The 116,128-nt window shown below is 37.5% G+C and overlaps 15 protein-coding genes and 4 long non-coding RNA genes across 26 annotated transcripts in view; 13 read left to right on the plus strand and 6 right to left on the minus strand.

Moving 5' to 3' along the window:
* The first annotated feature begins 14,460 nt into the window (after positions 1–14,460).
* Positions 14,461–15,532, plus strand: LOC149647271 (uncharacterized). Its single transcript, XM_089849723.1, has 3 exons — positions 14,461–14,519; positions 14,810–15,078; positions 15,137–15,532. The coding sequence occupies exons 1-3, from the start codon at positions 14,517–14,519 to the stop codon at positions 15,453–15,455; spliced, it is 591 nt and encodes a 196-aa protein (XP_089705849.1). The 5' UTR covers positions 14,461–14,516; the 3' UTR covers positions 15,456–15,532.
* Positions 15,533–19,584: 4,052 nt separating this feature from the next.
* Positions 19,585–22,626, plus strand: LOC149647272 (cytochrome P450 4V2-like). Its single transcript, XM_089849615.1, has 7 exons — positions 19,585–19,615; positions 19,680–19,749; positions 19,820–19,946; positions 21,033–21,221; positions 21,381–21,554; positions 21,679–21,745; positions 22,277–22,626. Exons 1-7 carry the CDS (start codon positions 19,585–19,587, stop codon positions 22,624–22,626), a joined length of 1,008 nt encoding a protein of 335 aa, XP_089705741.1.
* A 1,038-nt stretch (positions 22,627–23,664) lies between these two features.
* On the plus strand, positions 23,665–25,834 carry LOC149647273 (cytochrome P450 4C1-like). The gene is made up of 7 exons (XM_089849616.1): positions 23,665–23,681; positions 23,741–24,024; positions 24,530–24,642; positions 24,723–24,811; positions 25,307–25,494; positions 25,559–25,628; positions 25,699–25,834. The coding sequence occupies exons 1-7, from the start codon at positions 23,665–23,667 to the stop codon at positions 25,832–25,834; spliced, it is 897 nt and encodes a 298-aa protein (XP_089705742.1).
* Positions 25,835–25,841: 7 nt separating this feature from the next.
* Positions 25,842–27,747, plus strand: LOC149647274 (cytochrome P450 4c3-like). The gene is made up of 5 exons (XM_089849617.1): positions 25,842–25,913; positions 26,137–26,325; positions 26,493–26,666; positions 26,791–26,857; positions 27,398–27,747. Exons 1-5 carry the CDS (start codon positions 25,842–25,844, stop codon positions 27,745–27,747), a joined length of 852 nt encoding a protein of 283 aa, XP_089705743.1.
* Positions 27,748–31,904: 4,157 nt separating this feature from the next.
* Positions 31,905–32,671, plus strand: LOC149647275 (cytochrome P450 4c3-like). Its single transcript, XM_089849618.1, has 3 exons — positions 31,905–31,991; positions 32,109–32,297; positions 32,465–32,671. Exons 1-3 carry the CDS (start codon positions 31,905–31,907, stop codon positions 32,669–32,671), a joined length of 483 nt encoding a protein of 160 aa, XP_089705744.1.
* A 1,327-nt stretch (positions 32,672–33,998) lies between these two features.
* Positions 33,999–34,415, plus strand: LOC149647276 (cytochrome P450 3A31-like). The gene is made up of 2 exons (XM_089849619.1): positions 33,999–34,017; positions 34,066–34,415. Exons 1-2 carry the CDS (start codon positions 33,999–34,001, stop codon positions 34,413–34,415), a joined length of 369 nt encoding a protein of 122 aa, XP_089705745.1.
* A 3,895-nt stretch (positions 34,416–38,310) lies between these two features.
* LOC149647277 (cytochrome P450 4C1-like) lies at positions 38,311–39,118 on the plus strand. The gene is made up of 5 exons (XM_089849620.1): positions 38,311–38,341; positions 38,406–38,475; positions 38,546–38,672; positions 38,868–39,056; positions 39,104–39,118. Exons 1-5 carry the CDS (start codon positions 38,311–38,313, stop codon positions 39,116–39,118), a joined length of 432 nt encoding a protein of 143 aa, XP_089705746.1.
* A 120-nt stretch (positions 39,119–39,238) lies between these two features.
* On the plus strand, positions 39,239–39,731 carry LOC149647278 (putative cytochrome P450 4d20). Its single transcript, XM_089849724.1, has 3 exons — positions 39,239–39,407; positions 39,476–39,542; positions 39,625–39,731. Exons 1-3 carry the CDS (start codon positions 39,258–39,260, stop codon positions 39,630–39,632), a joined length of 225 nt encoding a protein of 74 aa, XP_089705850.1. The 5' UTR covers positions 39,239–39,257; the 3' UTR covers positions 39,633–39,731.
* Positions 39,732–39,890: 159 nt separating this feature from the next.
* LOC149647279 (cytochrome P450 4c3-like) lies at positions 39,891–43,143 on the plus strand. The gene is made up of 3 exons (XM_089849621.1): positions 39,891–39,915; positions 39,976–40,311; positions 43,013–43,143. The coding sequence occupies exons 1-3, from the start codon at positions 39,891–39,893 to the stop codon at positions 43,141–43,143; spliced, it is 492 nt and encodes a 163-aa protein (XP_089705747.1).
* Positions 43,144–46,180: 3,037 nt separating this feature from the next.
* Positions 46,181–49,523, plus strand: LOC149647280 (putative glutamate receptor). Its single transcript, XM_089849622.1, has 7 exons — positions 46,181–46,272; positions 46,333–46,420; positions 46,491–46,655; positions 47,043–47,212; positions 47,282–47,543; positions 47,975–48,240; positions 49,068–49,523. Exons 1-7 carry the CDS (start codon positions 46,181–46,183, stop codon positions 49,321–49,323), a joined length of 1,299 nt encoding a protein of 432 aa, XP_089705748.1. The 3' UTR covers positions 49,324–49,523.
* A 900-nt stretch (positions 49,524–50,423) lies between these two features.
* LOC149647281 (uncharacterized) lies at positions 50,424–55,887 on the minus strand. Of its 2 annotated transcripts, none has more exons than XM_089849725.1 (7): positions 55,210–55,887; positions 53,842–53,929; positions 53,300–53,452; positions 53,053–53,176; positions 52,777–52,994; positions 51,691–51,989; positions 50,424–51,323 (listed from the first exon to the last, which is right to left on the minus strand). In XM_089849725.1, the coding sequence occupies exons 1-7, from the start codon at positions 55,251–55,253 to the stop codon at positions 51,116–51,118; spliced, it is 1,134 nt and encodes a 377-aa protein (XP_089705851.1). In that variant the 5' UTR covers positions 55,254–55,887; the 3' UTR covers positions 50,424–51,115. The 2 variants fall into 2 exon arrangements, with proteins under 2 accessions (XP_089705851.1, XP_089705852.1); XM_089849726.1 differs by lacking the exon at positions 55,210–55,887 and adding an exon at positions 54,412–54,683 and having other exon boundaries at positions 53,842–54,178.
* Positions 55,888–57,461: 1,574 nt separating this feature from the next.
* Positions 57,462–60,994, plus strand: LOC149647282 (glycolipid beta-1,4-mannosyltransferase egh-like). Its single transcript, XM_089849623.1, has 3 exons — positions 57,462–57,776; positions 58,122–58,602; positions 60,132–60,994. The coding sequence occupies exons 2-3, from the start codon at positions 58,122–58,124 to the stop codon at positions 60,992–60,994; spliced, it is 1,344 nt and encodes a 447-aa protein (XP_089705749.1). The 5' UTR covers positions 57,462–57,776.
* Positions 60,995–62,394: 1,400 nt separating this feature from the next.
* Positions 62,395–71,913, plus strand: LOC149647283 (uncharacterized). The gene is made up of 8 exons (XM_089850165.1): positions 62,395–62,598; positions 62,716–62,822; positions 63,745–63,851; positions 64,999–65,226; positions 66,443–66,744; positions 69,401–69,861; positions 70,630–70,897; positions 71,538–71,913. Exons 1-8 carry the CDS (start codon positions 62,503–62,505, stop codon positions 71,817–71,819), a joined length of 1,851 nt encoding a protein of 616 aa, XP_089706291.1. The 5' UTR covers positions 62,395–62,502; the 3' UTR covers positions 71,820–71,913.
* Positions 71,914–72,654: 741 nt separating this feature from the next.
* Positions 72,655–95,742, minus strand: LOC149647284 (uncharacterized). 7 transcript variants are annotated; one of them, XR_016371915.1, is made up of 4 exons: positions 95,547–95,742; positions 95,186–95,202; positions 95,062–95,122; positions 72,655–73,390 (listed from the first exon to the last, which is right to left on the minus strand). It is a non-coding gene; the product is annotated as an uncharacterized LOC149647284 (long non-coding RNA). The 7 variants fall into 7 exon arrangements; XR_016371911.1 differs by lacking the exon at positions 72,655–73,390 and adding an exon at positions 84,520–85,065; XR_016371912.1 differs by lacking the exon at positions 72,655–73,390 and adding an exon at positions 94,508–94,997.
* LOC149647285 (bile acid-sensitive ion channel-like) lies at positions 73,573–81,436 on the minus strand. The gene is made up of 9 exons (XM_089850289.1): positions 81,219–81,436; positions 80,873–81,011; positions 75,365–75,546; positions 75,208–75,299; positions 74,958–75,130; positions 74,370–74,438; positions 74,191–74,305; positions 74,057–74,129; positions 73,573–73,997 (listed from the first exon to the last, which is right to left on the minus strand). The coding sequence occupies exons 1-9, from the start codon at positions 81,434–81,436 to the stop codon at positions 73,904–73,906; spliced, it is 1,155 nt and encodes a 384-aa protein (XP_089706415.1). The 3' UTR covers positions 73,573–73,903.
* Positions 86,158–87,212, minus strand: LOC149647286 (uncharacterized). Its single transcript, XR_016371817.1, has 3 exons — positions 87,110–87,212; positions 86,348–86,416; positions 86,158–86,283 (listed from the first exon to the last, which is right to left on the minus strand). It is a non-coding gene; the product is annotated as an uncharacterized LOC149647286 (long non-coding RNA).
* LOC149647287 (uncharacterized) lies at positions 89,677–90,714 on the minus strand. The gene is made up of 2 exons (XR_016371819.1): positions 90,608–90,714; positions 89,677–89,911 (listed from the first exon to the last, which is right to left on the minus strand). It is a non-coding gene; the product is annotated as an uncharacterized LOC149647287 (long non-coding RNA).
* On the minus strand, positions 95,434–100,251 carry LOC149647288 (epithelial sodium channel subunit alpha-like). Its single transcript, XM_089849624.1, has 8 exons — positions 100,034–100,251; positions 99,676–99,838; positions 97,246–97,427; positions 97,084–97,175; positions 96,396–96,568; positions 95,967–96,035; positions 95,787–95,901; positions 95,434–95,733 (listed from the first exon to the last, which is right to left on the minus strand). The coding sequence occupies exons 1-8, from the start codon at positions 100,249–100,251 to the stop codon at positions 95,657–95,659; spliced, it is 1,089 nt and encodes a 362-aa protein (XP_089705750.1). The 3' UTR covers positions 95,434–95,656.
* A 14,875-nt stretch (positions 100,252–115,126) lies between these two features.
* LOC149647289 (uncharacterized) overlaps positions 115,127–116,128 on the plus strand; it is a 2,141-nt gene continuing 1,139 nt past the window's right edge. The window contains exons 1-3 of the long non-coding RNA XR_016371918.1: positions 115,127–115,327; positions 115,396–115,496; positions 115,588–116,128. The exon at positions 115,588–116,128 is cut by the window's right edge and continues 1,139 nt beyond it. This is a non-coding gene — a long non-coding RNA (uncharacterized LOC149647289). The remainder of the gene's footprint in view (positions 115,328–115,395; positions 115,497–115,587) is intronic.

Consider the following 116,128-nt stretch of genomic DNA (forward strand, 5'->3'; position numbering starts at 1 on the left):
TAGACATAATATCTTGGAAATAATTAACTGCAATTCACTCGAAAAATAAGCCTTCAATATATTTACTTCGAGTGTGAAAACTATACCCTATTTCCTACTGTTAATAACCCAGCTTCAATTGACCCAATAGTTTTCTTGATAATTTGAGTTTAATTACTTTTATCAGAACTCGTATCTACATTTGCTACAACATAATGTAGACCCAAGTTTTGAAAAAGTCATTACAAACTTCTTATCCTAAGTTTTGAAAAGGTCATTACAAACTTCTTATCCTAAGTTTTGAAAAGGTCATTACAAACTTCTTATCCTAAGTTTTGAAAAGGTCATTACAAACTTCTTATCCTAAGTTTTGAAAAGGTCATTACAAACTTCTTATCCTAAGTTTTGAAAAGGTCATTACAAACTTGTTGTCCTAAGTTTTATAAAGCCCGTTGCCAACTTTGGAGAAAATAACATTTTGAAAATAAAAGTTTTGTTAAGAACCATAAAATACTCATTTTCGCCAAAGGCACTCGCATATTTAATGCGATTAGTTGCTTTGAAAGTGTGGACAAACTAATTCTCGCGAATACTCTAGCTCAAATTACTCGCTTTAATGACAGTTTACACGACAATTCAGAAATGAACCCAAACTTAATTACCTAAATTTCACATTAGCGCAGAAAATATATATAAAATATTTTCTCCGATGAAATACGCTAATTATGTTTGGTTTAATGATTAAGGAAAACTGTATGTTACCTAGAAAGCAATGGAAATGAAAGTCAGTCATCGGGGAGGACAAAGTAAGGTTTCTTTGGTTGAGAGGGAACGTGAATCACAAGTCGAGAGATTGGTTCTCGCCTCACATTTTGTACTTTCTATTTGCTTTGGTAATCCGTTTAGTGGAAATTTGTCGAATAAAAATCTATTAAACCTTTCGTACATAATCCTTTGAAGTGTATTTAATGCATGGATTACAACAACACTGAATAATCAAAATTTTAAAACAATTGTGAACATTTTCTACTGACTGATTCATTGGTTTGAAGATACTGATTTGAAGATAACATTTAAAATAATGGAAATAAGCATTGATCATTGGGTGAATGTGAGTATATAAATTTCAATGTGTGTTGTAGGCCTGTTTATGAAGAGAACAAGCTACCCGTGTAAATGCAAAGGTAGAAATGTTATTATTAGTTTTTACTCCGTGTGGAGTGGTTATGTAATAAGCAAGAAAGTTATTTAGTGTAATCAGAAGGGGATAATAGGAGAAGGATGACACTCTGTATCCTCTTAATGCTTTAGTTATGTAACGTCATTCTTCAGAGGCTCACCCTTTTAGTTTGCTTTCCCGCTCATCAAACAACAAATAGGCATCGCACCGAAAGGTGAATTCTATAGTTGTTTGGCACTAAATCCCCAGCAATCATCCCACAAACCTCGTCTTGACGTGGGACAAAAATGCACAAGCGCGTCTTGCCAAATATTTAAACGCTGATAGAGTAATGATGAGGGAACTATTTATCGTGTATGTGATACGGTTTAGTATACCTTGCTCTAAATGATCCGATGTTGGGAAGAGTGACGTTACACTTACCCCGCTTTGTGGTAGACTTCTCTCGAAGAGAAGTATTATATACTTCTGGTGTAATGCACAGGAATTGGCATTACACGAGGATGGTATTGAAATTGAGTATGAAGCTCGGGTTCTAAAAGTAATTGTGAAACGTATATCTTATAAGAGTTTGTAGAAATGTATCTTATTTTTAAACTCGTATTGAAAATGAAGAATTCCGCACTGTTTGATTGTCCCGTATGAGTATATATTGTCCCTGATCCACCAGTTTTACGTCATCAGAACCAGTTTACTGGGAGTCGATTAGTCGAGCTGAGGTTGCTTTCGAAATACAATAGACATTGCTCGGGAAATCCTTCAATAGAACACTAAGTTGGTGGATTTAGTTTTTTTGGGAAAAGAAATTGTGAAATTGGTCAATAAAAGGATTAATTTCTGATTGTGTTTATTTTCTACGATTTACGGAAAGAGAAACTAAAATGACACCACCAGCGAGTATTGAATTGTTCAGACACATTTTGAGAGTTCATATTGGTCTTTCCAATAAATTTTACCTCATTTTTTGTACAGGCAAATGATGTACTATACATAATCGTTTGAAATATGCATTATGTGCGAAAATGCGATAGCCACAACACTTGGTAACAAATTTTCAAAACGATGGAATACTTTCGTTTCCAAACAAAATATTAATCGGTTTACTGTTCAACCATACTGATTAGTAGATAACATTTGAAATGGTAATAAGCGTTGCAGAAAGACCGTCCGTAAGTATATAAAATAACATTAATATATATAGTAAGTTTTCAATGTATTATAATCGGCGGACAATGGAATGGTTTTGTGTAAATCCTGACCCTGTGGTCATACAATTGTTGGAATGGAATTGTTGTGGGCTTTAAAAGTATCGATATATGTTGGGGTCATCAGTATATACTTTTAAGTTTCAAAATCAATTCAAATTGTTTCCATTACATTTTATCTTATCAGTACAGGCCTCTCTTCTATTGGCAATTTGGCGCTAATCAAGGTACATACTTCAAAAATTCAAAAGGCCCCATAATAGACTTGACTATGACCATGGCAAGGAGATTGAAGTATGATAATTAATTGCTATTTAAGCTATTTTAGTTATTACTGAGGCGCAATCAATTGTGAGACCGGGGTGGTCTACTGGTCTTCAGTCAGAAGCATTATATTCCAAAAAGGGTGGTAGGATAGCACAGAGGGGTTCTATGGCGGAATTTTGACTCGAAAATGTTCTTGTTATAGTTTGCCATAAGGTAATTACGGTTAGTGTTTTAGTGATGTGTTCAGTTTTTTACTTAAATTTATGTGGTCGTCCTTAAGACATTCCAATCCCCTTAGGGTTCGAAAATTACGGTAATTTTGGAAAATGGTAGATTACGCCGTAATTTACGAATATTCAAAAATAAAATATATTAATCGTTTTGAAGCTAAATAATGAAAAATACCACCTGAACATAGCTATACTTTTTACAGCATAGTATCGTACACTACTTAAAAACCGAGTTTTGATGTTTGCAGCTCAAAATACTTTTGAACAGCAACATCCACTTTCCTCTTCTTACCCATTTTGCGAATTATTGATATTTCACGTTTTTAGAACAAAATTCTAACAACTACAGCGTTTCCAGCTGAAGCAAAGGAACTCGACAACAAGAATAGACGAGAAAATAGAATTTAATTTCCTTTTTCAAATTTTTCCCACGTTTGCCGTTCGACCTTGTATGACTTACTCGTGAGAAGAAATATGTGTGCATGTCCGGGTAGAGAAAAACATGTAGCTTTAAGACCATTTTCCAAGAGAAAGAAAACCAGGGTAATTACCGTTTTCGTAATTTACCCAGGAAAACAGTAAATTACTGTTGCCCTGGTAAATTTACCGATTTAGAACCCTAGGCAAAATATCCTAGAACATTTTCGACTCAAAATCGTCCATAGAACCAACTGTTCTTCGGTCCTACCAGCCATTTTGGAAATCACTGTACAAGTGAATAATTTGTATGACACTACTATGTTACATAGCTGGACACTTGGTGATAAAGACAGGAAGGCAAGTGCATTATTTTTAGCCACATAACTATTTTCCTCAAAAGTGAAATAAGAGAAAGCGCAAAATTAAAACGTATTCGCAATGAGAGTTAGTTAGTAGCATGGCGGGGTAAGAATGAATACTTCCAGCGAGAACACCGCTGACTAAACCTACAAATTTCACATATAGGAAAAGTTCACGCTACATAATATTATACCTTAAAAGAACGGTCATTTTCTAAATATATGGAAAATTATTAAAAAAAAAATAATAGATCTCTTATTACAAAATAATTGGCATTTAATTAGTCTTAAAAACGTGTAACTACCGCGCAGTCATGGGTTTAGTGTCGTAATAATATTGTACCTTAAAAGAACGGCCATTTTCTAAATATGTAAGGAAAAATATTAAAAAAAAATAAATCATCTCGTATTACGAATTAATACAAATTAATTAGCATTTAATTAGTCTTAAAAACGAGGAAAAACTGCGCCGTCATTGGTTTAGTCTCGCCTGCTAAATCCAATCATTTACCCTTATATGATTGTTCGAGGTAAGAGGTTCGAGTTAGCAGACGCCACTAAACCCATGGCGGATGGCGCAATAGTCTTCGTTTGTAAGACTAATTAAATGCTAATGAGTTTGTATAAACAAGTAATTTTTCTTTTATATTTAGGAAATGGCCGTTCTATTAAGATATAATGTTATGATAACTGAACTTTTCCTTGAAAGGAGTCTGAGCATATAAGCAAAAGTAATATAAGCAATTGTCTTTTGCTTAAAATTCATGTATTTTATTTTATACTTAGGGGCCATACGATTTATATCTGTACCCCTACGGTGTTACGAAGAAAAGGCACGAGGATTGGAGATTCGGTATGTTATCGATTGGGCGTGTTATCAAAACAGCATTGTCCAAAACGGCTTTTTCATAAACGCGTTTTCCATTATAGCCATTTCTCGTTTTAGCGCATTTTGATTACAGCGTTTATATCTTGAGCGTACGAAAGTACGCCTTTTCCAAAATATTGTTGTTTATCTTCATTAACGTCCCAAAATAATATGCCTTTTCCAAAAAAATATATTTTATATTTACCTCCGATATAACATTACTCCTTTTTGCATAATATTGTTCTTTGTCCTATATACTTAATATAATAGATATTTCCCTCCCTATCAATCACAGTTTGGGAAATAGCGCTGTATTGAGAAACGCGGAAACAGCAATCGCGGTTTTGCTTCCACGCGGTTTTGCAAACCGCGGTTTTAGGAACCGCTTTATTCCAAAACGCTCTTTTGAAAACCGCTCAACTACCCGTGAACCGGAGATTCACCGCTGAACTTTATTATTCAAGAATTGTTTTGTTTTCCAAGCGTCGGGATTATCAAACTAATTCGCCTTTGACAAGTATTTCCAACATACCAACTTGGGTAATAGATTTGTTTAGCTTTTTTTGGAAAAAAGCATATTAATGAAGTCAAATATGAATTGGAATCCGAAGATTGAATTTCTGTAGTTTATATGGAAAAATGTGATATTATTAAATTCAGTTGCCACTGTGTATTTTTGGGTCGTACTTGATGTTGTCACTGCTTAGTGTTTGGATGGAACGGATTCGTCCTAAGAAAGAGAGCCGCCACGGTTTTGAATACTTTTGGAGTTATCTAGAAACACTTTTTGCAAAATGTAAGATATCGCGCATTGAAACAAAACCTAACTTAGAAAATTGTCCAGTAAGACAAGCGTGAGTGGCGAAAAGATTAAGGGAACTTAGTGTGTAGCGGCATAGCTACTCCGAGCGAGACTCCGAGGGACACTAATGAAGAATTACTTTGCTTAAAACTGATTTAATATTGCAGCTTGTTCATTCACGAACAACGAAACATCGATAAATGCATTACTCATGGTTTGGTGGCTTTCCATGATTGTGTTTCACAACCTTTTGAATTCCATCATTCTCGCGAACCTAGTCAGTGGAACCTGCAAGTTTATTGACCAAATAAGTGATATTCTCGAGTACGACAACTTTAAAATATCCAACATTGGTTTTTCTGCGGGTCTAAACTCAGTCTTAAATGCAAGTAACATATTCCATAACTATAGGATGAAAGAAACCATTCATAAATTCACTTATCTTCCCAGGGCCGGATTAAAGGGGGGGCACTGACCCCTGGGGCGCAAGGCTTGTTGAGGGCGCATTGAGTTAGCAACATTTCCTGTTCCTTTTTCCCGACTTAAGAAGGCGCACATAATCTCGGTCCCCGGGTGCAAAAATGCTTAACTCGACCCTGTACCTTCCGTTTTTACCTAAAATTAATTACGTGATCGAAATCATACAGCAGACTAATGTTAAAGGAAAATCGTAACTAACATTATGCCTTAAAAGAAAGGCTGTTTTCTAAATACAAAAGGAAAAAAATTATAATTAAAATAAATGATCTCTTATTACAAAATAAAATAATTGTCATTTAATTAGTCGTAAAAACGAGAACTACCGCGCCACCCGCCCTTGGTTAGGTGGCATCTGCTAGCCCGAACCTCTTACCCCTACCAGGAGTTCATAATAACCCCCCTTCGCAGGGGGGAAGTATGAAACTGCCCATAGAGCTAATGGTAAAAATCGCGAACAACAAGATTCTGTCGTTGCGCATAGGAAGGATTAGCCTGTTTATGGACATACAACCTTACAGTATATCGTAGTGGTATCTATGCTCCTTGGTTTTCGTTCCAAAACTTCCGTTGGCTGGGACCTCCGTCGAAAAGAAAAATGGTGATATGGTGGACGTAGAATCACGTTGCAATTCTTATATTAAAGATACTGCGAATAAATTTGTCCAAACCGTTTTAATTTAACCACGGAATTCTCACTCACTTATATCACAACGAAACATTATTGACGATCGTTTACATGTTTTGTAGAAAACTAGAAACCCCGACTAAAAGCCAACTTTTTTTTTGTTTTTTTTTTAGAGGTTTCAATGTAAATTGGGTCCCTTAAGGGTCCGCGACAAGGATGCGATTATTCAGGTTTCTGTATGTGAATAATCAGGGAAGGAAATGAGGTTTACTTGGGAGGTGACGGAAGGGATGTGGGGGTCAAGTCACCTCCGGCGGACACGGGGCAGTCGGCACCTATAGGGTAGGATCGCCGACATGTGTCGTATTCCCTCAAACTTTGCCGCCCAGAAGCTTGGCTTACAGGAGTGCGCCACACTCCCGGCTAAAAGCCAACTTCTTAGCCAAGGCTTAAGTTACACCGCTCTGACAGAAGCAGACGTGAGCCATTTTCGCTCCCAAAATCACAAGATAACAAGTTGGGAAAACCAAAATATTACCTCTCCGTGTCGAGAAGATTATATAAACTAAAGTATCCAATGAAAACGTCGACCTTTTTGCCCTCATCCTTTCCCGCGCTTTGCGCTTCCGCATTTCATCCTTACTCTCAACATTATCTTCCTCCATTTTACATACAAAAATCAAATACTCACAAAAAGAAGCGGCAAAAACCTGCTGGCTCTTTACAACCACTTAATTTGACTAAATATCCAATTTCCAACAACAATAATATACCGGTAGTTTAATTGACAACCTACTAGCATCGAAATTCTCATTAAGAATGGCTCCCGCGGATAAAAAAGGGCAATTTTCAACTAGGTGGGCGTTATCTCATTAGATTTGAAAAATATCATTTGTCTTTTTTACCAATGCCTAACCGTTTGGATATTTTTAAAGCAATCTTAGCACCAAAAAATATTTTTTGATACAAAATAAATGTTTTATATTCTTATTAAGAATAAAACAAGAGGATAAAAAAGGTCTGTCCTCTCGTAATTTTTTAAGCTTTTATCATGATTACTCTATACAACAGTAACAAGGAGTATAAACCCATTAGTGGAAGCAGTATTTTTTTTCCGAAACAATCTCGCTTATGTTTATCCTCTCTAGACTTCGCTAAAAACGTATTACTACTACGTAAAATATTAATAGACAGGCAAGGATTCATACCATTAAAGAAGGAGCGCAATATTATCCATATTTTCATTTCATATACAGAAAAAAGAAATTATTATGTTTCTGAGAGGAGCTTCCCATTTTTGAAAAATATATCGTAATGCACGGGTCTTGATAGATATAGGAGGCAATGAATGAAATATATCACAATGCACGCGCCTTGATAGATATAGGAGGCAATGAATGAAATATATCACAATGCACGGGCCTTGATAGATATAGGAGGCAGTGAAGGAAATATATCGCATGCACGGGCCTTGGTAGATATAGGAGGCGATGATAATCTCTCTCTTAGCACGAGAGGGTTATCTTTAATATTTAAATAAATATAATTATTTTTAATTATTTTAATGTTCAATAATTAACATTAATAATTGTTAGATCGTTTAAAATAAAGTTATACCTATTATCATCTCAAACTTTGCTAATATTGACGTTTAAAGTGAAGGGTACCCCTCTTGCCCACTTTCTTCAAATTTTGGGGTATATATACGATTCGTTTCCATTATAATAGTAAGGAAAAAGCGCAATTGCGAAAACCTTTGGTGGCGATCCCACCTTAGTGAGGCTAGACGTTTCTCGTAACCCTAGCTGATCGCCGCGTATATCCTAAAACCAAACGATGATAATGGAGTAGAAGCCAATGATACAGATTGGTGTGTATGTGGAATAGACGGAAGACCAGTGGATGGTGGTGTTAGAAGCCAGTGTAAGTGTAGACTGGTGTCAATGTGGGATTGACAAAGAACAGAAGATGGTGGTGATTGGAAACCAGTATGTACAGACTGGTGTCCGAGTCGAATGGACGAAGACCAGAAGATGGTGGTGATTAGAAGCCAGTAAGAACAGACTGGTGTCCGTGTGGGATGGAGAAAGACCAGAAGAAGGTGGTGTGAGAACTCAAGTAGAGGAGCCATATCCGTGACTGAGAAAGCAGTTCGGAAATAGCGAACACGTGGGTGTGACAACGGACAGACACACAGACAGACAGACACACACACAGATACGGCCGTTACAGAACCTCTCCTGGACTACGTCACACGGAGAGGTAAAAATAGTGCTAAGCCGGAAGCATGGATAAAGAATGCGCGTGAGGAAATTTGTTTTCACTCTACAGGATAGGCAACTCCCTATCTCGGGCGACAGCTTATTCTGTATTTACTCTGTTACAACATCGGTTGTCAGCACACGTAAAGCTATTTCTCTATGTATCGTAGCTTTGTACGTGCTGTCAAGAGACAAAAAACTTCAGGATTTAAAACATTTGAAACTAAGGCCTAGAGGTCCGTGCACTCGAGCTAAAAAACTCGCGGATATTTTAAATCCTGAAGGTCCTGAAGTTTTTACCTCTCCGAGTGACGATGACGTCACGGAGAGGTATTACACTGGACGTGTCTGTCTGTCTGTCAGACCCCACGTGACCGCGTTCGCAGTTTACAAATCGGAGCAAACAAATACCCGATTTCCGGAACGCGTTCGCGGTTCACGGTTCACGGAAATTTGGCCATTCATCTGCCAACACCAGTCTTTACTAACTGGCTTAGTAGCCAGTTAGTAAAGACTGGTGTTGGCAATCTGCTAGTCTTTGTCCATCCCACATGGACACTAGCCTGTACTTGCTGGCTCGTAAGCACCACCATCTTCTGTTCTTCGTCAATCCCACATTGACACCAGCTTCTATGCGCCACCATCTTCAGGTCTTCGTCCATTCCGGCTTCTTCTTATCGTTTGGTTTTAAGATATACGCGGCGATCGGCTAGGGTTACGAGAAACGTCTAGCCTCCCAATGGCAGGGCTTCCACCATCGGTTCACGCGAATGCGTTTTTTATCTCTCCGAGTGACCTATGTCACGGAGAGGTTCTAATTTGGACGTGTCTGTCTGTGTGTGTGTCTGTGTGTCTGTGTGTGTGTCTGTGTGTGTGTCTGTGTGTCTGTGTGTCTGTCTGTTGTTATTGACCGCGTTCGCAGTTTTCAAATCGGAGCAAACGTTTTCCCAAATTCCGGACCGCATTTACAGTTCCCGGAAATTTGGAAAATTGTATTCCACTTACCATAGCTATTATCCATTACCTGTCTAACACCTCCATCCTCTGGCCATTTGTCCATCTCATATGGACACCAGTCTTTGCTCACTGGCTTTTATAGTCCACCATCATTGGGGCTCTTTTCCATGCCACATGGACACCAGTCTGTACACACTGGCTTCTAATCCCCACCATCTTCTGGTCTTTGTCCATCCCACATGAACACCAGTCTGTACACACTGGTTTCTACACACCACCATCTTCTGGTCATTGTTTTTGTCCATCCCACATGAACACCAGTCTGCACACCTGGCTTCTACTCCATCATCATCCTAAGGTTAAGACATACGCGGCGATCGGCCAGGGTTACGAGAAACGTCTGGCCTCCCTAAGGCGGGGCTTCCACCAAAGGTTCACGCAATTGCGCTGTTCTTATCCATAGCTGCGATTCGAAACCCTTATATACTACCTATTTAAGTAAGGCGAAGCAACCGGCGTATGCTTCATTTCAAACGCCAATATTAGTCAAGTCTCTCAAGAATGTTTAATTGTTCTTCTTTAAAACGATGTAACGTTCAATAAGGCGAATAACTAACGAAGAAAATATTAAATATTAATTATATTTATTTTAATATTTAAGATAATCTTGTTTCTCAATTCAAAATTAATACGGAAAGAGTTAAAAAGCAGTCTATGTTTATGTCTGTGTGTGTCCGTCCGTTGTTACACAAGTGCGCTGCGTTAGAAGCTCGTTTTGTTTTGATGTGTAAAGAAATCCTACAGAACCATAATATTCCCTTTATCCTTAATATAAAGTGAATATGTGGAAATATTTTTCGTAATTATGATGCATTTAGTACTTTTGTAGCTTTAAAGCTCTGTTTCATTTTGATATTCCAAAGATTTTTTTTAATATTATTATTTGAAATGGCTGTATATATATTACTTAAGCTGTACTACATCTGTATATAGAATAATCCTTGGTTTAGTGATTTCATGAAGAAAGCTAAGATCTAAAATCCGGCGGGTATATCTAGTATTACTCGCAATAGGCTTAGTGAAATAAAGAGTATATAATTGAGGCCTGAGGCCTGAGGTGAAGTAAACTTTGGGTTTTGGTTTTCGTGTCTGAAATGAAGAGACATCAACGGTTCAGAGTGAGCCGAAAGTTAAATACACTCTTAAATAATCAGGTTAAGATTTTATAATAGAAGAAAAGATAATGGTGGCAATTAGATTAGTAGGGCTAAGCTACAGAGTTTTTATTCTAGAGGGCCGGTAGGCCCTTCTAGATAAGAACCCACACCCTCCCGTAATGTTAAAGAAATAATTCACAGATTTTAGGCTTAGAGTCCCATAGAAAAAGCATGGGATTTTTGGTGGTCCACTCCATCGAATAACTCAGAAACTACTGCGAAGTTAAGGTTCGGAACACTTTTGAATTATCAAGCAACTATTGAATGTTGAACTTCTGAAGTTTGATTAAGAACAATTAAGTCTAAGTATTTTATTTAATTTAATTTATGAATCATGGTAAAACCGTTACATATATTACACTGTTTGCATAGCATTTTATTCAGCCTTTATCGGGTTTGTGGCGCATAGGATAACGCGTGTGCCTATGGAGCAGAAGATTGCAGGTTCGAGTCCTGGCAAGATCGGTGTTTATTTTTACAGATCTTTTATTCAACATAAATGAAACAGTCCTATAAATTCAATGCTTGGATAATTTTTTTGTGACGAAGTACGGGCTTGTGGCGTAATGGTTAACGCGTTTGTATTCGAATCAAAACATTGCAGGTTCGAGTCTTGGAATGCTCGTTGTCAAATTTTGATGAAGAATCTTAGTATATATAAGGGAAAATTCTTAAAAAACAAACTTTCAATGAAATGTGCGCGTGCTGGCGCGTGGTTTAGAAATAACCTTTTTTTTTAAATCTATACAAAAAGGTCAACTAAACTTAATTGCGTCACCAACCGCCTTTTTATATGAAATAAGTTACCACCCGCCTATCTATGGTGAATTAATTTACCACCCGCCTACCAATTGTGAATTAATTTACCACTCCCATGCCAAATGATTTAAAATTTTTATCTTTCCCATAAAATAATGAGAGTCACTTGGAGTGAGCCAATATGCTCACGAACATCTTACTGGAACAACGAATTAATGACGTTTGACAAGCATATTATTATTTTTATAATAGATTAATACAAATTAAGGCTGAAGGAACAGATATTATATAAAAAAGACTTGGTTTGCCCAAGCCTAAAAAACAAAACGATAAGAGTTTTTCCAGTTGACTGAAGCGCGGATATTTTATTTTTCTATATAATTTTAAAGACAATCCGTATTTTACTACTCTTTAGAATTTAATTCAATCACCTGATTTTACTGCTAATGGATTAGTTTCCTATAAATTAATTGAAATAAAAAATTACTTATCTCAGATTTTTCAACAACAATTCCATTTTCCTGAAACATTTTATCATGCATTTATTATTTTGAGGGATATCGTGTAAATTTAATCTAGTTGACTCTTTCTTTTTTAATTTCCGAGAATTTTCCTTTCAAAAGGTTTTAAACACATCAAGTTTTCATAATGTTGTCAACTAAATAGCAACTCAACCAACACTTCTAAAATCTTCCTCACAAGTACTGATATAGACAGTTCAATAATTGTGACTGTGCTAAAAGAGGAAACGAACCCCTTTATCAAATATAAGAAAGGTGATAACAGTCCCTTTTTTATTCGAAAAGACCGCTTATAATACATTATTAATTATTAATGAGAGTATGATTTGAAAATTAAACTACGTTCTTCATTGAAAAGAAAAAATTTCATGATAAAATATTTCAGGAAAATGGAATTGTTGTTGAAAAATCTGAGATAAGTAATTTTTTATTTCAATTAATTTATAGGAAACTAATCCATTAGCAGTAAAATCAGGTGATTGAATTAAATTCTAAAGAGTAGTAAAATACGGATTGTCTTTAAAATTATATAGAAAAATAAAATATCCGCGCTTCAGTCAACTGGAAAAACTCTTATCGTTTTGTTTTTTAGGCTTGGGCAAACCAAGTCTTTTTTATATAATTCTCTTTATGGTGCGCATTGACTATCAGTGCGTCTAGCTACAATTTAGCTTTGGTATTATTTAACGTTAACGCTCATGTTGGCAAACTAAGAATATTGTTGAGGTGAGACGAGACGATAGTGTTTACACTGCTAACCAGTTGTGAATGTAGCTATCAGAATATAGGGTAAACAGCTGAAGCGTAGACTTCATTTCCTGTTCTTTTTGCCATTGACTGATTTCCATGTGTCCAAGATTTATCCTTATTGGATGTAAAATGTCGTCTGCTTTACTGTATATTTGCTATGCTTGGAATACTGCTTCAATTTTTCGTAATTTTTTACTTCAAAAAAGAGAAATAATTCCATATCTAGGTAAATAACTTTGTAGTAGTAGACCTCTTGACTCGGAGAGGTAATATTTTGGTTTTCCCAACTTGTTATCTATTATTATAATGGAAACGAATCGTATATATACCCCAAAATTTGAAAAAAGCGGGCAAGAGGGGTACCCTTCACTTTAAACGTCAATATTAGCAAAGTTTCGAAAGATAATAGGAACAACTTTATTTTAAACGATTTAACTATTTTTAAAGTTATTTACTGGCGATTAAAATAATTAATATCATTTATATTTATTTAATTATTTAAGATAAACTTATTTCTTTGAAGTGACACAAGTGAGAGTTTATATAGAACGAGTAATGAAGATTGCATCCGAATCGAAACACTACACGCATATCAAAGTTAATATAAAGCGAGTAGGATGATAAGATCTCTTACAAAACAATAACATTTCCTTTTTGTAGAATATTAAATGGAAATATTTTAAATATTTTTCGGCATTACGATTCTTTTAGTAGTTGTGTAGCTATAAAGCTCTGTTTCATCTCAATATTCCAAGAACATCTTTTATATTAACATTTCAAATTTGGTGTTTACTTTTTAATTCAGCTTTACTACATTTATATATAGTGTAAACGCAACTTTACCTTCACTACATAATATGGAGTTTTAATACTTCGTCTCTTTATAAGTGTTGAAGCGATTGGGTCTATGAAATAAGATACCCTAGATTTAAATCAGAATTGACCTTGTTTCGTGTCCTCTTACAAGAGGTGTTAACGGTTCAGAGTGAGCCGAAAGTTAAATAAACACTTAAGTGATAGATATTAGGTCCTCCTTAGAATTATGAGGATACATAGGGAAATGTTATACGATTAAACCTTTACAAATGCCCTTCGCAATATCCCGCCAATTGGAACTACGTATTTCCGGTTTTTCTCACTGGCTGGTGGACCGTCTCGGCTCGGAGAGGTTAATTTTGGTTTTCCCAACTTGACAGCACGTACAAAGCTACGTTACATAGAGAAACAGCTTTGCGCGTGCTGACAACCGATATGGTAACAGAGTATATACAGAATAAGCTGTCGTTCGAGATAGGGAGTTGCCGATCCTATAGCGTGAAAAAAAATTTCCGCACGCGCATTCTTTATCCATGCCGGAAGTGTGTAAGTTAATGCGCGTGGGCGCTAAAAAATGGGGTAACTATTTATTTGGGAGCTAAGCGGTGTATGAATCCGCTGAGCTTTACGGCGAAACTTTCTTGTTACGGGCTTTTTAACCAGTTTCGTACTTCGGGTTATTATGAACTCCTGCCCCTACGGGATTGGTTGAATGTTCACAGGCTGAGCGAGGTAAGTTGTAAAAGTTTCTATTTAGCAGACGCCACTAAACCAATGGCGGATGGCGCAGTAGTCCTTGATTATTTTTAAGACTAATTAAATGGTAATTATTTTATTGTAATAAGAGATGACTTATTTTTTAAAATTTTAACCTTTATATTTTGAAAAAGGCCGTTCTTTTAATTAAGGTATACCCCTAATGTTATGTTAGCTCACCTTTTCTTTTAATTTCCAACTTTATTTTCGGTAAAGACTGATAAATAGATCCAGATTATTTCTGTAGCTTGATTGCTCACCAAACGCAACTTGTTGATTATCTAAAATTTCAAATGAATTCCTTTTCAATGTCTTAAACAGTCAATTATATCGTGAAAACAAACTTTTTTTTTCTAGAACCTTCCGGATGAAATAAGAGATGAAATTCAGAACCGAATTTACCAAACTGACGACCTGCATTCTTTACTTCAAAATGTCGAGCATGGAAACCTTGTTTTGATAAATTTTCATGACTCTTTGGAAGTAATACAAAAATATTGCAACGACAATAGAAAAGATTTGCCAATTTTCTACCGAACTCCGAAAGAAGTTTATTTGCAAAGTAACGCTATGACTATAATGGGTGATAATATAGACCAACCCATGTTAGAAAAAATGAATACAATGTGCGTATACATGTTAAACCAAATCTTTTTATGAATTCATTGAACTATTTTTGATTAGGATTCGGTATTTTTACGCTTCGGGCATTGTCGACAAGGCTATTGAAAGGGAATATTGGATGTTGGAGGACCGTTGCATTACGGAGAAGAAAACAGATTTTCACGAAGGAGAGAGATATTCGAAGAATCTGGCCATGCCATACATTTTAATTTATTCAATGGGGATGTGTGTGGCTATCGTCGTTTTCTTTATTGAAGTTCTGCTAAGAGGAGTGATCAACTTGAAGAATAGGAAGAAAAAGCCTCCTCTTTATAAGCGTTCGAAAATCTTCAAAATACTCGGCACTAACATTAACCAAATGATTCTGGACGCTCTATAAATTTTAAACGCTAATTGTCTGTATATTAAGGGGCCTCTAAACAAGGAGGATGTATAAGAGGGGAGACTCGTTCTGGAAAGGGGAGAGGTAATGAAAACGAGGCAGATACCGCATACAGTGGCGCGCAACTTCGAAGCGCAAGCCTTTGGTAAAGGCGCGCGTTGTTGGAAACGAGGGATATTAAAAAATTTAAATAAGCTCATGACGCTAGAGCAAGGAGGGTGAAACGCATGTGCGAGAATATACGCTCTCTTGCCGTGAGAGGGTAGCGGTAACTATGGTAACCGGGGAAAGGCACAGTACCGTTTTAGGAACGGACGACTGCTCTTTGCATTTTGTCTGACTCCGAGTCTCCCCTCCTATGCATTCTCCTTGCTGTAAAGTAGTCGGCGGATAGTTGTAATTTTTTTTTGACAAAGTCGTTATTGACGTCACAAACCCCGCCCCCGGGTGAAGCAAAACCAAATTCTTAGAGTTGAGCAAGGTTAAGGCATTTTTCTATGTTTTCGTTATTCAGCTTTGTCTGACAGGTGGTACAATTGGGCCAATCACAACGCCTTTGATATTCCAGAAAAGGCAGTGGAGGTCTCTGACGAATAAAGCCTATGACCAAAAGTTCATAAGATATGTATAAGATATATATAAGTTGATAACTGAGAGCTTGTCATGAAGTGACGTAGGTGAAAGGTCAAAGATCCTCGTAGAGCGACGAATGGTGAGGCGCTGTCAAATGCTTTGTTCAGACTAAATAGGAAGATGGACTGCAGAACAGCGTGTAGGTAATGGTTATGAAAGATATATTATTAACTTAAGCTACCACTTATATAACCTTGAAAATATCTAAGTTCATTGCTTTAAAGAATGCTAAACTTGATGAAATATCACTGTCCGTTTCATAATTTCAAAGTAAGTTTACCGCCATATTATCTCTTATTTTCTTTTTCAGATGACAACATAGTGATACCTAAAGGAAACAACGTCGTGATTGCTATCATAGCTGTCCATAAGGACCCGGATATGTTTCCTGATCCGGAGAAGTTCCTTCCTGAGCGTTTCCTACCAAACGCCGAGAACCCTATTGATCCGTACGCCTTCCTGACTTTCTCGGCTGGACCACGAGGTTGTCCCGGTTTTAAATTTGCCACGTTGGAGATGATGATCGTACTCAGCACCGTTTTGAGGCGATTCAGCGTCCATTCTCTCTTCCATCGAGACAAAATAATCATGTCCTTTGGAATGATTCAGAAACCCATAGGGGGTCTGCCTCTTGTGTTTACCTTACGTAATCAATCCTAATTGTTCAATTAATAATTTAATAAATTTGAATCAAAGAGAAAGTGCTTTGTTTGCTTGATCTTAATTGTGAAAAATCGATGTTCGAATAATCGACTTATGTCCCAAATTAGGGAATATGGACCGTTTATAAGACTGCTTTGGACTCTAAGTTGATTAAGAAACCTGCCCCATAGTAGTAGTGCCCTATGAAGTGACGTAGGTGAAACTTCATAGATTCTCGTAAAGCTACGCTTGGTGAGGCTCTATCAAAGTCCCAGTACAGAATGTATAGGAAGATGGACTGTAAAACTAACCGAGTGAAGTCAATTCTCGCTTCCGTCGTTCTCGAGCTCGAGCTGTCCCTACCATTACCAAGTTTAGGTAGTATCATACTTATGGAATATATCTTACAAACTTTTAAAAGGCAGAATAAAGTTGAACCCTTATGTTTAATAAAATTTGTTTCTTGACTGCTAAGGGTTAAAGCTCTCGAAAGATTAAAGACAACTTTGAATTGAAATCATTTTCCATCGTTATAAGCATCATAATTTATTCAAATTACTGATAAACATGCACACGACTGTGATAAATAACTGTACTTAAAAAAGTACATTGCTTCGAAAATAAGATAAACGCGCATTATAAAATTATCTATGAATATTTAATGAGTTTCATATCTTGAAATACGTTTTTATAAATTAAAGGAATAACATTACACCTTAAAAGAACGTTCTATTTCAAAATATAAAAGGAAAAATATTAAATGATCTCTTATTAAAAAATAATTAGCATTTAATTAGTCTTAAAAACGAGTACTACTGCGCCACCCGCCATTGCTTTAGTGGCGTCTGCTAAATTGAACCTCTACCTTGCCCTTACCTCTCTCAGCCTTTTGAGAATTCAACCAATCCTGTAGGTATAAGTGGTTCAATTTAGCAGACGTCACCAAACCAATGGCGGATGGCGCAGTAGTCCTCGCTTTTAAGACTAATTAAATGCTAGTTATTTTGTAATAAAAGATCATTATTTTATAATATTTCATTCGTTTTGTATTTAGAAAATGGCCGTTCTTTTGAGGTATAATGGTACGATAACTGAACTTTCTCTTTAAATTAAATTTTTTCCCTCCTAACTTACTGAATTGGAATGTCCTTTCATAATCATTAGGCTGATTCAAAGCAACGGTACCCCTAATGTTCGAGACTAGTTCACAATGATGGAGTTGACATTTCTAACTTGTATTTTCTGCTTAATTGCGGGAATTATTGCTTTTCTTTCGATTCACCGATTAAAAAATTTGCAAAAATCGAACACCGTTTTCGACATTGTGCCCAGATTAGGGTCGCGTTACGCCTCAACTTATGAAATTGTGGCCCCGATGGTTCTAACTAAACGCAACATACCTGTGGATGCTAGTAAGTACTGTTATATTTTTGATTGTAATTTACCGTTTCATGTGACGAATCTTAGTTGTTATTATCCGTGTATACCCAACCATCGACCATTCCTGCATAAGTTCATAAGATATGTTCCATAAGATTGTCACTGGTCATTGAGAGCTTGTCATGAAGTGACGTAGGTCAAAGATTCATTCAATGGCTGATATCATAAGCTCATAAAATATGTTCCATAAGTTTGTCACTGGTTACTGAGAGATTATCATGAAGTGACGTAGGTGAAACGTCAAAGATTCTCGTAAAGGGACACCTGGTGAGGCGCTGTCAAAGGCTTAGTAATGCAGACTAAAAAAGGAAGGTGGGACTGAAAACCCTCGAGTGTAGTCTATTTCTCGCTTGTCGTTTTCGAAATTGCTCTCTAGCATAGGAAGTGTCATACCTTTAATGTTCATTTGTAAATCTAATTCAATTAAAATGTGGTTGCATGCCATTTCATTCGCCCTTTTACCTGATTTCTGTACAGGAATGTATGAAAGAATGTTGGCTTTTTTTCCAATGACGAATGGAGCACCGATAGTGTATGCCAATTTTGCTTTGGAAAAATACTTTATGGTCTTTAAAGCCTCCACCGCAAAGGTACTTGCTGTTTCGCTCTTTACACAACCACCAAAATGCAGGAAAAGACATTCTCATCAAATGTTTCTTGATATCTATAGCAAATTTTAAAATGCAAGGAAAATGTACAAAAACCTCCGGTTGTGTATCACTTCGTCAAAGGATGGTTACGCAATGGCTTACTAACAAGGTGAGAAACCAGAACCATACGACCTGGTATTACCCTAAGTTCATACGACCCTACCTAACCGCTGAGAATTCTGGGAGGACTACTGTGCCTTAGGTGGGGGTAAAAAGACAACGTTATAGGTTTGGGGGTTCCACTCCATCCCTCTCTCCTTCAAGGAGAAATTGCACTTAGACCCCCGTCCCTAAAATGGTACTGTGCCTTTCCCCGGTTACCAAGATTACCGCTGCCCCCTTACGGCAACGTTCTCGCTCTTGCGTTCAAGCCTCCTTGGTCTAGCCTCATGAGTTTGTTTATAATTTTGAATATCCCTCGTTTCCAACAACGATTACGTGACGCGCGCCTTTACCAACGGTTTGCGAGTCGAAGTTGCGCGCCACTGCATACGGTATCTGCCTCGTTTTCTTTACCCACGCCCCGTCCCAGAACGAATTGAAGTAAATAACATAGAATTCAATTGGTGTAATGATGTGTTTATTTATGGTTTTCCATTGTCAGTGATGAAAAGATATGGAGAGAAAGGCGTAAGGTGCTAGCACCAACTCTGCATCTAAAGGTGGTCGAATCCTACTTTGACGTATTCTACGAGAATTCACTGATTTTGGCATCGAATTTGAACTCAAATGTGAATAAGGCCACTGATATAATTCCTCTCATGGGATTCTGTACTCTCGACATTGTTCTTGGTAAAATATTTCTTTTAAACAATTATTGTAAAACATTTATTTGAAATCATTAAACATTTGTTAGAAACCTCAACCGGAGTTAAAATGGGAATTCAGATAAATAAAGACTCAAAATACTTGCAATGCATAGACACGTATGTGTTATTACACCTCTGTCCCTGGTAAGACGGTTGCACCTCAGTAATACAAATTTTGCAATTGCAGATTGGTGAACAGTGTTGTACTGCGTATAGTTAAACCCTGGTATTGGTTTGACTGCACCTTCAAATATTTTCACGAAGGAAAGCGGTATTTTGAAGCCCTCAATTACACACGAAAGTTCACGATGAAAGTAAGATAATAACGCAATGGATCCAAGACTAAATCTTTTATAACTTTTTATAGTGCGCTTAATTTTTAAGAGAAATAACAGTACTCTTGTACATGAATATAAATACTTTAGTTATGAAACATGATTCTTCCCAGGCTCACTCTTTTTGTTTGTCATTCTGCTTTGTCATCAAACTTCAGATGGACATCGCAACGTGGGGTGAATTCTATAACTTTTTATTATTAAATCCTCAGAAATCAACGCACACACCTCGTCTTGGCAAATAGTTAAGCGCTATGACGGAACTATTTATCGCGAATGTGATTCGGTTTAGTAACCTTGCTCCAAATGTTCTGATGTTGAGAAGAATCATGTTACAATTATCCCCCTTTTAGCGAGTAGGGTGAAAAGATCTCTTACAAAACTATAACATTTTGTTTTGCAGAATACTAGAAAGAAATATTTTAAATATTTTTCGGCATTACGATTCTTTTAGCAGTTGTGTTGCTATTAAGCTCTGTTTCATCTCAATATTTTCCAAGAACATCTTTTGATATTAACATTTCAAATTTGGTGTTTACTTTTTAATTCAGCCTTACTACATTTATATATAGTGTAAACGTAACTTTTATTTTCTTTAGATAATATGGATGTTAATACTTCATCTCTCCATAAGCGTTGAAACGATTGGGTCTATGAAATAAAATACCCTAGATTTAAACCAGAATTGACCTTTTTTCGTGTCCTCTTATAGGAGGTCTTAACGGTTCAGAGTGAGCTGAAAGTTAAACACACATTTGAGTGATAGATATTAGGTCCCCATTAGAATTATTGAGGATCCACAGGGAATTATTAAACACTTTAACCTTTACAAATGACCTTGGCCAATTTGAACTATGTGTTTCCGGTTTTTCTCATTGGCTGGTGGAACTGTGTCTAGAAAGTAAATTCGTCTTGGCTCGGAGAGGTTTATTTTGGTTTCCCAACTTGTATTACACTTGTCTCGATGTTTACTTCTAAACATGTTTAACATTATTAACGTTTTATTTGAACTACGTAGTATAATTACTTTCATAAGTTATCTAAAATTGACATATTTTGATCTAGGTAATTGAAAATCGGAAAAAGGTGTTGGTTGAAGCTGGGCGAAACAATCATTCTGAAGATGGCAAAAATGTTCTGGGATCGAAATTGAGCAGAAAATCATTTCTAGATATGGTCCTGGAAATGCATTTGCGGGACAAGAGCCTTACACTGGACGATGTGCAGGATGAAATCGAAACATTGTTGTTAGGGGTATGAGGGATTCAATTTGTATAATGACCACTAAGGGGAATTGCTATTTGAGAAGATATTAAAAAGTATAACTCAGTGACTATCGTTGAGGAGATTCGACAGATAATTTTTGGTACTGGGTAAATAAAATTCACTTTGTGACATTTCTGTAAACTTTAGGGTCATGACACATCGTCATTGAACATGAGTTTTGCTCTGTACCTTCTGGGTTTGGACAAAGATTGCCTTGACAAGGTTCACGCCGAATTGGATACAGTGTTTGGTACCGATCCTGATACACCCATCGACATGGACCAGATCAAGAACCTAACGTATCTCGAATGCGTCATAAAGGCAAGAGAATTTAAGACAATTATTTACAAATAATATACGTATGAGTATTATAGTTATGTTATTACAGTTTAAAAAAAATTATTAAAAATCATTGCAAATTCTTGATTGTACTTTAAATTTACAGGAAGCTGCCCGACTCTATCCACCAGGCTCTGTGATTTTCAGAACTCTGCTGAGCGATTTGCGTATTGGTTAGTATATATTCTTAAGACAATAAATATCATCATAGCTTCATAAGGTATGTTCCATAAATTTGTCGCTGGTTACTGAGTGCTTGTCGTGAAGTGACGTAAATGATACGTCATACATTTTTGAGCAACCATATTATCAAAGACTACGACTTATATAAACTTGAAAATATTTAATTTTCTAAGCTCATTGCTTTAGAGAATACTAAGATTTTAAAACAAGTTGGGAAACCAAAATAAACCTCTCCGAGTCGACACGAGATTAAGAGGTTTATCTTAATTTATTAAATAAATATAATTAATATTAATTATTTTAATCGTCAGTAATTTACCTTCATTCTAGTTAAATCGTTTTAAGAAATGTTATTCCTAAATTTCATTTTTGTTAACGTTTGAATTCTAGCGTATGCCTCTTTAATAATTTTTGGAAAATTAGGGAACATAAGTTAGCCGATGTAATACCTCTCCATGACGTCATCGTCACTCGGAGAGTAAAACGTTTACCGCCATTTTATCTCTTAATTTCTTTTTCAGATGACAACATAGTGATACCTAAAGGAAACAACGTCGCGATTGCTATCATAGCTGTCCATAAGGACCCGGATATGTTTCCTGATCCGGAGAAGTTCCTTCCTGAGCGTTTCCTACCAAACGCTGAAAACCCCATTGATCCGTACGCCTTCCTGACTTTCTCGGCTGGACCACGAGGTTGTCCCGGTTTTAAATTTGCCATGTTGGAGATGAAGATCGTACTCAGCACCGTTTTGAGGCGATTCAGCGTCCAGTCTCTCTTCCATCGAGACAAAATAATCATGTCCTTTGGAATGATTCAGAAACCCATAGGGGGTCTGCCTCTTGTATTCACCTTACGTAATCAATCCTAATTGTTCAATTAATAATTTAATAAATTTGAATCAAAGAGAAAGTGATTTGTTTGCTTGAATCTTAATTGTGAAATACGATGTTCGAATAATCGACTTATGTCCCAAATTAGGGAATATGGACCGTTTATAAGACTGCTTTGGACTCTAAGTCGATTAAGAAACCTGCCCTATAGTAGTAGTGCCCTATGAAGTGACGTAGGTGAAACTTCATAGATTCTCGTAAAGCTACGCTTGGTGAGGCTCTATCAAAGTCCCAGTACAGAATGTATAGGAAGATGGACTGTAAAACTAACCGAGTGAAGTCAATTCTCGCTTCCGTCGTTCTCGAGCTCGAGCTGTCCCTACCATTACCAAGTTTAGGTAGTATCATACTTATGGAATATATCTTACAAACTTTTAAAAGGCAGAATAAAGTTGAACCCTTATGTTTAATAAAATTTGTTTCTTGACTGCTAAGGGTTAAAGCTCTCGAAAGATTAAAGACAACTTTGAATTGAAATCATTTTCCATCGTTATAAGCATCATAATTTATTCAAATTACTGATAAACATGCACACGACTGTGATAAATAACTGTACTTAAAAAAGTACATTGCTTCGAAAATAAGATAAACGCGCATTATAAAATTATCTATGAATATTTAATGAGTTTCATATCTTGAAATACGTTTTTATAAATTAAAGGAATAACATTACACCTTAAAAGAACGTTCTATTTCAAAATATAAAAGGAAAAATATTAAACGATCTCTTATTAAAAAATAATTAGCATTTAATTAGTCTTAAAAACGAGTACTACTGCGCCACCCGCCATTGCTTTAGTGGCGTCTGCTAAATCGAACCTCTACCTTGCCCTTACCTCTCTCAGCCTTTTGAGAATTCAACCAATCCCGTAGGTATAAGTGGTTCAATTTATCAGACGTCACCAAACCAATTGCGGATGGTGCAGTTGTGCTCGTTATTAAGACTAATTAAATGCTAGTTATTTGTAATAAGAGATCATTATTTTATAATATTTGATTCCTTTTATATTTAGAAAATGTGCGTTCTTTTGAGGTATAATGGTATGTTAACTGAACTTTCTCTTTAAATCAAATTTTTTCCTCCTCACTTAGGCCTACTGAATTGGAGTGTCTTTTCATAATCATTAGGCTGATTCAAAACAACGGTACCCCTAATGTTCGAGACTTGTTCACAATGATGGAGTTGACATTTCCAACTTGTATTCTCTGCTTAATTGCGGGAATTATTGCTTTTCTTTCGATTCACCGATTAAAAAATTTGCAAAAATCGAACACCGTTTTCGACATTGTGCCCAGATTAGGGTCGCGTTACGCCTCAACTTATGAAATTGTGGCCCCGATGGTTCTAACTAAACGCAACATACCTGTGGATGCTAGTAAGTACTGTTATATTTTTGATTGTAATTTACCGTTTCATGTGACGAATCTTAGTTGTTATTATCCGTGTATACCCAACCATCGACCATTCCTGCATAAGTTCATAAGATATGTTCCATAAGATTGTCACTGGTCATTGAGAGCTTGTCATGAAGTGACGTAGGTCATAGATTCATTCAATGGCTGATATCATAAGCTCATAAAATATGTTCCATAAGTTTGTCACTGGTTACTGAGAGATTATCATGAAATGACGTAGGTGAAACGTCAAAGATTCTCGTAAAGGGACACCTGGTGAGGCGCTGTCAAAGGCTTAGTAATGCAGACTAAAAAAGGAAGGTGGGACTGAAAACCCTCGAGTGTAGTCTATTTCTCGCTTGTCGTTTTCGAAATTGCTCTCTAGCATAGGAAGTGTCACACCTTTAATGTTCATTTGTAAATCTAAGTCAATTAAAATGTGGTTGCATGCCATTTCATTCGCCCTTTTACCTGATTTCTGTACAGGAATGTATGAAAGAATGTTGGCTTTTTTTCCAATGACGAATGGAGCACCGATAGTTTATGCCAATTTTGCTTTGGAAAAATACTTTATGGTCTTGAAAGCCTCCACCGCAAAGGTACTTGCTGTTTCGCTCTTTACACAACCACCAAAATGCAGGAAAAGACATTCTCATCAAATGTTTCTTGATATATATAGCAAATTTTAAAATGCAAGGAAAATGTTCAAAAACCTCCGGTTGTGTATCACTTCGTCAAAGGATGGTTACGAAATGGCTTACTAACAAGGTAAGAAACCAGAACCATACGTCCTGATATTACCGTAAGTTAATACGACCCTACCTAATCGCTGAGGATTCTGGGAGGACTACTGTGCCTTAGGTGGGGGTAAAAAGACAACGTTATAGGTTTGGGGGTTCCACTCCATCCCTCTCTCCTTCAAGGAGAAATTGCACTTAGACCCCCGTCCCTAAAATGGTACTGTGCCTTTCCCCGGTTACCGAGATTACCGCTGCCCCCTTACGGCAACGTTCTCGCTCTTGCGTTCAAGCCTCCTTGGTCTAGCCTCATGAGTTTGTTTATAATTTTGAATATCCCTCGTTTCCAACAACGATTACGTGACGCGCGCCTTTACCAACGGTTTGGGATTCGAAGTTGCGCGCCACTGCATACGGTATCTGCCTCCGTTTCTTTACCCAAGCCCCTTCCCAGAGCGAATTGAAGTAAATAACATAGAATTCAATTGGTGTAATGATGTGTTTATTTATGGTTTTCCATTGTCAGTGATGAAAAGATATGGAGAGAAAGGCGTAAGGTGCTAGCACCAACTCTGCATCTAAAGGTGGTCGAATCCTACTTTGACGTATTCTACGAGAATTCACTGATTTTGGCATCGAATTTGAACTCAAATGTGAATAAGGCCACTGATATAATTCCTCTCATGGGATTCTGTACTCTCGACATTATCCTGGGTAAAATATTTCTTTTAAACAATTATTGTAAAACATTTATTTGATATCATTAAACATTTGTTAGAAACCTCAACCGGTGTTAAAATGAGAATTCAGGAAAGTCAAGACTCAAAATACTTGCATTGCATAGACACGTATGTGTTATTACACCTCTGTCCCTGGTAAGACGGTTGCACCTCAGTAATACAAATTTTGCAATTGCAGATTGGTGAACAGTGTTGTACTGCGTATAGTTAAACCCTGGTATTGGTTTGACTGCACCTTCAAATATTTTCACGAAGGAAAGCGGTATTTTGAAGCCCTCAATTACACAAGAAAGTTCACGATGAAAGTAAGATAATAACGCAATGCATCCAAGACTAAATCTTTTAAAATTTTTTATAGTGCGCTTAGTTTTTAAGAGAAATAACAGTACTCTTGTACATGAATATAAATACTTAAGTTATCGCGAATGTGATTCGGTTTAGTAACCTTGCTCCAAATGTTCTGATGTTGGGACGAATCATGTTACAATTATCCCCATTTTTATTTCACTTGTCTCGATGTTTACTTCTAAACATGTTTAACATTATTAACATTTTATTTGAACTACGGTGTATAACTACTTTCATAAGTTATCTAAAATTAACATATTTGTTCTAGGTAATAGAAAATAGGAAAAAGGTATTGGTTGAAGCTGGGCGAAACAATCATTCTGAAGATGGCAACAATGTTTTGGGATCGAAATTGAGCAGAAAATCATTTCTAGATATGGTCCTGGAAATGCATTTGCGAGACAAGAGCCTTACACTGGAAGATGTGCAGGATGAAATCGAAACATTGTTGTTAGGGGTATGAGGGATTCAATTTGTATATTGACCACCAAGTGGAATTGGTATTTGAAAAGATATTAAAAAGTATAACTCAGTGACTATCGTTGAGGAGATTCGACAGATAATTCTCTGTCCTTGGAAAATGAGTAAATAAAATTCACTTAGTGATATTTCTGTAAACTTTAGGGTCATGACACGTCGTCATTGAACATGAGTTTCGCTCTGTACCTTCTGGGTTTGAACAAAGATTGCCTTGACAAGGTTCACGCCGAATTGGATACAGTGTTTGGTACCGACCCTGATACTCCCATCAACATGGACCAGATCAAGAACCTTACGTATCTCGAATGCGTCATAAAGGCAAGGGAATTTAAGACAATTATTTACAAATAATAAACGTATGAGTATTATAGTTATGTTATTACAGTTTAAAAAAAATTATTAAAAATCATTGCAAATTCTTGATTGTACTTTAAATTTACAGGAAGCTGCCCGACTCTATCCACCAGTCTCTGTGATATTCAGAATTCTGCTGAGCGATTTGCGTATTGGTTAGTATATATTCTTAAGACAATAAATATCATCATAGCTTCATAAGGTATGTTCCATAAATTTGTCGCTGGTTACTGAGAGCTTGTCATGAAGTGACGTAAATGATACGTCATACATTTTTGAGCAACCGTATTATCAAAGACTACGACTTATATAAACTTGAAAGTATTTAATTTTCTAAGTTCATTGCTTTAGAGTTAGAGAATACTAAGATTTTAAAACAAGTAGGGAAACCAAAAAAAAACCTCTCCGAGTCGACACGCGATTAAGAGGTTTATCTTAAATAATTAAATAAATATAATTAATATTAATTATTTTAATCGTCAGTAATTTACCTTCATTCTAGTTAAATCGTTTTAAGAAATGTTATTCCTAAATTTCATTTTTTGTTAACGTTTGAATTCTAGCGTATGCCTCTTTAATAATTTTTGGAAAATTAGGGAACATAAGTTAGCCGATGTAATACCTCTCCATGACGTCATCGTCACTCGGAGAGGTAGAAAGTTTACCGCCATTATATCTCTTAATTTCTTTTTTAGACGACAACATAGTGATACCTAAAGGAAACAACGTCGCAATTGGAATCCTTACTGTCCATAAGGACCCGGTTATGTTTCCTGATCCGGAGAAGTTCATTCCTGAGCGTTTCCTACCAAACGCCGAGAACCCCATTGATCCGTACGCCTTCCTGACTTTCTCGGCTGGACCACGAGGTTGTCCCGGTTTTAAATTTGCCATGTTGGAGATGAAGATCGTACTCAGCACCGTTTTGAGGCGATTCACCGTCCATTCTCTCTTCCATCGAGACAAATTAATCATGTCCTTTGGAATGATTCAGAAACCCATAGGGGGTCTGCCTCTCGTATTCACTTTACGTAATCAATCCTAATTGTTCAATTACTTATTTTGTTAAATTTAATAAATTTGAATCAACATCTTAATATATTTAAGAAAGCGGTTTGTTGATTCATATTCGAATCATCCACTTATGCCCCAAATTAAGCAATATGAACAGTTTTTACCTCTCCGAGTGACGATGATGTCACGGAGAGGTATTACACTGGACGTGTCTGTGTGTCTGTCTGTCACCGCGATCGCAGTTGGCAAATCGGAGCAAACGTGTTCCCAATTTCCGGACCGAGTTCGCAGTATACAGAAATTCGGAAAATTTTACTTCGTTGCTTTATCCATCTTATTTAACGCTAATAATTAACTATCCGTTACACCTTCATCTGCTGTCTAACCGCCAATTGTTTCACCCAATGCCAACCGGTATTTATTGGCTTCGTGAACACCACTAGTCTTTCGTGTACACCACATACACACAATCTGTTCTTATTGGCTTCAAACACCACCATCTACCGGCCTTTCGTCTATACCACATAGACACTTTCCAATTCTAGTCCGCGATTCTCTTCATTTCAACGTTGCACAGAGGGTAAATTTGATTCGTATAAGGCTAATCTAAATTATCACATTGAACTAAAATGCTTTTCCATCGTTATAACATTCGAAAATTTATTCAAATTACTGATAAAATGCACAAGACTGTGATAAATAACCGTACTTTAAAAAGTACATTGCTTCGAAAATAAGATAAGCTCATTAAAATATTATCTATGTAAATTTATTGAATTTCATATCTTGAGATAGTTTTTATAAATTAAAGGAAGAGTTTTGGAAATGTAACATTACACCTTAAAAGAACGTTCTATTTCTAAATATAAAAGGCAAAAAATAAATGATCTCTTATTACAAAATAGTTAGCATTTAATTAGTCTTAAAAACGAGTACTACTGCGCAACCCGCCATTGCTTTAGTGGCGTCTGCTAAATTGAACCCCTACCTCTCTCAGCCTTTTGAGAATTCAACCAATCCCGTAGGTATAAGTGGTTCAATTTAGCAGACGTCACTAAAACAATGGCGGATGGCGAAGTAGTCCTTGTTTATTTTACGACTAATTAAATGCTACTGATTTTGAAATAAGAGATAATTTATTTAAATTTTAATATTTTCCCGGTTATAGTTAGAAAAAGGTAATTCTTTTGAGGTATAATCAGAAGTTTATGACTTCTTATACTGGGAAGTATTGGACACTAAGGCTTTATATAGTATCCATCCCTGCTAGTCAAAATTGCCTAGCGCAATCGTAAAAGAGGGTCGAAAGTTTCCTCCCCACTAGGAAAACGATCTAATGTACTGAAAAAAATCCCACGCCGAGAGGCTGTGGCACTCAAACTGTGGGGCGTGTTCAAAACTTCTTCAGCGCCAATCGTTGAACTCTATGAAAATCCATTACAATCCGTGGGCCTAGGACCCCACACTAGTTTGACCGGAATTTCTAGCAAACTCTATTAACAGCTGATCTTGTCACCGTTTCTGATTCGTTATCTCAAACCACAGGACACACCTTAAAGTTTCGTTACTAGCCCGCTGCTGGCGCGCAAATCAGCCTCCCAGCTCAAAATGAGGGAAGCGCCGTAGGTGGCGCGGTGATCGGACCTAATAAGAAGTCGGCTAACAGAGACGGTTCCGGATATGGTTAGAGTCCAATACTTCCCAGGATAAGAAGTAATAAACTTCTGGTATAATGTTATGTTACCTGAACTTTCTCTTTAAATTAAATTTTTTCCCTCCTCACTTACTGAATTGGAGTGTCATTTCATAATCATTAGGCTGATTCAAAACAACGGTACCCCTAATGTTCGAGACTTGTTCACAATGATGGAGTTGACATTTCTAACTTGTATTTTCTACATATTTGCGGGAATTATTGCTTTCTTTACGATTCGCAGATTCAAAAATTTGCAAAAATCGAACACCGTTTTCGACATTGTGCCCAGATTAGGGTCGCGTTACGCCTCAACTTATGAAATTGTGGCCCCGATGGTTCTAACTAAACGCAACATACCTGTGGATGCTAGTAAGTACTGTTATATTTTTGATTGTAATTTACCGCCTCATGTGACGAATCTTAGTTGTTATCATCCGTGTTTACCCAACCATTACATTCCTCCATAAGTTCATAAGATATGTTCCATTAGATTGTCACTGGTCATTGAGAGCTTGTCATGAAGTGACGTAGGTCATAGATTCATTCAATGGCTGATATCATAAACTCATAAAATATGTTCCATAAGTTTGTCACTGGTTACTGAGAGGTTATCATGAAGTGACGTAGGTCATAGATTCATGCAAAGCGACACCTGGTGAGGCGCTGTCAAAGGCTTAGTAATGCAGACTAAAACAGGAAGATGGGACTGAAAACGCTCGAGTGTAGTCTATTTCTCGCTTGTCGTTTTCGAAATTGCTCTCTAGCATTTTGAAGTATAGGAAGTGTCATACCTTTAATGTTCATTTGTAAATCTAATTCAATTAAAATGTGGTTGTATGCCATTTCATTCGCCCTTTTACCTGATTTCTGTACAGGAATATTCGAAAGACTGTTCGCTATTTCTCCAATGACGAATGGAGCACCGATAGTTTATACCAATTTTGCTTTCGAAAAATACTTTGTCGTCTTGAAAGCCTCCACCGCAAAGGTACTTGCTGTTTCGCTCTTTACACAACCACCAAAATGTAACAAAAGATATTCTGATCAAATATTTCTTGATATCTACAGCAAATTTTAAAATGCAAGGAAAATGTACAAAAACCTCCGGTTGTGTATCACTTCGTCAAAGGATGGTTACGCAATGGCTTACTAACAAGGTAAGAAACCAGAACCATACGTCCTGATATTACCGTAAGTTAGTACGACCCTACCTAATCGCTGAGGATTCTGCGAGGACTACTGTGCCTTAGGTGGGGGTAAAAAGACAACGTTATAGGTTAGGGGGTTCCACTCCATCCCTCTCTCCTTCAAGGAGAAAATGCACTTAGACCCGGTCCATAAAATGGTACTGTGCCTTTCCCCGGTTACCAAGATTACCGCTGCCCCCTCACTGCAAGAGAGAGTATGTTCTCGCGCATGTGTTTAAGCCTGCTTGGTCTAGCCTCATGAGTTTGTTTATAATTTTGAATATCCCTCGTTTCCAACAATGATCGCAAGACGCGCGCCTTTACCAACGGTTTGCGCGCTACTGCATGCCGTATCTGCCTCGTTTTCTTTACCCACGCCCCTTCCCAGAACGAATTGAAGTAAATAACATAGAATTCAATTGGCTGTAATGATGTGCTTTTCTATGGTTTTCCATTGTCAGTGACGAAAAAATATGGAGAGATAGGCGCAAGGCGCTAGCTCCAACTCTGCATCAAAAGGTGGTCGAATCGTACTTTGACATATTCTACGAGAATTCTCTGAGGTTGGCATCGAATTTGAACTCGAATGTTAATAGGGCAACTGACATAATTCCTCTCATGGGATTTTGTACTCTCGACATTGTTCTGGGTAAAATATTTGTTTAAAATTAATATAGTGAACAAATAATTTTAAATCATTAAACCTTTGTTAGAAACCTCGACCGGTGTTAAAATGGGAATTCAGGAAAGTCAAGACTCAAAATACTTGCATTGCATAGACACGTATGTATTTTTACACATCTGTCCCTGGTAAAACGGTTGCACCTCAATAATATAAATTTTGCAACTGCAGATTGGTGAACAGCGTTATACTGCGTATATTTAAACCCTGGTATTGGTTTGACTTCACCTTCAAATATTTTCACGAAGGGAAGCGGTATTTTGAAGCCCTCAATTACACAAGAAAATTCACGATGAAAGTAAGATAATAACGCAATGGATAACTGATAAGTATCCAAGACTATATATTTTATAACTTCTTATAGTGCGCTTAATTTTAAAGAGAAATAACAGTACTCTTGTTCATGAATATAAATAATAGTATAAACATAATAGTTATGTAACAGAATCCTTCCCAGGTTGTTTGTCATTCTGCTTTGTCATCAAACTTCAGATGGATATCGCAACGTGGGGTGAATTCTATAACTGTTTATTACTAAATCCTCAGAAATCAACGCACAAACCTCGTCTTGACGTGGGACAAAAATCCACAAGCGCCTGCGCCTTGGCAAATAGTTAAGCGTTATGACGGAACTATTTATCGCGAATGTGATTCGGTTTAGTAACCTTGCGTCAAATGTTGGGAAGATCATGTTACAATTATCCCCCTTTGTATTACACTTGTCTCGATATTTACTTATAAACATGTTTAACATTATTAACGTTTTATCTGAACTACGGTGTATAATTACTTTCATAAGTTATCTAAAATTAACATATTTGTTCTAGGTAATTGAAAATAGGAAAAAGGTATTGGTTGAAGCTAGCCGAAACAATCATTCTGAAGATGGCAACAATGTTCTGGGATCGAAATTGAGCAGAAAATCGTTTCTAGATATGGTCCTGGAAATGCATTTGCGAGACAAGAGCCTTACACTGCAAGATGTGCAAGATGAAATCGAAACATTGTTGTTAGGGGTATGAAGGATTCATTTTGTATATTGACCACCAAGGGGAATTGGTATTTGAGAAGATATTAAAAAGTATAACTCAGTGACTATCGTTGAGGAGATTCGACAGATAATTCTCTGTCCTTGGAAAATGAGTAAATAAAATTCACTTTGTGATATTTCTGTAAACTTTAGGGTCATGACACATCGTCATTGAACATGAGTTTTGCTCTGTACCTTCTGGGTTTGGACAAAGATTGCCTTGACAAGGTTCACGCCGAATTGGATACAGTGTTTGGTACCGATCCTGATACACCCATCGACATGGACCAGATCAAGAACCTAACTTACCTCGAGTGCGTCATAAAGGCAAGAGAATTTAAGATAATTATTTACATATAATAAACATTAACCTCTGTAAGTATCGTAATCATAGCACTATAGTTATGTTAATACAGTTGAGAAAACAGATTACAAATCACTGCAAACTCTTGATTTTACTTTAAATTTACAGGAAGCTGCCCGACTCTATCCACCGGTCTCTGCGATATTCAGAACTCTGCTGAGTGATTTGCGTATTGGTTAGTATATTCTTAAGACAATAAGTATCATCATAGCTTCATAAGATATGTTCCATAAATTTGTCGCTGGTTACTGAGAGCTTGTCATGAAGTGACGTAGATGAAACGTCATAGATTTATGAGCAAACTTATTATCAAAGACTACCACCAGGAATGTATGGAGGGCTTGGAATGGCTAAGGTCAAATCCCAATCGGCGTGAAATGATCTCGGAAACAACTGGCGTGGCTTAATTTACGCTAGTGACGTCATAGCCTGACGTAAAAATCGTATTTACCACTTAAGTTATTTTCATTCATTCATTGGCTGCCAAAAAAACTTGTTTGTTATAATTCTCCACCCTCTACCCTAGGTCCTCTGCCTAGGCTGAGAGATTCGAATATGAACGCGAACGGCGGCGAATCAGCGCATTTAAATTTAAAAAGTCTAAAAGGTCACTTCTGCCATGCCTTTTTTAACGAGTCATGACATTTTTCACCTTCGGTAGACAGCTAAACAGACGTAGGGGGAGGAGCTACACATCTCAAAATAAAAAAGGACTCCCCTTATGTTTCCACCATCAAGGGTACAACGAGAGCCCCCTTAGCCATTCCAGCCCCTCCATACATTCCTGCTACCACTTATATAAACTTGAAAATTTTAAAATTTCTAAGTTCATTGCTTTAGAGAATGCTAAGAAGTCTTGAAATATCACTTTCCGTTTCGTAATTTTGAAACAAGTTGGGGAACCAAAAAAACCTCTCCGAATCGAGACGCGATTAAGAGGTTTATCTTAAATAATTATATAAATATAATAGATATTAATTATTTTAACCGTCATTAATTTACCTTAATTCTAGTTAAATCGTTTTAAGAAATGTTATTCCTAAATTTAATTTTTGTTAACGTTTGAATTCTAGCGTATGTCTCTTTAATAATTTTTGGAAAATTAGGGTATGTAAGTTAGCCGATTCCTGTTAAGTGATAAGAAGTAGCGCAATTGCGTTAATTTGTGGTGAGAACCCTGGCAATGGGAAGATAGAAGTTTCTCGCAACCCTATACAATATTGCTAACTGTGAACTGTAAACGCAGCCCGGATGTAGCGAACACGTTTGCTCCAATTTGAGACTGACAGACACACTCCTATACGTCCAGTGTAATACCTCTCCATGACGTCTAAGTCACTCGGTGAGGTAAAAAGGTTACCGCCATTTTATCTCTTAATTTCTTTTTCAGATGACAACATAGTGATACCTAAAGGAAATAACGTCGGGATTGCTATCATGGGTGTCCATAAGGACCCGGATGTGTATCCTGATCCGGAGAAGTTCATTCCAGAGCGTTTTCTACCAAACGCCGAGAACCCCATTGATCCGTACGCCTTCCTGACTTTCTCGGCTGGACCACGAGGTTGTCCCGGTTTTAAATTTGCCATGTTAGAGATGAAGATCGTACTCGGCACCGTTTTGAGGCGATTCAGCGTCCAGTCTCTCTTCCATCGAGACAAAATAGTCATGTCCTTTGGAATGATACAGAAACCCATAGGGGGTCTGCCTCTTGTATTCACCTTACGTAATCAATCCTAATTGTTCAATTAATAATTTAATTAATTTGAATCAAAGAGAAAGTATTTGTTAAATTTTGAAACTTTGAATCGACATCTTAAATATATATATGTATTTGAGAAAGAAGTTGGTTTATTGATATTGGAACAATGTACATTTTTCCCAAATTAAGCCATATGAACCGTTTTTACCTCTCCGAGTGATGATGACGTCACGGATAGGTATTATACTGGACGTATATCACCGCGGTCGCAGTTGGCAAATCGGGTAAAATGTGTTTACAATATCCGGACCGCGTTTGCAGGTCACAGAAATCAATATTTGCTTCTACTCCATTTTATCTACGTTATTAAAGACATTCTGGCTTTTAAGATTATGTATGTTTGTGTTTTGTGTGTGGAGAATGGATAGATGAAAAGACCTTTATAACTTGGTGTGATAAGACCTTAATGTAATCCCAACCATTGGGTCATCTCGAATATTACCTTAGAGAGTTAGAAAACATGAATACTGTACTACATTAGCACAAACGAAACTAACTCACCCTCCCCACCCTCAACCGCACCTAGCTAACAGGTAAATTATTTTACGTGACTTGTTTTCTTTTCTCGCCACTCGCGCCCGGCGTATTCGACGCGAAATATTGTTCAGTGTGGACAGGCTCTTTTGTCGGCGGATATTAACTAACAGGCGGAAAAGGTTGAGCTCTTATTTTTAATAACATGTCATTTTTAGTGCTGAGGGTTTAACCTCTTCCCGCTCCATCGGGTGGTCACCCTGGTGGAGCAGAGCAAAAGGCCTTGTCGTGGCGTAGGAGGCCCGAGTTCGGTTTGCCGGTTAGGATGGTTCCTTGGGTTCGCCCTTGGTTCGGATCGTTCCTTGCCCCGTTCCGGCAACGTTTTGCTCGGCCGCCTCGCCCCCGTCCGGGTGTTGCTTTGGCTCTTCCCCAGCTCTTGGCAACCCTCTGGGTGTCGTGGATACATTGTCTGGACCGTATGGCACTGCTGTGCTCGGAGGGAAATCCTTCGTCCCCTCGAGCCTTCTGCTGCCTTAGTCCGTCCCTGTCGCCGACCACCTCCTTTCTGGGCTCGCCGCTGACGGGGTCCCGCTTCAGTCACCTGCTCAAGGGGCGTTGTCGGGCCCGCTAGCCGACCCTGTGTGCCTTGACGGCGGTTCCGCAGGTACATTAGGGAACATGATGGACGACAATTGGGGGGGGGGCACTGATAACGCCCCCAGTTAGGTGCAGCGCCTAATCAAATGTTCTGACATGCTAAGCTCTATAAACGATAAGTCGAAAGATTATGGAGTACTTTGAATAAAAATGTTTTTCCATCGTTATAAGTTTCATAATTTATTCAAATTACTGATAAAAATTTGCAAGAGTGCGGTAAATTACCGTACTTGATAATGGTACTTTGCTTCGAAAATTTGACGAGCGCAGCGAATAATTTATCTATGAAATATTAAAGCAAAGCGCGGGTTCGAAAGGGAAGTTCCTTGCGAACTCAAGATTTGGCTTGATGAAGGCAGGAGACATTTGTGGCCGGGGTTTTTAAGTCCTGTTATAAATCCCGCCCACTAGCTTTCGCCAAGCTAAACCCGGACTTTAGGAAGAAACTCACCCGAGCTTTGCTTTAAAATTTCATATCTTGAAAGATACGTTTTTATGAATTCAACCCTTACTGAATTCCAATGCACTTTCATAATCATTAGACTGATTTCAAATAACGGTACCTTATATTCGAGACTTGGTGAATTGTTCACTTTTTATGCAACGATGGAGTTGACTTTTGGAACCTGTATTTTCTACTTATTTGCGGGAATTATTGCTTTCCTTGCGATTTACGGATTCAAAAATTTACAAAAATCGAACACCGTATTCGACATTGTGCCCAGATTAGGGTCGCGTTACGCCTCAACTTATGAAATTATAGCCCCGATGGTTCTAACTAAACGCAACATACCTGTGGATGCTAGTAAGTGCTGAACATTACATTTTTGGTTGTAATTTACCGTTTCATGTGACGAATCTAAGTTTTTATTATTCGTGTATACCCAACCAGGGATCCATGTAATTTTAGAAGCAGGAATGGAGAACGGTTAGCCTTTACTTCAGTCCGACTCATAGCCCGGTATATAGTTGGGAAACCAAAACAGACCTCTCCGAGTCGAAACGCAATTAAGAAGTTTTTCTTAAATAATTAAATAAAAATAATTAATGTTAATTATTTTAATCGCCATTAATGTACCCTAATTCTTGTTAAATCGTTTTAAGAAACTTTATTCCTAAAATCATTTAAACATAGCTATTGTTGACGTTTGAATTCAAGCGTATGCCTCTTTAACAATTTTTGGATATTTAGGGTATATAAATTGGGCGATTGATTCACAATAAATGATAAGAAAACCCGCAATTGCGTGAACCTTTGGTGGAAGCCCTGCCATTGGGAGTCTAAACGTTTCACGTAACCCTAGCCGATCGTCGCGTACTGTTTAATGGGAGTAGAAGCCAAAAATTTGTTTCTGCGAACACGTTTGTACAAATTTCCCATCTGCGAACGCGGTGTCAGACACTCACACAGACACGTCCAGTATAATACCTCTCCATGACCTCATCGTCACTCGGAGAGGTAAAACTTTAAATTATCTTATTGGCTCACTTATACTACGTTTTGATGACGTTGCTGACGGGGACGACGAAAAATACGTAATTCCTTTTTCCCCCTGTCGCTATGACCCGCCTCTTCTTTCATACCCCTCCGTCCCGTGGAAGGGGGCCCGGGACTTTGACGCGCGCCCACATTACTCTGTTCTCCATTCCTACTTCTAAAATTGCATGGTTCCCCGATCCAACCATAGACCATTAAATTTAAAACTTGTGTGCCATTTCATTCTCCAATTTTCCTGATCTCTACACAGGAATATATGAAAGACTGTATGCGATTTTTCAAACGGCGAATGGAGCATCGATGGTTTATATCAATTTTACTTTCGAAAAATATTTTATTGTCTTTAAAAACTCCATCGCAAAGGTACTTGGTGTTTCGCTCTTTCTTGGGAAAAAGACATTCTGATCAAATTTTTCTTGATATCGATAGCATATTTTAAAATGCAAGGAAAATGTACAAAAAAATCGGGTAATGTATTACTTCATCAAAGGATGGTTACGCAATGGCTTACTAACTAGGTATGAAACCAGAAGTATACCTGCTTTTATGATAAGTTTATAAGATATGTTCCAAGAGTATGACACTACCTGTACTTCGTAATGCTAGGGACTTACAGCTCGAGCTAGTTCAAGAATGGCAAGCGAGAATTGCAGACTACATTATTTTTTGCAGCCATCTGTACTAAGCCTTTGTCGGCGCCTCACCAGGCGTCGCTTTATGAGAATATGTGGCGTTTAACCCACGTCACTTAATGGCAAGCTCTCAGCAACCAGTGACAAACTTATTGAACATATTTTATGAAATTATGGTAAAATGTACAGTACATTACATCGCATTAGATGGGTTAGCCTTCAGATCTAAAACTTGTTTAAACTCAATCAGAAATCAACCACTCTATCTTTAGCGTATTGGGTTTGTTGGAGAGCCAATCGAGGTTCTTCAAGGTAACTCGGAACATTAAAAAATGTCACGTTTTATTATTAGTAAATTAAATTTTAAATTAAAGTGCCATTAGTGAATTCAATTTGCTCTTAGGATCTGTGTTAATTAGGGCTGAATATACCATTTTCTGGTTTTCCATTGCCAGTGACGAAAAGATATGGAGAGAAAGGCGCAAGGCACTTGCTCCAACTCTGCATCAAAAGGTGGTCGAATCCTACTTTGACATATTCTACGAGAATTCTCTGAGGTTGGTATCGAATTTGAACTCCAATGTTAATAAGGCAACTGACATCATTCCTCTCATGGGATTTTGTACTCTCGACATTGTTCTGGGTAAAATATTTGTTTTAAATACATATTGTAAAACATTTATTTGATATCATTAAACATTTGTTAGAAACCTCAACCGGTGTTAAAATGAGAATTCAGGAAAGTCAAGACTCAAAATACTTGCATTGCATTGACACGTATGTATTATTACACCTCTGTCCCTGGTAAGACGGTTGCACCTCTGAAATATAAATTGGTCAATTGCAGATTGGTGAACAGCGTTATACTACGCATAGTTACACCTTGGTATTGGTTTGACTGCACCTTCAAATATTTTCACGAAGGAAAGCGGTATTTTGAAGCCCTCAATTACACAAGACAGTTCACGATGAAAGTAAGATAATTACATTAATTAAATGGAAAACTGATAAGTATCCATTTTAAAATGCCTTTGAAAGCATTCTTTCAATAACCCTAAATTATTACACCAAAAACATTTTAGCAATAAATAAATAAATCATTAATTTTAACGTTTTTATCTGAACTATACGTAGTCTAATTCTATTGATAAATTACATATTTGTTCTAGGTAATTGAAAATCGGAAAAAGGTATTGGTTGAAGCTGGGCGAAATAATCATTCCGAAGATGACAACAATGTTCTGGGATCGAAATTGAGCAGAAAATCATTTCTAGATATGGTCCTGGAAATGCATTTGCGGGACAAGAGCCTTACACTGGACGATGTGCAGGATGAAATCGAAACATTGTTGTTAGGGGTATGAGAGATTCAATTTGCATAATGACCATCACCATGTACTCAAAGGAAGTTGGTATTTGAGAATCTTTAAAAAGTATAACTCCATGACATTCGTCTTGGAAACTCGACAGATAATTTTTGGTCCTTGAAAAATGAGTAAATAAAGTTCGCTTAATGATATTTCTGTAAACTTTAGGGACACGACACGTCGTCATTGAACATGAGTTTCGCTCTGTACCTTCTGGGTTTGAACAAAGATTGCCTTGATAAGGTTCACGCGGAATTGGATACAGTGCTTGGTACCGACCCTGATACACCCATCGAAATGGACCAGATCAAGAACCTTACGTATCTCGATTGCGTCATAAAGGTGTTAATACAGTTGAGAAAACCCATTTTAAATCACTGCAAATTCTTGATTGTACTTTAAATTTACAGGAAGCTGCCCGACTTTATCCACCGGTCTCTGCGATAGTCAGAACTCTGCTGAGTGATTTACGTATTGGTTAGTATGATCTTAAGACATCATAAGTTCACAAAATACGTACCATAAGTTTGTCACTGCTTACTGTGAGCTTGTCATGAAGTGACGTAGGTGAAACGTCATAGATTCTCGTAAAGCGACGAATGGTGAGGAGCTGTCAAATGCTTTGTTCAGACAAAATAGGAAGATGGACTGCAAAACAGCGTGTAGGCAATTCTCGCTCGTCGTTCTCGAACTAGCTCGAGCTGTAAGTCCCTAGCATTACGAAGTTTAGGTAGTGTCTTGGTTATGAAACATACATCATAAACTTAAGCTACGACTTATATAACCTTGAAAATATTTAAATTTCTAAGTTCATTGCTTTAAAGAATGCTAACCCTGATGAAATATCACTGTCCGTTTGATAATTTTAAAGTAAGTTTACCGCCATTTCATCTCTTAATTTCTTTTTCAGATGACAACGTAGTGATACCTAAAGGAAACAATGTCGTGATTGGAATATTGGGTGTCCACAAGGACCCGGATGTGTATCCTGATCCGGAGAAGTTCATTCCTGAACGTTTCCTACCAAACGCCGACAACACCATTGATCCGTACGCCTTCCTGACTTTCTCGGCTGGACCACGAGGTTGTCCCGGTTTTAAATTTGCCATGTTGGAGATGAAGATCGTACTCAGCACCGTTTTGAGGCGATTCAGCGTCCATTCTCTCTTCCATCGAGACAAAATAGTCATGTCCTTTGGAATGATACAGAAACCCATAGGGGGTCTGCCTCTTGTATTCACCTTACGTAATCAATCCTAATTGTTCAATTAATAATTTAATAAATTTGAATAAAAGAGATTGTGGTTTGTTTGCTCGTATATTAGTGAAAATCGATGCTTGAATAATCGACTTATGTCCCAAATTAAGCTATAGTATAAAATGTTTTCAAGACTGCTTTGGAGTTCAAGTCGATTAAGAAACCACTTGGTCACGCGTTCAACTTTGTCAAGGTGGACGCACAAAGCGTTACATATATCGTTATTACACCTGCACGCAAACTATATAGGAACTAAATTGAAAAAATGCATCATAAGTGAATAACTGTACCTAATAAGTTAAACAAACCCATTAATACACCCTTATAACGCTTTGGCTTTTTTCAAAATTCACAGCCAAAATTTGCGATTTTTTAGCCACATAGGGGTTAATAGTTTGACCTGGCAGTAGTAGTATTAGTTCGCCCCGTTCCAACCGTGAGAAGATCTCAACCAAACCACTTCTAAAAACTTTTTCCTATTGTGACTAATATCAGGGAGTAAGGAACGTTAGAGGGAGTATTAAAGTGAATAGGCGCGTTCGTTAGATTCGTGGCTAAAATCGTCTCTCTCTGGCGCTGACTCGGGGACTGAACGCGGTGTCCGCGCGCATGCGTCAAATTTAAAAACCGTCGTGCATCTGTTTTTTAACGAGGTATTTTTCTGTTCTCGCCGTTACGGCAAGCCCGGCCGCCGGCGGCTCGAGATGCGCCGCTCGGCCTCAGCCGATGATATCTAACCAAGGCTTAGTGTAGTTTTCGTGTCTAATTTTGTTCTCAGAGCTATATTTATGTTGAAATTTGAAGAAAATGTTATAATATTTAGTTGAAGACTTGGTAAATGTCTCAAAAAATTTCGAAACTTGAGCTTTAAAACGTTGAATATTTTATAACGCCAACCGAACGATACCGCAAATTCGCCTTCCGGGCTTCCCGGTTATCTCGACGGCGAGTCGAACAGAGTGAGTGGGGCAGCAGTCGATGGAAGCGGAAGCTGGCGCTGGCTGCAGAGATAATTTTTAAATTCTCTCTGCTGGCGGTAGTAAACGACGTCACTCGCGCCTGCGCGTTAGCAAAAATTGAGGAACGGATATAAAAATTCCTACCCCCCACTTTCTTTACCATTTGCCACTGTATGACGGTTTTTTTAGCATTAGATCAAAACTCCCTCTAACGTTCCTTACTCCTTGCTAATATTAAAAATTCAAATATAAGTTGTAAACGGTAGGGCGATAAGCACATGACTACAGATGCGAAGGTCATCCTCCCTTTAAAATCTTAGTAGTACATCAATTTCAATACTCCTGTGATGTCATATTTTCTTCATATAATTGGAGAGGTCATACTAACCAATTTCTTCCCACCAGGGACAGATTTAGTTTTAAGAGTAGGAATGAAGAACAGAGTAATGTGGGCGCGCGTCAAAGACCCGGACCCCCTTCCGCACGGGACGTAGGGGTATGAAAGAAGAGGCGTGTCATAACAACGGCATCAAAACGTCGTTTAAGTGAGCCAACTTTTCGTTACGTTTTGGAGGGAGGGGCTCTATACTGGGTGGTCTATGACTCGGACTGAACTAAATACTAACCTTTCTCCATTCCCACTGCTAAAATTAAATCTATCCCTGTACCCACTAAGGCGACAGAAGCTGTTTATACGAGTTAGGTGTAATAACGGAAGTTCTTAGCCCTATTTATGACCTATTTGTTTCCCGGCTAATTACCAGCAAATATTAACAATTTACTACGATAATTTATAATATTTTTACAAGAAATCTCCAAAAGATTTACATATTAATGTGAATTTTTAATCTCGAGTTTTATTTTTTGTTCACGCTTCATTGTAGACGTCTTTATTTTTTAGACATTTTCTCACCCTCGTTTGGCCTACTGCGCTTGCTCTCCTATACGTTTTTACGATTGAAAATCACATCAAAGTAGATCAGTTATCTACACCAAAATCGAACAAAAAGGGATTACAGTCATAAAGTGAGTTCATTTCTTTGAACGTTACGCTACTTTCTAACCGTGAACCTTTGTCGGTCGTGGGCTTTATCGCTTACCCATGATTGGCTCTGGACTTAGTCCGTGTATGATTATGCCTAATTTGATTTTTAGTTTAAGTACGCGTCGATCTCCTGAACTCCGGTGGGTTTTGGACTTCATCTCTTAACCCATCTTCGTTAGTTCGCATGGTCAACGTGGGATAGACTGAACCCAGTCGCGTCATTAAAATGGTCTTGTGCGTAGGGTTTAACCAGAAGTAGGATAGGGGACTAGAAGTAAAGAGCTCTAGCATTGGTAATAGATCCTGGCACTAGTGAACAAATTTAAGGATTTTATGCCTCTTCCATCGCGCCTACACTAGAGAGGAAAAAAAAACCTAAAGCCGCGGAACACGGATTCGGGTGCTTGAATCTAGTTCGGCCGTCTACCGCCACGAGCGTCTCACGTTTTGGAGGGAAAATTCAGAAACCGCTGCCAGAGGGCCAACTGTTGGTGTGTTATCAAGAATATTCAACTTCGCCAAAGTGAGGAATTTGGTTACCTCAATACTTGTAGTCCATTATCTTACTTCTGGTTTAACCAAAGATGATAGTGTTATTCCGATTTTTATACACGGGTCTTAACGTTACCTCCTAACGCATATCCAAAAAGAGCTACTACTGTCGTAACTATCACTTGTAAATTAGGTTACCCGTATTTTAATAGTTACGGATTGAGTTTAATCATGGCTATCAGTTGCGTCAGGGCTGCTGATTTGTCCGTCTTTGTTCGTGGGTTACCCAAGCTAGTCGCCGTGGTTACGGCACCACTTATTTGAGAATATTTTTAACTTATGGTTGTTTTTCACATATGAAACCCTGAACTTTTAATCCAGCAATAATTGAGGCTGTATCGGTGCCTTTAAATTGTTTGCGTTTTCCAGCTGTACCCTCATGCATGAAATTTCATGCACGATATAATAAAAGCCCATGATAAGTAAGTTCAGGGTACGCACGCAAACCTTATCGACTATTGTTCCTACATTGGCACAACAGTTTTTCTGCTGGAAACTATGTTTAAAAATTAACTGTTTCAACTTTGACTATAAAATTGGAGTAACTGCAGTAAGTATTATTTATCTTATTAAAAAGCTTAAGCAAGCTAGTCGGATCTGCCACAATATGCAAAGAGAGACGTTAAGCTACCATCCAAAAAACCGAATCTTCCCCTTTACCTATTTCAAAAAGCTTGTTACAGATACGTCAACATAAATCGTTGCTTGGCGAGTTTCATATTTATCTGTTTTGTCGGATATAAACATCAAAAGTGCAAGATTCGTTGCTCATGCAAAAAAGAATGTATATTTGTTTCATTTTTGTAATAAGCGAAAATATTGAAAATTATATTTAGTAAACACATATATTGCAAAAATGCGATAAACACCATAAGTTTAAAAGATATGTTCCATAAGTTTGTCACTGGTTACTGAGAACTTGTCATGAAGTGAGGGAGGTAGTCATAGATTCGAGGTAAAGCGACGCCTCCGGTGAGGCGCTGCTCTGTCAAAGGCTTAGCAATGCAGACTAAATAGGACAAAATGGACTGCAAAATTAACCGCGTGTAATTTATTCTCGTTTGTCGTTCTCGAACTAGCTCGAGCTGCAAGTGTCTAGCATTACGAACAGGAATACGCAGTGTCATATTTATGGAACATATTCATAAATATCGATACCCGTTATCGAATGCGATGTTCAGAACTCTATACTCTCGGCGCCCTATTTCGAGTACAACATATAAAAGCTCTTTATGCATGCATTTTGAAAAACAAAGACATGGAAATAATTCCAATAAAGCTGTAATAAATGAGAGATCTAAACTATTTAGGAGATATGACATAAATGTTACTATCGCTTTATGCTGCGTAAGGCTGTTACAATTATGGTATTGATTTTCATACAGCTAACATTTTCTCAAAACCAAGTTCGCTTTTCATATATATATAATAAGATCAAACTGCACTTAAAGCATTTTTATGTTGTTGTATGTTGACAATTACTTTAACATGTTAGAACCGACTCGGCCACGGAAACCTTAGAACAAGTACGGAGCGCTTAAAAAATCGATCAGCACCTCTGAAATCGAAATTCCATATTCTTACTTAACCTTCATATACAGGGTGTTGTGTGGCTACTTGCTTTATGTGAACCAATGAGAATATAACAATAGAAGTAGGGTTTCAATAGGAATATCTTTTTGAGAAAAGTCAGAAAATTAAAAATGCAAATAGCAATATTTAACAAGGAATTGTTTTAATTTCAAGGGCAAGTCTCATTTAAAATGCGCTTGCTTATTTAAATTATCAATGGGTATTTTTCTCTGTTTAAAATAAGGCAAGTTTCGTTATAATCGGGTAAGATTTCACCAAGATACAAATTTTTGAAATAATTTAAAAACCCGGTTCAGCCAAGCAAGAAGTAAATACGTAACGGAACAAGAACCTGTGAACTCGGGCTTACTAAATTATGCTTTGTTTCTACTCCTCATATTATATTCTCATTGATATGAATTTTTATTGACGTGGGAATGAAAATGCTTCTACTCTTTCCAAATGATTTTAAGTAGAAGTTGCGAGTTCTGTTGACGCAATTGCGAAACGAGCTTAGAGTGGTTGAGCAAGTCGCAATTTAACAACCTGTCGAGGAGAATGTTTTACGTCATAACGGATTTGCTTCGAAATATAAAATTGCTTATAGCGTAAAGTATTTTTATTGCAATCACAAACATAAAGTTTGCCAAGGGTAGGAAGTGCGAAGGGTAAGTGCAAACTCCAAAGCTTTGTAAAATGTTCTATTTGGTCACGAGTCAGTTGCAATTAGATTTACAGAACATTAAATTTTTCCTATTACTTGAATGCATAAGATAATTTTATTGAAGATAAGACTTAATGAGAAGTTTCTGGTAACACAAGCACTTGTCATAGACATTTCACTTCACTCATTTTCCAAAACCCATGGCATTCCTATCAGACGGGTTTATGTTAATATAAATTTTAATTTACTTGAAGTAAATTTGTTACTTTTCAACTAATTAGTCAGATTGTTTATACTGTATAGTGTTCTTTGAAAAAAAGGCTGTTCTGAGAAATGGGACTGTTGGACAATTACACTTTCGTCGTTGGTATTATCAACGTACGTACATTTACTCTTACTAAAATTAAGTAGAACTATGGTGATAGTAGTTGGTACTTCCGGTAACATTATGGTTAGGACGTACATAAACCAATTATTCTTGGTTTATCTTTGTACTGGAAAAAGTTCATGAGATATGTTCCATAAGTTTGTCACTGGTTACTGAGAGCTTATCCTGATGTGAATTAGGTAGGTCAGAGATTCAGGGTAAAGCGACGCCTGGTGAGGCGCTATCAAAAGCTTTGTGAAGACTGAATAGGGAGTTGAAGTCCAGAAAAATTAACACCGAGTGTAGGACAATTCTCGCTTCCGTCGTTCTCGAACTAGCTTGAGCTGTAAGTCTCTAGTATTACTAAGTATAGGAAGTGTCATACTATGGAAACAGTGTCATAGACTTATGGTACTGGCGTATGACTAGTATACGCGAGTTTTCTCCCTAATAACCGCGTGAGACAGGTGTTAAGCATGCTAGGTGTCACGGTGTGTTCAGATTGTAAAATAAATAGGTGAATTTTCATAACGGAGGGACTCGGGCTTTTTTGTTATGTAAATATAAGATGTGGTCTTCCCACTTGCTAATTTCTTTTAAAAGGAGGAAATACAGTTGAAATATTCCTGTTTTTTTTTGCGTTACGAAATCAGTGAACAGCCCCCAAAATAACTCTGTGTTTACAGACAACATTCTCTATGGTGACTACGTCCGAACAGGGCACCGTCATTGGCCATTCTGGACGAGATTTCTATCTTCTGGAAACCCTCTCGCAACTTCTGGGATTTAGGTAACCTTGCGCCTGTACCTATCCCTAGAAACAGTTATTTAGAAATTACATCAATATTAGATACCAGTTAAAGATTCCGGACGACAAACAATATGGGGTTCTAAAAAATGGTAAATGGAACGGTCTAGTTGGTATGATTATCAGAAATGTACGTGGCTTAAAATTAAATCAACCGCAATCCGGGAGCAGACACTATCGTAATTGTAAATTCTGCTCAGGAAACGCAATTTGCGGCGACAACTATGGCGTGGTCCCACAATCGAGAACAAGCCATAAGAATGTCCGAAGTTTGCAATCAAGACAAGTTCGTCTACGTCACTAAACAGATTGTGGAGTTCAGTGTAAAAAGCAGTTATTTCTTCGCCAAGCCTTTTCAAAGAAAGGTGCGTCCTTGATACCTGTTTGACCTTATTACAATGTTTTCCTAACGATGTTTCGTTAAATTTTAAGAGCAACTATTAAATTTCGTTGAAGGCATGAGCTAGTTTTACATCATTGTTGGTCTACAAATAATATAAATGACTCTAAAAGTCTATAATAGTGACCTTATTAAATCTAGGCTATAAAATCCTCTATTGAATAAATATTTCGATATTATAGGACTAAGCCAATGCATGAATGGTTCAAACTGCAGTTCTTTAACATTGAAAGACGCGTCATACATTTATAATCGGGGAAAAATGTGAATCTTAGTTTTTGAAACATTCGAGAAACACTGTCATTATTGAAAGTCGTCCAGTGCAACCCAATTAATTGAATTTTACTTTCAGGTGTGGTTACTCGTGGGATTATTCATAACATGTTCTCTGATTTTTCTGCCTTCACTTCGTCTAATTTTCCCGAAGTATAATGAAGTATTGAAGACTTTCACATTGTGGCACATTTTGAGTTTAATGATGGGAATAGGTAGGAGTGTATACGTCACTAGTTACGAAATTCGGTAACCAGAGAAAGTCAAAATTTCTCTCTCAAAAAAAAAAAAGAAAATCATTTATACTTTAACCATAAGTGAATTAAGCGAATATCTTGTAATTTTAGCTAATCCTCGGTCTTTGATTCATTCGGACTTCCACGGTCTGGCAGTTGCAGCTCTGCTGATCATACTTGGTGTTGTCCTGAAAATCTACGGTTCAACATTAGCTTCTTCGGTCAGCGAGTATTCCACAGAAAAACCCATCGACACAATTGAAGAATTGGTGGACGCCATACAGAACAAAAATCTATCCGTTGGAATTCTTAAAAAACACAGCGTCATTCAAGTTATCCTACAGGTTCTTCAAATTTTCTAAATTGCTACAGCTTAAGTTCATTGGATAAGTTCCATAAGCTTGTCACTGGTTACAAACTGGAGCTTGTCATGAAGTGACATAGTCATAGATTCAGGGTAAAGCGACGCCTGGTGAAGTGCTGTCAAAGGCTTAGCAAGTCGGCTATGGTAATGCAGACTAAATAGGAAGATGGACTGCTAAACCGTGTGTAGTCAATTCTCGCTTGTCATTCTCGAACTAGCTCGAGCAGTAAGTCCCTAGCATTACGAAGTATAGGTAGTGTCTAACTTATGGAACATATCTCATAAGCCAATGCCCCACCTTATTAAATTTTATTTAAAGTGCATTTTAAATTAGTCTTGCCATTTATATATTGCAGTAATTGTCAAATAACGACGCAAGGTTACTTATAAATCAATGTTTTTTTAAATTAGAACTCGATGAAAGAGGAGTTAATTGTTATATCTAGACGTTTGAAGGAAAGAGGTCAAGAAGGCGAGTTGACATTTCCTGCGGCAATTGAGGCTATTATGGAATCTCATTTCGCTCTGATCATCGGAGTGCAAACGTTCGTGCAATTGATGAACGACCATAAAGCTTCAATGAGATACGTTCATGTGCCCAAGGAAACACTTCTGACCAATAACAAAGCCATGATCTTGTCTAAAACATTCCCGCATTCAAACATTTTCGACAAAACGTAAGTTGCTCCATGCAAATGTTTTTGATATACTCAAATTATTTATGACATTACTTTAAAGCAAAAGTCAGGTATCATATTAAGAACGGCCTTTTTCCAAATATAATAGGAAAAATATTAAACGAAAATAAAATAAATGATCTCTTACTACAAAATAGTTAGCATTTTATTAGTCTTAAAAACGAGGACTACTGCGCCATCCGCCATCCGCCATTGGTTTAATGGTGTCTGCTAAAACGAACCATTTACCTTTCTTAGCCTGTGAGAATTCAACCAATCCCGTAGCGGTAAGAGGTTCGGTTTAGCAGACACCACTAAACAATAACGGATGGCGCAGTAGTCCTCGTTTTTAAAACTAATTAAAATTAAATGCATATTATTTTGTAATAAGCAATCATTTAATTTTTTAAATATTTTTCATTTTACATCTAAGAAAGGTCGTTCTTTAAAGGTCTAATCAAGAAGCGATATCTATTTTACTAGGGAGAAGGTATAAATTCGCCTCCACATTTTCAGCTCTTTATCTCCAGTTCAAACATAGGTCCGGAGTTAATCGCCGCCGCCTCTAAATTACAACCAGCATCTCATTGGTTCTTAAAAACTCACGTCAGCGCGACGCGAATGACAAAAATTACGTTTTCCGACTGAGGAGAGGCGAAATAGCCCTGCCTACTTTTACGTCCCCCCTTGTATTTTGCAAGGGGTACTGCGACTATTTCTCGCTAATACTTAGGCACTTATCCCTAATAAACTAGATATCGCTTCTTGGTATAATGTTATATTAACTGAACTTTTAATTCAATAATTTTCGTCTGTATTTGTCACAGGATAAGAAGGATTAAAACGAACGGATTAATGTACAAATGGGAAGCGGTCGAACGTTTCAAATTAGAGAGAGACTTGGCCAAAATGAGATCACCTCCCAACACCAATTATATCGACATGATGGACTTGGAATACATTGTAGTATCCTTATTCGTTTTGAAGATCTCATTTCTTCTGGTCCTACTTGCGGAAAGATTGCACAGCTATTGGAGGTCATTATATATTGGAAGCAGATCTGACAATTATCAAACATGTTGAGGTGGTGTACGCAATAGCAACGCGACGTAATATAACTATTACTAGAAGGGGATAATAGAAGAAGGATGAAACTCTGTATCCTATTAACGCTTTAGTTATGTAACATGATTCTTCCAAGGCAGACCCTTTCTGTTTGCTCTCCCGCTCATCAAACTTCATCGCAACGTGGGGTGAATTCTATAACTGTTTGGTACAAAATCCTCAGCAATCAACCCACAAACCTTCATTGTCTTGACGTGGGACAAAAATTTACAAGCGCATACGCCGTGGCAAATAGTTAAGCAGCCCTAATAGAGTAATGATGAGGGGGAACTATTTATCGCGTATGTGATTCGGTTTAGTAACCTTGCTCAAAATGTAAAATGATGTTGGGAAGAATTATGTTACAATTACCCCGCTGCGTGGTGCACTTCTCTCGAAGAGAAGTATTATATCCTTCTGATGTTACTAATACATGATGTCACTAAAAACGGCTAGGGATCCTAATCGAATAGGATAATATAGCACTAAAATATAATTTTGAATAGAAAATTGGTTATATGGGACAGTATACAGCTAAAATATTTGGTTTTATGGGACAATATACGACTAAAATATTTGGTTTTATGGGACAATATACGACTAAAATATTTGGTTTTATGGGACAATATACGACTAAAATATTTGGTTTTATGGGACAATAACAACTAAAATATTTGGTTTTATGGGACAATAACAATACAACTAAAATATTTGGTTTTATGGGACAATAACAATACAACTAAAATATTTGGTTTTATGGGACAATAACAATACAACTAAAATATTTGGTTTTATGGGACAATAACAATACAACTAAAATATTTGGTTTTATGGGACAATAACAATACAACTAAAATATTTGGTTTTTATAGGATAGCATACGACTAAAATGTTTGGTTTTATGAGATAATTTAGGACTAAATATTAGGTTTAAAGTATGATATAGGTCTAAGAGATTAGTATAGGACAGTAATATTAGGCTAAATAGAATAGTATAGGACAGTAATATATAATACAGAACTAATATATTAAGGTAAATACGAAAAATATGCGACTAAAATATTAAATTTTATTGGATAATATAAGAATAAATATTCGGTTATACAGTATAATATTGGACTAAAGTATTCGATTATATAGGTGCTAGATGAAATAACAAGTGTTAAATATAGGAAAGAATATCGAAACATTTTTTTACTTCTAATCATGAAATCACAACATAGCTGGTGCATACAGTGTGTATTATATTAATAAAACCATCTGCTCCTGATAAAACCAGGGTACTTTGAGAAGTATTGCTCAACATTCTCAAAACGTTTCACGTTTCTCAACAAGTCAACCAACACAGTTGTCTAATGATAAAGTAAACACTGAGATTTTCTTCAAGAATATATGTACAAATTAACAGATATTTTAGTAGGGTTGTAAGATTTCGTGGATGCGTTGTTAGAGCAAAATAAATCGACGTTGTAGTTAAATATACATTTGTTTTTGATTTTTACAAATACCGCTAGATTTTTTTTTTAAATTTATATTCCGAAAACATTTATCTCAATGAAGCCTCAACAAATCTCTTAAAGTCTCAAAACTAAGCGGTTTTGAATTATAGGGCGGACTGTTCAAGTTAAAGGCATTTTCTTTTAAAAGTGTCCGTTAATTGTGGCAGTCTAAATATGGGTGCAATCGATCCGCCATAATTTAACTTCGTGTATTGGTGTTTTAGTACACTTTATAAAATTACTTTACATTGTAAGCACACCATATCAAAGTGTTACCAAATTACTTTTAAAATTTCTAATACGAGGGTGATTGAGGATAGGGAGAATCCGAAGAAACAGACGCGGAAAATCACCATGAAAGCGGACGCGGTGATGACGACGAAGTCATCTGGAGGTTCTGGTATCTGACAGGGATGCAATTCATTTTTCAGAGATGGGTTCAGGTCCTCGAAGCAATTACCCTCGGTCAACTGGCGCAACCTGACAAATGATAAAATTAAAGGGTCTGTAATGTTGTCGGCCGGTCTTTGAAGTGTAGCTATTTTGTGTTATTCAGCCTTATCCGACAGATGATACAATTGGACCAATCACAGCGCCTTTGCTATTACTACGGTCGACGGTTCTAGCAAACGCAGTGGCAGTCTCTCTCTCGGGAGTGGGGCACTCACAACCAATCTCAAAAGAGTTTAACCGGATGAGAGAAACCGTTTTACAACCATGAAATAATTCCTCTTTGACGCGATTAGCATAAGCTGCTGACGTCAATAAGAAAAAACAACCTGACGCCGAAAACTTTACAGTCCCTTTAACTCCAACAAAAATCTTAAACTTCGAAGTCGGGACTAACCTTTTGTTAACGGTCTTGATCAGAGTTTGCGAAACGTTTTTGTTGTAATACATGGCCATAAAGTTTATCATGATAGGTTCGCTTAGTTTCATTTTGCAGTGTCCTGTCTTGGCGTATCGGCTCTTGATGATGTTCCAGTTCAGTAAATCACCCCAGATGATAAATCTTTCTCGCTTTTCGATTCCCAAATGAATGTCGGCATTCCCGATTATGCTGCTAAATTTCTGGTAACACTTTTCTGGGTTCGCAGCGCCCCGCTTTACTATTTCCGCATATGCTCTGTTAGACAATGCGTGTTTCTAAATGGAAAGTACTCAAAATTAGATAACAGGTGACTTCAACCTCTTAAAGGAAAAGGTCAGGTAAAATAACAGTGTACCTTTAAGGAACGGCCTTTTTATAAATACAGGGATCCATGTAATATTAGAAGCAAGAATAGAGAACAGAGCAATCCGGGCGCGGGTCAAAGTCCACGACCCCCTTCCAAGGGACGGGGGGGTATGAAATAAGAGGCGGGTCATAGCGACAGAATTAAAAAGGAACTACGTATTTTCCGCCATCCCCGTCAGCAACATCATCAAAAGGTAGTTTAAGTGAGCCAATAAGATAATTTAAACTTTTCGTTACGTGCTGTAGGGAGGGGCTCTATACTTGGCTATGAGTCGGACTAAAGTAAAGGCTAACCGTTCTCTATTCCTGCTTCTAAAATTACATCTATCCCTGGTAAATTTAAGAGGAAAATATTAAAAAAAATCATGTCTTATTACAAAATAATTAGCATTTACTTCGTCATCCGCCATTAGTGACGTATGCTATATCGAACCACTTACCCATTTGGTTGAATTATCACAGGCTGAGAGAAATAAGGAGTGAGAGGTTCTGGCTAGCAGACGCCACTAAACTAATGGCGGGTGTCGCAGTAGGCCTAGTTATTAAAACTAATTAAATGCTAATTATTTTGTAATGAGAGATGATTTATTTCTTTTAATATTTAATTCCTTTTATATTTAGAAAAAGGCCTTTCTTTTAAGGTATAATGTTATGTTACTTGAAAAATTTCTTTAAGTAACATTCGCATCTATTGACCTGAATAGAACTAAACATTGCAGAGCTTTTGGTCAACAAAGGCATCGCGTTAGGAAAGTTAAATATATCGTCGATGGTGTCGAAGGTTAGTGCTTCTGATTTGGTTGAAAACTGTGACGTCATTTCTGAAGATACGAAACCCAATACAATGAAAGTTGTCAAACTCCAAGCGGCCGCTAGAAAACGAGGCACTCCGTTGCAATCGACCCCTTGGGGACCTTAATTGAAATGGAATCGATTTAAATTTTGAAACGAAACTGTGATGAAAACTCTTACCCGTTCCCAGAAGGCATTGCAATAAGAACAAGAATGGCAGTTCCGATTTATCTTTCCCATACTTGGAGTTTAATTTCCCAATCACGTAAATCAGCAGACCAACAGCGCAATACGCGGCAACTATCTATTAACATTAACACTTTTAGATTAAAATTTGAGTTTCGAAGGTGCAACTTTAACGTCTGTTCTGGGCCTGTATCTTTTCACGTTTACATTTTAACTTGGAAATAATGAAGGACTTATTTACCCATATGTCGACAACAGTGTAAATGTCATTTTCATTTGACGCGTATGTTCCAAATAATATCTGGACCCTTGAAATCCAAAATGGGTAAGAAATAGAGAAGGAATTATAACGTTCAACGAGTAATAACATAGGAGCTATCGATAAGTGGGCCTCCTGTGTAGTAAAAATGTTTACTGAATTATTATTCGAAGAGGTTGACCAAGATATCACCATTAGTTTATAAGATATGTTCCATAAGTATGACTCTATTTATTCTTCGTCATGCTAGAGACTTACATCTCGAGCTAATTCGAGGGAGAACGACAAGCGAGAATTGAAGTTCTACACTCGGTTAATTTTGCAGGACTTCCATCTTTCAACTTAGCTTGCATTACTAAGCCTTTGACAGCAGCGCTTCACCAGGCGTCGCTTTACCTCGAATCTATTACCTACTTTAATCACTTCATGACAAGCTCCAGTTTGTAACCAGTGACAAACTTATGGCCAACATATCTTTGAACTTATGGTAGAATAGTTTCATTTTTAATTTTATAGCAAATTACATTTCTCTCTAGCATTCCTAGAAGACCATTCCAAGAATTATTAACTTTCGCTCCCCAAAGCTGATCTGCATTCGGGATAACAGTAATGCTGAAAAATGTTTCGAGGATTGCGATTACTACGCGTATTATCAGAAGAAAATAGGGGAAGTGGGTAGCCGTAGCCTTGAGCCATACAAGTCGTCCAGTGATTCTCACTTACAATGGTCGATTCCCCTACCACCCTTAAAATTTGAATCTGGCCAATCGGCGCGAAGCATAAAATAGTACCAGATTTCATTGCGAACGCCACCATGTAGCGAACTGTGGAACTAACTTGTGTAGTCTGCTTATATTTCTGCTGTGCTTCAGTTTGAGTTAGGGTTACGTCAGGCAACGGGTTAATGCGGATATTGGTTTAATTAAGGACGAAAATTCGGTTATTTAATAAAATGAATGTCGTTAAGAGTACGCAGTGTGATTTAACGTACAAGGAAACTACCGATAAGAAAACTCAGGCTGTGTTGAAAGGAAAAGTAAGATCTACCCAAACCAATCCCAATGTTAAAAATCAAACTACAACAACTTGGATACAACTTTATTGCTTTGAACTCTTCCCTATCACAGTTTAAAACTTCGGACAAGTTAATTTTTTCCCTGGAACTTAGAAATACCATTGTATTTAAAAATAAAGACATATTTTAAAATAAGTTATGAATTTTGTACTTACCACTCGATTCCGGCCTCTGCCATTCTGCCTGAGTGCCTCACTGCCTCTAGCAGACGCCTCTAGTCAGTTGGAAGGCGTAGGACCGTACTGTCCACAGAATTACGTCACTCGTGTGTTAATGCGCGTAAAAATCCTATCTCTCTTCACTCCCACGGGGAGGGAAATGGCGCGAAAAATCCGTAAACGGGACGCCTCGCGAAGTTGCCCAAGCTACCCACTTCCCCTATTTTCTTCTGGTATTATAAAACTGATATCAAAAATATATAGTTATAGAAACAAAAGTACACTTCGTTGAAACTTGTTAGCCGTGTAATATGAGAAGCCATCCTTGTTCCCAGAAAAATGTCGACCCCTCCCCCTCTGCGTAAAATTACCTTTCCGACCGTGGCACAGGGAACAAGCCGTGAATAGGCTCATAAAGAAGCAGATGCTATCTCTAGTACCAAAAATTAACGTTAGGATCGCCAGCATCATCTTTCTATAAATCTATGACGTCAAGAAGCTCTTCCCTGATTGGTTAATTCGTGTAGGGGGTTGAGAGGAGGGTAGTTTGCTTCTCAGTTTACGTGTCGTCTACAGTTAACCAAAGGCAGTTAGGTAATTGTTAATGAAGTGTACTTTTTTTATAACTATATACTTTTGCTGATATTAAGCTTTATTACTTGATATTATCAATTTCTTGGAGGACATTGAGTAATTTAATCATGTAGCCATCTTTCTGCCCTTGGCCATTCAAAATAACAAATGGTGAGTACTATTAACAAACAAAGTGTATTATGAGTACGTTTCAATCATGATCAGGTCAATTGAATGGCACGAAGCGCGAATATAGAAAACAAAACTAGTTTAAAACAGATTCTACGGAATCAATTAAGGTCTTGCGATTTGAATAAGTAACAACAGGAATACATAGATTTCATCTACTTGACGCCATACTAATATCTGATTGAAGGTAAGGGGAAAGTCTTTAAACTTTGTTAGACCACCCTTTTCTCGTTCCTCGCATTTCATTGGCTATTCACCCTAGGTTTCCTCGTTCACACGACGCAAAAATTACTTGTTTACATTTGGGTTCGGCGCGGATAGGTTGATAGCTAGTCTTCAAAGTTCAAATACATAAGGTGAGACGTCAGGGGTGACGGTTTCTACACCTCTTCCCCTTTAGTTCAAGACTAGAAAAGACTAGAAAATGGCAAGTTAAATATTCCATGGAGATGAAATCTATGTATTCTTGTTCTTAAATTATATTTGCAAAGAAACAAAGTATACTAAAATTAAATGATTAATTCTTACAATACGAAATGGTGTTTTGTAGTAAGTTGTTGTCTCGACTTCCATTATGTCTTTGTACGTTGTTAAATCAATAATACTCGTAGTAGATTTGCTCTCAATTTCTTATCATAGTTTATGCACTCTCAATTGTTTTAGAAAATTCACAAATTTCTAACGAAAGGTGAGGAAACATTTCAAGTTAAGTTTGTGGTTAAAATAATAATTAATGATGGTGATGTGTTTCAAGTGTTCCCATGAAATGTACGAAAATATAATATAAACAATTTATGGTGCAAGAACACTTGATTGAATGAGATCAGTAGGTGATTTATAGAATAATCTAGAATCTAAAATAATCTAGGTATTTTGTAAACCAACCCTCTATGGGTTACTTTCGATTAAATACCTGACGAAATAATGAAATGTTTAAAACATTAAAGAAGACTTAATTTTGAAGACTTACTAAACCTTTAATGACCTCTCGGGCGTTGTTTTCAGGAGTGGTTCAGCGGCAAAACAAATGGAGAAATCAGGCGATAAATTGTCTACGCTTTTAAAACTTGGGCTGAACTTATTTGCTCAACAAGTATAGCGCTCGAGTTAATGATTGATTTTTCCAATGTTATGTTAGAAGAAAATTAATATTCTCAGTTGCTGCTAATGGTAGATTGCCTACTCTAATCATTCGCTTTATCGATTGAAAAGTTTAATTAAAATGAAACGCGAAAGACACATAAAAGGAAAAGGTCAGGTGACTTACCATTATACCTAAAAATAACGGCGTATCTCTAAATATAACGAAAAATAAATGATAGTCTCTTTTACTAAAAAACGACCTTTTACCCCTACAGGATTGGTTAAATTCTCACAGCCTGAGTAAACCCACTCGATCACGCGCGTAAGAGGTTCGATTCAGCAGACGCCACTAAAGCAATGGCGGTTGGCGCAGTAGTCCTTGATTATTTTTAAGACTAATTAAATACAAATTATTTTGTAATTTGAGATCATTGGTTTTTTAATATATTTAATTCCTTTTATATTTAGAAAATGGCCGTTCTTTTAGGGGTAATCAGTTATGTTAGCTGTGCTTTTCCTTTAAAATATCTCTAGTCTTGAAGTAAACAAGCGTTATCGATCTTTCTAAATTTGCATTTAATCAGCCTGAATGCATGTTAAGTTTTTTTCGATATCGTACATGCTTATATAATTACTCTATTTTCTTCGGCACACATGCAATTTTTGGATTACTTTGCAATAATAAGTATTCTATAAATACTGACGCGTGCGCGTTACTTTGTATTTACTGTGTATTATTCAAATAACACCATAAGTTTATACGTTCCATAAGTACGACACTACCTATACTTCGTAATGCTAGGGACTTACTGAGAGGTGGTTCGAAAACGACAAGCGAGAATTGCAGACTACACTCGGTTTGTTTCGCGGTCCATCTTCTCATTTAGTCTGTTCTAAGCCTTTAACAGCGCCTTACGAGAATCTATGGCATTTCACCCACGTCACTTCGTGACAAGCTCTCAGTAATCAGTGACAAATTTATGAAACATATCTTATGAACTTATGAAGTTACTTATAAAGCTGTCTAATGGAGGATTCCATTCGTAATAATTTTGAAGGAATAATGATTCACATAGGCCTACTTTAAATAAATATTTTACGAACAGATGTTGTCGCTATTTATTTTCAATTCAACTAGACGTCTAGGAAAAGTGGAACGTTTCAACTAGTACAGTGAAATATTTGATAAAAGTTGAACTTACACCTGCATTGAAGTAAATTGAAAAGTGAACGAAGCTGAAAACTACAGTCAGAACTCCGCGATCGTGTTAGCTTAGCTCGAGGAATATTCGTTGTTTGGAGTCTTACTTTGCTTGTTTAATTACAATATTATAGCACGAAACTTCCCATTCTTTAACGTGTGATACAAAATTGCGTAAATGTAAGTAATATTTCAATATACCATAAGTTTATAAGATATGTTCTCATAAGTATGGTTCTAAATATACTTCGTAATGCTAGAGACTTACAGCTCGAGCTAGTTCTAGAACGACGGAAGCAAGAATTGAAGTCCTACACTCGGTGGTTAATTTTGCAGGACTTTCATCTTCCTATTACGTCTGTACTAAGCCTTTCACAGCGCCTCAACAAGCGTCACTTTACCCAGAATCTATGACCTACTTGAATGACTTATTGCCAAGCTCTCAGTAACAATTGATAAACTTATGGAACATATCTTATGAACTTACGATTATACTTAAAACTTTTGAGGTTTCCATAATTCCAGATGTATTCAACCCGACACGTATCTCACTGCCTAGTTTTGCTGACTGTTTGTTATCTGTCAATGCAGTCGATATATTTCTTCAAGAATAACTATCATGGAATATTCGATTTGAAGCTACCTAATTCCAATTACATATACTATTTCACTTTAAGTTTAAGCTACATTGGCGTTATTCAAAGGCTTTTTGCCGTTATCGTTGGATTTGCCGGTCTGGTATTTTACGACTGTTTCCCGGGACCAGTTAAAATGAAGGCGGATTTGTCGAAATTACCACGTATTTCATTTAGAATCGTGACACGTGGTGATTATCCAAAATTAGTTACTAAAAATGCCAACTTGATAAAAACCATTTGCTCGGAAATCCAGTTGAAGAATTTTATAATTGAAGTTGTAACTGAGAAAGCGATGCATTTACCGTTAAACGTGGCGCAAATTGTAGTTCCACAATCTTACAGAACAAAAAACGGAACATTGTTTAAAGGTACCAAAAGTATATAGATACAAAAACCAAAAGTACACTTCATTGGACTGTAGACGACATGTAAACTGAGAAGCAAACCACCCTCCTCTCAAACTACTACGCGAGTTAACCAATCAGGAAAGAGCTTCTTGTCGTCATACCTTTATAGAAAACCAAACGTTAATTTTTGGTACTTTATGAGCCTATCCACGGCTTGTTCCCCGTGCCATGGTCGAGAAGGTAATCATACGCAGAAGGGGGTCAACACTATCCTGTTGGTAAAGGAGTTAAGGCTTCTTATATTACAGGGCGCGAGCATGGATTAATTAACGCTAGGGATAGTTCGTTCCCCCCAAAAGATGAAGCACGCATATTCCGAGGGGTCCGTCATTGCCAAAAAATCCCGTACGCTCGGGGAAAAATCCAAAAACAAATCCAAAATTCCAGTGAAAATACAAAAAGGATTTTGTATTTTTTGAAAAATCCGAAGATCTTTCAAAAGTTTCAAAATATATAAAATTATGTAAAAAATCCAAAAATCCACCGAAAATCCAGAAAAAAATCCAAAAATACCGAAGTTTTTAAGAAATCCAAAATAACATGTTAAATCCGGGAGTGTGTTCGAATTTTTTTAGAAATCCAAAATTTTGTGAAAATCCACAAAAAAATCCAAAATTTTGTGAAAATCCACAAAAAAATCCAAAATTTTGTGAAAATCCACAAAAAAATCCAAAATTTTGTGAAAATCCACAAAAAAATCCAAAATTTTGTGAAAATCCACAAAAAATCCAAAATTTTCAAATTCACAAATCCAGGAAGACGATAAAAATTACAGTTAAAAATACAAAATCCTAAAAAAATACGAAATCCCAAAACAAATTACGAAATCCCGAAAAAATACAAAATCCCGAAAAAAAATACAAAATCCCGACAAAAAATACGAAATTTCAAGAAAAAATTCAAAAATACAACGGTTTTTTTTGAAAATCCTACTGGATTTTGGATTTTTATAAAAAATTGACAAATCCATATAAATAAAAAAAATACGTAAAAATCCATAAAAATCCGAGGGATTTAAAAATCCCGTACGTTTTTTTTCGAATGACGGACCCCTCGGCATATTCCAATTTCCAAACGCCCTGTAGCAGCAGCTACTATCCCTAACAGAACGTTATAGGAGAATTGGACCAAATATCACGTGTTCTATGACGTCAAAATTGAAATCCTGCCTAAATTGGAAAAAAAAACTATTTATTTTGCCTAGAGATGGCGCTATATCTACATCCGTTTTGGTTCAATAAATTGGGGGAATGAATAGGGGAATCAAGGAATAATTCGGAATATGTAGTTGACGATAGCATTACATGGAGAAACCCGGTTAGTGAACAATCCCTAGCGTTAGTTAATCCATGGCGCGAGCAAGTTTCAAGGAAGTGTACTTTTGGTTTTTATTCTGTGTACTTTTGAAGGTACGCACTGTACCTTTATTTTCATCTACGCTTCAAAATTATTTACTTTCAATGACATTAAAATACAAATTAAATCTTTAGGTCGGAATCTCCAGTACTGCCTAGAAGAAGGGGTCAGTTGTCTCTCGGACGAAGACTGGATTGTCCATTTGGATGAGGACAGTATATTAACTGCGGATGCTCTTAAAGGAATCGTCAACTTCATTAGCGATGGAAAATATTTCTTAGGAATAGGAACCATATCGTACGATCCCGATAACTTGACAGGGACACTAACTCAAATGCTTGTAGCCAATAGTGTAATTTGGGATAAAGGCTTTTTAACAATGTTTTCTAATATTTTGAACGATCTCCCTTCTGGAGCGAAGGGTTCCTTCGTAGTTTGTAACAATCGTGTCGAAAAAGAAATCGCCTTTGATGGAGGACCATCTGCTTCCATTGTTGAATTCATATATTTTTTTTATAACGCCCATATTAAGGGTTACCGAAAAGGTTTTGTCAAAGGTGAAATCTACGAACAGGGGACCCTAACAGTCAAAGATTTTCTCAATCAAGTTACGAGATTATCTATGGGGTTCAACTACTTGGGGGAGAATGAAATTATTCGTGGCAAATACTGGGTAATTTTTCAATTAAATCGAACACTAATTCAAGGATACTTGTTTTATCTAATGTCATTATTAATTACCTTATTGTCGGATTTTGAATTTCAAAGTGGAATATTTTTAAATTTAATTGGATTGATAATCGCTCACGATCTTTATGTCGGGGTATTCCACTTGTACAGGAAGTACAACGTCTTTTCAATGGGAAAATTATTTCTTTTCTTAATTGTAAATTTAGCTTTTGGGACGTTTTTCAACAATGTGGTGTTGGCAATTGCTCATTGCGTATCGTGCTTTCAGAAGAAACCGCGTTTCACAGTCTCTAAGAAATCTAATTAATTGCTGTGTTTTAATTATGATTAAAATTTATGTCCGGGAAATAATTCTGTAATATTTTATTAATTTGATTCATATCGGAGAAGCTAAAGGAAAAGTTTATTTAATCATGCAGGATTTAAATCTCGAGATTTTAAATCCTGAAAATAAGTATTGCTTTCGTATGTTGTCAGTACACACAAATCTGCGTTACGTAGAGGCCTTGCTTTGCGCGTACTGACAACCGAAGCTGGAACAGAATATATATCGAATAAAGTGCCGTTGGGAGCAGTCTGGGAAATAGCACGCTTCCTTTGGTCCTCGGATCAGTTTATTAATTGCTTGAACTAGTTTTTAAATTCAAGAAGTGGGGGTAACTGGTCCTTAGGACCAGTTTATTAATTGCAAATCTGTAGGACAACAAAGGCGGGGACCAGTCCGGAGCAGTCTGGGAAATAGCACACTTCCTCTGGTCCAAAAAAAGTTTATTAATTGCTTGGACTAGTTTTTTAATTCAAAAAGTGGGGTCACTGTTCCTCGGGACCAGTTTATTAATAGTAAATCTATAGGAGAACAAAAACGGGGACCAGTCCTGAGACCAGTATGTTTTTTAGGACACTAAGGGGGGTCACTGGTCTCAAGGACTAGTTTAAAAAATATCCTTATTTCCAAGACTGGTCCGGAAAACAGTTTAATATTTCGGACACTAGGGGGGGCTACTGGTCCCAAGGACTAGTTTAAAAAATATCCTTATTTCCCCAACTGATGGGGAGTTGCCTATCCTTTAACGTGAAAACAAACAGCGTGGGAAATAAGGCGGTGGCACAGGGCAAATGACCAGTTTAAAAATTAAATCGGAGGGGGCTCAGTGGTCCACAGGACCACTAAGAAAATTCAAGGGTTTCCAGAGTCCAGACATTAGCTAATATATTTTAATTATCCACTTCTTCATTTTAGCAGACGACGCGCCCTGGTCAGTGGTCATGGACCAGTTTATTTATTCCAGGCCAGGGGGGTCGCTGTCCCAATCAGGGCTCGACATAAGGCACTAGTCAAGGCATTTGACTACTAAAAAAAATGCCTTGACTACTAAAATAAATCGAAATCTGGGGGTTCACTAGTCAATTTGACTAGTAAAAAAATGTCCCAAATATTCGTAAACCATGCGTCTCACTAGTCAGTGACTACTAAAAAATATTGGGATAGGGGGCTCACTAGTCAGGCTGACTACTAAAAAAATATCCTTATGTAGAGCCCTGGTCCCAATGTCCAGTTTAAAAAAAAATCCTTATTTCCCATCCTGAAAACAAATTTCCTAACGCCATAGCCCTCTCGATCACGCGCATCCTTTATCCATGGGTAAATTATCTACTTATTTTCAGCCCGTTTTAGTAGTTGGAAAACGTCGTCTATTTCGTTGTCTGTTCGAAAAATCGTCGTAAATATTTCAGAGGCCCCGTATGGCAGTTTTATGTAAATCAATTTAATTTGTAAAGTAATATAGCAGTGTTAATGCGAAATATTAGTCTATAATGACGCAGGATACTTCGGGAAGCGGTCCAATGTCGAAACAGAGCGATTCGGGTAAATCCAAGGAAAATAAAAGAGATAAAAATTTTCAAACCAAGGTTTGTTGTTATCATTAATTCATTTATCCAAGTGCTCAAATTAATAGTTTTCATTTGAAATTAATTATCGCGAATTAAACTGCTTTTAAATAATACTAATTTGACTTTTATTTCTAGGTTGTGATTCGTAGACTTCCGCCATCCATGACGGAAGCCCAATTTACGGAGCAAGTCGCTCCCGTTCCACCCAATGATTATTTTCATTTTGTCAAAGCTGATTTAAGGTAAGGTGGCCAGTATTACCTGTCTTACTCAAAGAAATATATTTAAAACTCGATATTATCAATCAATATTTAAACAAACCACAAAAACACACGCTTAAAGATCATAATCTCAAATGCTTGTTAGTTTTTCCATAGCCCACTTGATCACGCGGGCTGCACGCGCTATTATAGAAGCTCGCTCAATCGACCCTAAGAATGAGAATAACCATAGCCCACTTGATCACGCTGGCTGCACGCGCTCTAGAAGCCCGCTCAATCGACCCTAAGAATGAGAATAACATAGGTTCGGTCTAAAATTCAAACCAGTCTGGTTTTAACATGGGCGTCTATGGGAGGGGACCAGTTTTATCAACGTTTTTGGCCCAAATAGTGCATCCACTGGTTCAAATCTCTTGAATTTTTAATGAAACGTGTATTGAAAGGTTTGATATTATCCTGTAAAATTTAAAGTCTTCAGCTATAATAGTTTTTTTTATAAAAAATAAAAATCATCACATAGTAGAGAAATTGAAGGGGCAAAATTCTCTACTATGTGATGATTTTTATTTTTTATAAAAAAACTATTATAGCTGAAGACTTTAAATTTTACAGGATAATATCAAACCTTTCAATACACGTTTCATTAAAAATTCAAGAGATTTGAACCAGTGGATGCACTATTTGGGCCAAAAACGTTGATAAAACTGGTCCCCTCCCATAGACGCCCATGTTAAAACCAGACTGGTTTGAATTTTAGACCGAACCTATGTTATTTTCATTCTTAGGGTCGATTGAGCGGGCTTCTATAATAGCGCGTGCAGTCAGCGCGCGTGATCAAGTGGGCTATGGTTTTTCACACTCGTAGCGAGAAAGCTATTGCCAACGCAGCCTTTATAAACAGTGTCCTTTGCACCTGAAAATGATTCTCTTATTTAATTCATAGTTTGGGAATGCACGCCTTCACGAGAGCTTATCTAAATTTTCTAAGCCAAGAAGATGTTTTCATATTCAAAGATAAATTTGACGGATACGTTTTTATCGATACCAAGGGTAAGCTTATTTTATTTAGATTCAAACTAAGACTCTTAAACACAGACGGGCTGGAATGGAGACATGCAGGGTGGGAAATAAGGATTTTTTTTTTAAACTGGACATTGGGCCAGCCAGCGACCACCCTGGTCTAGAATAAAAAAAACTGGTCCATGACCATTGACCAGGACGCGTCGTCTGCTAAATTGAAGAAGTGGATAATTAAAATAGTTGAGATAATGTCTGGACTCTGGTTACCCTTGAATTTTATTAGTGGTCCTATGGATAAATAAACTGGTCCATGACCACTGACCAGGACGCGTCGTCTGCTAAATTAAAGAAGTGGATAATTAAAATATTTGAATTTATGTCTGGACTCTGGTTACCCTTGAATTTTCTTAGTGGTCCCGTGGACCACTGACGGCCCCCCCTCCGATTTAATTTTTAAAGTGGTCCAGGCAATTTTTAAACTGGTCATTTGTCCTGTGCCACCGCCTTACTTCCCACGCTGGCTGGAAACCCTTGCGGGAAAAATAAAAAATACTGGACATAAGGAAAAAAAACCCCACTGTTTTGCTTCTAGCAGACGACGCTAAGGAAAAAATCAACGGTAGCGCGCAGTCTGGGAAATAAGGATATTTTTTAAACTAGTCCTTGGGACCAGTGACCCCCCTAGTGTCCGAAATAATAAACTGGTCTCCGGACTGGTCCCAGCCCCCTTTGTTCTCATGTAGATTTGCAATTAATAAACTGGTCCCGAGGACCAGTAACCCCCACTTCTTGAATTAAAAAACTAGTCCAAGCAATTAATAAACTGGTTTTGGACCAGAGGAAGTGTGCTGCTATTTCCCAGACTGCTGTAGAGTGTCGAATGTTTTTCACGCGCATCCTTCATCCATGATGGAGATACGGTTGGCGAGTGGTTCTTTTAGGGCAGCGCCTTTCTAGCGCCACACTGTGACCAATATTGAAACTTTTTCGACTCAAACCATAGCCATAACATAATATAAGGCTTATGAGTCGAATTAAGTTTAGGGGCGCTGCTGACAGGCGATGCCATTAGAAGAACTGGGACTGTTTTAGCTTATAATTTCTCCAGTCCATCTGTGTTTTATGGTATTAGATTCAAAATATGGTAGTTTTTCGTTCTTTGTTCCTCTGAATTTAGGCAACGAGTATCCGGCTATCGTAGAATTCGCGCCATTTCAAAAAATACCAAAACGTAGATCGAAAAAAAGAGACGCGAAATGTGGTACTTTGGCCCAAGATCCCGAGTACTTAAAGTTTCTAAGCAGTATGGAAAATCCTGAAGAAGCCGACGAAACAAGTGGCGCCCCCTTACCGTCTGCAGAAACTTACCTTGAAGAAATCGAAGCGAGGGAACGAGATCTAAAAGGTAATTTCCGGTTTGAAAAGAGAAAAATTCCGTCTTCGTAATTATATTTTTGATTTTTATCTACATATTTTGTATGGAAACACAACATAGATTATGGGCTGATAGTTTGTGTGTCTGTCTGTTTGTATGTCGCCAGGAACGCGAAAAACAAAGTTCCTTGAGGTATAGGCCTATTGTGTGGTCTTCAGGGTATACGGACTAAATACCCCCAAGACAAAAGATCCCCGGTCATAATCCCCCCATTTTTAAAAACGTACAAAATCCCCCTTCTCTCAAGACAAAATCCCCCGGTCATTTTCCCCCCATCCAAGTTAAGAGTACAAAATCCCCCCACTATCAAGACAAAATCCCCCACTATCAAGACAAAATCCCCCCACTATCAAGACAAAATCCCCCCACTATCAAGACAAAATCCCCCCACTCTGTAGACAAAATCCCCCTACTCTCTAGTCAAAATCCCCCTACGCTCTAGTCAAAATCCCCCTACGCTCTAGACAAAATTCCCCGGTCATAATCCCCGGTTAGGTTAGGTTTGGTTTGGTTTGGTTTGGTTAGGTTAGGTTTGGTTTGGTTTGGTTTGGTTAGGTTGGGTTTGGTTGGGTTTGGTTGGGTTAGGTTTGGTTAGGTTAGGTTAGGTTTGGTTAGGTTGGGTTTGGTTAGGTTAGGTTAGGTTGGGTTGGGTTGGGTTGGGTTAGGTTGGGTTGGGTTGGGTTGGGTTAGGTTGGGTTGGGTTGGGTTGGGTTGGGTTAGGTTAGGTTCGGTTCGGTTCGGTTCGTAATATTTTGGAAATATTGTAACAATGGTACGCCTTTTCCAAAATATTATTTTTTACATTTATTTTCTTCCGAAGAACACAGTTTGGGGGGAATTTGTCCCGGGGCTGGGGGGGGAATTTTCCTGGGGCTGGGGGTATTTTGTCTTCGGCATCCATTCGGGGGGAATTTGTCTCCTACCTGAGGAGATTATGTCCTTTTCTTCTCAAATGGGGGGATTATGTCCAGGGGGGATTATGTCCTACATTCGGTTTTCGGAGACCCTTGTTGTAACTTGTCAGGGTTCATAAAAACCCGGGTTTTATTGGGGTTTTGGTTTTTTGGGTTTTTTATCTTTATCAGTTGCGTGCATTGTCGAAATTCTCATTGAAAAAACCCTGGCGCAGGGTTATAATGTAGATATTATGACGTAACCAAAATTCTATGCCCTTTTTTTTATTCAGAAAATGGTGGCGCACCCAGGCAAACCACGCCCCTGATTGAGTACTTGAAGCAACGCAAGTTGGAACGTCAGCGAATGAGGGACGAGAAGCGGGAGGAGCGGAAACGACGGGAATTGGAAAAGAAGAAGGCGAGAGATGAAGAAAGGCGGAAGAAGAAATCAACGCCATCTAGCGGAGGACACGATAAATACGATAGCGGGGATTCGCACTCTAATAGAAGCGGCGGCTCTGGACATTATTATTCCAAGGACTCCAAAGATGGCAATAAGAAAGATTCTGACGCGGCTGGGGTCAAACTTATGGTCAGTACAGTCTTTTTTATGTAGGAATGTTAGGTGTAACAGTTTCAGGCGCCATATTTGGTTTGGCATTAAAAATCGAGGTGTGAGAGTCCCGGTGTTTTCATTGTGAGTTCAACTCCCGAGTGTCGGAAAACTGGACTTGCCGAGTCCTTAAGTTGACTTGTTACTCTTGGACTCATGGGTTCTTAAGAAATGGTTGGGAGTCCAAGTCGAGTACAATACAAATGCAAATTCCTTTGTTCGTTTGTCCGATTACTAAGGCCTTGGGACTCGCGCGTCCGATTACTAAGGCCTTGGGGCTCGCGTGTCCGATTACTAAGGCCTTGAGACTCGCGTGTCCGATTACTAAGGCTTTGGGACCATTGAGTTCAGAATATATATCCTTCTAGAGTTCTATTTGGATATCGGGTTTTCGCGCTCGCGCGACCATCGTTTTTGAAATTAGGGGACGGACGGACAACTTTATCATTAGGTGGTGGCGCCATCTATTTCACTTAAAAACACATATTTGTTACTGGCGTCTGCTATAATTTCTTAATATAGATAGGAAATGTTTGGAAACCGCTATGATAAGTAAAAACAGTGTATATTTTTGAACTTTCGTGATAGTCAACTTGACAAAAATGATCACCGCAAATGTCTTATTTTTGTGGAGTCCATTCAATTCCATAAATGGCCTGGCACCATTGTTTTGGTAATTCCGAATTTTTTGTAGGGAATCTTAATGGTACAGTTCAAAAAGGGTTGAACTATCTAAATATTTATTAATTTTCTGCTTTTGTCACAAAACATTTTTATTTCTACCAGTGTTAACACACTTTTCTACTGAGCATTTTCGACCCATTTTAAAATTTAATACATTTTCACATTATGTGTTACTTTAATAACTAATAACAAAAATAAATAGGGGAAAGTGTCGGACTCTGTCCTTCGTCTGTGACATGCATTTGGAGGGGTGAATGCGTACTCGCGAAATCTGTTTCATCCCCCTCGCCTATTCACCACGTACCTAAGATAATTTGCGATATTGCGCGTGGAGAAATAGTGCGGTTTTATTTTACATTAGCTGCTTTTGACTGAGGCTAACCGTGGCCACTGCAGTTTATCGCCACAATTTAATTTGATGATGTACATGATTGAATTAATTTAGTTTGCTAATGTTGATTGTTATTTACCAATATATTAAAACGTTTTGGCTTATAATGACAACCCAGGGCCTAAAGGCTGATTTAGATGGTTTCTAAAATTCTGCTTGTGCGTGAACTTTTCGCTAATGACAGAGCTTGAGATTTTTTTATTTACGTTTTTACAGGCTCAAGCGCAAGCTTCAAGCATTTTGATTTACATGCTTTTAAAAATATATTTTAAGATATACCTAACTTGAAATTGTTCAGATTTTCGTTAAGCCTAATGTTTCAAACTTTTCTTAAGCCTAATGTTTCAAACTTTTCTTAAGCCTAATTTTTCAAACTTTTGCTAAGCCTAATTTTATAAATATGTGTTTGGCCTAATTATTCAAATATGTGTTTGATATTTGACGTCAATTCGGTACATTTGCCATTTCAAAGAGGCATAATAACTAATATCCAGTTAAAATTTTGTCAAAATGATTAAAAACGGGTATTTCATTGATGGCGGTAGCTTTTTTTTGGCGCTTGCTAGAAAAAAACCAAATTCGTTTTGGTTGCGGATTGAGCTTGTAAAAAACCAAACCAAGGAACAAGCGAAGCTACAAGCAGTCATGTAAATGGCCGAGCTTGAGCTTGTGCAGAAAAGATTTAAAATATTTCAAGCAAAATCCTGTTTTTACGAGCTACAATCGAGCATGTAAATGAGCCTTTAGTTTGAACGAAATTTTGAAGGATTTTAACGACGAGTTTTTTTAAATAAATGCTGATTTGCGGCATTTTTAATTTAATTTTGGCGTGCTAAAGATCTAAACAAACATTAACCTCGTTCAAACGCGAAAATAACACTAAAGAAAACAGAACAGAGCGCGGAGGTTGTGGCTCTTCCTTGAGATACGCCTATGCCAAATTCTCACGTTTGGTGGCGTACGAGCGTTATTTTCGGGAAGAATGACATCATCAACTACAAATCTCATTGGCTGATACCATTTTAAACACCTCTCGCGCGCTTGAGCGTCTTGAAATGCATGTCAAGGCAAAGGCAGGAAAATATGGCAGTCCGACACTTTCCCCTATTAATTTTTGCTAATAAGATATAATTCCCGAGTAAAAACACGTAGGCCTATTTAATAAGAAATTGATCAATATTCCATTTATTAAATATCAAATTTTATTTATTAGGCTCCACTTACGGTTTTTCAATTACCTAACTTTCATATTTCGCGCTTTACTTCTTCCTAAATTTAATTTTCAAACTCAAGCTGCGGCGATTTTGCGGGAAAGCGCCCGCAAAATCGTGGGAAATTCTTTTAAGCTTCCCACGTAAGGCGACAGATGGCGCTAACGTCTAATGATAAAGTAATGATATTCGACCAATCCGAGTACGCGAGAAGAAAATTCAACAAAAACTCTAGAAATACATATATTAGAACTCAATGCTTGGGACTTTCGCGTCCGATTACTAGACCTTGGGACTCGTTTTTGCCCTAACTAAAACTGTTATTACTTACCCTTTTACACGATTTCAGCTTTTAAAAAATCCTGAACGCGATGACACTCGTTCGACAGCCGGGTCATCGCGTTCCTCTACCTCGTATCACCACGACAATTACTCGTATAGAGATCGCAACGAGCGAACAGGAGGTAAAGATCGCGAAAAGGCCGCCGAAAAGAGAAACAGGGACGATGGAGAACGCTTTGACCGCTACAGAAATGACCGAGGAAATCACAACAATCGAGATAGAGATCGGAACGTCAGGGACAAGGATGTCGGGGGCGAGAAGTACGAGAAGAATAAAGAGACCAGAGACAAAGAAGGCGGCGACAGGACATACGAGGATAAGTACAATCGAACTCAAGACAGGGATAAAGACGATAGGGGCGGTAAGGGATACATGTCTAGAAGGGAACGAGAACGACAAAGGGAGAAAGTGGCTGCGGCCAGGGAAAGAGAACGGGCCAAGATTCAAAAGGAGAAAGACGAAAAGAAGTAAGTGTTACCTTCCTTCTGTCATGTTGATTTGATTCGTGGGTTGCCCAACAACCCCATTATGCGTTTTGCGTAGTTCAAATGAGCCAATCATAAAAGAGCCTGAGGTTAAACGGAAGTGTAATCCGTTATTTAGGGACGAGGCCTATATTAAGCTTATAGTGGGGTGGCGTAGCGGTTAGCGCTTTCGCCTCGCAGCAAGAGGATCCCGGGTGGGATCCCGGACTGTGGCACCGGGTGAAAATCTGGGAACAAATCCTTCTGCGTAGAGTTTGCAAGTTCTCTCCCCTCTTGTTAAAAGGAGTTTTCCTCCGCGGTCTAACCCGGTTTCTCCTTTCCATCAAAACTTGCAGAGGTTAACGGTAATAGTTAGTATAGGGGGCGCTGTAGGTTAGCTGTGGGGGCATAGGGGCTAGCCCCCTGCACCCCTCTATGCATTGTAAACGGGACCCACCTGTAAACAAGCCACAGTCTTAGTGTGGAAATCCCTTCATAGACAAAGCCTAGATTATTATTATTATTATTATTATTATTATTATTATTATTATTATTATTATTATTATTATTATATTCGATATAATAGAGCTATGCTGGGCTTGCGTGAAGTTTGTAGAGTTATTAGTTTATTGGGAATGGGCATCGGCGTCAGTGGTGTGCCAGTGCTCGTTAAGAACCGACGACAGGCGATGCCATTAGAAGTGCAGGGGTTTTAGCTTATTATTCCAGCCCATCTGTGTTAAATGGCCAGGGTTTTCTATTTTTCTATAGGAGTTCTAAAACGTCTGACGCTCAAAAGGTGAAGGGTTTCGCGTCCAAGAAGGAGCCTCCAATGTTTCTGCCAACGTCCAGCACGCAAGATGTTGGACTAATCCCCGACGATCCCGCTATCGTAGCTGCGGCCATTGAGAAACCTAAACCTTCGAGTAACGCCTCTGGCAATAGTTTCGTCCCTCCTAATAACGCCAGCAATGAGGGGGGCAGCTCTTCTAGCGGTGATAGCAAGGATCCCAGGGTGGAACGAAGAATACGAAATAAAGTAAGTCCAAATACGGGTCCAATCTTAGTCCAAATGTGGGTCCAATCTTAGTCCAAATGCGGGTCCAATCTTAGTCCAAATGCGGGTCCAATCTTAGTCCAAATGCGGGTCCAATCTTAGTCCAAATGCGGGTCCAATCTTAGTCCAAATGCGGGTCCAATCTTAGTCCAAATGCGGGTCCAATCTTAGTCCAAATGCGGGTCCAATCTTAGTCCAAATGCGGGTCCAATCTTGGTCCGGTGCCGGTCCAATCTTGGTCCGGTGCCGGTTCTTCTTGGTCCCGATGCCGGTTCTTCTTGGTCCCGATGCGGATTTTCTTCTTGGTCTCGATGCGGATTTTCTTCTTGGTCTCGATGCGGATTTTCTTCTTGGTCTCGATGCGGATTTTCTTCTTGGTCCCGATGCGGATTTTCTTCTTGGTCCCGATGCGGATTTTCTTCATAGTCCAATACGGTGTTCTTCATAGTCCAATACGGTGTTCTTCATAGTCCAATTCGGTGTTCTTCATAGTCCAATACGGTGTTCTTCATAGTCCAATACGGTGTTCTTCATAGTCCAATACGGTGTTCTTCATAGTCCAATACGGTGTTCTTCATAGTCCAATACGGTGTTCTTCAACTATTATATTTTTCTTTGCCAGGATCGTCCATCTTTGGAAATCTATCGTCCCGGTATGAGGCGTCTAAGTAGCACAAATCCCTCTCAAGGCAATAGCGGTGGTTCCGCCTCTGGCAAGATGTATTCGAACCAAAGTGAAAATAATTCGCAAAATGATTCGGGGGAAAACTCGCCCCGAAGTTGCAGTCCTGGAAACACAGAGCAAGTCTTTGATGAGTCAGTCGTCACCGTCGATGCTCAGGGCGAAGAGACGCTCGTTGATTTTGAAATTGATACACAGACCCTTTCTGATGATAACGAGTGAATAAGTGATGTTGTAAAGTGTAATAAATTTCGCCCCTCCCCCGTGTTTTGAGTACTGTAAAATTTGAAATAAAGATTTTCCTTCGCTAATGTAAGATTGAAGAATTAATATCTGATTGGCTGCTTTGCTAATAATCCAAATAGTAAAAATGAAGTCTACAAAAAGAGATTTTGTATGACCATATGTGCCGTAAGTATGACACTACCTATACTTCGTAATGCTAGAGACTTACAGCTCGAGCTAGTTCGAGAACGACTACACTCGGTTTTGCAGTCCATCTTCCTATATAGTCCGACAAGATATGATGTTTCTCCTATGTCACTTCATGTTGTATTACGACTTGCTTTCAATAGAATAGTATGCCTTATAAGAACACTAGTATGGGAACGAGGTGGCCTAAATATGGGTCTTGACCATCTTGTTTAATGTGATAGTGACGACATTTTTTAATTTAGAAAAAATTATGTATTTTACAGAATATTTCACACTATTGATAACAAGCTTTCCAATTGTGAAATACAAACCATTTCAATATTGATTTTGAGAATGTACGGGCCCCTAAAACAAGAAAAAAGGGCACACATGTGGAGTAAACACATCAGCCTGCCCATCTTGTTTAGACAATTTCCAATAGAGGAGCTCGAGATTTCAAACAGGCTTAGGAAAGAGGGGAAACTAATCCCCTTCCATGGAGCTAAAAGGAGTTCTTCTTACCCCAGCAGAGGTATTACACTGGACGTAATGGTTACTCAGAGCTAACCGAAGAAGTGGTTATTATTTTTCGTTCGTTTATTTTAAAAGGATATGGATTATAATAGTATGTTTAAGCATTGCATTTAATTGTACAGGTAAGGTTAAGCTTTGTGAATTGTGGTTTACGTTTGCTCGATATATTTAAAGCAAGGATTATGGTATTGCCTTAATTTAAATTGGAGGTTTAATACTACTTTTAAAATTCCTGTCACCCGTCAACAATAAGGGTTTCACGCTTTCAACCCCGCTCCCCTATTTCAAAATTCAAAGAAATCGAGGGGAATTTTAAAAGCAAAAGGAACTATACCGACGTTATATTTAGAATGGTTTTAAGGTGGTGTTTATTATTAGAAGTTACGTCTATTTCTCCATAAATCGAGAAGAGTTCTAAAGGAAGGTACTAGCTTGGGGCCCCAGATATTACAATTATAACGTAAGTAAATTTATTGAAGTAAGGATAGGGGGCTATGATTTTTTGTTAGGGGCTATTCCCGTTCGTGTCACACTATAATTATAACTGAAGTAAAAAAATTCAGTAATAATTTTAAAACAGTAGCGCATCGAGGGGCTGTTAAGTATGGTACGATGTGGCTGCTATTACGAGCCCTTGGGTCGTCTTATTGCGCTGAATTTGTCTTCAATTATCAGGAAGGGTTTTATTTTACTCTTTTGACTCGAGCTCTTCCGATAGATTTGGGTTTAGATATTCCACTAAAATATTCGAACAGAAGAATTTGAAAGCTTTGGAGTGATGAAAGTAATGACAATCCGAGCCATAGACCAATATGACCTCCGATTCCGCCCAATAAGTCTTGCATCTGCAACCGAAAAATGCAATATTTGTTGCTGAAATTATCATATTTCATAAGTTGCATTTACCGTGTATTTTCCTTGAGTTGAGTAAACGACTTGCTCCAAATTGGAAAAATATGTTTTAAATCTGTACAAAATTATGCGGATAATTTAAAATAGGGATCGAATTTATTTGCTTATTTTCTAACTTACTTTCCTTGATCTTCTTCCTGAAACCGAATAGAAATTATGCATCAGTTTTCATTTAGTCATAAAATAAGTTTATAAGGATATGTTCCATAAGTTTGTCACTGGTTACTATGAGAGCTTGCCATGAAGTGACGTAGGTCATAGATTCTCGTAATGCGAGTAAAGGCTTAGTACAGACTAAATAGGAAGCTGGACTGCCAAATTAACTCCGAGAGTAGGACTTCAATCCTCGCTTGCCGTTCTCGAACTAGCTCGAGCTGTAAGTCTCTAGCATTACGAAGTATAGGTAGTGACGTCATACTCATGGAACATATCTTATTAACTTATGTTCATACGTATTGATGGTGACACTGAAATTGAACTCTTACCAAAATTGAACTTGCCACTGTATTGTAAGATATCGAAGTCTCGTATTTAATCTCTCTGAATATTTAAATTTAAAATTATTTTAATTGCGAAAGGATATTTTGAAGTTTGCTTACAAACACAGCGAAGGACAGAAACAACTTTCAGGATTGTTAACCAATTCGGATTCGGCTTTTTTTAAACAACAAACTGAAATAATTGAATTAATATTTTCAATATTTTGATTTAAAAATAAAATTATGATACTCGCTTTGTGTTTGATTAGAGAAGTCGCAGGCTGGGTATCCTGGGTATTCGCCGATTAGTGGGTTGTGACAGGAGCAAAGACGTTTGGCGAACCGTTGAACACACGAATTAGTGCAATTCTAAATGGATAATTTGTACAAAACGAAATTGATTTTTGACAAACCTTTCCGAAAAAATCCTTACTGTTCTGGTTGAACCGAAGTATTCTTTGCAATTGTCGGCATAAGGATCCTTCAATCTTTTAATTGTCACCTGTTTAGAAATTTTTAGGAAAAGTTCAGGTTACATAACATTTTTCCTTAAAAAAACGGCTTTTTTCTAACTATAAAAGGGAAAAAGTCTTAAAACGAAGACTAAATCGAACCACACCTCTCTCAGCCTTTGAAAATTCAACCAATCCCGTTCGGGGAAAGAGAATTAATTTAGCAGACGTCACCAGGGCCGGATTAAGCAATTTTGCACCCGGGGGCCGAGATATTGTGCGCCCCCTTAAGTCGGAAAAAAGGAACATCAAATGTTGGTAAGGGGGAATAGTTTAACTCGATGCGCCCCCAACAAGCATTGCGCCCGGGGGCCAGTGCCCCCTCGGCCCCCCTTTAATCCGGCCGTGGACGTCACTAAACCAATGGCGGCCCAATAGTCCTCGTTTTTAAGACTAATTAAATTCTAATTATTTTGTAATAAGAGATCATTTATTTATTTAATATTTTTCCTTTAAAACAAGTCAAACGACATGAATAAAAAATGGAACTTAAATTAATATGTACTAACTTGTTTAATAGCTATGATGCTGTATATGTTATCTCTCAGGAAGAAGCTGGTTTCCTTTTCAATGTCCAGTTCATCGTGACTTGGTCCCAAGGAGACGCGAATCCCGTAGGCGTTGTTTATGTAGCGCGTCAGGAAATATTTGCGTTTTTCCAACGAAAATACGACAGTTAGACCTAAAATTCATTCAATACAAAATCGTAATATTTTCGTTATTTATTTAACTTTAAATATCATTCGTTCTGTTTTATACCTGAATTTAACCCACTGGCTGGTTTAATTGTTTTATCCGGTTTAAATTTGAAGCAGTTTCCTGTTTCCACACTGCTCAGGTTCGCAAATTTACTATAAAAGTCCAAGACTAAGACACACGGATGCAGGCTAGCAGGTTTAATAATTGTAAAACTGACCTGAAGTCGCACGGACTAAAGTAATTCGTGCACGTATGCACAAGGGATTCAAGTTTGTGTCCGACTTTTTCTCGTTCAGTTTTAGTCAGTTTCAAAACACTCCCGTAATAAACGGCGGTTTCATTTGCCTCTGGTGTTAAGTTACCCGCTCTTTTCGCATCACAAGCTAACACGTTGGTTAACTAAAATTATTGGGGATACTTGATCATACAAATAGTAGAATAGGTTACACGCGTCTCAATCCATTAACGTCTACAGCACCACCGTCTCGAATCTCTACTGGGACGGTAACGCTACGCAACCTTTCGAAATGTAACCTGAATTTAGTATTCGTACATTGTGCACTTGCATTACAGTCTTGTAATCCCTATGCCACAACTAACCGACAGTGCCTTAGGACAAAAGTATATAGCTTTAAAAATCAAAAGTACACTTCGTTGAAACTTGCTCACGTCTTGTAATGTGAGAAGCCCTCCTTAACCATTCAGAATAGTGTCGACCCCCCGCCCCGAGCTTCGTATGATTACCTTCCAGACCGTGGCTCAAGGAACAAGCCGCGAATAGGCTCACAAAGTAGCAGATACTAGCCCTAGTACCAAAAATTAACGTTTGGATCTCCTGCATCACGTACTACTTTCAATAGACCTATGACGTCAAGAAGTTCTTCCCTGATTGCTTAGTTCCCGAAAGCGGTTGAGCGGAGGGTATTTTGCTTTCCAGTTTACATGTCGTCTACAGCCAAAGGCAGGGAATTTTTCCTGTTACTATTCTGAGAGAGCAGTAGCTCTCTTAGATAAGACTTCATACTGCCTATAATGTATAAGGGTGGTTTTATAAAGGTGGTTTTTTGATTGGATGTAACTTTTTTCGTATTATGGTTACTATTTTGAAAAAAATCCAATGAACTAAAATCCTGACCCTTAATATGTGGTTAAAATTTCAAATACATCCTTGCTGTGGTTTTCCTCATAGAAAATTTAGTTGCTAAGGTTGGTTTTCATTTGAATAAAATTAATCACAGATTTTGGCAAAAAAAGGTAAATTTTCCCATAGGAATAACATTGGAAATGTTTGCTCTGATAGCGAAACTTTCTCGACCATTTTTTGAAAACTATTCAGCGACATTTAAAATGTCAATCATGATGAAATATAAAATTTAGTAGTCGGTTGAAACAACGTTTTCTCTTATAGTTCGAAAAGGGAAACCTTTAAAAATAACCCCTTATTCATACTCGGATATTTAATCTAGTACTGTTCATTCGAAAACTGTTAATGCCAAAAAGTAACATAGTATGAAAACAATACAAGTGTAATTTTGTTGAAAAAAACGAATATAAGTATTTTTTCAAATAATTGATGTTTTATAATCATGTCTTAAAACTAAAAAAACATTCCATTTTGTTCTCTTATCATTTACTTTTTCTAGTCTTTGTCCATTAAGGCATTTTTTACCTCTCCGTGTGACGTAGTCCAGGAGAGGTTCTGTAACGGCCGTGTCTGTCTGTGTGTCTGTCTGTCCGTTGTTACACCCACGTGACCGCGTTCGCAGTTTGCGTATCGGAGCAAACGTGTTCGCCATTTCCGAACTGCTTTCACAGTCACGGAAATGGCTCCTCTACTTGAGTTCTCACATCACCTGAGTTGAGTTCTTACTGGCTTCTAATCATCACCATCTTCTGGTCTTCGTCCATTCCACTTGGACATCAGTCTGTACATATTGGCTTTTAATCACCACCATCTTCTGTTCTTTGTCAATCCCACATTGACACCAGTGTGCACTTACACTGGCTTCTAACACCACCATCCACTGGTCTTCCGTCTATTCCACATAGACACCAATCTGTATCATTGGCTTCTACTCCATTATCATCGTTTGGTTTTAGGATATACGCGGAGATCAGCTAGGGTTACGAGAAACGTCTAGCCTCCCTAAAGGTGGGATCGGCCACCAAACGTTTTCGGAATTGCGCTTTTTCCTTACTATTATAATGGAAACGAATCGTATATATACCCCAAAATTTGAAGAAAGCGGGCAAGAGGGGTACCCTTCACTTTAAACGTCAATATTAGCAAAGTTTGAGAAGATAATAGGTATAACTTTATTTTAAACGATTTAACTATTATTAATGTTAATTATTGAAGATTAAAATAATTAAAAATAATTATATTTATTTAAATATTAAAGATAAACCTCTCGTGCAAAGAGAGAGATTATCATTGCCTCCTATATCTACCAAGGCCCGTGCATGCGATATATTTCCTTCATTGCCTCCTATATCTATCAAGGCCCGTGCATTGTGATATATTTCATTCATTGCCTCCTATATCTATCAAGGCACGTGCATTGTGATATATTTCATTCATTGCCTCCTATATCTATCAAGGCCCGTGCATTGCGATATGTTTTTCAAAACAACAACAAAAATGGGAAGCTCCTCTCAGAAACATAATAATTTCTTTTCTCTGTATATGAAATGAAAATATGGATAATATTGCGCTCCTTTAATGGTATGAATCCTTGCCTGTCTATTAATATTTTGCGTAAGAGTAATACGTTTTTAGCGAAGTCTAGAGAGGATAAACATAAGCGAGATTGTTTCGGAAAAAAAATACTGCTTCCACTAATGGGTTTATACTCCTTGTTACTGTTGTATAGAGTAATCATGATAAAAGCTTAAAAAATTACGAGAGGACAGACCTTTTTTATCCTCTTGTTTTATTCTTAATAAGAATATAAAACATTAATTTTGTATCAAAAAATATTTTTTGGTGCTAAGATTGCTTTAAAAAAATCCAAACGGTTAGGCATGATTAGAGTGAGATATAGACCGAGTGGGGAAATGTGAAGCCCCGCCCATTGACATGCGCGGTAACCACTGGATGTTTTACTTCCAACAGCAACACGTAGATGGCGGGAAAATCTACACTTTGGCGCGAAATTTAAAATGGTTCGTTTCACAAGATTGGTGTTGATATAGTTAATGTTACTTCAAATCTTAATAAAAAGATGAATATTTGTGTTAAAATATATATATCCCACGATGTTTTATTTTTTTAAACACAACATACACATTGTTTATAACTAAACAATAAAAGATTTGGGTACTATATTCGACGCTAAGTTACATTTTTGTAGGCACGTCACCAAGACTATTAGCTTATGTCGTCGTTCCTTAGAGATTTCGTTTAAGTTTTGTCGTGAGTTGAAATCTCTGCGTCATTTCCACATCTTATATTTAAGCCTAGTTCGTTCCAGATTGCTGTTTGGTTGGGTTGCCTGGGATAGCTGTAGCCACTTTCTCCTAACAAAAGTAGAAGAAGTACAGCGTAATTTTATAGAGTTCAGTCTTAAAAACTTTTTACCTAAAGCTACTTATAAGTATGGACTATTATTGACAATCCTTGATCTCCTCAAAATTAATGACTGAATCATGATACTTTTATTCACAAGTTAGTTCATAATGTTCTCCCGCTCTCGACTATATTAAATACTCTTAATTTTTCTATTCCTAAACATTTGCGCAGCCCAAAATACATTTTACAATCGCAGTATAACAATTAGGATGCAAATGCAATTCCTTAACTAGCGTTTTTGATCTTTTTTCGAACAACTTATCTGATGTACATAAAATAGAGAGAGAGAGAGAGAAAAAAAATCACTGATTTACTACTTTCTTTTTTCCAATTTAAATTTTTACGCGTGACTATTGCATTTATACGTTATTCTCTTGAAATTTTGTATTGAAAATGTGTACCAAGTGCATAATCTCGTGAGTTGTTTAACAACTTTGTTTTATACACAATAACATTCAATTATAATTTTTCTCTGAATTTCTTTGGTAGACATAATAAAGAAACTCTCAAATGCAGATCAATTGAAGGCCTATGATGATTAAAAGAATGAACAGCGGAAATGTTTAATAAGTATAGATTTAATAACATATCTTGCTTGGTTGTTTTTGTGATTTATTGAGGTTAATTGCGGGATGAGGAAAGAAGTCTTTGTAAATTACGGCGCTTGAAGTTAATTGATTTGGCCAAAAATGTAAATAATCACGATTATGAAATAGAATGAATGTATGTTAAATTTGTTTTGCTTCGGCTATATTAATGCAAAGTTATGACAATAACAAAAATAAACACACTTTCAGTCTGTTTCATTATCGTTTGGTAGCTAAATTGACTACAAGCACCGCACTTTACAAAACTACTCTCTTCATCGTGGAATTAACTGCGAAAATTCTGAGAAAAATGATCCTTCAAACATAATAGCTATTGGAAAACTATTAGTCTTTCATTGAAAAAAACAAGACATGATCTTGCAAAGACGCAAGTGCAGGTATTTTCCAATTTAGGCATCATCGATCGGTCTACAAATAATTTTAACCATTTTTCCTAACGTCGGGATTAATAATAATACATGTAATCCTTTATTGTTTAGCAGTAAACAATGTGTATGTTGTGTATAAAACATGTTGGGAATTGTACTTTAAATTGTAAATTTTAAGGCATCATTGCTCGGCCCACTGATAAATTTCCTAACGTTGGGATTATTTGGGAAATAATCCGAAATATAAATTCATTTTTGTGTTTCTGAAACTCGAAAATGGGCATTTACAAATCATATTTATTTAAGAAATAATAAATTCAAATCCTAAAGACAAACTACTTCCGTAATTATACATTTAATATTGCTAAAATCATGAACTTAAACATATTTACTTTTATTGTTTAGTAATAAAATATGTGTATGTTGTGTTTAAAACATCGTGGGAAATATATTTTAACACAAATATTTAACTTTTTATTAAGATTTGAACTAACATTATCTATATCAACACCAATGTTGTAAAACGAAGCATTTTAAATTTCGCGCCAAAGTGTAGATATTCCCGCCATCTACGTGTTGCTGTTGGAAGTAAAACATCCAGTGGTTACCGCGCATGTTAAAGGGCGGGGCTTCACCTTTCCCCACTCGGTCTATATCTCACTCTAGGCATGATGATATTTTTCAAATCTAATGAGATAACGCCCAACTAGTTGAAAATTGCCCTTTTTTATCCGCGGGAGCCATTCTTAATGAGAATTTCGATGCTAGTAGGTTGTCAATTAAACTACCTGTATATTATTGTTGTTGGAAATTGGATATTAAGTCAAATTAAGTGGTTGTAAAGAGCCAGCAGGTTTTTGCCACTTCTTTTTGTGAGTATTTGATTTTTGTATGTAAAATGGAGGAAGATAATGTTGAGAGTAAGGATGAAATGCGGAAGCGCAAAGCGCAGGAAAGGATGAGGGCAAAAATGTCGACGTTTTCATTGGATACTTAAGGTTATATAATCTTCTTGACACGGAGAGGTAATATTTTGGTTTTCCCAACTTGTTTTATTAATATTTTCTAGGGCGTCTATCATCGACGTCCAGACGGTAGAACATTTTTGGTAAGGTGCTGTAGTCGTTAGAATCATTGTAACATTGAGAAAATATGATGATAGTCTTATGTGATCTTACGGAATAAGATATATCTAGATCGTTGGTTTTAATGCGTTTAGATGCCACGGTGGTCTTACAAGGCGTTATCGATAAGGATTTCAACCGATTCCATGTATTACCTTTTCTAGCTTTTCGGCAAATGGTATGGAAATTTATTCTAAACAAGTGATTAACAGTGTTTTAGACATCTTTGATAATCGAAGACAATATATTTAATGCTCTTTTGTCATTATATGTAACATATTTTGAAAACCACCAGAATATAGTAGAATAATAGAAGATTTTAACCCTGAACTCGAAGAACTTTATCGTCACTGAATCTGAAAATAATCTTTTGGATTTGATTTTTTTATAGATTTCTGACCTGTTATTGTTGCAGATTGTAACGGCTGGAAATTCTACTTTCAATGATTTGTCAATGCGAACGCTTTGCATCGTGGGATACTTGAAATATTCGTCCAAAAAGGAACCAGTATGGTAAGCGCAAATAGCCCACATCAACAGAATATTGACGATTTTTAGGCATTGTAATTTATTTTCCGAAGTAACGCCCGAACGCGAAAAGGATAGAAGTCGACGCATTGTGAATTTCCAAGAACACTGACGTGTAAGTTGTAACCAGTATACTATACGATCGAATAATGGTAAAGTTCGTACTTAAAATAAGTATGACGTTTGACTTGTGGTGGACTGTATACTCTAACCTTAAAAATCTTGTCTTCAGCTAAGCTCTTGTTTCGATTTTCAACTATTTATCTTAGTCGGATTATCCGTTTATGAAAGTGATTATGACAAGGCTTTAAATGAACTTTCAATGATCGTTTCGAAAAAGTGCGTTGAAAGGTTAGTATGAAGAAATTTACATTTTTGATTTGGTAGAACAGACACATTTTTCGCCCCGTTATAAATATATAACAAGTCTTTCTACGTGAAGCTCTTTGGATTTCACCTATTTCTATATTAGTAGAAAAATAAATATTTACTGAGAATATAAGATTTTATACGGCTCGAGACAGTGAGATTATTTGCAGACCAATAAGGACTTAAAACTTACTTTATGTCAATTTTGCCTATGAACTCTGTTTATGAAGGTAACGTGGCGCGACACAGCTTTTGCGAAACACTATGATAGTTAAAAACCAGTAAAGTATTGACTGAACAAGTGTTTTATTATCTCTTTAATGACAAAAATAACTGATATAATGTCAACATCATTATCAACAGAGCATACTTGGTTAAACATGATGAGGTGGTGTTTGTTTTATACCGTTCAGAAGGAATTTATCACTTTGAGGCTTTCTTATTAATTTCTAGCTTTCAAGTTTAGTATTTAAGAAGTGTGTGAATTTTAAGAAATAGTTTCAAGATGTAGCTGATACCTTCGAAAATAGATTTCTCACATTTCAGTAAATAATAGTAATAATAATCTAGGCCAGGGATGACCAACCCGCGGCCCGCCGGCCGCATGCGGCCCGCTGAGTTTTAAATTGCGGCCCGTCAACCTAATATGCAATTGAACGTTTTGTGGCCCGCGCTCCCCTTTTTAAAATTTTTATCACGATTGTCGAATGAATGCCACATTTTTTTTAAGTTCTTGCTTTTACAAAAGATGAGTAGCCCTGAATAATTATTTTCCAAGCTTATTTATTGAAAATGGCTTCGTCATTCCGGAAAAGTAAGATAGGAGATGAAAATCGTACTTTTCAAGAGATATGGACTGAACAGTTTTATTTTGTTTTGGTAAAAGACAAGCCAGTTTGCTTAATTTGCAAAGAAGGAGTTTCAGCACTGAAGGAGTACAATCTTAAGCGACATTACGAATCAAAGCATGTAGAGAAATATGGAAATATTAAGGGAGCATCTCGTACTGATATCATAACAGATTTAAAAACCAAACTTAAAAATGAGCAAAACTTCTTCAGTCGATCCAAATCAGAGTCGCATGCGTCTGTGAGAGCGAGCTTCAAAATAACTGAAATACTAGCAGAAATACATGTGCCCAGAGAAGAAAAATATCTTTAGTAAAATAATGGTGGAATTTATAAACGTCGAACGCAAAGAATTTAGTACAGGCGAAGGCAGGGCGTCGTGCGCAAACATCTGCTTTTTGCGCACGACACCCTGCCTTCGCCTGTACTAAATTGCGTTGCGTCCGACGTCTTTTTCGACCGACCATTACCAGGCGTGTTGAGGATTTGTCCTTGTCAATTGATCCAAATATCGACGAACTTATTAGTTCAATGCAGTGCCAGATCTCGCATTAATCAATGATTAATATTTTCAGCTTTGTTTTTCCTATTTATGTGATATTTCTGATAAGATAAAAATCTATTGGTATTTCTGTGTCATTATTTTTTACTCCTTGTGATATCAATTTTCAATATTATTATAGTTTGCGGCCCGAGACATAGTTCCAATTTTGAAATTTGGCCCTCAAGCCCAAAAGGTTGGGCATCCCTGATCTAGGCTTTGTCTATGAAGGGATTTCCACACTAAGATTGTGGCTTATTTACAGGTGGGTCCCTTTACAATGTATAGAGGGGTGGTGGCTAGCCCCTATGCCCCCACAGCTAACCTACAGCGCCCTATACTAACTATTACCGTTAACCTCTGCAAGTTTTGATGGAAAGGAGAAACCGGGTTAGACCGCGGAGGAAAACTCCTTTTAACAAGCGGGGAGAGAACTTGCAAACTCTACACAGAAGGATTTGATCCCAGATTTTCACCCGGTGCCACAGTCCGGGATCGAACCCGGGATCCTCTTGCTGCGAGGCGAAAGCGTTAACCGCTACGCCACCCCACTAAAGGCATACTTAGAAAAGAGTATGTTACTTAATAAGTTTATATATGCTTTGCGTTGTGTAAGTTAATCAATACCTAGAGAATTGTTTTTCATATTGAACTAATTATTTTTATATCTGGTATTTTTTGCCTTGTGTAATTGAAATGGCACGCGATGCATAAGTTACAGGATTGTCAGGACCCTATAGTATACATGGCCATTATAATGATTTTTTTTCAGGTGTACTGTTTAACATTGGGTGCGCGGGAGGGGGGAAATGAAAATGATAGCACTGTCCTCGGGGTTAGGACTGTTCACGAGCTCCAGACAGCTTGGACTGATGCCGAACCGACAAACTGGTCTCTCGATTATTTAACGACCGAGCTTTTTTTAAGCCGAGCTGGCAGACAGACATCGAGACACTAACATGGCACTAAGACAGTCGGTACAACTCGCAAACCGACGTGGGAAAATTTGACTTTTCCCGCATCTGACCGTGGGAATAGAACGATTTCTTCATATTTTACCGACCTTCTTTTACTAAACCGTCACATATTCCTAAACATGGGATTGCATTCCGTGTCGTTCTCAAGTCCAACGTAGATAGTAGCAATTTTTCTTAAATAAATGTTCATGTGGGACAAACGTTTACCATGGATCTTATAAACTCTATAGGGATAGGAAAACTCGGAGGGGTATTTCTTCGTTGTTTCAAAAATATACGATCAAGAAGGGAAATTAAGATAGCGATACAGTATATCAACGGACATTCTAAGTACAATTTCAGAACTCGCTATTTAAAGTTAGACAGGTGAATGGACGTAATTGAGTTGCTTGTGCTTTCATGGTATATCAAGGTCGCTCGAAAATAATTTGAAAGAAATGTTAAAAATAGGCGCGTGTGGGAAGAATTATGTAGATACGGCCATTACATGACCTGACATGTTAAATGAAAAATGCACAGATTTTAGGCTTAGTGTCCCATAGCAAAAGCATGGGGTTTTTGGTGATTTACTGCATCGAATAACTAAAAAACTACAGCGAAGATACGATTCGGAATAATTTTAAATTAACAACTAACTATTTAAGGTGTGCCTTTTCCAAGTTTCATTCGAAACAATTAAGTCTAAGTATGTTCTATTACTCAATTTGAAAATTATGACAAAACCGTTATTCGCTGTATCAAGTCAGTTTAAGATGTTAGCACGTTCGAAGCTATATTGTCCAATTTTCGTGCTGGTTTTGCCTTCAATTATCAACAAGGGTTTTATTTCACTCTTTTGACTCGAGCTCTTCCGATAGATTTGGGTTTAGATATTCCTCTAAAATATTCGAACAGTAGAATTTGAAAGCTTTGGAGCGATGAAAGCAACGACAATCCGAGCCATAGACCAATATGACCTCCGATTCCGCCCAATAAGTCTTGCATCTGCAACCGAAAAATACAATATTTGTCGCTGAAAATATGAAATTTCACAAGTTGCATTTACCGTGTATTTTCCATGAGTTGAGTAAACGACTTGCTCCAAATTGGAAAAATATATTTTAAATCTGTACAATATTATGCGCATAATTTAAAATAGGTATAAAATTTATTTGCTTATTTTCTAACTTACTTTCCTTGATCTTCTTTCTGAAACCGAATAGAAATTATACATCAATTTTGATTTAGTCATACCATAAGTTCATAAGATATGTTCCATAAGTTTGTCACTGGTTACTATGAGAGTTTGTCACGAAGTGATTGAAGTAGGTCATAGATTCTCGTTAGTACAGACAGAAGTGAGATGAGACCAGAAGTACTGAGCTAACCAAATTCTTCACTCGGCGAAAGTGAATATTCTTGATAACACACCAACGGTTGGCCCTCTGGTGGCGGTTTCAGAATTTCCCCTCCAAAAACGTGAGACGCTCGCGGTGGTAGACGACCGCACTAGATTCAAGCACCCGCGTCCGTGTTGCGCGGCTTTAGGTTGAGGGAAGGGGGTAGGAAATGTTTTTGGAACTCGACCAATTTTTTCTCTCTAGTGTAGGCGCGTGGGAAGCGGCGTAAAATCCTCAAATTTGTTCACTAGTGCCAGGATCTATTACCAATGCTAGAGCCCTTCACTTCTAGTCTCATCTCACTTCTGGTACAGACTAAATAAGAAGTTGGACAGCAAAATTAACACCGAGTGCTGTAAGTCTCTAGCATTACGAAGTATAGGTAGTGACGTCATACTTATGGAAATTATCTTATTAACTTAATGTTCATACGTATTGATGGTGATATTGAACTCTTACCAAAATCGAACTTGAAACTGTAGTGTACGATATCGAAGTCTCGTATTTAATCTCTCTGAACATTTAAATTTAAAATTATTTTAATTGCGAAAGAATTTTTGAAGTTTGCTTACAAACACAGCGAAGGACAGAAACAAATTTCAGCATTATTAATCAATTCGGATTCGGCTTTTTTTAAACAACATACTGAAATAATTGAATTAATAATTTGAATTATTTAGATTTAAATAGCAAATTTGTGATACTCGCTTTGTGTTTGATTAGAGAAGTCACAGGCTGGATATCCGGAGTATTCGCCGATTAGCGGGTTGTAACAGGAACAAAGACGAGTGGCGGACCGTTGAACACACGAATTAGTGCAATTCTAAATAGACAATTTGTACAAAACGAAATTGACTTTTGACAAATACTTCCGAAAAAACCCTTACTGTTCTGGTTGAACCAAAGTATTCTTTGCAATTGTCGGCGTATGGATACTTCAATCTATTAATTGTCACCTGTTTAGAAATATTTAGGAAAGGTTCAGGTAACATAATATTATACCGAAAAGCGATATCTAGTTTACTAGGGAGAAGGTATAAGATGCCTAAGTATTCGCGTGCCATAGTCCCAGTCCCCCTTTCAAAATACATGGGGGGACGTAAAATGAGGCCGGGCTATTTCGCCTCTCCTCTGTCGGAAAATACGTAATTTTTCTCATTTCGCGTCGCGCTGACGTGAATTTTCTAGAACCAATAATATGGTGGTTGCCATTTAAAGCCGGAGATTAACTGAGGACCTACGTTTGGACTGGAGATAAAGCTAGAAATGTAGCAAATTTATACCTTCTCCCTAATAAACTAGATATCGTTTCTTGATTATACCTTAAAAGAACGGTTTTTTTTCTAAATATAAATGGAAAAAAGTCATAAAAACGAAGACTACTGCGCCATCCGCCATTGGTTTAGTGTCGTCTGCTAAATCGAACCACACCTCTCTCAGCCTTTGAAATTTCAACCAATCCCGTAGGGGAAAAGAGGTTTGATTTTAGCAGACGCCACTAAACCAATGGTGCCCCATTAAGCCTCTTTTTTAAGACTAATTAAAGGCAAAATATTTTGTAATAAGAGATCATTTATCTTTTTAATACTTTTGCTTTCAAACAATTCGAAAGACATGAAGAAAAATGGAACAATTATTAATATACTAACTTGTTTAATAGCTATGATGCTGTATATGTTATCAGTCAGAAAGAAACTGTTTTCTTTTTCTATGTCCAATTCATCGTGGCTTGGTCCCAAGGAGACGCGAATCCCGTAGGCGTTGTTTATGTAGCGCGTCAGAAAATATTTGTTTTTTTCCAACGAAAATACGATAGTTAGACCTAAATTTCATTCAATGCAAAACCGTAATAATTTCCTCATAAGTTTATGAGATACGTTCCACAAGTATGATACTACCAATACTTCGTAATGCTAGAGACTTACTGCTCCAGCTTCTTCGAGAACGACAAGCGCGAATTGCAGACTACGCTCGGTTTTGCAGTCCATCTTCCTATTTATTCTATACTAAGCCTTTGACAGGGCCTCATCAGGCGTCGCTTTACGAGAATCTATGACCTACGTCACTTCATGACAAGCTCTCAGTAACCAGTAACAAACTTATGGTACATATCTCATCAACTTATGATTTCATTAATCATTTAACTTTAAATATGATTAGTTTTATTTTATACCTGAATTTAATCCACTGGCTGGTTTAATTGTTTTATCCGGTTTAAATTTGAAACAGTTTCCTGTTTCCACACTGCTCAAGTTCACAAATTTACTATAAAAGTCCAAGACTAAGACACACAGATGCAGGCTAGCATGCAGGTTTAATAATTGTAAAACTAACCTAAAGTCGCACGGACGAAAGTAATTCGTGCACGTATGCACAAGGGACTCAAGTTTGTGTCCGACTTCTTCTCGTTTAGTTTTAGTCAGTTTCAAAACACTCCCGTAATAAACGGCGGTTTCATTTGCCTCTGGTGTTAAGTTACCCGCTCTTTTCGCATCACACTCAAACACGTTGGTTAACTAAAATTATTGGGGATACGTGATCATACCAATAGTAAAATAGGTTACACGCGTCTCAATCCACCAACGTCTACAGCACCACCTTCTCGATTCTCTACTGGGACGGTAACGCTACGTAACCTTTCGAAATGTAATGTCAAAGAGGAGAGAAAGAGGGATAGAGAATCAGTATAGGCAGCCGTGACCCATGCGTGGTGAAAACGGGGGTAAATCTACAGTACACCGCGGCGTCTGAGCGCTGCTTTCTCGCGCACAGTTGACGTAGGGGATGACAGAGATAGGGCGAGGAGGTCAATCCCCCATGCGCAAAGGATGTGCCTCCTAAAACTAAACGTACCGAAAATTGTTTCTACTACCCCGCTATTTTCCCATTTTTCGGCGGATTTTATAAAGCGCGTTTCTATCTCCCTCTCTCTCTCCTCTTTGGTAATGTTTGGATCGCCTGCATCACGTACTACTTTCAATAGACCTATGACGTCAAGAAGTTACTATTCGTCATGTTACTATTCTGAGAGAGCAGTAGCTCTCTTAGATAAGACTTCATACTGCCTTTAATGTATAAGGGTAGTTTTTTTTGATTGGTTGTAACTTTTTTCGTATTATTGAAAAAAATCCAATGAACTAAAATCCCGGCCCTTAATATGTGGTTAAAATTTCAAATACATCCTTGCTGTGGTTTTCCTCATAGAAAATTTAGTTGCTAAGGGTGGATTTCATTTGAATAAAATTAATCACAGATTTTGGCAAAAAAAAGGTAAATTTTCCCATAGGAATAACATTGGAAATGTTTGCTCTGATAGTGAGACTTTCTCGACCATTTTTTGAAAACTATTCAGCGACATTTTAAATGCCAATCATGATGAAAGATAAAATTTCATCTTTCTGTTGCATTTAGTAGTCGGTTGAAACAACGTTTTCCCTTATAGTTCGAAAAGAGAAACCTTTAAAAATAACCCCTATTCATACTCGGATATTTATTCTAGTACATTTCATTCGAAAACTGTTAATGCCAAAAAAGTAATTTAGAACGAATAATCTGTCTTTCGAAAACAATACAAGTGTAATTTTGTTGAAAAAAACGAAGATAAGTACTTTTTTTCAAATAATTGATGCTTTATAATCAAGTCTTAAAACTGAAAACAATTTAATATCTGTTACTTCAGTCATTCCATTTTGTTGTCTTATCATTTACTATTTCTAGTTTTTGTCTTTTTAGCCACATCGTAGTATACGATAGGCTCTTAGTTTGACCCGAGCCGTAGTAGTAGTAGTGGCAGGGGTTGTCGCTTTCGTTATCGTTATATTTTAGCTTAAAAGAATTCGATAGTACCTCAACCCACCATTAGGGGTAACTGAAATCGGTTAGAGATTTTATATTAATTAAAAATATTCTTGATCTCAGCGGCAGTAAGACACTCTACCACCGTACCACGAGGGCTTGACAAAAACGGCGAGTTTTCTTTCTTTAATTTATATCTGAAGTGTCGGGAATGAGGGAGGGCCCTATTTATCTGTGGGGTCGGACACTTCTGTATTTTTGGGGTCGGATACTCCTGAATTTGGTGTCTTTTGGTCTTCATGTTTCTTTTCTTTTTACTTATGCGCTAATTAAATAGATAACGATGTGGCTACTATTAAGGCCCAGCCCTTGGGTCATCTTGTTTATTAATATTTTCTAGGGTAGGGGAGTGCGTCTATCATCGACGTCCAGACGGTAGAACATTTTTGGTAAGGTGCTGTAGTCGTTAGAATCATTGTAATATTGAAAATTCATGTTGATAGTCTTATGATCTTACGGAATAAGATATATCTAGATCGTTGGTTTTTATGCGTTTAGATGTCTTGTTGTTCTTACAAGGCGTTATCGATAAGGATTTCAACCTTTTCCATGTATTATCTTTTTTAGCTTTTTCGCAAATGGTATCGAAATTTATTCTAAACAAGGGATTAACAGTGTTTTAGGCACCTTTGATAATCGAAGATCATATATTCCACCGGATTGCGGTGCTTTCCTTCTTTGAATCAAAGCGCGGCTCACCGGTTCCCCTACAAGGTGACTTTCCTTACGAAGTCCGGTTTTGGCTTGGCCAAGTTCAGGAGGAAATGAACTTTTAGGGGAACCAAGTGACCGCGATTTGCATTATTGCAACAGGTATAAGATCTGCGCAAGAAGCGATATCTAGTTTATTAGGGAGAAGGTATAAATTCGCCACATTTCAAGCTTTATCTCCAGTCCAAACGTAGGTCCGGAGTTAGTCCCCGCCTCTAAATTACAACCAGCATCTCATTGGTTCTTGAAAACTCACGTCAGCGCGGCGATGCGAATGACGAAAATTACGTATTTTCCGACTGAGGAGAGGCGAAATAGCCCGGCATCCTTTTACGTCCACCCTTGTATTTTGAAAAGAGGGACTGGGACCATGGCGCGCGAATACTTAGGCATCTTAAATCATCTCCCTAGTAAACTAGATATCGCTTATTTAATGCTCTTTTGTCATTAAATGTAACATATTTTGAAAACCACCAGAGTATATGAGAATAATAGAAGATTTTAACCCTGAACTCGAAGAACTTTATCCTCACTGAATCTGAAAATAATCTTTTGGATTTGATTTTTAATAGATTTATGACCTGTTATTGTTGCAGATTGTAACGGCTGGAAATTCCACTTTCAATGATTTGTCAATGCGAACGCTTTGCATCGTGGGAAACTTGAAATATTCGTCCAAAAAGGAACCAGTATGGTAAGCGCAAATAGCCCACATCAACAGAATATTGACGATTTTTAGGCATTGTAATTTATTTTCCGAAGTAACGCCCGAACGCGGAACGTATTGAAGTTGACGCATTGCGAAATTCCGAGAACACTATCTATCTTGAGAAGTTAACTATTATCGTATGTTCGTATTTAAAATAAGTACGACGCGGAGTTGTGGTGTACTGTGTACACTAACCGCAAATGTCTTGTCTTCTGCTAAGCTCTTTTTTCGATTATCAATTATTTATCTTAGAAAAAACAGTCGTTTGTTAAAGTATGACGGTATGTTTCGTAGTAAGTTCATGGATAAAGAATGTGCGTGAGGAACTTTGTTTCCACGCTACAGGATAGACAACTCCTTATCTCCGAAGGTGGATTATTCTATATATACCCTTTTCCAGCTTCGGTTGTCAGCACGAGCAGAGCTAGGTCTCTATGTAACGTAGCTTTGTCCATGCTGACAAGAGACGAAAGGCATATTCATGGTCAGGGTCTAAAATCTCGAGATTTAAATCCTCTATTTAACCGTTGCCTACGTTAATCAAGGCCTCTGCACGGCGCCGATTTTTATTTTTATTTTGGCAATTTAAGTTGCTAAATTCTCTCACCTGAGGAGCTATTAGCTAGACCTAAATAATTTGAAATGTTCAATTTCTCGCGCTTGGAATTTTAAAAACTCATTTTCGAGCTCGTTTTTGGTCCAGCTATCAATGTCATCTCGCGGTAAAATAGGGAAAAAATAAGAAGTCGTGTTTCTTAAAAGTCCCCCCCTTCGAAACTACCGTGCACAGGCCTTGATTAACGTAGGCAACGATTTAACGCACAAAGCTACGTTACATAGAGACCCAGGTTTGCGCGTGCTGACAACAGAAGCTGGAACAGAGTGTATACAGAATAATCTGCCGTCGAAGATAGGGAGTTGCCTATCCCATAGCGTGAAACATATTTACTCACGCGCAACCTTTATCCATGGTAAGTTTATATGATGCAAATGTAGGCCTAAGTTAATCAATATCCTGAGGACGTTTTTTTTAATACAATAATAACTTTTATGTCTCGTATTTTTTGCCTTGTATAACTGCATGTTTTCTTCACCTTTGATCGATACTCGCGGTGGTAAAATACAAGTCACGTAAAACAATTTACGTATTAGCTAGGTGTGGTTGAGGTGGGAAGGGCGTGTTAGTTTCGTATGTGCGAATGTAGTACAGTATTCTTGTTTTCTAACTCGCTAACTTAATATTCGAGATGGCCCAACGTTTGGTGTACATTAAGTTCTTACCACATCTAGATAAAAAGGTCTTTTCGCCTATCCAGCCTCCACAGACAATCCACAAACATACACACTCACAGATCATAATCGTAAAGCCAGTTTGTCTTTCACAACGTAGATAAAAACCTATAACAAATACACATTGAAGGGTCAGGAGATATTTTCAACGAGAACTATAAATAAATAGCAGCAACCCTGCCTTTACACATAGTGCCCTTTCCGTATGAAAATGAATCTCTCATTCTAGCTACCTTGCCCGTATTCCCCCAAAAACCGGAGTAAGGAGAAAATATCTTAATCCGTTTCGATACGGCCGTCCGTCAAATGAACCCTAAACTTTATCCTCGCCGCAATCTAACCGGGTGAATACTTTGACGATGCCGATCTTACTTCTTTCCCAATACTTTGAAGAGCCTAAAAAGGATCTTTTCTTAACTATAGGTCCAGACAAACTTGTTTTACGTCCATCCGAAGTCGGAAAATTGCCTTTGACTCATACCATAGCGCTAATGTATTTCCTCTCGCAATTCTTTCACATTACGAGCTCCAACGTGGTAGCGGATCTTGCCTTAATCGCTTTCTATCCACGCTTGTTTTTCGTGTACCCGGGGTTAACTCACAAACACACACACACACACACACACCCACACACACATACAATCCATCAGCGCAATACCTAGGTGTGATTATATAACCACACCTAGCTAAAAACGCGAAAGTTCTATAAAGGTAAGTGTCGTGCTTTTGTTGATTCAAATGACACGCTATGAACGAGTTACAGAATTGTTAGGACCATAGTATACCAAGGTAATTATAATTTTTTCAGCACTGTTTAACATTGGGTGCGCGGGAGGGGGAAGTAAATGAAATTGAGGTCACTGCGTGTCCTCGGGTAGCAAAATGTTGTTACTTCTTTGTTGGTTCTCTAGGGAATTACAAAGTTCGTGAACGCACTGTTCTGAATTGTCTATTCTGTATTTATCCCACATTTTGAATTGCACTCAGTTATCAAAATATTGCCTAAAATTCCTTTTCCTGCAAAATATCTAATAAATGTAAAAATTCAAGAACGATCTGAATTTTTAGCATAACGGCCAACGGAAAATTCCAGAAAAATGCTATTCTATAACTTTTCCGTTAAGCGAAAACATCTTTCCCGTTAATTTTTAAATTCTCGTTGAAATTTCATCATAGCATTTTTGTTAGGCTTAAGTTGAACTATTGACAGACATAGTTGGCTTGGTTTTTCTTTACTATTTAATTATTTTAAATTGTCACCTTAATTGAATAAATTGTCATTTAACGCGAAAGACGCGTTGATTCGTAAAGCATTGCCTAATTTCTTGCACAGAAACGAGAAGAATTTCCATTTGTATTTATCGGTAGGCCAATTTAAATATCGCTCTCGAAACGTAATTAAAATTATGGCCAAAAATAAACATTTGTGTGAACAAATAATTTTCTATCACTATAGTAGTGTTTTTGAAATAGGCTTAACAATGCTTTTTTAATCCGTAAAGTCCCAAACGGATGCCTTCGAGCTCACGAAAAGTTAACGTTTACCGTTACCGTTACGTTTTCGTCCAAGAAGTTACAGAATAGGCTTTTTCACAAAACGGTTTTAGCCGACCGTAATGTTAACGGTTCACGAAAACTTTACGGCCAAAAACGCTTACAGAATAGGGTCTCAGGATGGTCATCGATTTCATTAGGAAGTTTAGAATAAGCCTTCTGTGCTTTTTGCAAGGCGTGAAGGTCCGTAAGAAGATGGAGAGAGCCTTGTCAGTCACCGATTGATAATCAGACCATTTCTGATGATAACGAGTGAATAGGTGTAGTAAAGTTTAATACATTTCGCCCCCCCCGTGAATTGAGTACTGTAAAGTTTGAAATAATGTTTTCCTTCGCTAATGTAAGATTAAAGGGCATTGGCGTTGATTTGATGCCTTATAAGAACAGGGGTTTGGGAACGATGTGGCTTTAATGTGTCTTGACCATCTTGTTTAAAGTGATAGTGACGATGTTTTTTTGTTTTTTTTTAACATTGAGGAAAGTATATATTTTACAGAATATTTGACACTATTGAGTGAGATTTTTATTGGTCAGTAAATCTTTCCTATTCTGAATCGCAACCATTTCAAAATTGATTTACCAAATGTTTTATTATCACTTTAAGTATAAGAATAATCGTACTAGTATTAGAATTATTGGGTTTACCCATTATTAACAGAGCATAGGTAATGTAAACAACGATAAGTGTGCCTCCACTGGTGTTATAGATTTTGACTTCCAATCCTCCTCCTCCCCCTTGTGAGTGAGATGGAAATTCGTATTTTTCCGCTCTGCGCATGTACCAAATTTCAATCTCCCCATTCAGGATTCTCCAAAGAGCTATGGTTCCTTTTCCAGACGTGACCTAGCTATTTCCGACTAAACCCCATAGAAAGAGCATGAGGTTTTGGTGGTCCACTCCACCGAGTAACTTAAAAACTACAGCGAAGTTAAGATTAATGAAAAATTCACAAATTTTTAGGCTTAGTGTCCCATAGAAAATACATGGGGTTATTGGTGGTTTAATCCATCGATTAACTTAAAAACTACAGCGAAGTTACGAGTCGGAATGATTTTAAATTAACAAGTAACTATTTAAGGTGTGCCTTTTCCAAGTTGCATTAAAAACAATAAAGTCGAAGTACGTTATTTTAATTATTTTGGAAATTATGATAAAAACTTTATTCGCTGTATCAATTCAGTTTAAGATGTTAGCACGTTCAAAGCTATATTTTCCATTTTTGAGGTGGTTTTGCCTTCAATTATCAACAAGGGTTTCATTTCACTCTTTCGACTCGAGCGCTTCCGATAGATTTGGGTTTAGATATTCCACTAAAATATTCGAACAGAAGAATTTGAAAGCTTTGCAGCGATGAAAGTAATGACAATCCGAGCCATAGACCAATATGACCTCCGATTCCGCCCAACAAGTCTTGCATCTGCAACCGAAAAATACAATATTTGTCGCTGAAATTATCATGACATTTCAGAAGTTGCATTTACCGTGTATTTTCCATGAGTCGAGTAAACGACTTGCTCCAGATTGGAAAAATATATTTTAAATCTGATAAAATTATGCGGATATTTAAAATAGGTATCAAATTTATTTGCCAATTTTCTGACTTACTTTCCTTGACCTCTTTCCTGAAACCGAATAGAAATTAAACGTGAGTTTCGTTTTAATCATGCCACAAGGTCATAAGATTTGTTCCTTAAGTTTGTCACTGGTTACTGAGAGCTTGTCATGAACTGACGTAGGTCATAGAATCTCGTAATGCGACTAAAGGCTTAGTACAGACTAAATAGGAAGTTGGACTGCAAAATTAACACCGAGTGTAGTCTGCAATTCTCGCTTGTCGTTTTCGAACTAGCTCTAGCTGTAAGTCTCTAGCATTACGAAGCGTAGGTAGTGACGTCATACTTATGGAACATATCTTATTAACTTTATGTTCATTGATGGTGACCTAGAAACGAATTTTAACTCTTACCAAAATCAAACTTGAAACTGTATTGTACGATATTGATGTCTCGTATTTAATCTCTCTGAATATTTAAATTTCGTATTATTTTAATTGCGAAAGAATTTTTTGAAGTTTGCTTACAAACACGGCGAAGGACAGAAACAACTTTCAGGATTGTTAACCAATTCGGATTCGGCTTTTTTTAAACAACAAACTGAAATAATTGAATTAATACTTTGAATTAAAAAGTAATATTATGATACTCGCTTTGTGTATGATTAGAGAAGTCGCATGCTGGGTATCCTGGGTATTCACCGATTAGCGGGTTGTAACAGGAGCAAAGACGAGTGGCGAACCGTTGAACACAAGAATTAGTGCAATTCTAAATAGACAATTTGTACAAAACGGTATTGACTCGTGACGAACACTTCTGAAAAAGGTTCTTACTGTTCTGGTTGAACCAAAGTATTCTTTGCAATTGTCGGCGTATGGATACTTTAATCTATTAATTGTAACCTGTTGAGAAATTTTTAGGAAAAGTTCAGGTAACAGAACTTGTAATACCTTAAAAAAAACGGGTTTTTTTTCTTCCAAATATGAAAGGAAAAAAGTCTATAAAACGAAGACTATTGCGCCATCCGCCATTGGTTTAGTGTCGTCTGCTAAATCGAACCACACCTCTCTCAGCCTTTGAAATTTCAACCTATCCCGTACGGGGAAAGAGGTTCGATTTAGCAGACGCCACTAAACCAATGGTGGCCCATTAAGCCTCTTTTTTAAGACGAATTAAATCCAAATTATTTTGTAATGAGAGATCGTTTTTTAATCCTTTTCCTTTAAAACAAGTCAAACAACATGAATAAAAAATATAGTAACCTGTTTAATTGCTATGATGCTGTATATGTTATCTCTCAGGAAGAAGCTGTTTTCTTTTTCAATGTCCAGTTCATCGTGGCTTGGTCCCAATGAGACGCGAATACCGTAGGCGTTGTTTATATAGCGCGTCAGGAAATATTTGCGATTTTCCAACGAAAATACGATAGTTAGACCTAAATTTCATTCAATACAAAATCGTAATAATTTTCTCATAAGGTTATGAGATACGTTCCATAAGTGTGATACTACCTATACTTCGTAATGCTAGAGACTTACTGCTCCACCTACTTCGAGAACAACAAGCGAGAATTGACTACACTCAGTTTTGCAGTCCATCTTCCTATTTATTGTATAGGGAGCTAACAACTGTCTACGGGGAAGAGATAGTATGACGTCACGCAGCCCCCCTCTGGTTGGCATTTTTGCGCGTAGAATACTGTTTCCAACCGTTAGGGGGATGAAACTCCAGTAAGCGATAGAAGAGTGTGACGTTTCAGGGTCAGAACTGTTAGCTCCCTATACTAAGCCTTTGACATCGCCTCATCAGGCGTCGCTTTACCAGAATCTATGACCTACGTCACTTCATGACCAGCTCTCAGTAACCAGTAACAAACTTATGGTACATATCTCATGAACTTATGATTTCATTAATCATATAACTTTAAATATGATTTGTTTTGTTTTATACCTGAATTTAATCCACTGGCTGGTTTAATTGTTTTATCCGATTTAAATTTGAAGCAGTTTCCTGTTTCCACACTGCTCAAGTTCACAAATTTACTATAAAAAGTCCAAGACTAAGACACACAGATGCAGGCTAGCATGCAGGTTTAATAATTGTAAAACTGACCTAAAGTCGCACGGACGAAAGTAATTCGTGCACTTATGCACAAGGGACTCAAGTTTGTGTCCGACTTCTTCTCGTTCAGTTTTAGTCAGTTTCAAAACAATCTCGTAATAAACGGCGATTTCATTTTCCTCTGATGTTAAGTTACCCGCTCCTTTCGCATCACACGCAAACACGTTGGTTAACTAAAATTATTGGGGATACTTGATCATACCAATAGTAAAATAGGTTACACCAGAAGTAAGATGAGACTAGAAGTAAAGAGCATTGGTAGTAGATCCTGGCACTAGTGAAAAAATTTGAGGATTTTATTCGCCGCTTCCATTGCGCCTACACTAAAGAAAAAAGTATTTGTCGAGTTCCAAAAAATTTCCTACCCCCTTCCCCTCAACCTTAAACCGCGGAACACGGACGCGGGTGCTTGAATCTAGTTCGGCCGTCTACCGCCACGAGCCAACCGTTGGTGTCTTATCAAGAATATTCACTTTCGCCAAGTGAAGAATTTGGTTACCTCAGTACTTCTAGTCTCATCTCACTTCTGGTTGCACGCGTCTCAATCCACTAACGTCTACAGCACCACCGTCTCGATTCTCTACTGGGACGGTAACGCTACGCAACCTTTCGAAATGTAACCTGAATTTAGTATTCGTACATTGTGCACTTGCATCACAGTCTTGTAATCCATATGCCACAACTAACCGACAGTGCCTTAGGACAAAAGTGTACTATATAGATTTACAAATCAAAAGTGCACTTCGTTGAAACTTGCTCACGAAGTGTAATATGAGAAGCCCTCCTTTACCATTCAGAATAGTGTCGCGAGCTGCGAATGATTACCTTCCAGACCGTGGCTCAAGGAACAAGCCGCGAATAGGCTCACAAAGTAGCAGATACTAGCCCTAGTACCAAAAAGTAACGTTTGGATCTTCAGCATCACGTACTACTTTCAATAGACCTATGACGTCCAGAAGTTCTTCCCTGATTGCTTAGTTCCCGAAAGCGGTTGAGAGGAGGGTATTTTGCTTTCCAGTTTACATGTCGTCTACAGCCAAAGGATCTCAGAGAGAAGGTATAAGATGCCTTTGTATTCGCGCGCCATATTCCCAGTCCCTCTTTCAAAATACAAGGGGGGACGTAAAAGGGGGCGCCGGACTATAGTTTTCGCAATAAGTGATATCTAGTTTATTAGGGAGAAGGTAGAAGTTGGCTAAGTATTGTCGCGCCTTAGTCCCAGTCCCCCTTTCAAAATACAAGGGGGGACGTAAAAGAAGCCCGAGTTATTTCGCCTCTCCTCAGTCGGAAAATATGACTGTAATTTTCGTCACTCGCGTCGTCGCGCTGACGTGAGTTTTCAAGAACCAATGAGATGCTGGTTGTAATTTAGAGACGGGGATTGACTCCGGACCTACGTTTGGACTGGAGGTAAAGCTGGAAATCTGGCGAATTTATACCTTCTCTATGAGATACTAGACATAACTTCTTGTTGGATGTAACCTTTTTCGTATTATGGTTTAGTATACTTGATTTGATTTAGAAACAATTATAGAACGAACGATTTTCACGTAGAGACACATATTCAAAATCCTTTAAGTTAGGTTCAAAACCTTTAACTAACTTGTTAATGGCAATTAAAAACCATTCCGTAACCGTTTCAGCACCGCTGGCAGCCTCCATTTTCTCTTTTCTTTGGTCAAGGTTTTTTTTCTCTATTCGGAATACGTCAATCGCGACTGTATGACCTATCCCCACGGGATCCAATTGGAAAGCGCAGAGCATGAAAGGGGTGGGGCTTACTTGTCCACTAAAACCGGCGTAAGAGTAGAAGCGTAAAATCTAGTGACATAGGCATTCTTATTGTAAATTTATTCTTGCTTTGGTGTTATGTAACGTTAACAGTCATGTTGACAAACTAAGAAAATCGTTGAGGTGAAACGAGAGGCACGGCAACCCTGTTGTGAATATGGCTTTGAACATAGAGGGTGTACAGTTGAGGACTAGAAAATTGGGCCTTTACAAACACGTAAAGGTAATATCCCTCCAAAGTTTTATCTCTTCATTTGCTGTTTTTTCCCCATCGGAAGATTTTAATGTGTACAAGTATATCCTTATTGGTAGTAAAATGTCGTCTGATTTACAGTTTATTCGCTATGCTTTGTATACTGCTTTAATATTACATAAATTTGAACTTCAGTATTTGTTCATAAAAACAAAAGAAACATTTCCATATCTGGGTAAATAAGTTTGTAAGTAGTCCTCCTCTTGACTCGGAGAGGTAAATTTTGGTTTTCCCAACTTGTTTTTATTAATATTTTCTAGGGTAGGGGAGTGCGTCTATCATCGACGTCCAGACGTTAGAACATTTTTGGTAAGGTGCTGTAGTCGTTAGAATCATTGTAATATTGAGAATTTATGTCGATAGTCTTATGATCTTACGGAATAAGATATATCTAGATCGTTGGTTTTTGTGTGGTTAGATGGCTTGGGTTTTGCGGGATTAGATGTCTTGTTGGTCTTACAAGGCGTTATCGATAAGGATTTCAACCTTTCCCATGTATTATCTTTTTTAGCTTTTTCGCAAATGGTATGGAAATTTATTCTAAACAAGGGATTAACATTGTTTTAGGCATCAATGACAATCAAATGCTCTTTTGTCATTAAATGTAACATATTTTGAAAACCACCAGAGTATATGAGAATAATAGAAGATTTTAACCCAGAACTCGAAGAACTTTATCCTCACTGAATCTGAAAATAATCTTTTGGATTTGATTTTTTTTTATAGATTTCTGACCTGTTATTGTTGCAGATTGTAACGGCTGGAAATTCTACTTTCAATGATTTGTCAGTACGAACGCTTTGCATCGTGGGATACTTGAAATATTCGTCCAAAATGGAACCAGTATGGTAAGCGCAAATAGCCCACACCAACAGAATATTGACGATTTTTAGGCATTGTAATTTATTTTTCGAAGTAACACCCGAACGCGGAACGTATTGAAGTTGACGCATTCCGAAATTCCAAGAACACTAACTTGAGAAGTTAACTACGATCGTATGTTCGTATTTAAAATAGGTATGGCGCGGAGTTGTGGTGTATAATCTATGTATTTTGTAAACCAGCCCTCAATGGGTTACTTTCGATTCAATACCAGACGAAATAACGAAATGTGAAAAACATTAAAGAAGACTTAATTTTGAAGACTTACTAAACGTTTAATGACCTCTCGGCCGTTGTCTTCGGGAGTGGTTCAGCGGCGAAACAAATGGAGAAATCAGGAGATAAATTGCTTTTAAAACTTGGGCTGAACTTATTTGCTCAACAAGTAAAGCGCTCGAGTTAAATGATTGATTTTTCCAATGGCATGTTAGATGAAAATTAATATTCTCAGTTGCTGCTAATGGTAGATTGCCTACTCTAATCATTAACTATATCGATTGAAAAGTTTAATTAAAATGAAACGCGAAAGACACATAAAAGGAAAAGGTCAGGTGGCTTACCATTATACCTAAAAATAACGGCGTTTCTCTAAATATAACAGGAAAAATAAATGATAGTCTCTTTTACTAAAAAACGAACTTTTACCATGAATTTATTTATTAACATGCTTTTACCCCTACAGGATTGGTTAAATTTTCACAGCCTGAGTAAACCCACTCGATCACGCGCGTAAGAGGTTCGATTTAGCAGACGCCACTAAAGCAATGGCGGTTGGGGCAGTAGTCCTTGATTATTTTTAAGACTAATTAAATACAAATTATTTTGTAAAATGAGATCATTGATTTTTTTTATATATTTTTCCTTTTATATTTAGAAAATGGCCGTTCTTTTAAAGGTATAATCAATTAGGTTAGCTGTCCTTTTCCTTTAATATGTCTCTAGTCATGGAATAAACAAGCGTTATCGATCTTTCTACATTTGCATTTAATCAACCAGAATGTATGTTAAGTTTGTTTCGATATCGTACATGCTTGTAATCTCCATATTTTCTTCGGCACACGTGCAATTTTTGGATTACTTTGCAATTATAAGTATTCTATAAATACTGACGTTTGCGCGTTACTTTATATTTATCGTGTATTATTCAAATAACACCATAAGTTTATACGTTCCATAAGTACGACACTACCTATACTTCGTAATGCTAGGGATTTACTGAGAGGTAGTTCGAAAACGACAAGTGAGAATTGCGGACTACACTCGATTTGTTTCGCAGTCCATCTTCTCATTTAGTCTGTTCTAAGCCTTTGACCATAGAGAAAGGAAGGTGTTACTGGAGTGGCCAACCTACAACACGCGTAAATTCTAACGATGTGTTGCACAGAATCCACTAGAGGCGCTAAATGCCAATTTTGGTGCGTACGACTATAGCGTCTTCTATAGGGAAAATAATTTAAAAATATTCAAACAAATTTCGCGTATCTTTGGCTTCGGCACGCTGTTGCGGCTTAACGCGAGTAATATGGTGCAATATTGCTGTTTTGATAACTAAATTAAATAAAAACTATGCCTGCCCTTGACACCATGACTGAACTTTGAATTATTTTAGTACAGGCTTTAGCACACAGCTGGCAGCGCTGTATTACGCACCAACCCAAGTTGAAGCCGCTCATGGAGCGTCCGCACCGCCACTCCAGTAACATCTTCCTTTCTCTATGCTTTGACAGCGACTCACTAGACGTCGCGTTACGAGAATCTATGACCTACGTCACTTTGTGACAAGCTCTCAGTAACAAGTCAAAAATTTATGAAACATATCTTATGAACTTATGAAGTTACTTATAAAGCTGTCTAATGGAGGATTACATTCATAGGAATAACGATTCACATACTTTAAATAAATATTTTACGAACAGATGTTCTTGCTATTTATTTTCAATTCAACTAGACGTCTAGGAAAAGTGGAACGTTTCAACTAGTACAGTGAAAAATATTTGATAAAAGTTGAATTTACACCTGCATTGAAGCAAATTGAAAAGTGAACGAAGCTGAATAGTCGGCTCTCAGCGATCGTGTTAGCTCGAGGAATATCTCTTGTTTGAAGGCTTACTTTGCTGGTTTAATTACGATAACAAGAAACTTCCCGTTATTTAACGCGTGAGTGAAAATTAAGTTAATGTAAGTAATATTTCAATATACCATAAGTTTATAAGATATGTTCCCATAAGTATGGCCCTAGGCCTACCTATACTTCGTAATGCTAGAGACTTACAGCTCGAGCTAGTTCGAGAACGACGGAAGCGAGAATTGAAGTCCTACACTCGGTGGTTAATTTTGCAGGACTTCCATCTTCCTATTTAGTCTGCGTTACTAAGCCTTTGACAGCGCCTCACCAGGCGTCGCTTTTCGAGAATCTATGACCTCTTTAATAACTTAATGTCAAGCTCTCAGTAACAATTGATAAACTTATGGAACATATCTTATGAACTTTTCATTATACTAATTTCTGAAGTTTCCTTAATTCCAGATGTATTCAATCCGACACGTATCTCATTGCCTAGTTTAATTTGCTGACTGTTTTTTATTCATCAATACAGTCTATATATTTCTACAAGAATAACTATCATGGAATATTCACTTTTAAACTATCTTCCAATTACATATACTATTTCACTTTAAGTTTAAGCTACATTGGCGTTATTCAAAGGCTTTTGGCCGTTATCGTTGGATTTGCCGGTCTGGTATTTTACGACTGTTTCCCGGGAAGGCGGATTTGTCGAAATTACTACGTATTTCATTTAGAATCGTGACGAGTGGTGATTATCCAAAATTAGTTACTAAAAATGTCACCTTGATAAAAACCATTTGCTCGGAAATTCAGTTAAAGAATTTTATAATTGAAGTTGTAACTGAGAAAGCGATGGATTTACCGTTAGACGTGGCGCAAATTGTAGTTCCACAATCTTACAGAACAAAGAACGGATCATTGTTTAAAGGTACACTTCATTAACAAATCCCTGCCATTGGGTGTAGACGACATGTAAACTGAGAAGTAATCTACCCTCCTCTCAAATTACTACACGAATTAACCACTCAGGAAAGAGCTTCTCGACGTCATAGCCTGTTGTGAATATGGCTTTGAACATAGAGGGTGTACAGTTGAGGAGTAGAAAATTGGGCCTTTACAAACACGTAAAGGTAATATCCCTCCAAAGTTTTATCTCTTCATTTGCTGTTTTTTCCCCATCGGATGATTTTAATGTGTACAAGTATATCCTTATTGGATGTAAAATGTCGTTTGATTTACAGTACATTTGCTATGCTTTGTATACTGCTTTAATATTACATAAATTTGAACTTCAGTATTTGTTCATTAAAAAAAGGAAACATTTCCATATCTGGGTAAATAAGTTTGTAAGTAGTCCTCCTCTTGACTCGGAGAGGTAATATTTTAGTTTTCCCAACTTGTTTTTATTAATATTTTCTAGGGTAGGGGAGTGCGTCTATCATCGACGTCCAAACGGTAGAACATTTTTGCAAAGGGTGCTGTAGTCGTTAGAATCATTGTAATATTGAGAATTTATGTTGATAGTCTTATGATCTTACGGAATAAGATATATCTAGATCGTTGGTTTTTGTGTGGTTAGATGGCTTGGGTTTTGCGGGATTAGATGTCTTGTTGGTCTTACAAGGCGTTATCGATAAGGATTTCAACCTTTCCCATGTATTATCTTTTTTAGCTTTTTGGCAAATGGTATGGAAATTTATTCTAAACAAGGGATTAACATTGTTTTAGGCATCTTTGACAATCAAACGCTCTTTTGTCATTAAATGTAACATATTTTGAAAACCACCAGAGTATATGAGAATAATAGAAGATTTTAACCCTGAACTCGAAGAACTTTATCCTCACTGAATCTGAAAATAATCTTTTGGATTTGATTTTTTTATAGATTTCTGACCTGTTATTGTTGCAGATTGTAACGGCTGGAAATTCTACTTTCAATGATTTGTCAGTACGAACGCTTTGCATCGTGGGATACTTGAAATATTCGTCCAAAATGGAACCAGTATGGTAACCGCAAATAGCCCACACCAACAGAATATTGACGATTTTTAGGCATTGTAATTTATTTTTCGAAGTAACGCCCGAACGCGGAACGTACTGAAGTTGACGCATTGCGAAATTCCGAGAACACTAACTTGAGAAGTTAACTACAATCGTATGTTCGTATTTAAAATAGGTATGGCGCGGAGTTGTGGTGTACAATCTATGTATTTTGTAAACCAGCCCTCAATGGGTTACTTTCGATTCAATACCAGACGAAATAACGAAATGTGAAAAACATTAAAGAAGACTTAATTTTGAAGACTTACTAAACGTTTAATGACCTCTCGGCCGTTGTCTTCGGGAGTGGTTCAGCGGCGAAACAAATGGAGAAATCAGGAGATAAATTGCTTTTAAAACTTGGGCTGAACTTATTTGCTCAACAAGTAAAGCGCTCGAGTTAAATGATTGATTTTTCCAATGGCATGTTAGATGAAAATTAATATTCTCAGTTGCTGCTAATGGTAGATTGCCTACTCTAATCATTCACTATATCGATTGAAAAGTTTAATCAAAATGAAACGCGAAAGACACATAAAGGAAAAGGTCAGGTGACTTAACATTATACTTAAAAATAACGGCGTTTCTCTAAATATAACAGGAAAAATATAATAAAAGTAAATAAATGATCTCTTTTACCAAAAAACGACCTTTTACTCCGGTATGGTCCCATTTCTCCCAATTCTGTGTTTCCCAAAATACATTTTTATCCCAAACTTTCCGATTCCCAGTTCTCCCAATCTTATATTTCCCAATCGGAATTTTCATCCCAAACTATCCAATTCTCATTTCTCCCAATCGAATGGTTTCGTCTAATATTTTATGCTGCAAAGGGTTGCTTTCAAAACTATTTTGATTATTTTTAATGCGAATAGGCAAATAGGTTAGGTTAGGTTTGAAATATTTTATAAATCATTTAACTATGGTACGCCTTTTCCACAATATTGACGTTTAGCTTCATTGACTTCTCAAATAATATGCCTTTTACAATTCATTACTGTTGTGATAGGTTAGGTTTGGTTAGGTTAGGTTAGGTTAGGTTAGGTTTGGTTAGGTTTGGTTAGGTTAGGTTTGGTTAGGTTAGGTTAGGTTAGGTTAGGTTAGGTTAGTAATATTTTATAAATCATTAAACTATAGTACGCCTTTTCCAAAATATTGATGTTTAGCTTCATTTACTTCTCAAATAATATGCCTTTTTCAAAACATTACTGTTATGTTAGGTTAGGTTAAATAATTTTCCTACCAATGTAAAATATATCATTGTTAATAAAACAAAAAAACTCTCTTTGAACTTATTAACATATGTTTTATGCTGAATTGGGACAAAAGAAATTGGGGGAAAAGACAAAGTGTTGGGTCAAATGGGATTGGGAGATATGGGAATTGGGAGAATCGGTTTGGGTTAAATGGGAGTAAATCTTTACTCCTACAGGATTGGTTAAATTCTCACAGCCTGAGTAAACCCACTCGATCACGCGCGTAAGAGGTTCGATTTAGCAGACGCCACTAAAGTCATGGCGGTTGGCGCAGTAGTCCTTGATTATTTTTAAGACTAATTAAATACAAATTATTTTGTAATATGAGATCATTGATTTTTTTTAATATGTTTAATTCCTTTTATATTTAGAAAATGGCCGTTCTTTTAAGGTATAATCAGTTATGTTAGCTGTGCTTTTCCTTTAAAATATCTCTAGTCTTGAAGTAAACAAGCGTTATCGATCTTTCTTCATTTGCATTTAATCAGCCTGAATGCATGTTAAGTTTTTTTCGATATCGTACATGCTTATATAATTACTCTATTTTCTTCGGCACACATGCAATTTTTGGATTACTTTGCAATAATAAGTATTCTATAAATACTGACGCGTGCGCGTTACTTTTTATTTACCGTGTATTATTCAAATAACACCATAAGTTTATACGTTCCATAAGTACGACACTACCTATACTTCGTAATGCTAGGGATTTACTGAGAGGTAGTTCGAAAACGACAAGCGAGAATTGCGGACTACACTCGATTTGTTTCGCAGTCCATCTTCTCATTTAGTCTGTTCTAAGCCTTTGACCATAGAGAAAGGAAGGTGTTACTGGAGTGGCCAACCTACAACACGCGTAAATTCTAACGATGTGTTGCACAGAATCCACTAGAGGCGCTAAATGCCAATTTTGGTGCGTACGACTATAGCGTCTTCTATAGGGAAAATAATTTAAAAATATTCAAACAAATTTCGCGTATCTTTGGCTTCGGCACGCTGTTGCGGTTTAACGCGAGTAATATGGTGCAATATTGCTGTTTTGATAACTAAATTAAATAAAAACTATGCCTGCCCTTGACACCATGACTGAACTTTGAATTATTTTAGTACAGGCTTTAGCACACAGCTGGCAGCGCTGTATTACGCACCAACCCAAGTTGAAGCCGCTCATGGAGCGTCCGCACCGCCACTCCAGTAACATCTTCCTTTCTCTATGCTTTGACAGCGACTCACTAGACGTCGCGTTACGAGAATCTATGACCTACGTCACTTTGTGACAAGCTCTCAGTAACAAGTCAAAAATTTATGAAACATATCTTATGAACTTATGAAGTTACTTATAAAGCTGTCTAATGGAGGATTACATTCATAGGAATAACGATTCACATACTTTAAATAAATATTTTACGAACAGATGTTCTTGCTATTTATTTTCAATTCAACTAGACGTCTAGGAAAAGTGGAACGTTTCAACTAGTACAGTGAAAAATATTTGATAAAAGTTGAATTTACACCTGCATTGAAGCAAATTGAAAAGTGAACGAAGCTGAATAGTCGGCTCTCAGCGATCGTGTTAGCTCGAGGAATATCTCTTGTTTGAAGGCTTACTTTGCTGGTTTAATTACGATAACAAGAAACTTCCCGTTATTTAACGCGTGAGTGAAAATTAAGTTAATGTAAGTAATATTTCAATATACCATAAGTTTATAAGATATGTTCCCATAAGTATGGCCCTAGGCCTACCTATACTTCGTAATGCTAGAGACTTACAGCTCGAGCTAGTTCGAGAACGACGGAAGCGAGAATTGAAGTCCTACACTCGGTGGTTAATTTTGCAGGACTTCCATCTTCCTATTTAGTCTGCGTTACTAAGCCTTTGACAGCGCCTCACCAGGCGTCGCTTTTCGAGAATCTATGACCTCTTTAATAACTTAATGTCAAGCTCTCAGTAACAATTGATAAACTTATGGAACATATCTTATGAACTTTTCATTATACTAATTTCTGAAGTTTCCTTAATTCCAGATGTATTCAATCCGACACGTATCTCATTGCCTAGTTTTGCTGACTGTTTTTTATTCATCAATACAGTCTATATATTTCTACAAGAATAACTATCATGGAATATTCACTTTTAAACTATCTTCCAATTACATATACTATTTCACTTTAAGTTTAAGCTACATTGGCGTTATTCAAAGACTTTTTGCCGTTATCGTTGGATTTGCCGGTCTGGTATTTTACGACTGTTTCCCGGGACCAGTTAAAATGAAGGCGGATTTGTCGAAATTACCACGTATTTCATTTAGAATCGTGACGAGTGCTGATTATCCAAAATTAGTTACTAAAAATGCCAACTTGATAAAAACCATTTGCTCTGAAATCCATTTGAAGAATTTTATAATTGAAGTTGTAACTGAGAAAGCGATTGATTAGACGTGGCGCTAATTGTAGTTCCACAATCTTACAGAACATAAAACGGAACATTGTTTAAAGGTACCAAAAGTATATAGTTACAAAAACCAAAAGTACACTTCATTAACAAATCCCTGCCATTGGCTGTAGACGACATGTAAACTGAAAAGCAAACCACCCTCCTCTCAAACTACTACACGAATTAACCAATCAGGAAAGAGCTTCTTGACGTCATAGCTTTTTAGAAAACCAAACGTTAACTTTTAGTACTAGAGCTAGCGTCTGCTACTTTATGAGCCTATCCAAGGCTTGTTCCCTGTGCCACGGCCGGGAAGGTAATCATACGCAGAGGGGAGGAGTTAGGGCTTCTCATATTGCACGGCGCGAGCAAGTTTCAACGAAGTGTACTTTTGGTTTTTCTATCTATGTACTTTTGAAGGTTCTGTACTGTACGTTTATTTTCATCTACGCTTCAAAAGTATTTACTTTCAACAGAAGTAAGATAAGATACTAGAAGTAAAGGGCTCTAGCACAAATAGGGCTCTAGCGCAAATAGCCCACATCAACAGAATATTGACGATTTTTAGGCATTCTAATTTATTTTTCGAAGTAACGCCTGAACGCGGAACGTTTTGAAGTTGACGCATTGCGAAATTCCGAGAACACTAACGTGAGAAGTTAACTACAATGGAATACTGGAAACGTTCGTATTTAAAATAAGTATGACCATATGACGTGGGGCTGTGGTGTACCGTATACTCTAGTAAGTGAAGAATTTGGTTACCTCAGTACTTCTAGTCTCATCTCACTTCTGGTTGCACGCGTCTCAATCCACTAACGTCTACAGCACCACCGTCTCGATTCTCTACTGGGACGGTAACGCTACGCAACCTTTCGAAATGTAACCTGAATTTAGTATTCGTACATTGTGCACTTGCATCACAGTCTTGTAATCCATATGCCACAACTAACCGACAGTGCCTTAGGACAAAAGTGTACTATATAGATTTACAAATCAAAAGTGCACTTCGTTGAAACTTGCTCACGAAGTGTAATATGAGAAGCCCTCCTTTACCATTCAGAATAGTGTCGCGAGCTGCGAATGATTACCTTCCAGACCGTGGCTCAAGGAACAAGCCGCGAATAGGCTCACAAAGTAGCAGCCCTAGTACCCAAAAGTAACGTTTGGATCTTCAGCATCACGTACTACTTTCAATAGACCTATGACGTCAAGAAGTTCTTCCCTGATTGCTTAGTTCCCGAAAGCGGTTGAGAGGAGGGTATTTTGCTTTCCAGTTTACATGTCGTCTACAGCCAAAGGCAGGGAATTTTTCCTGTTACTATTCTATTCTGAGAGAGCGGATAGGACTTCATACTGCCTTTAATGTATAAGGGTGGTTTTTTGATTGGATGCAAGAAGTTATACCAGTATCTCAGAGAGAAGGTATAAGATGCCTTTGTATTCGCGCGCCATATTCCCAGTCCCTCTTTCAAAATAAAAGGGGGCGCCGGACTATAGTTTTCGCAATAAGTGATATCTAGTTTATTAGGGAGAAGGTAGAAGTTGGCTAAGTATTGTCGCGCCTTAGTCCCAGTCCCCCTTTCAAAATACAAGGGGGGACGTAAAAGAAGCCCGAGTTATTTCGCCTCTCCTCAGTCGGAAAATATGACTGTAATTTTCGTCACTCGCGTCGTCGCGCTGACGAGAGTTTTCAAGAACCAATGAGATGCTGGTTATAATTTAGAGACGGGGATTGACTCCGGACCTACGTTTGGACTGGAGGTAAAGCTGGAAATCTGGCGAATTTATACCTTCTCAATGAGATACTAGATATAACTTCTTGTTGGATGTAACCTTTTTCGTATTATGGTTGATTTAGAAACAATTAAAGAACGAACGATTTTCACGTAGAGACACATATTCAAAATCCTTTAAGTTAGGTTCAAAACCTTTAACTAACTTGTTAATTTCAATTAAAAACCATTCGCGTACCGTTCAGCACCCCTGGCCATACCTGTCCACCATCGCTTGGGCTCAGCTCAGCTCACGTTACTTTATAGAAATTGACAACGAGCTCACCTCAAGCTCAAAATTGAAACAATGTTTCCTTAGAGCTCAATGTGAGCTCAAGCTCAGTTAGTTTTTATAAATGAGCTCGCCTCGGGCTCGGGTTCATTCGCATAATTTTGATGGGCTAAGCTCGAGCTCAAACTCTCTCTAATATCTTTCGCGGGCTGAGCTCGGGCTCAAAATCGATAGAATTTAAGGCTCACCTCGAGCTCGGGCTCATTCAATTTAGTAAGCTCAAGCTCGAGCTTGGTCTCATATTGCCAGAGAATATTTCTTCCAAACAGTGTAGATGTTGAAATAAATTATTTTGCAGCTATTTTTACGCGATAAATGCAAAACTACAATACATATTTACTATCCAAATGACTTGCACTACATTTGTATTTAAAAAAATTCAAAACTTCATCTACCAATGAGTTACGCTAGTTTCTGTTGGCACTGAATGCGGCGCTGAGCCAAGCTGAGCGCAGTCTCAAAATAGTGAGCGCCCTTTCAACATGAGCGGTCTCATAGTTTTCAGTTGGCCTCGCTCGAGCTCAGGAAAGCCAAAACATTTGTAAGAGAGCTCAGCGCAAGCTCTCGTTGATTTTACAGTTGAACCTGGGCTCAGTTCAAGGCTCACTTTGTTTGTGACGTATTGTGAGCCCGGGCTCAAGCTCAGAGAACTTTTTCATAAACCTTCGGGCTCGGCTCGGGCTCGTGACTTTATCAATTATTTCGAAGAGCCTCGCTCAATTCGCGCTCGGGCTCGCTAAATTGAGGTGAGCGCGGACAGCTATGCCCCTGGCAGCCTCCATTTTTTGTTTTCTTTGGTTAAGGTTTTTTTCTCTAGTCCAGATACGTCATTCGCGTCTGTATGACCTATCCCCACGGGATCCAATAGGTATGCGCAGAGCAATGACGGACATGAAAGGGATGGCTTACTTGTCCACTAACACCGGCGTAAGAGTAGAAGCGTAAAATCTAGTGACTTAGGCATTCTTATTGTAAATTTATTCTTGCTTTGGTGTTTTGTAACGTTAACAGTTATTTTGACAAACTAAGAAAATCGTTGAGGTGAAACGAGAGGATAGTAGTGCTGTGCGAGTACTCGATAAGACTCGAGTACTCGGCTCGATACTCGATAAGACTCGAGTACTCGGCTCGATACTCGATAAGAGATTTTCTGAGACTCGAAAAAGTTTCGAGTATCAAACCAAGGCTCGATAAATACTCGAACCTGCTTTTGGAAAGCCTTGGACTCTGAAAATAGGATGTAGTAGCTATAAAAATCCACAAGAAAATCACGCATATTGGTTAGCAGACGCACATTAGTGCTCATTGGGGAGGTTATATCATAATGCCAGTGCAATGTAGTAGGGTAGTAGCTCCTAGCTGATAAAATAGTGAAAGTGAAAGTAATGAAATGCAGTTAGAGGCGCGTTTACTATTATTATTTTATTAATTAATTTTTTTTTAAGTTTAGTTTAGTAATTTTCGTTTGGAACTCTGCGCGAAGTATAACAATGGCTACAAGTGACTTCGGTGAGGAATGAGATTCCGAAGAAGATATTAATGAGGAATTCAGTCAGATAAATTAAAAGGGAAGAAGACTAATACCGTCTGGGAATTGTTTGAAGTAGTTGTCGATGATCAAAATTACACCAAATGTCTATTATGAGAGCAATAAATTAACAGAAAGTGTGAAAATACTAGAAAATCAATTCCCAATTAGTCGATAAATACTCGAAACAAATTTTCCAACTACTCGATACTCGATTCGAGTACTCGAGACTCGGCTCGATACTCGATAAGGGAAAATTTCAATACTCAAGACTCGACTCGAAACCAAAAATTCAAGGCTCGCACAGCCCTAGAGGATAGTGCTTACACGGCAACCCTGTTGTGTAAATGGCTTTGAACATAGAGGGTATACAGTTGAGGAGTAGAAAATTGGGCCTTTACAAACACGTAAAGGTAATATCCCTCTCTTCATTTGCTGTTTTTACCTCTCCGAGTGACGTATGTTACGGAGAGGTTCTAATTTCGACGTGTCTGTCTGTCTGTCTGTGTGTCTGTCTGTCTGTGTGTCTGTCTGTCTGTGTGTGTGTCAGTCTGTTGTTATTGACTTACACCCCAGGGGACCGCGTTCGCAGTTTTCAAATCGGAGCAAACGTTTTCCCAAATTCCGGACCGCATTTACAGTTCCCGGAAATTTGGAAAATTGAATTCCACTTACAATGGCTATTATCCATTGCCTATCTAACACCACTATCCTCAGGCCATTTGTCCATCTTACTGACTTCTATAATCCACCTCCATCTGCTCTTTGTCCATCCCACATGGACACCAGTCTGCACACACTGGCTTCTAATCCCCACCCTCTTGTGGTCTTTGTCCATCCCACATGGACACCAGTCTGTACACACTGGCTTCTAATCACCACCGTCATCTGCTCTTTGTCCATCCCACATGGACACCAGTCTGTACACCTGGCTTCTAACACCACCATCTTCTGGTCTTTGTTTTTGTCCATCCCACATAGACACCAGTTTGTACACCTGGCTTCTAACACCACCATCTTCTGGTCTTTGTTTTTGTCCATCCCACATGGACACCAGTCTGTACACCTGGCTTCTACTCCATCATCATCGTTAAGGTTAAGACATACGCGGCGATCGGCCAGGGTTACGAGAAACGTCTGGCCTTCCAATGGCGGGGCTTCCACCAAAGGTTCACGCAATTGCGCTGTTCTTATCAAAGCTGCGATTCGACACCCTTATATACTACCTATGTGAGTAAGGCGACGCAACCGGCGTATGCTTCATTTCAAACTCCAATATTAGTCAAGTCTCTCAAGAATGTTTAATTATTCTTTTTCAAAACGATGTAACGCTCAATAAGGCGAACAACTATCGAAGAAAATATTTAATATTAATTATATTTATTTTAATATTTAAGATAATCATGTCTCTAAACTCAAAATTAATACGGAAAGGGTAAAACAGCAGTCTATGTGTTTGTCTATGTGTCCGTCCGTTGTTTCACTAGTGCGCTGCGTTAGAAGTTCGTTTTTGTTTTGATGTGTAAAGAAATCCTTCAGAACCTTAATATTCCCGTTTTCCATAATATAAAATGAATATGTGGAAATATTTTTCGTAATTATGATGCATTTAGTACTTTTGTATATTTAAACTCCATTTCATTTTGATATTCCAAAGATTTTTTTTAATATTATTATTTAAAATGGATGTTTATATATTACTTAAGCTATACTACATCTGTTTATAGCATAATCCTTCCTAAAGTGAATACAAGCGCAACGCTACAATGGTGGTCAAATGAACTGTTATTTGTCAATAGGCCTAGTGAACCAAAAAGTAAACGCTTGGGTTTGGTTTTCGTTTCTGTAATGCAGAGACATTAACGGTTCAGAGTGAGCCGAAAGTTAAATACACTATTAAATTATTAGGCTTAGATTTTATAATCATGGTGGAAATCTGGGCCGCGCTCAGCAGAGCCCAGCGCTGTTAGCAGTGTCCTACATAACGGGATTTTGTTTTTGAATTTTGACGTCACGGTGCTTAGCGCTGAGCTAGCGCGGTCTTCAAAGAAAACAGTCGGCTTTTTGGATAACGTGACGTAAAACGTGTAGTTCTAAGCTTGGAGAAAAAACCATGGATGAATTAATACAAATAGCTGTATGGGACTATAGCTATTTAATTGGCGTGAAACCAGTTGATCACGCGAGAATTTTAAGAGATATGTTAGTTTCTAATTTTAATTATAAAAGTTGTTATCTATCTCTATAAATATGTTATCATACAATTTTTGTTAAGCCTTGGTACCTTGCACGCTTTATTGCGCTAGCGTCATTTATAAAACGCCGATGACCGGAGAAAAGCTATGACGACAGAGCTCACCGGTAAACATTTCCAAAATCCGCTGTCTTTTTTGGTGAGCTCTGGTGAACGCAGCCCAGACCAGTGAAAGGTCTGATCGTAATCGGATAATAGCTTCGTGTTTTCATGCTTTTTATGCTACGCATTTACTTTCAGTGTGTGTAGCCACAAATAAGCTTTGGTGTTATGTAACGTTAACAGTCATGTTGACAAACTACGAAAATCGTTGAGATGAAACGAAAGGATAGTGTTTACAATGCAACCCTGTTGTGAATATGGCTTTGAACATAGAGGGCATACAGTTGAGGAGTAGAAAATTGGGCCTTTACAAACACGTAAAGGTAGTATCCCTCCAAAGTTTTATCTCTTCATTTCCCGTTTCTCCCCCATCGGATGATTTTAATGTGTACAAGTATATCATTATTGGATGTAAAATGTCGTCTGATTTACAGTATATTTGCTATGCTTTGTATACTGCTTTAATATTTCATAAATTTTAACTTAAGAAACATTTCCATATCTGGGTAAATAAGTTTGTAAGTAGTCGTCTTGACTCGGAGAGGTAATATTTTGGTTTTCCCAACTTGTTTCCCCATCGGATGATTTTAATGTGTATAAGTATATCCTTATTGGATGTAGAATGTCGTCTGATTTACAGTTTATTCGCTATGCTTTGTATACTGCTTTAATATTTCATAAATTTTAACTTCAGTATTTGTTCATAAAAAAAAAGAAACATTTCCATATCTGGGTAAATAAGTTTGTAAGTAGTCCTCCTCTTGACTCGGAGAGGTAATATTTTGGTTTTCCCAACTTGTTTTTATTAATATTTTCTAGGGTAGGGGAGTTCGTTTATTTGGGAGACGATAGACAAATTTTGTTAAGGTGCTGCAGTCGTTAGAATCATTGTAATATTGAGAATTTATGTTGATAGTCTTATGATCTTACGGAATAAGATATATCTAGATCGTTGGTTTTTGTGTGGTTAGATGGCTTGGGTTTTGCGGGTTTAGATGTCGTGTTGGTCTTACAAGGCGTTATCGATAAGGATTTCAACCTTTCCCATGTATTATCTTTTTTAGCTTTTTCGCAAATGGTATGGAAATTTATTCTAAACAAGGGATTAACATTGTTTTAGGCATCAATGACAATCAAATGCTCTTTTGTCATTAAATGTAACATATTTTGAAAACCACCAGAGTATATGAGAATAATAGAAGATTTTAACCCTGAACTCGAAGAACTTTATCCTCACTGAATCTGAAAATAATCTTTGGACTTGATTTTTTTATAGATTTCTGACCTGTTATTGTTGCAGATTGTAACGGCTGGAAATTCTACTTTCAATGATTTGTCAGTACGAACGCTTTGCATCGTGGGATACTTGAAATATTCGTCCAAAATGGAACCAGTATGGTAAGCGCAAATAGCCCACACCAACAGAATATTGACGATTTTTAGGCATTGTAATTTATTTTTCGAAGTAACGCCCGAACGCGGAACGTAATGAAGTTGACGCATTGCGAAATTCCGAGAACACTAACTTGAGAAGTTAACTACAATCGTATGTTCGTATTTAAAATAGGTATGGCGCGGAGTTGTGTACTGTGTACACTAACCGCAAACGTCTTGTCATCAGCTAAGCTCATTTTTCGTTTATCAAATATTTATCTTAGATAAAACAGTTAAAGTATGAAGGTATGTTACGTAGTAAGTTCATGGATAAAGAATGGGCGCGAGGAACTTAGTTTCCACGCTACAGGATAGACAACTCCTTATCTCCAAAGGTAGATTATTCTATATATACTCTGTTCCAGCTTCGGTTGTCAGCACGAGCAGAGCTAGGTCTCTATGTAACGTAGCTTTGTCCGTGCTGACAAGAGACGAAAGGCATATTCATGGTCAGGGTCTACAATCTCGAGATTTAAATCCTCTTTTTCACGCACAAAGCTACGTTACATAGAGACCCAGGTTTGCGCGTGCTGACAACAGAAGCTGGAACGGAGTGTATACAGAATAATCTGCCGTCGAAGATACTGAGTTGCCTATCCTATAGCGTGAAAACATATTTACTCACGCGCAACCTTTATGGTAAGTTTATACAGTATAATGCAAATGTAGGCCTAAGTTAATGAATATCTAGAGGACTGTTTTTACCTCTCCGAGTGACGATGACGTCACGGAGAGGTTTTACACTGGACGTGTCTGTGTGTGTGT

The sequence above is a fragment of the Phalangium opilio genome, unplaced genomic scaffold (assembly GCF_054372755.1).
Source record: "Phalangium opilio isolate 3A_F unplaced genomic scaffold, DU_Popi_V2 ptg000089l_1, whole genome shotgun sequence".
NCBI lineage: Eukaryota > Metazoa > Arthropoda > Arachnida > Opiliones > Phalangiidae > Phalangium > Phalangium opilio.

Bases quoted from the DNA above. Each gene is read 5' to 3' on its own strand.
- LOC149647271 (XM_089849723.1), top strand. The intron at 15,079-15,136 runs GTGCGTATACAT...ATTTTTGATTAG, and splicing joins TTAGAAAAAATGAATACAAT to GATTCGGTATTTTTACGCTT.
- LOC149647272 (XM_089849615.1), top strand. From the start codon at position 19,585: ATGGGATTCTGTACTCTCGACATTGTTCTTG. The intron at 19,750-19,819 runs GTATGTGTTATT...TTGCAATTGCAG, and splicing joins TACTTGCAATGCATAGACAC to ATTGGTGAACAGTGTTGTAC. The intron at 21,222-21,380 runs GTATGAGGGATT...TGTAAACTTTAG, and splicing joins TCGAAACATTGTTGTTAGGG to GGTCATGACACATCGTCATT.
- LOC149647273 (XM_089849616.1), top strand. The intron at 24,643-24,722 runs GTACTTGCTGTT...TGATATATATAG, and splicing joins TGAAAGCCTCCACCGCAAAG to CAAATTTTAAAATGCAAGGA. The intron at 25,495-25,558 runs GTAAAATATTTC...AACATTTGTTAG, and splicing joins TACTCTCGACATTATCCTGG to AAACCTCAACCGGTGTTAAA.
- LOC149647274 (XM_089849617.1), top strand. From the start codon at position 25,842: ATGCATCCAAGACTAAATCTTTTAAAATTTTTTATAGTGCGCTTAGTT. The intron at 26,667-26,790 runs GCAAGGGAATTT...TTAAATTTACAG, and splicing joins ATCTCGAATGCGTCATAAAG to GAAGCTGCCCGACTCTATCC. The intron at 26,858-27,397 runs GTTAGTATATAT...TTTCTTTTTTAG, and splicing joins GCTGAGCGATTTGCGTATTG to ACGACAACATAGTGATACCT.
- LOC149647275 (XM_089849618.1), top strand. From the start codon at position 31,905: ATGACGGAACTATTTATCGCGAATGTGATTCGGTTTAGTAACCTTGCG. The intron at 31,992-32,108 runs GTATTACACTTG...TATTTGTTCTAG, and splicing joins TGTTACAATTATCCCCCTTT to GTAATTGAAAATAGGAAAAA. The intron at 32,298-32,464 runs GTATGAAGGATT...TGTAAACTTTAG, and splicing joins TCGAAACATTGTTGTTAGGG to GGTCATGACACATCGTCATT.
- LOC149647277 (XM_089849620.1), top strand. From the start codon at position 38,311: ATGGGATTTTGTACTCTCGACATTGTTCTGG. The intron at 38,476-38,545 runs GTATGTATTATT...GGTCAATTGCAG, and splicing joins TACTTGCATTGCATTGACAC to ATTGGTGAACAGCGTTATAC. The intron at 38,673-38,867 runs GTAAGATAATTA...TATTTGTTCTAG, and splicing joins CAAGACAGTTCACGATGAAA to GTAATTGAAAATCGGAAAAA.
- LOC149647278 (XM_089849724.1), top strand. From the start codon at position 39,258: ATGAGTTTCGCTCTGTACCTTCTGGGTTTGAACAAAGATTGCCTTGAT. The intron at 39,408-39,475 runs GTGTTAATACAG...TTAAATTTACAG, and splicing joins ATCTCGATTGCGTCATAAAG to GAAGCTGCCCGACTTTATCC.
- LOC149647279 (XM_089849621.1), top strand. From the start codon at position 39,891: ATGCTAACCCTGATGAAATATCACT. The intron at 39,916-39,975 runs GTCCGTTTGATA...TTTCTTTTTCAG, and splicing joins AACCCTGATGAAATATCACT to ATGACAACGTAGTGATACCT. The intron at 40,312-43,012 runs GTAATCAATCCT...CTTGTAAATTAG, and splicing joins GCCTCTTGTATTCACCTTAC to GTTACCCGTATTTTAATAGT.
- LOC149647280 (XM_089849622.1), top strand. From the start codon at position 46,181: ATGGTGACTACGTCCGAACAGGGCACCGTCATTGGCCATTCTGGACGA. The intron at 46,421-46,490 runs GTACGTGGCTTA...AATTCTGCTCAG, and splicing joins TTGGTATGATTATCAGAAAT to GAAACGCAATTTGCGGCGAC. The intron at 47,213-47,281 runs GTAACCAGAGAA...TTTAACCATAAG, and splicing joins GTCACTAGTTACGAAATTCG to TGAATTAAGCGAATATCTTG.
- LOC149647281 (XM_089849725.1), bottom strand. From the start codon at position 55,253: ATGATTAAATTACTCAATGTCCTCCAAGAAATTGATAATATCAA. The intron at 53,177-53,299 runs GTAAATAAGTCC...TAATGTTAATAG, and splicing joins ACACTGTTGTCGACATATGG to ATAGTTGCCGCGTATTGCGC. The intron at 51,324-51,690 runs GTTAGTCCCGAC...ATCATTTGTCAG, and splicing joins ATCAAGACCGTTAACAAAAG to GTTGCGCCAGTTGACCGAGG.
- LOC149647282 (XM_089849623.1), top strand. From the start codon at position 58,122: ATGTATTCAACCCGACACGTATCTCACTGCCTAGTTTTGCTGACTGTT. The intron at 58,603-60,131 runs GTACCAAAAGTA...TTAAATCTTTAG, and splicing joins AAACGGAACATTGTTTAAAG to GTCGGAATCTCCAGTACTGC.
- LOC149647283 (XM_089850165.1), top strand. From the start codon at position 62,503: ATGACGCAGGATACTTCGGGAAGCGGTCCAATGTCGAAACAGAGCGAT. The intron at 62,599-62,715 runs GTTTGTTGTTAT...TTTTATTTCTAG, and splicing joins ATAAAAATTTTCAAACCAAG to GTTGTGATTCGTAGACTTCC. The intron at 69,862-70,629 runs GTAAGTGTTACC...ATTTTTCTATAG, and splicing joins AAGGAGAAAGACGAAAAGAA to GAGTTCTAAAACGTCTGACG.
- LOC149647285 (XM_089850289.1), bottom strand. From the start codon at position 81,436: ATGCGTCGACTTCTATCCTTTTCGCGTTCGGGCGTTACTTCGGAAAAT. The intron at 81,012-81,218 runs GTCAGAAATCTA...TCACTTGTTTAG, and splicing joins ACAATCTGCAACAATAACAG to AATAAATTTCCATACCATTT. The intron at 75,300-75,364 runs GTCAGTTTTACA...GGACTTTTATAG, and splicing joins TTTAGTCCGTGCGACTTCAG to TAAATTTGCGAACCTGAGCA.
- LOC149647288 (XM_089849624.1), bottom strand. From the start codon at position 100,251: ATGCGTCAACTTCAATACGTTCCGCGTTCGGGTGTTACTTCGAAAAAT. The intron at 96,569-97,083 runs GTATAAAACAAA...AATGAAATTTAG, and splicing joins AGCCAGTGGATTAAATTCAG to GTCTAACTATCGTATTTTCG. The intron at 95,734-95,786 runs GCGAGTATCATA...CAATTATTTCAG, and splicing joins CTTCTCTAATCATACACAAA to TTTGTTGTTTAAAAAAAGCC.